Source organism: Oryza sativa, chromosome 7, assembly GCF_034140825.1.
Source record: "Oryza sativa Japonica Group chromosome 7, ASM3414082v1".
Classification (NCBI taxonomy): Eukaryota; Viridiplantae; Streptophyta; class Magnoliopsida; order Poales; family Poaceae; genus Oryza; species Oryza sativa.
In genome coordinates this window covers 7,961,676-8,093,912 of record NC_089041.1, presented here as the reverse complement: position 1 = coordinate 8,093,912, position 132,237 = coordinate 7,961,676, and the positions used below count along the sequence as shown (strand labels likewise).

General features: G+C 44.7%; 14 protein-coding genes and 3 pseudogenes across 14 annotated transcripts; 7 read left to right on the top strand and 10 right to left on the bottom strand.

The window, feature by feature from the left end:
- Window positions 1–3,887: 3,887 nt before the first annotated feature.
- LOC107275413 (pathogenesis-related protein 1) lies at window positions 3,888–4,418 on the top strand. Its single transcript, XM_015790435.3, has one exon. It carries the CDS (start codon window positions 3,888–3,890, stop codon window positions 4,416–4,418), a length of 531 nt encoding a protein of 176 aa, XP_015645921.1.
- An 11,489-nt stretch (window positions 4,419–15,907) lies between these two features.
- On the bottom strand, window positions 15,908–16,604 carry LOC107281584 (uncharacterized; annotated as a pseudogene).
- A 4,978-nt stretch (window positions 16,605–21,582) lies between these two features.
- On the top strand, window positions 21,583–22,921 carry LOC112939646 (uncharacterized; annotated as a pseudogene).
- Window positions 22,922–24,429: 1,508 nt separating this feature from the next.
- LOC4342819 (glucose-1-phosphate adenylyltransferase large subunit 4, chloroplastic/amyloplastic-like) lies at window positions 24,430–30,948 on the top strand. The gene is made up of 16 exons (XM_015789740.3): window positions 24,430–24,676; window positions 24,802–24,945; window positions 25,136–25,309; window positions 25,425–25,517; window positions 25,606–25,689; window positions 25,786–25,841; window positions 26,113–26,206; window positions 26,501–26,613; window positions 26,957–27,029; window positions 27,190–27,270; window positions 27,355–27,441; window positions 27,519–27,623; window positions 28,252–28,358; window positions 28,432–28,492; window positions 28,996–29,123; window positions 30,107–30,948. The coding sequence occupies exons 1-15, from the start codon at window positions 24,521–24,523 to the stop codon at window positions 29,095–29,097; spliced, it is 1,530 nt and encodes a 509-aa protein (XP_015645226.1). The 5' UTR covers window positions 24,430–24,520; the 3' UTR covers window positions 29,098–29,123; window positions 30,107–30,948.
- On the bottom strand, window positions 30,533–31,137 carry LOC9271497 (uncharacterized). The gene has a single exon (XM_015789741.3). The coding sequence runs from the start codon at window positions 31,135–31,137 to the stop codon at window positions 30,772–30,774; it is 366 nt and encodes a 121-aa protein (XP_015645227.1). The 3' UTR covers window positions 30,533–30,771.
- A 6,494-nt stretch (window positions 31,138–37,631) lies between these two features.
- LOC4342818 (mitochondrial import inner membrane translocase subunit TIM10) lies at window positions 37,632–40,809 on the top strand. Its single transcript, XM_015789824.3, has 6 exons — window positions 37,632–37,828; window positions 37,959–38,033; window positions 39,181–39,233; window positions 39,506–39,544; window positions 39,865–39,934; window positions 40,484–40,809. Exons 2-6 carry the CDS (start codon window positions 37,971–37,973, stop codon window positions 40,529–40,531), a joined length of 273 nt encoding a protein of 90 aa, XP_015645310.1. The 5' UTR covers window positions 37,632–37,828; window positions 37,959–37,970; the 3' UTR covers window positions 40,532–40,809.
- Window positions 40,810–43,332: 2,523 nt separating this feature from the next.
- Window positions 43,333–44,808, top strand: LOC4342817 (DIMBOA UDP-glucosyltransferase BX8-like; annotated as a pseudogene).
- A 916-nt stretch (window positions 44,809–45,724) lies between these two features.
- LOC112939724 (uncharacterized) lies at window positions 45,725–47,337 on the bottom strand. The gene is made up of 2 exons (XM_026027294.2): window positions 46,173–47,337; window positions 45,725–46,080 (listed from the first exon to the last, which is right to left on the bottom strand). The coding sequence occupies exons 1-2, from the start codon at window positions 47,283–47,285 to the stop codon at window positions 45,931–45,933; spliced, it is 1,263 nt and encodes a 420-aa protein (XP_025883079.2). The 5' UTR covers window positions 47,286–47,337; the 3' UTR covers window positions 45,725–45,930.
- A 9,156-nt stretch (window positions 47,338–56,493) lies between these two features.
- LOC107275858 (NAC transcription factor 32) lies at window positions 56,494–57,851 on the top strand. Its single transcript, XM_026027012.2, has one exon. The coding sequence runs from the start codon at window positions 56,565–56,567 to the stop codon at window positions 57,687–57,689; it is 1,125 nt and encodes a 374-aa protein (XP_025882797.1). The 5' UTR covers window positions 56,494–56,564; the 3' UTR covers window positions 57,690–57,851.
- A 3,461-nt stretch (window positions 57,852–61,312) lies between these two features.
- On the bottom strand, window positions 61,313–63,152 carry LOC107276363 (putative FBD-associated F-box protein At5g56440). The gene is made up of 3 exons (XM_015790737.3): window positions 62,282–63,152; window positions 62,042–62,188; window positions 61,313–61,948 (listed from the first exon to the last, which is right to left on the bottom strand). The coding sequence occupies exons 1-3, from the start codon at window positions 63,116–63,118 to the stop codon at window positions 61,583–61,585; spliced, it is 1,350 nt and encodes a 449-aa protein (XP_015646223.1). The 5' UTR covers window positions 63,119–63,152; the 3' UTR covers window positions 61,313–61,582.
- Window positions 63,153–66,152: 3,000 nt separating this feature from the next.
- LOC136357397 (uncharacterized) lies at window positions 66,153–66,518 on the bottom strand. The gene has a single exon (XM_066312639.1). It carries the CDS (start codon window positions 66,516–66,518, stop codon window positions 66,153–66,155), a length of 366 nt encoding a protein of 121 aa, XP_066168736.1.
- A 2,315-nt stretch (window positions 66,519–68,833) lies between these two features.
- Window positions 68,834–70,989, bottom strand: LOC4342816 (F-box protein At5g18160). Its single transcript, XM_015789220.3, has 2 exons — window positions 70,809–70,989; window positions 68,834–70,399 (listed from the first exon to the last, which is right to left on the bottom strand). The coding sequence occupies exon 2, from the start codon at window positions 70,380–70,382 to the stop codon at window positions 69,189–69,191; it is 1,194 nt and encodes a 397-aa protein (XP_015644706.1). The 5' UTR covers window positions 70,383–70,399; window positions 70,809–70,989; the 3' UTR covers window positions 68,834–69,188.
- Window positions 70,990–72,368: 1,379 nt separating this feature from the next.
- Window positions 72,369–74,815, top strand: LOC4342815 (F-box protein At2g43440). The gene is made up of 3 exons (XM_015789218.3): window positions 72,369–72,520; window positions 72,610–73,807; window positions 74,455–74,815. Exons 1-2 carry the CDS (start codon window positions 72,410–72,412, stop codon window positions 73,801–73,803), a joined length of 1,305 nt encoding a protein of 434 aa, XP_015644704.2. The 5' UTR covers window positions 72,369–72,409; the 3' UTR covers window positions 73,804–73,807; window positions 74,455–74,815.
- A 17,743-nt stretch (window positions 74,816–92,558) lies between these two features.
- Window positions 92,559–94,474, bottom strand: LOC4342814 (uncharacterized). Its single transcript, XM_015790798.3, has one exon. It carries the CDS (start codon window positions 94,307–94,309, stop codon window positions 92,837–92,839), a length of 1,473 nt encoding a protein of 490 aa, XP_015646284.1. The 5' UTR covers window positions 94,310–94,474; the 3' UTR covers window positions 92,559–92,836.
- A 5,550-nt stretch (window positions 94,475–100,024) lies between these two features.
- LOC4342813 (DIMBOA UDP-glucosyltransferase BX8) lies at window positions 100,025–101,773 on the bottom strand. Its single transcript, XM_015789757.3, has 2 exons — window positions 101,217–101,773; window positions 100,025–101,123 (listed from the first exon to the last, which is right to left on the bottom strand). Exons 1-2 carry the CDS (start codon window positions 101,713–101,715, stop codon window positions 100,246–100,248), a joined length of 1,377 nt encoding a protein of 458 aa, XP_015645243.1. The 5' UTR covers window positions 101,716–101,773; the 3' UTR covers window positions 100,025–100,245.
- A 2,685-nt stretch (window positions 101,774–104,458) lies between these two features.
- LOC4342812 (UDP-glycosyltransferase 76C2) lies at window positions 104,459–106,504 on the bottom strand. The gene is made up of 2 exons (XM_015790202.3): window positions 105,899–106,504; window positions 104,459–105,444 (listed from the first exon to the last, which is right to left on the bottom strand). The coding sequence occupies exons 1-2, from the start codon at window positions 106,401–106,403 to the stop codon at window positions 104,555–104,557; spliced, it is 1,395 nt and encodes a 464-aa protein (XP_015645688.1). The 5' UTR covers window positions 106,404–106,504; the 3' UTR covers window positions 104,459–104,554.
- A 1,731-nt stretch (window positions 106,505–108,235) lies between these two features.
- LOC4342810 (DIMBOA UDP-glucosyltransferase BX9) lies at window positions 108,236–113,467 on the bottom strand. Its single transcript, XM_026027262.2, has 3 exons — window positions 112,877–113,467; window positions 111,787–112,651; window positions 108,236–109,356 (listed from the first exon to the last, which is right to left on the bottom strand). The coding sequence occupies exons 1-3, from the start codon at window positions 113,427–113,429 to the stop codon at window positions 109,053–109,055; spliced, it is 1,722 nt and encodes a 573-aa protein (XP_025883047.2). The 5' UTR covers window positions 113,430–113,467; the 3' UTR covers window positions 108,236–109,052.
- Between the last annotated feature and the right edge of the window lie 18,770 nt (window positions 113,468–132,237).

Below are 132,237 nucleotides of genomic sequence, written 5' to 3'. Positions count from 1 at the left end.
CCCTACGCCGGCACTGGAGAGCTTTCGCTGATTCAGAACCAGCCTCGAAGGGGATGGTGTGGTAGAACCACCTCGCCATCCAATGGCGGACCCACTTCGACATAGCAGCGTTCACCGGCCAGAGATCAGACCGCTCGGGGCAAACGTTGAAGTTCACGCTCCCGAACACGGTTTTTTTCGTTCCAGCCGGGGTGATCACCGTCTTCGAGTTCACGGTGGTGAAAAATATGGCGCCAAAGAGCTCGGCGTTGGGCTCAAACCCGGAAGTCCGGCACGCCCAGTCGAAGATAGCGATCCGAACAAGCGCCGACGGGCTCAGCTGCGGAAGTTCCACCTGGAAGAGGCGAAGGATCTCCGGCAATAACACGTTGCAGGGAAACCGTAGCCCTGCCTCAAAAAATACGGCGAACACCACCGTCCGATTGTCGACAAGTTTCGGCACCACGGTTTTCCCTGGGGCGAAAGCCTGCCCCTCGACCAACGCTCCGGAGCTGACCAGCTTCTCCAGCTCGACGTCGTGCACAAGAGAAATCCCCAGAAAGGCGGTGCTGTCGTCGTCGACTCGGCCGGGATCTGGCCCTTTCGCCGAAGAGGGGTTTGGCTTACGGAGGGCCATGGCGAACGGTCCGTTTGCGGTGGCGAAAAAAGTGATTCGGCGAAACGCCTGAGGGGTCGAAAGATGCTGTGAAAGGAAGAGACGGAGAAAGAAAGCGCACACGGTAAAATGGCAAGTGTGGCGGTGAAAAGGAAAGAGCAACGGGAATATATAGCCCGCCCAGGCGACCGTTCGCCTACCTACCAGTAATAAAGTGTCACGTATCGCAAGGGTAGGCGAAACGGTAAATTCCATCGACCGAGCGGCACAGTAAAAAGCCCAAGATAGGAAGGCCCAATACTGTTCCGTTCGGCCCAGGAAAAAAGAATATATATAACTATCAATCCCACGAGGCGAAGCGCGGCAAGATAATACCAGCCGCACAAATAACAAACTTCATTTGCAGGAATAATGTAGGTTTCGGCAGGAGCATCGGTCGAAAGGGGGCGCCGCATACCATACCACATAGTTTGCACAGTCTCGGCCGAAGCTCCAATCTCACCCTTGCCCGTGAGGGGCTTGTTGGCGGGTGGCATGAGGCCCTTCGACCCAACCTACTGAAACCCATGGCGAAGGCTATGGAGCAAGAACGGCGCAAGGCGAAGAGTAGCGCCAGGCCAGAGGCGTCTCAGGCGAAGGGTGCAAGGCGAAGACTGTCTGCCAAAGGAGGATGACTTCGCCTTGACAAGTTCGCTCCCGCGAGGGCTGAGGAAGCCCCTCCGGCCCATCAGGCCGACGATCGCCAGACGGCCCATCAGGGGCCCATGAGCCCTATGACATTATGTACCCCTGTAAATGTCCCTTTCATAAGGGTAATCATGTAAATTCCCCTGTACAACCTAAACCCTGGTAGTAAAAACGCGGGGGATCCCCAAGTGAAATTCAAAATTTAATACACTTCATTTTTCCAACCACTGTTGAGTAACCACGTCTTTCGACGTATGCGGTTGTCGTTTCGACAACAATTTCTTTTTCTATTGTCAAATTGAATATGTTTTTTATTTCTATTTCGATACTATAGATTTAATTTAGCTATGCATGTTTATAGAATGTAGAATGATTCATAGTGATATAATATTTGTTGTAAGACTTTAAAGTATTTAGATGGCTGCAAAGTGCACAGGTGAACTGTGCCCAAATGCTATAATTATATAGCAAAATATAGGCATATGAATCTTATATTGTTAATTTAGTTATAATGAGAGAACGATTAAACAGAAATTTATTAGAGCTAGCTGTTTTAGTGAAAATTTGTTTTTTTTATCTAATTTATTAGAACGTCACGTGGCGTTATAGGAGCATTTATATGTGCGTCACATGGTATTTAGTTATGTTTATTGGAAATTTGATGGACTTTTATAGATAGATTGGATATAGTGGATATAATTTAGAGACACCTGTTTGTAGAATTACTTAAAGTAAAATAATATATGCTGTTAACTTTTTTATAGTTAAAAATATTTCCTTGTTTTATCTAGTTGCCATATAAAGCATATGGCGCATAGAACAACATAGATATTAAATTACTTATTTTGTCAAAATTAAAATAACAATAAAAAATAAGATATGTGGCTTAAATTAGAGATTGGAGATTAGGAAAGGAAAAAAGAGATGAGGGGAGGAGTTACCTACGTACGTATACGTACATACGTACCAACCGGAGAGGGGAGATCGGTATATGTGGAGAGGGGAATTTTGTTTTTTATTAGATCTAATGGCTGATAATATTAAACCCACCAATTTAAAGAAAAATCATTTCGTAGTGTCACTTGGTGGTTTAGGAGTGATTATAGGAGCGATACATGGTGGCTTATAAGTATTTATAGGAAGTTTCATGGACTTTTAGTATATAATAGATAGATGAGTTTGCTCTGTATGCATGGATGTAATGTCTCTAATACAATAATTCATTTTTGCTCTATGGTTCTTACGGAAAGATATACCTCGTGCCGGTATATGGATGTAGGGCACATTGGTTCAACTCGGAAAAACGTTATATGCCTATATGTAGTACCCCAAGGTCCTGAGTTCAAATCTCCTATGGAGCGAATTTCAGATTGGGTTGTTTGCGGGGCTAAGTTCCCTATTTTAATAGCCGTATATATTCGGTTGGATATAGAGGTCGGGTAAAAAATACCCTTCTCTAAAAAAATTGTTGTCAACGAGAAACCATCAAACGTTCCATGATCGACGACCATATATAAATGTTACTTTCATGGTTGAGATTTAGCAAATCTGTTCATTCAACTTAACAATCTTTTTTTTATTAACTTAACACATACTTAACTAGCTAGGTTCACATCCACCAGCGTCATCCTCTCGTTTTAAAAGAATGGCTGACTCGTCTTCCTGTTCCTGCAGCTGGTGGGTTAAATTACCAAACATCAACTCCTAACAAAACCGTTAGACCAACATCAAGCCACCAGCTGCAGGAACAGGAAGACGAGTCAGCCATTCTTTTAAAACGAGAGGATGACGCTGGTGGATATGAACCTAGCTAGTTAAGTATGTGTTAAGTTAATAAAAAAAGGCAAAATTGGTTATATAGCATCGAAAGTTCACGTTTTTGGTTTTATAGCACCGAAAGTTACCGGTTCACTTTAATAGCATCCAAAGTTCACCATGTTCCCATTTTTAGCACTTCCGTCAATTTTTCGTCCGTCTTGATCGTTATTGATCCAGCCACACACATGATATGACATTTCTACCCCTCATTGACATGCATTATACTTATACTTGTGAGGGGTAGAAACGTCATATCGTGTGTGTGGCTGGATCAACACAGACGGAAAATGATCGAGAATTGACAGAAGTGTTAAAAATGGGAACATGGTGAACTTTGGGTGCTATTAAAGTGAACCGGTAACTTTCGGTGCTATAAAACAAAAAACGTGAACTTTCGATGCTATATAACCAATTTTGCCTAAAAAAAAGATTGTTAAGTTGAATGAACAGATTTGCTAAATCTCAACCATGAAAGTAACATTTATATATGGTCGTCGATCATGAAACGTTTGATGGTTTCTCGTTGACAACATATAGGCATATAACGTTTTTCCGAGTTGAACCAATGTGCCCTACATCCATATACCGGCACGAGGTATATCTTTCCGTAAGAACCATAGAGCAAAAATGAATTATTGTATTAGAGACATTGCATCCATGCATGCAGAGCAAACTCATTTAGTATAAATACTGCCTAATGCAAGCGTTAATCATCACCTCTGCATACAGTCTCAGATAGCTAGCCAAGCTGAGCAGGACTAAGATCACTCGTGAATTCGGAGATACCATGGGAAGTGTACCGAAGAAAGGAGCTGCCTTTGCTCTGGCGGTGGCCATTGCGACCATCGTGATGGCGACCACCACGACGATGGCCGCCGACCTGTCGGACGCCGAGAAGGCACAGTTCGTCAAGCTCCACAACGACGCCCGGGCCGCGGTCGGCGTCAAGGCGCAGGTGTCGTGGAGCGAGGCGGTGGCGGCGAAGGCCCGGGAGCACGCCAGCACGTGCCGGACGGACCACATACAGGGGCCCTACGGCGAGAACCTGTGGTGGGGGTGGAGCAGCACCGCCGGCTGGGTCGGGAAGCCAGCGGACGCGATGGGGAGCTGGGTGGGCGAGAAGCCGTACTACGATCGCAGCAGCAACAAATGCGTCGGCGGGAAGGTGTGCGGCCACTACACGCAGGTGGTGTGGAGCCGCACCACCCAGATCGGCTGCGCGCGCGTCACCGGCTGCAACATCAACGGTCGCAGCAGCACGCTGATCGCCTGCAACTACAACCCGCGTGGCAACATTAACGGGGAGCGCCCCTACTAGCTACGTTAAGCCGATCGAGTCTCCTCTAATAAACTGCTCTCTAACGTGGGTTACTAGCTAATACTATATGGGTTCGGTATAATTAAGAACCTACATATTAGTTAGAGAGCGTACTAAGTTAGAGGATCCGTTTCTATATGCATGAATGCACCTAAGATACATATATTACGTACAATATATGCTGAATAAGAGAGTCCGTAGTCATTATTTGTATCTATAAATATGGTTTTTATCATAAATAAAAGTACGGACTTTTTTTTACGGTATATCTGTTATATGGTTTTATAAACTATAAGGGATATATAAATTTTGTAAATAATGTTACTATCAATTTGTCGGATGAAAAAATGACCAAAATAAAAGTTATAGATATTGATGAGTTATACAACTTTGTTGTTGATGACTTTTTCAGTTGAAATCATTTAGTATTTGAAAATATTGTTTGAAATTGTCATAATTTAAAATTTAAATTCAAATTATTGAAACAAAGTCATATAACAAAATGGCCAAAACAGAAGTTTTAGATATTGATAAGTTATGCAACTTTGTTGTTGATAATTTTTTTTCATTTGAAATCATTTAGTACCTAAAAAATTATTTGAATTGAGAGGAAGGAGGCAAAATATACTTCTCGGCGAGGGAGGAACGAAAGGGTTGGGCCGGCGGCCTGAAGAGGGAGGAGGGGAAGGGGAAGCCGGCCCGAGGAGGGAGAGAGAGGCTGCCGACTGAGGAAGGGAGAGAGTAACACTTGGGCCGAAAAAGGCCCGAGGACAGAGAGAGTGATTTTAATTCGTTTTCCATTTATTTTAATAGGTTAAATTAACTTTGTGGTATTAAAGTTATTATTGAGCTTCGAAAATTCACGGAAAATTTCAGAGAATAATTTAGACCACGTATAATATTACAAAAATATTTCCGGCCATAATTTTTAAAGGAAAATTTAGTTTTCTTATTAATTCACCTGATTAAATTGCTTCAACTTTTAATATATTTTTCTAGAAATGCATTATATAAATATTTGACATTTGCTTTTTGCCCCTTATGACAAATTAATATTCGTCACAATGTCCCATTGAAATACTTTATGATGATTTCTAGTTGGTATTAACGATGAACACCTTTTTTTCATCACTAAGCCACCCCATCTCATACTAATAGTCATGAAATGGAATGTGCTAATGATGAATAGCTCCGATGTCACGAGGAATTCGTCGCAGAATGTTATATTTCTTGTAGTGATTGTATCTATCATATATGGTTTGTATCACAAATTAATAAAAGTACGGACCATTTTTATGGTGGTGAACCCTAGTCATAAACGTATATGTATTTTTATCGTAAATAAGTTAAGTCTTCCTTTTCATGGGGTTAAAATTAACCTTCTCTCCTTCGTTTCATGTTTTGTTTCTGTCATTAGTACGTGATATATGATCGGGAATTCTCGAAACACCAAGCACAATAATATCCCATTCATGTTTTATTTTTGCATTCCATCAGTGTGACAAGTTGATCTCACACCAAGCATATATATGTCCCGTTGATTCTCGATGGATATCAGACGAGAATTATATTTATATTTTATTAAAATATACCGATGTTAAACAAAACTTGTGATTGTGGGATGGGAAGCAATATAGTACTCCCTCCATCCCAATCCCAATGTAATCAGCAAAAAAAAAACTTCTGGACACAAAAGACCAAGAGAAATTTATCATCCGATATTCCGATCAGTAGCTGGCTCATGCATGAAATTTAATCCAGCGTGATCCATTAATTAATCTCCATTTAAGAAAGCTACATCCATTTAATTTAATTTATATATTATTTTTTTCAAAAAAAGTAATTTTTTTTAAAAAAAGAGCAAACTTTCAACTAAGAATTTGAAACTTTCAATTTAAAATTTTTAAAACTTTTACCTCAAAATTATAAAAAAATCAATTCAAATTTAAAAACTTTCAACTCAAGTTTAAAACTTTCGACCCATATTTTAAAATTTTCAACTCAGATTTGAAATTTTCAAATTAAGTTTCAAAGCTTTTAGGTCCTGTATCAAAGCTTTTTAACCGGCGTCATCCTCTCGTTTTAAAATAATGGTTGACTCGTCTTCCTGTTCCTGCTGGTGGGTTTGTTCGATGATATTTTGTACATCTTTTTTTATTTTATAAGAAATGGGGTGCGTCAAAATATTAATTCCGGGAATGACAGTACAATAGTAAAATTAGTGATTAATCATCATTAATGATACAATCTGGCGTACATGAGAATGTTATATGACACGACACGTGCAGTGCTGCCCAATTAATGTACAGGCGTGAATATACTCACGTCTCTCTCTCTCTCTCTCTCTATATATATATATATATATATATATATATATATATATATATAATGTATTCCAGCCGGGATAGAATATATAAATACATATGCCTGGAATAGATGGTGGAATAAGTGGCAGCACGGCTAAGCGATATCACCGACGGAAAGAAGAAACGACGGTGGATTGATTTTGGAAGCATGCCACTGTAGCATCATCATTAGAGGGCAATAATCAAATCATTTGCCGGCAGTTGATTTCTTATCGATGCCTCACCATGGACAGATTGCGCGTATATACGAGAATACGAGGAAAATGATCCCTCTGTATCATTCCAACTTGGAAAGGAGATCGGTCGGCGTAACACGGATGGAATCATGCTGAATAAGGATCTCTGTTAATTGGAAGAATCACAGAACATATGGAAAGAAATGCTAATCGCTAAATTAGGCAATTGGCTGATCACGCATGCACTGATCGAGCCATGCATGTACTGGCTGGAACCGCCTTTCTTCACTATAAAAGGCCATGCCATTTCACACAACGAGGACACACACAGAAACGGAGGAACACACACAGACAGAACACACACGCATACAAAAGTGACAGAGAGAGACACACACACCATTTTGGCTGGAGAATCTCGGCGTCCAGCGAGAACACGGGCGCTCGGCGGTCGGTGACGTTGGCCGCAGTGCCTCGGCGTCCGGCGAGGAGGCGCGCGGAGGAGGAGACGGTTGCCGGAGCACGTACCCAGCCATTGCCATGGGTACAGCTTATTAGTTCTCTTTTGTTTTCCTGCTCTTTCTGTTCAGATCATCATGCATGCACAACACGGCGACGAGGCAAGTTTCTGGTGCTGTTCGGCCCGCCGGATATAGCGTCCTCTCCGCCTGTCGGACGCACCGCCGGCCGGAGATCGCGTCACTCCCTCTCATCGGAGACGTCGGTCGCCGGTGACACATCTACCTGCTGCCACGACGTCCTTGCCTCGCCGGCCGCAACCTCTATCCCACGACGCCTTGTGATGTCGCCGAGACGCTGGACGTTGTCACCTTCCCGGTCGCAGCCTCCTCTTCGCGACATCACTGACGTCCGCTCGCTCTCGTCGACGTTACCATCTTCTTCGAACTCATCAGCTGGTTGCTCGAGGAGAACGCCGGCCGGAGTGCCACTACTCGGTGCCCGCAAGGCGTCACTAGCTCCAGCTACGTCGTAAGCCATCTCGTCGGAGTTGCCGGGGACGTCGCGTCGTCGCCGAGCCGCCTGAGTCCGTAGACGACGCAACGCTACCAAGCGATGCTCGTCATCATCCGCTGCTCGCCGGAGAAGGTTTTTTGTCATTGTGCCTCACTAGAGCACGCCAAAGGGAGTCGAGGCAGCCGCCAGGGCGCTACGCTGCTGAGCCGTCCCATGTCGCGGATGCTGACTGACTTGTGCATGTTATTGTATACGGTGACGAGCCAACAAAACAAGACATGCATGCTTGCTACTGTACATGGTGACAAGCAAAAATGAGTTTGCAGATTCATACTCATTTGGGGCTGCTGCGTATTAAACTTCCCAGCCATGACCAATTCGGCTATCATTCGCATTGATCATTTTACTTTTATAATGTAATTCCGATGCAATTCCTACGTCGTCGGGTCATCCAGGCTACACTATTCCATGCATATCTTCAACAACAATATAAACCAACACGCCATCCAAAACCTATGAGGCTAAAATGGCAGGGCGGGTGGAGTCGACATCTAGACGACGTCACCAACACCGGCGTGCGGACCGACGAGGCCGCGAACACCACCGGCGCCACTCACACACCTGCACCACCATCACCATCATGCATGAGAGAACGTGAAGCGAAGACAGACGACGATGACTAGCGTAGCTTAATCGGAGGTATCTCACGGGTTTAACCCGCGAGAGTAATTAACCGGGTGTCTTCCGAAACCTTGGGAACCAGGAGATCACAATCGCCAAGTCAGATCCACCTTGCTTATGGGCCGTGGAGTGTATTTGACCAAGGATTCTGTATTTTTTTGTAATTCTTCGAGAATTATAATAAAATGTATTTTTCCTCCGTCCACTTTATTTTGTGTACTTAGTACACTCGCACGCCCGCACATTTTTATTTTATTTCCCTGGGCGGAGGGATGAATTTTTTTTCTCTCAGAACATGGTTAAATTACCAAACATCAACTCCTAACAAAAGCGTTAGACCAACATCAAGCGCAAAATTAGTGTCCTATATAGCAAACAAAGAACATAACTCATCAACATTAATTTCAGAAAGCACAAATATGTTCTAAAAATATTGCATATACGTACACTTGATATTTGTTGCCTGTACTTCCTCCGTTTCTAAATATTTGACGCCGTTGACTTTTTTAAATATGTTTGATCGTTCGTCTTATTCAAAAAATTTAAGTAATTATTAATTCTTTTTCTATCATTTGATTCATCATTAAATATACTTATATGTATACATATAGTTTTACATATTTCTCAAAAGTTTTTGAATAAGACGAACGGTCAAACATGTGCTAAAAAATCAACGGTGTCAAATATTTAGAAACGGAAGGAGTACAAATATTCAGCAACAATATCAAGTCAAGTTGCCTAATCTACTTAATAAAATAAGTTAAACGCCCTAAAGGTCATAGGCTTCGTCATCTACCTAGATCGACCTTTTTTTCTTGTTTTACTTCATATGATACCTCTTTCCACCCTCTGATCGTCTTATAAATCTTGTCATTATATGATCCTTAATTTGGCACACCACATACACATGCATGTTTTGTGATATCCTTATAGAATTTCTTTCAATATGACCTAATTAATATTTTCTTGGAATATTCCTTTTATTTTGGGCATTCACTAATGTGAAGTTCCATACCATATGTGTGAAATATAGTTTCCTATACATGCAATAGAGCTTCTAGAAGATAAGGTTTGTTAGTATTAGTATACTGACCTTGAGCTGAGTATACTGTTGGCGTTGGCGTTAACAAAGGCCAATGATCAGCAAGTTTTTGGCTACCTCCTATCGCCTCTGTCAAGGGATGTCATGATCCAAGTTGCCATGTGGAAAACAGCGACTGAAGCATGGCGAGCAATTGAGAAGATTTACTCCTCTTGCACTCGCGCGAGGTCAGTGAACACTTGGCTCGCCCTCATCAACACCAAGAAGGGAACCATGAAGGTTGTAGAGTACGTTGCCAGGATGAAGGCCCTTGGCAACTAGATGGGAGTAGGTGGCCGGCCCCTTGATGAGGAGGATCTAGTCCAGTACATCATCACCGGATTAGATGAAGATTTCAGTCCAATCGTCTCCACTCTGTGCACAAAGACTAAACCTATGACAGTTGGGAGTTGTACTCTCAACTCCTCAACTATGAAACCCTACTTGACCTTTACCGCAACACCAGTCAAGGGGGGGCTGCCTTTTGTCACAAATTGCGGTAGGGGCATTGGCAGACACGATGGCGGCAACAACTCCGGCAGCAGCGACAGGGGCACGTCGCAAGGACACGGTGGTGGCCAAGGACGCAGCCGAGGACACGGCACAAGAGGACCGGACAAGCGTCCCACCTGTCAAGTCTGCTTCAAGCGAGAACACATAGCAATCGACTGCTGGTATCGCTTTGATGAGGACTATGTTGCGGATGAAAAACTAGCAGCTTCAGCCACTAATTCATATGTTGTAGATACAAATTGGTATATTGATACATGTGGTACGGATCATATCACTGGTGTGCTGGAGAAACTCAACACAAAGGAGAAGTACAACAGCGGCGAGCAGATTCACACCGCTAGCGATGCAGGTATTGATATTAGTCATATTGGTCATACTACTGTTCATACCCCTAGTCATAATATTCATTTGAATAATGTGCTATATGTGCCACAAGCAAAGAAAAACCTCATTTCTGCTAGTCAATTAGCTGCTGATAATTCTGCTTTCCTTGAGCTTCACTTTAAATTATTTTCTTTAAAGGACCAGGTAACGAAGGACATTCTGGTTAAAGGGAGATGTAGGCATGGTCTCTGTTTGATCACTAAGTCCTTTGGCCGGTCGTCCAACAAACAAGCCCTTGGAGCCGTCAAGCTATCTCTATCCAGGTGGCACAACTGCTTAGGTCGCTCATTTCTTCCTATTGTCAAGCAAGTTACTAGTAAAAAAAAATCTCCAATGCTTAGATGAGTGAGCCAATCAGTTTGTGTATAATGCTTGCCAAAAAGCGAAGAGTCATTAGCTACCTTATGTTAGGTTTACCAGTGTGTCTTAATCTCCTCTCGAACTTGTGTTTTCTGATGTCTAGGGACTTGCTCTAGAGTCTGTTGGGAGAAATAAATATTACGTGAGTTTTATTGATGACTTTAGTAAGTTTACATGGATATACTTGCTAAGATATAAATATGAGGTTTTGAGAAGTTTAGAGAATTACAAGCCTTGGTAGAATGAATGTTTGATAGAAAAATTATTGCCATGCCGGCTTATTGGGGAGGAGAGTAATAGATGCTCAATTCCTTTTTCTCTAAAATAGGAATCGATCATCATTTGTATTGTCCACATATATACCCATCGACAGAATGGGTTAGCTGAACGGAAACACTATCACATTGTTGAAGTGGGTCTTTCTCTTTTGTCTCATGCATCAATGCATCTTAAGTCCTGGGATGAAGCTTTTGTTGCGGCTACTTATCTCATAATTGTTCAACCGAAAACCAGACTCGTCCCTAAGAGTGTTTGATTGTGCTTATTGGCCTCATCTTCACCACTATAATACCCACAAACTTTAGTTCCACTCCAAACAATGTGTTTTTCTTGGGTTTAGTACTCGCCAAAAAGGTTTTAAATGCCTTGATATATCTTCAAGTCATGTTTATATTTCTAGGGATGTTGTCTTTGATGAGAACATTTTTCCTTTCTCTACCCGTCATTCAAATGCAGGAGCAAGACTTAGGTCTGAAATATTGCTAGTGCCATCATCCTTGATAAATCATGACACAAGAGGATTGCTCAACACAAGATTAAAATTGATGTGCAGTCCTTCTGATTACAGAAAAATAGAGAATAATAGGACCGTTTGACACATGCATCCATTCAAACCGAGATCAACACAAAATGATCAACAATTATGAACTTCTAATTACAGCAAAACATAGGGCTCTCCAAACCATGTTATTTTTTCTGACCATACGTACAACACATATATCCATTCAATCATAATTTAGGTGGAAGAACAATAATCTCACTCATAACTCATATTGTAGAATCAAAAACAAAAACAATCACACATAAACATACATAGGAAGTTCAAGACACAAATAATGAGTTAAAGTCTGATCACATAATAGCCCATTGAAGTCTTACACATAGTAGTCCAAGCATAGTGGCAGTTCAAGCATAGAAGCTACACATAATTTCCTTGCCTTAAACATACTTTCAAGTCTTACATATAATGCCTACCCACTGGCAACACATTTCATAATAGCAAATTAACTGCACAACTCATCCGACAACCCTACATTGATCCAGGAAATTTCTCACTAATGAACAAAGCAACCCAGTGTAGGTTGTTTTTGAATGGAAGACCATCAAAAGCTATAGTAATGTGAGGATTGGCCACCAAATGAGCATAGTAGAAAGATATGTGGTTGTCCTTAAAACCAGGAAGGCTTTTCAGGGTGTCAAATAAACTTGCTGGCAGTGTATTGACTGGCTCACCGGCTTTCACTATACCAGCGGCGAGCTTTTCACTAACACTAGGTAATGCCCTAATCAGCACATCATCTTCACTTTCAATTGTTTTAGCCTGTCTTTGGCTTGCTCACATATGATGTTTCAGCATCAAGATCAATAGTGGTTGTCCCATAATTCACCTCTTCATTTCCAGTTTCAATATCTTCGGTATCATGATCTGAACTTGAGTTATTTGCAAGACCACAGAGATCTTTACATCTAAAAATCAAAAAAGGAGACACAGATGGATGTCACACCTTGAAGTAAGGATCCCATGTGTGGCTCCCTGATATTTTAGTTGGGGTTGTCCAACGAGGGGGGGGATTAGTTCATCTCCTAGCTCACCAATAACATGAAGTACTTTGTTGAAATAATGACAAACTGTTTCTCTGGACCTATCAGAATTAGTGCGAATTAACCTATTTCTAAGGTTGTGCCCCCGCTGTGTTTTGAAACATAGCCACCTGCTCCTCAACACATGTGGATAATATCCTCAAGCAAACCCCGATTTCTAAACAGCTTACAAAATCAAAAGAAAGATTTCTTCTAAGTCTAAGCATGTTGACACAAGTTATATCATTCTCCAAATTTTTGTGTCTAGGTACTCAATTCTCATTCTATCCCTTTCATCCAATGGGCCATATTTAGTACCTTCTGTCCTTGCACCTCTCTTTTTTTTCTAGATTGAATAATCATGGCCATCATCTACAATAATATATTTGCCGCAGCAGCAAAAATTAAAAACTTGGTCCTCTTATCCATCTACATTACAATAATCAAAGGAAAGCAAAAAAAAAATCTCTTCTCAAGCATAGATCATATAATCACAGATTACTTGCTCACATTAGAAATAAATCTACCGTGAATAACTTGACAAGAAAATACCACATCAATAGGTAATCATCTAGGGTTTCAAGAGTGAATTAATCATCTATGAATTAATTGCTTCAACTATTCCTTTTCACAACAAGGGGCAATCATCTCATAAAAATAAATTCAGCAAGATCTAGGGTTTCATGCTAGGGTTTCCTTACCTTTGTCGCTGAGATTGCGAGGATGAGCAGTTGCAGAGTAGAGAGGAGGACATGGACGATGCCGTTAGGGGATGGGGGCACCGAATCTTGTTTTGCCGCAGCAGCCAATGGCGAGAGGATGACGATGTTGACCAACTGAATTTCAGCGATGGGGGGACGAATTAGGGATGGGGCCACGAGTCGTCGCCGTTAGCTCTCTCTTGCACTCGTGTGGTTGCTGTCGCTTCTTGCGCCGCCGCCGCCGCCGCCTACATTTTTCATTGGGGAGCGATGCGATGGGGAAAAATGCATGGTAGAGGGGGTGGGAGCGGGAAGCTGGTTCGATCGGCCCGGTCATTTTTTGGTGATCAGTAAAACTCAACATTTTTTTAAACCAAACCAACCCACCTAGTCTTGAAACCAAACAGCTGTAAAAAAAAAAAAGATGGCCACAACCCAACCTAGCAAAACCCTCCAATCAAACACATGCTTAACGAGTAGAATGTCCATTATGCCTGCAGTCAGATAAAAGGAAGACAGAGTTTGTCAGAAATAATGTCATCAAGCATCTGCATTGCAATTTCCATGATAACATAATTTACAATCATATGTGCATGGAAGCTTTGACTTGGTTCTGCATGAACTTTTTCCACCAAATCTTGCCATTTTCCATATTCGGTCCCACCACCAGTGACAGTTAGACTAGTGACACCACTGAACAAAATCCAATGCCTTGCAATCTACTTATTCCAGTCTGACCTCTCTCTATAAAAGCCAGTAAACTTCCCTTCACCTCAAAATTTAACACTGAGCGAAAATTAAATCCAGATTCTTTTCTTACGAAGAAATGCGTCTACTTGTATATAAACTTATGCGTTTGTGATTAATTCTGTCTTGCACCATCAACACGATGCTGGATTTGGATGGACCAGGCAGTGTTGCGTGCTTGGTGAGGTTTTTTTTTTTTTTTTGCCAGGCCAGGTGAGGCACGTATTTCTTGCCCTTGGAGACGAGTACAGCTGCAGGTTTCGCAGAGGAGGAAGGTAAGGCCCGGGTATCTTCCAATGGCTACAAGGTTGCACACAAAAACAATATTCGTTAGTTTTACTCCTGGAAGTTATGATTTTTGCTCCTGAAGAGAGCAACTATGCCATCTCCGTGAGACCCTTTAGCTCTGCATGCTGCACACACCAGATTGTGAAAAAAATATATTTTTTTGTTTAAAACGAGGGAAATAAAAATTAGTAATTATAAAGGCTTGTTTTTTTATATAGTTAACATTTTCTTCAAATCTTTTATTGAAAGTTCAAATATCAAGACACTGTTGCTGTATGCTTTTTATCCCAAACAAAATGGGATGTGGATTTTCATCCCTCGATGGGATATCCCCTCGTTGTTTGATTGTCATTTAAATAATTATTAAAAAATTGACAATATAGATTAATATGAAATATATCACTTCACAAACATACAAGACCAAATTCAATTTCTACAAGTTACATCAAAAAGAACAAATTAAACTTCGCAGCTATATTTGTTATTTTTGTTATAACATGTAGTAGTCGAATTTAAACTTGCATGTTTGTAGAGTGACATATTTCATATTAATCTATGTTGCCAAATTTTTTCAAACTTTTTGATGATTATTTAGGTGGCATGCACAGAACGAGAGATGGAATCACTTTCCCAACAAAATGAGATTATCAAAGAGCTAGGGGGTCTCTTAATCTGAATCCTCTAAAGCCAGAACACGAGGGAGATCGTTTTTCTCTCCCTTGGACGGAACATCGTCAGGTATCTTTTCATTCTCCATAAAAATAACAATCAATTTAAAAACCATTAGAAATAGTTTAATTCTTCTTGAAAAAAAAAGAGATACTAGCTGAATTCGTTAAACAAAAATACACCCCTAATTGCGTTAGGATTTATAATCAGTTCCAGTGACCGAATTGTGTTAGGTTATAAGGAGGGCGCACGAGATCCCTTTTTCATGAAAGGCAAACTGTTTGATCGTATTGAGTCTAGGGATCCGGTATATATAGTAGTATATGGGGAGGAGATAAGGAAGAATTACAGATATGAAAGAAGTCCAAGCAGCGCAGACACTTGGACTGGAGAATAAACCGGCAAGAGTGCTCAATACGGATGATAGCCCTTTGTGCCGTAGTCGACGTAGCCAAAGCGTAGGGTGTGAGGGAGCCGTGGTCGAGGTAGCCATGCGTAGAGTAGCCGTGGTCGATGTAGCCAAAGTCAGGAAGCTGATGTCGAAGTAGCCGAGCCACAGAGCGCGCATGGGGCGCCGTAGAGTGAGGTGCACGAGGACGCGCTGAAGACGATGACGGTGACGCAATCGAGGCAGTCATTGAGATAGATGACGCCGAAGAGCCGATGTAGTCAAACCGTGAAGGACGAGACGTCACACAAGGTTTGTCAGACCCCGGGACAACTCGGGACGAATGCGTGCGCCGGTGTTGCCAATACCGCACGGGCAAGGCAGGGACCACCATGAACCATACGCCAATGTCGGAGGAGACTAACAGAGAAGGCCTCCAAGACGGTCGCGGCGCGAGAACAGCATAGAGGGAGAATTGCTGGAGCAGCACGCAGTTGCCGGAGAAGAGCGAAGTGTAGTCGAGGAAGATACGGCGACGCTGGCGATGAGTCATGCTAGACGAAGAAGATGGCGAAGTAGCGGAACCAATGGCTTGGACGGCGATGTCAGTAGGCATTTGGAGGTAGCTGGACCACCGGCCTAGAGCGGCGACAGTGGCAACTTGGAGATACGGCGGCGATGCTCGAAGTAGAGGAAGAAGACCCTGAATGGCTGACGATAACCAGTGCGGACGGCGAGGTTGTTGATGCGCGAATGGCGATGAAGACGACGCTAGCTGCGAAGCTGCGGTCCGAGAGGACAACACAGCTACAACTCCATGTCGATGCAATGGCGAGAAGTCCGCCGGTGATGTAGCCATGCTGAGGAGGGCGCCTCTCAGCACTACAACAACTAGTGGTGGTGTGGACCGCAGGCAGTGGCACCGCGGCCGAGGGGGCAACGCAGCCGCAACCCGAAGCTCGATAGCGTAGTAGACGTACTCGAAAATGACCGGCAACATGGTGTCGTCATAGCCGAGCGCTTGAACGGGTGATCAAGTCAATGATGCGCGGGGCAGGACGACGAAGTGGAAGCCGAGTCTATGCTTATATCGGAGATGTGCAGATATCGACGAGACGGTGGACGACGCAAATCCGATCTCTAATAAGGAAAAAAACACACAAATACAAGCACCAGCTGCAGCAGCACGGTAGCACCATGTCCCGAAGACCAGAACCCTCCATCTCCATGCATGCCGGTCAACGAGCCCTCTACAGTCTACACCCATCTTCTCTCTCTCTCTTCTCTCTTCTCTCTCTTCTGTTTGCTAACCACGTGCAAGATGACAGGAAAGAGAAACAGATAGGCAGACTGCAGAGAGAGCGAGTGAGGCAGGAGCCGAGTAGCCAACGGGTAGAGGCCAGCCTAGGGCCCTAGGCCAGATGGCGTGTGGCCCGACGGGATCTCTGGTTTAGCCGCGCACTCCCTCCGGCGGCAGTGAAGACAAGTCCAAGTCTCTCGAAGCGGCGGATGGAGAGGACGCCGGCGATGGGTGCTGGCGGCGGTGGCGGCCGTGAGCCCTGTCACACTCTAAAATTTAGCCCAAATTTCCAGACTATTTTGTGTTTTCCTGTCCAAGAATTAGCCAGGGTACACAAAACGGTAAGTAATATACAGTTCTAAACATAAATACTTACAGAAGAGGCACTTAATCCTTACACCGAAATGAAAGCAGCAGCAGTGGAAAAAGACGATCCTAGTGGGGCTTCAGCTCCACTCCACAGGCAAAACTCAACTGGGGTCTGAGCCTTGGTCATCTAACTCTGTCTTCAACTCAGAAGCACTACACTTCTGAAAAGGGGGAATAATAGCAAGGCTGAGTACAACCACCGTACTCAGCAAACCACACCAATGATGCAGACGTGCAAGTGGATTTAAGAACGGCTTGTGGCTATTTGCATAAAGGCGGTTGTAAAACATTTTATTGAGTAAAACAGTAAAACAGTTGGTTAATTAAGGTAACATTAAATCTCCACTGATCAATGCTACATCACGTTGAACAGGCCCAACCAACCCATATGAACTACAGTGCATTGAGTCGATTTATTAAGTGTGAGACTAATCACGGTGATTCTGGTCGATCGCCCATAACCGCGGGCACGGCTATTCGAATAGTTTCTCTGGCCAGAGGTGCACAACTGTACCTACAAGACACAATCCATCAGCATGTCACCGTGCCCGGCCGGAGGCGTCACCATGTCAAGTGATTGTGACAAGACCCTTCATATTACCCTCTCTGACCAAGCACACCATACCTTAGGTTTCACCCCGCCCCCAGCAGGCAGCGAGCAGTCCCCTCTCGTGCCTAGGTGAATCTGGAAGCGACAAAGGCCGTCGCAGGGCCCATCCCGCTCCATCACGCCCACCATTGCTTAGATGCGTCAGCCAGAGAAGAGCTATACTTCAAGTCAGGCAGTTACCCATTCCCGCTTGTGGCAAGCATTGTATGTCTTCCAGTGCATCCCGTGAACCGGTCCTTAATTGCTATGGGTGCGACCAGCAAAACCATGCACCCACAGCCCACCATTCAGTCGCATTTTAGTTGGATAATTACGGCCAATAAAACATGGCCGGGTGTCTCGAGCACGCAGCTCGTTCTGATACCAAAATGTCTAATACTGTAATTATCCCATCAACTGAGCTAGTGGTAATTAAGCATGGCTAAGCATATAGTTCTAGCTAGGTCATCAAAGTAACACAAGCTAGTCGATTTATCACCCAAGGTTGACGAAGGACAAGCAAGCAGATAGGTAAACCCTGATCCCATGTAATTAGCAAAACGATGCATATTTATTTGCAAACAGTAAAACATTTATAAATTGGGATCAACATGCTCAAGAGGAATGTGTTACTTTCCTTGCTTCTTCACAACAATCTTCTGAACTCTTTTCCTCGCGATCGCGATCTTCCGAAACGACGGATTCTACACGCTGGCATGCAAAACAAGAAAAAAAACCTAATAAAAACCAAGAAAACAGTACATAAAAAGTAAACAAACATGTAGAGCTCAATTTTAGATGAATTTTGCAAGTTGAATGGCCCAATTTGGAGTTCGTATGAATTAGATATGAATTTTAGAAGTTTTGAGCCATTTATATGAATTTATAGAATTATTACCGATTTATTGCGCAATTAAAATGGTTTATGATGTCACCGAGGGGAATAGGTGGCGCCGACAAGCGGGCCCCACCTGTCAGTGGCTCAAAGGAGGTCGGCGCACGGTGGACTCGGTCCACGCGCGCGTTGCCCACGGGCGCACCATGTGGCAGCCTCGTGGTGGCCATGGCGGACGGGCTAGCGGAGGTGGCGCCACGAGAGCACCCACGCGGGGCGGCACAGGGAGGCCACGTGGACGGCCCAGATCGGCTAGGACGGTCGATCGAACGGCCACGGGCAGGCGCGGCGCGGCAAAGGGGCCGGGCAGCCACGGGCGAGCAGGGCGGCGGCAGCCGGCCGGAAAGCGGTGGCGCTCGGCCCGATGGTCGCCGGCAGTGGGCGGCAGCGGCGCTGGATGTGGCGGCACACACGGGTGGCAGCGGGGAAGGGAGAGGGGGCTCACCAAGAGGACGGGGACGGCGAGGCGAAGTCGGGAAGGCGGCCGACGACGAGGATTGGCGGTGGCGCTTCTCGGGTTGGGGTCGGGGACGGCGCTCCGGCGACTCCCGACCGCGGCGGAGGTGCGGCCGAGGTCAGCAGGACCTGGGAAGCAAAGAGGAGGGGTTAGAGGAGGGAGAGGCATCGCGGCACGGCGAGGAACACCAGCCGAGCACAACATTTGTGGCGAGACTCACCGGGGAGACGATTACGGTGGCTCCCGGCGGCGAGGAGGTGGTGGCCGAGGGTGCTCTCGTCCTTGCGTGGCCGAGGGAGGCGACGGCGTACCGCGAGGAGGTCGGGAACGGCGGGAATCAGCGATCGGAGGCAGCAAATGAGGTGGCGACCTCGGATCGATGGCGAAAGTGGTGCTCCGGCGGTGGACTGGGCAAACAAAGTGGCGGCCGGCCTTGCTCTTGCGACGGCGAAGTCAATGGCGCAAGCGGCAAGTCACGGTGGAGGTTGAAGCGGCGGTGGCGGGCTACTGAGGCAGCGAACGGCGGTGGTGGCTCGGGTACGCGGTGCAGAGGTGGTTCCGACAGGGATACAGGGAGGCAGAGCAGATGCCGAGGTGTGGCTCGGCGTGGCGGAGCCGATGGTGGCAGTGGCACGGCGCGGCGATGGCCAAGGCGGCGGGAGGCGGCGGCTGGAGCACGCCGGTGAGCGGCGGCGTGTGGGGAGAGCGAGGGAGTGCACGGCAAGCTCAGGAAGGAGGGGGAAACTCGAGAGGAGGGCACGGGGATGGTTTTTATGGGCGCGGTGGATGGAGATCGAGGCCGGGAGGGGCGGAATCGCTGGTCGGAGTGGGGGAGCGGCGTGGGATCATGGGGGAGTTGGCGGCCAGTTTTTGCGAGCGTGAAAGGGGGATAAGAGCGGAGACGTGGGCGGCTAGGTCCCACGGACGAGCGCGTGCGCGAGGAGTGGAGGAGGTGGGTGGAAACAGCGGCGTCGTGGGGTGGAACCGGCGCCCATGGCAGTTGCCGGCGGGGCGGTTCATCGGGTCCCACCTGTCAGAGAGAGGGAGTGAGAAGGCTGGGGGTATGTGGACTTTGGAGGGAAAGGGAGCGAACGGGTCAAGCGGCCCAAGGAGGAGAGGGGAGGGAGGCGGCTGGGCCGGAGGGGAAAGAAGGAGGGAGGGGAGGATTTTCGCCCGAGCCCGAAAGGGAGGAAGGGGATTTTAATTTTGTTTTCTTTTTATTTAATTGATTAAATGATCTTTGTACTATTAAAATTATTTCTTGAGCTCCGAAAATTCGCGGAAAAATCCGGAGTGTATTTTAGGACACAAAGAATATTACTAAATATTCCTGGCTAATGATTTTTAATGGAAATTTTAATTTTCTCTAATTTCCTCCCAATAATTCACTTGATTAAATTGATTTAACTTTTATTTAATTTCTAGAAAATATATTATTTAATGAATTTTAACCCCGAACGAAAATCGAGGCGTTACAAGCCCCCCATGTCGGGACACCGGCGTCTGCGGTGGGAACCCGGTGGATGGTAGCCCGTGGACCTCGGCGCCGTGAGGAGCGGCGGGCTCCGGCGCCTGACGCGGATGACCGCAGGGCAGCGTCGGTGACCCGACGATGACCCGCGCCACGCACGAAGGTTGTGGAAGAGCACGAGCCACTGCTGGCAGCGACCCGAGATGGGGATGAGGAGGCGTGCTGGCGGCGGAGGGTGGAGTTGCCGGGGCGCGAAGGAGATCCAGCGCCCGCCGGCGGCAGCCAAGGTAGAGGAGCTCGGGGCCGGCCGGTGGAGCGGCACGCGCCGGCGAGGGGCCCATCCCCCCGGCGGCGAGGTCGATGCAACGGTGCTAGGCCATGGAGGTAGATGCGATCTGCTAGGCCATGGAGGTCGACGCGATGGTGCTAGGCCATGAAGTGAAGATGACGAAAACGCCTGAGGAGATCGATCTCCTCTAGGACGACGACGACAGCGATGTACACTCGACGAAGGAGGCCGCGGCCGAGGAGATCAAAATCGATCCCGTCGATGAAGCATAACAACTTGAAGGAAAAGAAAAGAAAAGGGTGGCCGCCCCCGGGAGCGATCTCGCTCCCGGGAGCGATCTCGCTCCCGGGGGCGACGGCAGCGGAGGCGGTCTAATACCATATTGGATAGTATAGGAGAGATATACTGTGTAATATGGATTGATTATAATGAGCTTCAGGGGCCGGTATATATAGGAATACATGAGGAAGAGATAAGGAAGGATTACAGATATGGAAGGAGTCCACACAAATCAATCCTATCCTAATATGACTCTAACTACCATATACTCTAACTATCCTAATATGACTCTAACTACCATATACTCTAACACAAACCTTAGCATGGCAATGGCACCGCCATCGCGAGCTAACGGCGGCGACTACCCCGTCGTCGCAGTGTCCAACGACGGCGTCCTGATGGTCGATCTGCTCCACTAGGTCCTGCTATGCCTCCCAGCGAGGCCGCTCTGCCGCCTCCATGCCGTGTGCCGGCCGTGGCGCGCCCTGCTGTCTCGCGACCCGGTCTTCGCCGCCGCCCACGCAGCGAGGCACCCGGCCCCGCACCTCGCCGTCGCCGTCCGCGGCCGGCTCAACTCCTATGGGAGGGAGCTGGTGGACGTCTACGTCGTGGACGCGTCCTCCGGCGACATCGTGAAGAGGGCCTGCGCCGGGAGGTGCGACCGGCCGGCCGAGGTGTCCACGCACGGCGGCGTGGCTCTCCTCGTCGACAACAACCAGCTGCTCCGCGTGCTCGACCCGGTGTCCGGCGCCGTCCCCGTCGTCCCCGACTACAAGATCAGCCACCCCACCAAGTACTAGGTCACGCTCGCGCGGATCGCATCGACGGGGGAGTACAAGGTGATGCACATCACCAAGGATGGGGAGCTGAAGCACGGCGAGCAGCAGGCCTGCTCGGTCCTCACCCTCGCCTGCGACAGCGTCAACGGCGGCCGCCTCGCGCTGTGGAGGGAGGTACGGCCGAGCCAGCCTTACACCGTCAGCACGTCACGCAGGTTCGCGGCCGTCGTCGGCGGGGTCGCCTACTTCGTGCTGCTCTATGAATACAGGCTATGGAGGAGAGACTGGATCGCGGCGTTTGACCTTGAGGCGGAGCAATGGCGACCGGACCTCGTCGGTGGCCCGCCGGAGACCACGATGACCCCTGGGACGTCACCGTCACCCTTGCCGAGCTGAGGGGCACCTTGGTGGTGGCCCACGACGACCACCGAGCTGGCGTCCTGGACCTATGGTTCCTCCTCGCCGGCGACGGCGACGGCGGCAAGGTTGGGCCGCAGCATTGGACGAAGCTGTACACGGTGACCATGCCATACCACGCCCTCGGGCTGCCGTTGCCGTGGGACGCGGAAAGCGCGGAGCCGGCGGTGGTGCTCGTCGACGACGGGAGGGTCGTCTTCTGGGTGTGGGCCAACGGCAGTTCAGAGCACGGCCGCGGCGTGATTCGGGTGTACGATCCGGCCACCGGCGGTCAAACAGACGTGGCGGCGATGGTGGGTGCCGTCCATGTCGGCGTGTACACGGGAAGCCTGCTGCTGCCTCTACTGAAGTGGGAGTTGAGGGATGGGGTTTTCATCTCTCGAGCAGATTATCCCTGGTTTCTTCACGGCATGGCCAACGCAAGGGTTACCCTCAATTGCAATCTAGGATGGGGCAACACCCAAAAAGCTAATTTATTTCGGGTGGCAGTCTCGTATTTTTTATTTCAGCCCCTGGTTTGTTTTTTTGTTTTATTCCTCACAATTTTTCAATTTATATAGAAATCCAAATTTTATATTAAACACCCTAAAATCTAGAAATTAATATAAAATCTCTCCTCCCTCCCTCTTTTCCCCACCGACACCCCAATCCCCTTCTTACGTCATCCCACTTCACCAGCCGAACTCTTCACTCTCTCTAGCTCGAGCTCTCCTCCCCTCCTCAGCGGCGTCTCTCCCCTCTTCTCCCCTCCCAGCGGCGCCTCTCCGCTCCTTGGCGCCGGATCGAGGCACGGCGGCGGCAGATCGAGTGGTGGAGGCGGATCGAGGCGTGGCGGCGCCCCATCTTCTTCTCCCCCCGCCTACCTCCTCGTCTTCTTCACCCTTGGCGTGGAGGTAGTTGATTGCAATGTCCCTGGGCTACGGTACGGAGCGATGCCTCTCCCCAATGCGGTTCCTCACCCGTTCCTCGCCAAAAGTTGAGGAAATTATGCGACGCTCTGCAGAGGGTTGCAACGCTTTGCGAGGGCACGATCCCGGCCGAGCTGGTGCGAATATTCGCGTCGGGAATGGTGAGACCACGCTCTAGTGTGGAGCGTTGGCCATGGCCTTACATGTCACATAAATAATCATTAACAAATTATAAAATTAGTACGATACTCCCTCCGTCTCAAAATAAATGTAGTTTTGCACTGTTCATGTCCAACGTTTGACCATTTGCCTTATTTAAAATTTTTTATGATTAGTATTTTTTATTAGATGATAAAACATGAATTGGACTTTATATGTGACTTTTTTTTTAACTTTTTCATAATTTTTTTAAATAAGACGGACGGTCAAACGTTGGATACGGATTCCCACGGCTGCACTTATTTTGGGATGGAGGTGATAAATTAGTATGAAACATATCACTTCACGAATATACAAGTTCAAATTTAACAAGTTATAATAAAAATACCAAATCCTCGCCACCTCTACTACCGTTCCCCCACATAAGTATTTTTTGTTTGACAATATGAAAAAAAATAGTAATGGTGATAGGTAGGCAAAGGGTATTAAAGAAATAAAATTTATCGTTTTATATGTTAAGGGTAGATATGATATTGAAGTTGATTTTTTTATAGGACGAAATTCAAATTTAGAAATTGAGTTTTTGGGTGGAGGGAGTATACAGGAAGTACATAAAAAAATCAGTTAACAATATATTAAAAGTTATAAATTATATATTCTTTTCTTTCTAAAATAAATCTAGTACACAAATCCTGTATACTTAAATTTGGAATGGAGCGAGTACCGTATGTGCAAGAACCTTGTGAACCTCGTAGTTCGGGGACATGTGGCCTGCATGTCAGGATGCAAAACGGACGGTGGATGCGAGGGGCGGCCGGGTCAAAGCACCTCCCCACCGCCCACCCCGCTGCCCTCGTAACTCGCGCCTCCCCACTCTTCTCGGCCCATCGTCCCGATCTGCGCCCTTCCCCTTGCAAAACCCCCCCTTCCTCGATCAAACCACTCTCCCCTCCCCTCTCCTACTCCGCCACCTTCGCCCTTCTAGAACCTTCCCGCGTCCGCCAATGGCGACCTGCTCGTGGGCCGCCACCACGGCGGCGGCGGCGCCCCCCCGCCCGCCCGCCAGGTGCCGCTCGCGCGTCGCCGCGCTCCGCCGCACGGCCGCCGCCTCCGCCGCCGCCGCCAGCTGCGTCCTCGCCGAAGCGCCCAAGGGGCTCAAGGTAGGTGGCTGGCTAGCTCCGTGTTCGCGCGTGCGCGCGTGCGTGCGTGTTGGGATTGCGTGAGCTGATCTCCTGTGCGTTGGGTGCGGATTCATTGGTTTGGTTTTGTGTTTTGGTGTGCCAAGGTGGAGCAGGCGGATGCGGTCGAGCCAGCGGCGGCGGCGGCGGCGCGGAGGGACGTGGGGCCGGACACGGTGGCGTCCATCATCCTCGGCGGCGGCGCCGGCACGCGCCTCTTCCCTCTCACGCGGACCAGGGCCAAGCCCGCGGTAATCAAATCACATTATCCTTTCTTTACAGTGTTTACACGCACATTTCGTCATGCATTTGATAAGCATTTCATTGGTTGTGTGCAATAGTGGGGATTTCGGTTGCTATTGACACCATTGACTATTGGTTGATTGAATCGTGAGATGCTTACATCATTAGTGATTGAGCTGTATGTTCTTGGTACGTCAGGTGCCTGTTGGGGGATGTTACAGGCTGATCGATATCCCGATGAGCAACTGCATAAACAGCAAGATCAACAAGATCTACGTTCTCACCCAGTTCAACTCCCAGTCTCTCAACCGTCACATCGCGCGCACTTATAACATTGGCGAGGGGGTTGGATTTGGTGATGGCTTTGTGGAGGTAAGATTAGTGTTTGTTATGAGGTGAAATCGAGTGGAAACATGCAGCTGTGGCAATGGGTCGGTGATCTCTAATTGATAATGTTCTACGGTGGTTTGTTTTGATTGTTGGGTAGGTGCTGGCAGCTACCCAGACAACAGGGGAATCAGGAAAGCGATGGTTCCAGGGAACAGCCGATGCTGTCAGGCAGTTCCTGTGGCTATTTGAGGTTTGTCTAGTGTCATCTCATGATATTGTACTCTTATCACGGGATGTTATCGCTTTCCCAGTTTTAACTTGCCTGATTTTTTTACAAGGATGCAAGGCTCAAACGCATAGAGAACATACTAATTCTATCTGGTGATCATCTGTATAGGATGGATTATATGGACTTTGTCCAGGTGAACTTCATGTTGATATTCTAGAGCAAAGATTATTTTTGCACTTTATTTGAGTATTGTAAAAAAAAAAAATCTAAATGATGAGTTGTTTTGCAGAAGCATGTTGACAAAGGTGCTGATATTTCAGTCGCTTGTGTTCCTGTGGATGAGAGGTTATTCATAATTGCCCTATCTGAATCGTTTTCTTTTTTTTAATCTGTCTTTATTCTAGCTAGTTAGCAGGACTGTACATGCTGTAATTCTTCACAGTTTTAGAAGTTTACTTTTTGTCACGCTAATCATCAATATTACTTGTGAATATCATAATATTGTATTGCAAATTAACAAGTAGACAATACACGTGGATTTCCATATTTAATTGATGGGTCAGATGATGACATACACCTCTCATATTTTTTTAAAATTTGTGTCATCTACTTGCAGTCGAGCTTCTGATTTTGGATTGATGAAGACTGACAAGAATGGACGCATTACTGATTTTCTCGAAAAGCCCAAGGATGAAAGCTTGAAATCAATGGTATATGCCTCTTCACTGAATCAAAGACAAATGAATACTAAAAATTATTTGTTTACACATGTTTAAACTGAATTGTTACCTGAAAAAGGTGTAAAATGAATGCATTCCATCACCTTTAATTGCATATGTTAAATCATCCACGGTTTTATTCACAAGGCTTTTGTTTTGCTTTTGTGAATGTTATCTAGATTATTGGAGATTTGTTCTTTATTTCTTTATCATTAGCTCAATTTCCTTGATTTATTGGCTCTAACGAATAAGTTTTTAAATAATCTAAGATATTTATTAATGCAGCAACTAGATATGGGAACTTTTGGTTTGCGCCCAGAAGTTGCAGATACATGCAAATACATGGCTTCAATGGGAATATATGTATTCAGGACTGATATCTTGTTAAGACTTCTAAGGTAAATGCTAATGATTAAGACTAAGGTAAATTCTAATGATAATATCTCATGAGCAATGCTTTCCTTAATCTTGGAAACTAGGTTTGCATGATAAATAAATGTTCCAGTTGCATTGTAGTTTTATCTTCTATATCAAGCATTTGGTTTCTGTAACTTTATTTTCTGATGCATGGCAAAGTCAAATGTGCAAAAATAACAAATGGTTTGTTATATATGATAAGACATACTGTTGGTTTTATTTGCTGAGATAGCATTCCTGGGATTGTCTGCACTCCTTGGTTCTTATTTTTCTTGCCAGTTTGAGGTATGCTGATACTCTTTCTCTTTGTTCTGTATCTTTTAGAGGACATTATCCTACAGCGAATGATTTTGGGTCAGAAGTTATCCCAATGGCTGCAAAAGACTACAATGTGCAGGTATTTACAACTTCATAATCCTTCAAACTGTATGTACGCAAGAAATTCCATTGTCATAAATCAACCGTTAGAAATTCTTCAAATCCCAAAATGAGCATGTGATCTTACTTTTCACAAAACCCTGAATATGAATGCAATATTCCTTGTTCTGTGGTGACAGGCCTATCTATTTGATGGTTACTGGGAAGATATTGGGACAATAAAGTCATTCTTTGAGGCAAATCTTGCTCTCACAGATCAGGTTTACTTTTTTAGTTAACATCATCTCCATCTATATCTTTATGTGCGTGGACAATTTATCTAAATTCAGTTATCTTCTTTGTAGTCGCCAAACTTCTATTTTTATGATCCTGTGAAGCCCATATTCACATCTCCTAGATTTTTACCTCCAACGAAAGTAGAAAACTGCAAGGTCAGATTCTCTTAGAGATGGTTTCTTTGGTTATACCTTCAGTAGCAGCTTTTTTTGATCTAACCATTTACGTGCAGGTTCTGAACTCTATAGTTTCCCATGGGTGCTTTCTAACAGAATGTAGTGTTGATCGCTCTGTTATTGGTGTCCGTTCAAGATTAGAACCGGGGGTGCAGCTGAAGGTGAATTGTTGAATACTCATAATTCAATGTACTTGACAGTTATTTGGAACTCATAAGTTTGCCATTCAAATAATTGAGGCAGAGATGGATGAAAGCATACCAATACAGAATCTTAGGAACTAAGCCTGCACGAACAATCTTCGGAAATTGTATTTAAAGAGAAAATACTGTTTCCCAAATCCCAATGCTAGATAAACCAGAGATAAATTAGTCTTTTTTCTAATATTTTGGCCATTTGGATACAATCCATTTATTTTAGCTTCTATTATCATTAACATTATTAGAACCACAGGAAACAGGTTGCAAGTTCCATTTATTTTCCCTTGATCACAGTGTTCTCTTTTTTTCTTCAATACCTGCATTTACTGCAGTCTCGCCATGTCCTATTGATGCCATGCGAGTTTTTTCCCCTAGTTTTGTTGGCATTTATGCCCTTAACCATGAAAGATTTGCACATAGTTTTTAAACCACAGAAAGTACATTTAGTCATACCAACTTATGCTGAAGCAATCACTAAGTACCCTACATGTTGGTAATGGTCTAATGGATTTTTTTTTTCATTTTTATTGAACAATGGATGTTTAATTATTTCAATATCGTTAACAAAAAGAAAATCAACTGGGTATAGGACACCATGATGATGGGGGCAGATTACTATCAGACTGAAGCTGAGAGATTTTCTGAATTGTCTGATGGAAAAGTACCAGTTGGCGTTGGAGAAAACACCATAATAAGGTCAGTATGAGCAATGATGCATATATGTATTTGGTAACTTGCCTGTTATGTAATGCTAAGTTTTGACATACAGGAACTGTATCATCGACAAGAATGCTCGAATTGGAAAGAATGTAATGATTATGAACTCACAGGTATGACCCCCATGCATAAGACTATTTCTTAGTATCATTGTCTAGGAGAGCCTTCTGGATTCTTCTTTGCAATGATCTTTATAACATTTGCAAGCTCATTTCCACAACCGTTTAGTGAAGATAAGATGACTCCATTAAATTCATTCACTTCATTGAGCATGTTGGTTTTATGGAATTCGAAATTTGTAACAAGTATGTATCGCAGGAGCAAGGAAAAAATGCACTTTTTGGAAAGGTAGCAAAGTATGTATTAGTGTTAATGTCTACTTAGAGAAAAAAAAAGCCTCATATCTCCTTAGATAAGAATGGTGGGAGGAAAATTCATTCAATCTACTAAAGCGCTCTTTCAACCTATTTGGCCTTCATTGCACATAGTTCATCGTAGCAGCTTTTGCAACTTGCTTGTCTATGCTATTAAATATATATGCAGTTTTTCTTTAGTCATTAAGTTTACAGTTCAAATGCTGAGACCTAAGAGTTTTCCCTTGCTTGTGTGAATGCAGAATGTGCAAGAAGCAGAGAGACCATTAGAGGGTTTCTACATTCGTTCTGGGATAACGGTAGTGCTTAAAAATGCGGTGATTCCAGATGGTACAGTTATCTAGAGAATCACCAAAGGAAATATTTGCAGGTGAGTTTCTCCAAATGCTTTATTCAATTAGGATTATAAAAATATCAGTTCGATTGGACAAAAGCGCACCATTCTGAAGTTTGGTAGACAAGAAATGCTCCTCGTAAATGTTGGTATCAATAAACAAGAATATATACGCACACAATAAACAAAAAAAAATTCCAAAGCTGTTTATTGTTTACAACACCTGAATTGCCTATGTGGTACGGTATTTTCTTCTGCAAACTAACAAGATGCATAATCATTTTGATATTGATAGCTGGAAGGATATTATAGATGTCCAACTACTCCATATACATGTTACATGGCTTATAATAGAAAAGTTCTGCCACTAAGCTTAGCATAGATATTGTGGATGTTCATTCTAGAAAGTTTCTTTATCTTGTTTATGACTCCTTTGTGAGGACAGTAACATATTCTTTTGATAGGAGTTTAACGACAGCTACCATATTCTCAATAACCTCCCACACACTGCATAGTAGATTTATTGTCCCAAAAACAATTTCACGGTATTTGGTGTGACATGGAATTTAGATACTATGACTTGGATGACTGTTCAAAATTTCAAATAACTCAGAACTTAGGTCTGATATGTCGGTCATATCTGGATCTGTAGTACCGTGAGATATGGCATGAGCACGAGTTTATTTGTAGCTCTCAGATCTAGAATGTCCAAACATCAACTTTCATAAAATTAGTTGATCCGAGGTGTGTTTATGGTTTTTTTTCTTTTTGTGAGAGGAGGTGTGTTTATGGTTATTACATGGATTTCCAACTTCAATCATGACTGAGTTTTTGTTAACTTCTCGGGGTTGGCCTTTTCTTTTTTTAGTCTGTGCATGAACAAAGAAAGACATTAAAATTAAGTTACCAAATAGTTTTTGTCATTGTAGTATGTACAGGACTTTGTCAGGATCCATTACCAACTTACTGGATGTGTAGCATCATCTATTGCTTTTAAATACAAATCTTGCTACTTGCAGATATCAATCCCTTCTGGTTTGTTGCATTTGAAGTACATCTTTGAAACTCATAAGGGGATCTGAGTTCGACCTTCAACGTCGATGCAGCAAATAAACTTAATACAGTGCAAAGGTTGCCAGCTTATGAATGAGGCTAGGAACTGAGGGATATATCACCTGCATCGGCATGGCAAGAACGTTTTGGTTCTTTCGTAAGCGTCAAAAGCAATATATCAAGAACTTCTGCCATGCACATGAATACAGGATATATATAATACTTAGAAATATTTCATGTCGGTAATTGTATATGCATGTAGAAGCGAGAGGGTATAATCTGTTGTGAGTTAAATGTGATTACATTGAGTAATAATAATTACTTGTAGAAGAAGTACATTTCTGTCACGTTGTAGGGTTTATCTTGTACCGCAAAAAATCACTGACTGTTGCTTATCCATGAATTAACTTCCTCTGATGTATATTTATATTTGTGAATTATCAAGAGATCGAAATAAATACTGTACTACTCTTTGATTGATGAAACATATCACATGAGAAGTAGAGAAGTAATCGCATCATGGATCAGAATCAACAAAGTGGTATGTATGTTTGCGAGCCCTTAAATCAGATTATCAGAATCAAGTCATGGAGCTTTCTTCTTCAGACAGTAGCAGATATGAGTTCGGCGTCTACTCTTTCTTGGAGAAGAGCCCGCCAAAGCTGAACCCGCCGTCGCCGTCGCCGTCGCCGGCCGCCTTCTTGGCCGGAGCGCCGCTGGCCTTGGTGGCCCTGGACGCGGCGGCGGGGGCCTTCTCCTCGACCTTGTTGAGGATGGGGTCGGTCTCCAGCAGCTGCTCCTCCTTGTACAGCGCGCCGAAGATGGCGTCGAAGAGGCCCTTCTCCTCCGTCGCCGCCGCCGCCGTGACGCTCTTCGTCGCCGACGGCCGCGCCACGCGTGCGGACGGCGGCGGCGGCGCCGCCGCCCGACGGTGGCTCAGGCGTCTCCCGGCGGCCACCGCCGGCGCCACCGTGGTGCCGAAACCAACCGACGCCATCGCTAGCTTTTGTGTGCCTACGTGATGTGTGTGCGCCTGTGAAGCGTGGGCGTGTGCACGGTCACTTCTTTTTTTTGTGGTGCGTTTTGAGCTCTCGTGGGTCTTGAGAGGGTCAGGAGGGTTGAGGCGGCCACAAACGGCTTATCCACATGACTGGGTACGTGAGCACGTCGGCACAGACACAGATACCTAATGATTAGAAATTGATTATTGCCACGTAGTCGTTGCCACTTTTCTGCATGCAAAACGATGGTTTCTAATGGCAAAAAGAGCATTAGAAAGGAACCTTAGTAGAGCAGGTACAATAACAAGCTATAAGCCAGTTATAATCATATTTTAAAGAGATAAAAGAAGAGAGAGAAGAGCAGTGAGCTATAGATTTGTAGCCAGCTACAGCACGGATTCCAAGACGTAATATGTGTATGACATGTGGGACCAACTATTACTAATATATTAAGCAACTATTGTATGAATTGACTATTACATTGGCTATAGAAGATTTGGAGCTAGTAGTGGGCTATACTATTAAACTTGCTCTTAGACCATCCTCAACCCTGCATGTTATCTAGTGTCCATAATATTAAATACATTGTCACATAAGAAAAAAAAATATATGATGTGGCAAAAGAATTAATGATGAGAGGGGTAAAAAGATGATGAAACCATTTCTCATGCAAGAAACCATATGTACAAAAGAACCAAAAATGACAACAGGGGATATGTGGATTAAAGGAGATTTGAGAGATGATTGGATGAAAATTTAATTTGAAGATACCATCCATTGGAGATATAGTTTCTATACATAGTGACTATATGACATGGTAAGTATGGAAATTAATAGATAGTTTTCGGGTTGGGATGGCCTTACCATTCCTCTATTGGCATCACCATGATCTGGTTCTTCCTTGAGATGGATCAGATTTTTTAGTATTGCGGGGGGTAAATAGGTAAATGATGGAATATGTATTGATGTCGAATTGAAATATTGTATGATATTTATAAGAACGATATAAATTGGTGGTACTGCCTATTGATTTTTTTTTGCAAACTGTTGGAAAATAAATTAGTGTGCTGATGCACATGTTTAAATTTGGGAGAGAAGTTGGAAGTGAGCAGGAGAGTGTCACGTCCCAAAACGACCCTAAAATATATTCTTTAAATTATACCTAGAATAATTAAAATCCTAGTGAAAACCTCCAAAAATTAAAATGTGCAAAGTTAAAAGTCAAATAAGGCTTGGAGGATTTTTTTTAAATTTCCTAAAAGCCTAAAAATGTGTAAATAAATTTTAGTGGAATTTTCAGAGCACAAATAATAATTATCAAGAAATAAACAAAGTTGAAAAGGTTTTATAAAAAGAAAACCCTAAAACCCTCCCCCTCTCTCTTGGGCCGAATTCGGCCCAATTCCCTCCCTCTCTCTCCTCTCCCCGTGGCCCACTCGGCCTCCCTCCCCCCGCGCCTAGCGCCGCCGCCGTCGCCAAATCTGCCGCGCTCCGCCGCTCCCGTTCAAAATTGAAGGGGGGAAATATTCCCCCCTGATTCCCTCTCCCTTTCCCCCCATTTTTCCCCTCTCTCTCTCTCTCGTTATTTCGGATGGAAGCCCCCCTAATCTCGCCGGCGCCATTAATGGCGGCTGGGTCTCCCGCTCCGGTTTCCTTCCCCTCCGGCCGCCCTCTCTCACTCCCAACCCTATATTACCCTCCCCGAGCTCCCCACCACCGTTTCCGCTACTCGCCGCCCCTTCTCCCCGCCGGAATCGAGCTCGCGTCGTCGCTCTCTCTCTCCGCCGTCGCCGCCGAGCTCCGGTCCGCCGCCGTCGTCGCCCCGGACCACCTCCCACCTCGGCGCTGCCTCCTTCGGTTTCGCCGCGACCTCGCCGACATCGTCCACCCCTCTATTTCGGTCGCCGACCGCCGGAATGCCGCCGACCCCGTCAACCCGAGCCGCGCCACCGCCTCCCTCCGCTCCGGCCGCCTCCTCCGTCGCCGCCGTCGCCTCGGGGTGAGCCGTGGAGTGCCGCCTCCTTTCCCCCTTCCCTCCCCTCTCTCGGCCACCGCTCCGCCGCGCCAGTGGTTGCCGGCGGCGACCATCGGGGCGCGGACGCCGCCTCCTGCCGGCCGCGACGACGTGGCCGCGTCCGGGCGCGCCATGTGGCCCGGCCATCAGCCGCCCGTGGACCGAGGGGCTGCCGCGTGGGGCCCACCACTCTCGTGGACCCGGTCCGCACGCACGCCTCCCCTCGACTGGCGCAATAATCGTTTTAAATTCAAAAGTAATTGAAGGAAATTGTAAATATTCACCTAAAGAGCATATAATCTTCAAATGGCCATAACTTGGTCGTTTGAACTCGAAATTGGACCGTTCAAGTCTCTAATTTTTCCTTAAGTCAAGAACCCATTTCTGTGCTATGTTTCTGCTTGTTATATGGAGTTTATTAGAATAAAAGCCTTTTTTCTTCTCATTGGTCGTGTAGACGCTGCAGCTTCGGAAGATCCGCTCTACGTGGATGTTGAAGCCGACGTTTTTGAAAGCGAGCAAGGCAAGTCACATCATCCTTGAGCATATTGAATTCCAGTTTATAAAACTATTTTGGTTTAAATTACTACATTATCGCTTTATTTAAATTCCCGTGTTATCACTGTTTTATTTAGCCATGACTATTTACCTTTGTTATGACCTTATTATTATTGCTATTGTTATTATTACCTTGTTCACCCTAGGATAAACAAAACCCCAACTAGTGGGTACTCTATTCATGGTTCCACTAGTATGAATTTAGCTAGCTGCTTCGCTGATTAATTAGGCAACATTAGGTGGTTTTATAACCTTAGACTTTGGGAATGCTCATATCATTTGGACATTATGGAATGGTTGGATTATGTGGAAATGGACACACCCCTTCTCCTCCTTTCAAAACCCCCAAAATGGTTTTAGGCTGGGCTCGAGGTGCATGGTTTTGCTAGTAGCACCTCGGCCACTATAAGGACTGGTCTTCGGGCCTCGGTTGCAAAGCACTACCGTACTTCCACATGTCTAGTGGGTAAGGCGTAGTTTGTGGCTCAGTCTGGTCATGGGAAAAAGTACACGGATAGAGATGGATGACGTCAGGGCTCGATGGACATCTCTAGGGCAAATGAAGGCTACATGAGCTGCGGCCCGGTAGTCGAGATGTCATGGCACAGGGCTGGTGTCCTGCTGCTAGGGGCTCAACCTTGGTTACCTGTCTCAGGATTCCGGCCGTAGCCAGGGTTGGGTCGGTACTCTTGTTTATTGCTAGGATGGGTTGGGAACTATGTCACGTCTTTCGTCCGTATGCCGTGGTGGTATGTGGCACGTGGTTACACGTGAGGAAGATGTGTCTTGTGGGTAAAGATGTACACCTCTGATCGGAGTATAATCTATTCGAATAGCCACGCCCTCGGTTATGGGCAAGCCTAGCAATGTACCCAAGTTAGTGGTTTATTTCTTAAAACCTGCTTAACAACAAAAATGTTGAATGGTTGGCCTGGGTTGGTTTGGAACGAGCTGAGACCTGGGTCTGGTTGCCAGTTCGGTCTGAATCATCATAGGCCTTGGGTTAAGGCAGGTTCGTGTGGGTTCACGGCCTTGAGTAATAACACAGTGTAGCTCTAGGATCGTCTTTATAAAATAGCTTTGGGCAACTAAATGACCTTTAAATGCTGTTTACTGCAAATCCTACCCCTATATTATAACCCTTGTACTCCTTTGCATTTAATCTGCATTTGTGGGTGTGTCTTGCTGAGTACGGTGGTTGTACTCAATCTTGCTCAATTTTTCCCCCAACCCAGAAGAGGAGTTCTTGGAGGATGAAGGCTTTGGTGTTTAGCTCGTGCCTGCCGTTAAGTGCCTGTGGTCGTCGCCCTAGTCTTCCGCTGTTTTCCGTTTATCTTCGTGTGTGCTGGGCCTTTGTCGCCCATGTAATAAATTAACTATTTATGCTTCCGCTTGTTAAACTCTGAATTGTATCAACTTTTGGTGTACCTTGCCTCCTGGGACAAAGAACAATACACACACGTATGGAATGCCCGTTGGGTTAATTCCGGTCGTGACAGAGAGGAAGGTAAAGGAAAGTAAGAGTGCGGTAACATGCAATATAATGACGATACATATGTCTTGCATCACAAAAAAAAACTAGATACTACTATCCAGTGAGGTCTTAGAAAAAAATCATTTTAGCAACTTAATTAGAGAAGTGAGATCAGTCTATTTCCGTTAACTCATTCAAGACTACTCGATGTTTCTAATTTTTTTCCCTATTGAGCGTTTCCTCACTCTCATGTCGCTCAATACCTTGAGTCACCCCTACCCCGATCCCCGATCCCTAATCCCTAGTATCCTTAGCTTGCCTCTCCTCTCCTCTCCACTATCGGCATGTGCAATGGAGCAGCGGACACGTGACGATTCACCGCTCGTCACGGTCGCAGAGGTCACGGCTCAGCTGCCCAGAAGGGCCACACGCAAGTGAAGTGCGGCGGAAGCGGATGTCGACTCACAATAGACAAATGAATTAAGGAAGGCGTGGATGAGGCATGCGACGTGGTGGTGGGGTGCTCGGCACCAACAAGGTCTACTTCCTCATTGAGGAGCAACATGCAGGTGGCTACATCTTCGGCATGGAGCGGCATCCCAATGATGGCTTCGTTCTTGACTCCAAGGATGAGGCACATGGTGGCATCCTCAACACCGAGCTACCCCCCCTCCCCCCGCCCCCTCCTCCTACCGACGACTGCTTCATCCCTAACTCCGAGGACGAGGCCAATTGGTGGTGTCCCCGACTCCGAGCTGCCCCCTGACACCGGCTTCACGCTTGACTTTGAGGACAAGGAAGTGGTGACGTCCCCAACTCCAAGCTGTTTGACTTGAAAAATAAAGCCTTAAAGCAAAGTAATTTACCTTGATGCATTTGTTCTTTTTCTTATGTAGCCTTAAAGTTAAGATCAAAAGGATGTAAGTTGAGATAAAAAATTACAGCTTGTTCATGTTCATGGTGCTCAACTTGAACAAGGTTATATCTCCTTAGGCAACAACTGGTCTTCTATTTTCGTCCATATCAGCTTCTCCTCCATTGAGGTCAGGGAAAGCTTCTTCATTTCTTTCATCTTCTGATGGTAAATTAAGATCTCTAACCATTTTAATATGTGTGTTGTTGAGTTAGATTATAGGTTGATGAAGAGAATGAAATAAGATGGTTCCTTCAGGATTTATATAAAATAGAGGGGCACTCCCTGGCGTCAAAAGCACCCTCCATAGGTTAATTCAAATGTTTGAATATGCTAATGATTGTTGTAGAATGATTCATTACTTAATTGCAATCATGAAATATTCCCTGGAACCTTTTGAAGTGCATGTCCTATTCCCTCCCTCCGTCCCATAATATAAGGGATTTTGAGTTTTTCTTGCAACGTTTGACCACTCGTCTTATTCAAATTTTTTTGAAATGATTATTTATTTTATTTGTGACTTACTTTATTATCTACAGTACTTTAAGCATAACTTTTCGTTTTTTATATTTGCAAAAAAAAATTGAATAAGACGAGTGGTCAAACGTTACAAACAAAAACTCAAAATCCCTTATATTGTGGGATGGAGGGAGTACTGAAATAGCAACTGAATCAAATAAATAGAGGTGCTGAGAAATCTTAAAACATTCAGTTTGGGATGGAGGAAGTAATAGGAAGACACCAATAATAAGATGGACAAGCATTTTCTCTTCACGTGTATACCCAAGAAACCTTATGGCTAATGGGAAAGTAGATAAGCTCACACTTTAGAATATTATACTCTGATCATTTTCTTTTCTAAAACTGTCGGTTGTCCTGACAAAAGTTATATATGTTTTTAGTTGACAAAATCATGATATTTACTCAATAGTAAATCCCATGTTCGGACCATTCTGCAATCCATGGGAGAATTGAATTGTTTCCTTGAAGAAGTACACTAAAATTCCTATAAAACACCTCTAAAAATATCATGTAAAACAACTGTATTTTTTGACGATGCCTGAAGACTAATTAAAATGCAAAAAAAAAGTAGGGATTTATTTAAGAATCCCTCAAATTTTAAACACAAAACCACTAGCCCTAACGGGTCGTTTGGTTGGCGGGAGTTTTAAGAGGGATTAGGAGTTTAGAGGGATGTGCCATTGTTCTGTTTGGTTGAAAGACATTGGAGTTTTGATGAATAAGGATAAGGAATTGAGGGAGTAACTTCCTTTATAGGGATGGTAATGGGAGGAAATTCCTCCTTATTTTGCCTAAATAAATCCGAAACCATCTATTTTCATTTAAGATCTAATCTTGAATTAAACTCACTATCAATTCCCACCATCTGTACTAAATAATACTAGATTAAAACTTAAAAAATCAAATTCCCATATTAATCTCACCATCAATTCCTTAATCTAAACTCCTAATTATCTTTTGCCTACAGCCGTAAGCTATTTCAAACCAGGCCAAACAGGGCTTCCAAACCACGTTTGCAGGCGGGCCCACCTGCAGATCGACCATCCTCAAGCTCCGAAATCGCAAAACACCTCCTCGCCTCCAAATCTCCAATCGATCAGACAAGCCACGAAAACCCTAGCCTTGTCCTGCCGCGATCGCCGTCGTGTCGGCGCGTCGGACCCCCGCCCCCGTTTCCCCGATTCGTTCTTGGTCTAGTTTGCTGAGGTGAGTTCGGATCCCTGCCTTTCTTTGACCCCCGGGGGATCTTGTACTGTTTCCCCCCCTCTCTGCGATGTTTTCTTGCTGGATTAATCCATTGCTGCCTCGCTGAGTGGTATATTTTGTTTTCATGAAGTGAGCTGCAGCGATGGCCGCGAAAGGTCAGCCGGTGAATGTGCAGAAGGAGCAGGTGAATATGCAGAAGGAGCAGGTCTGTGTTGGTTCATCTGATTTCGCGTATCAGTTTGTATGGTGATATCAGTAACAGTTTTCGAACTACTTTGTCACAAGTGATTTTCCTGCTTTTTTAATTACACTGACGCTGAAGCTCTGGATGTGATTAGAGGGAAACTGAAACTTGCTGATTTTGTTGTGATCCCAACAATCTTGAAAATTGGGCAGATTTGTGCAAGTTATGGCTGCACCTTGCCCTTCTGAGAATCGTTTGCGTTAATAAGATCTGCCATCCAGATGTATGCATGGATCTGTTCTACATTTTTTTATGGTGTTTCTGTAGTCGGGTTAGCAGGAGGCAAGGACAGCTTGAACATCCTCTTTAACAGTGATAAACGAACAATATACATAAAAAGAATATACCAGTCAGCGAGGCAGCGATTTTAAAATAAATAGGAAGCTAGGTAAGGTGAAATTAACAAGTTTATATAGGAGCTAGAGTGATTTTAAAATAAATAGGAAGCTAGGAAATTGTGTATAATATTTGTTTGTAAAGCATTAGGATAATTCACTTCATTTGACCCACAGAAACTTGAATGAGTCTTGAGATGTACATATATCAAGACAAAATATTAGTACTCCCTTCTTATTCATGTATGATGTTGGTTGGTTCAAAATTAAACTAACCAATGTCATATATAAAAAAAGAGGGAATATATGTTTTTCTCTCTTTTTTTTTTCACTTTTGCTACCATTTTTCCTTGGAGTAGCATACACTGAAGCTGAAAATTCTTTCCAGTCCTAGTGGTACCTAACATCGTACTAGTTAAAAGAAAGTTTAAATCAAATGTTTGTATTTTTCAAACTGTTGGTGTTTATACTGTTGTATGTTACTCTATTTGTTGTTTGAAATATAGTTTTCAGATTCTATGTTGCCATGGCTAAGAAAGACCACCACTATGCGTCTTACAATTTACTTATCCAGTCTAATTTGCAGTATTTGGAACTGTTGGTTTGTCAGATAGTCTTTTGTCCTATCATTTTCTTTGATAGTTCTTGTATGTAATGTCATTCAGTTTATACTTTGACCTTTGTTATTATGAGTTTGTGACTAAGGCTTTCCTGATAATTATAACCTCTTTGACTAAAGATTAATAATATTTTTCCTCTTTGTGTCTGAATAGATGTTTGGATTGGCAGAGAAAGAGATGGAATATAGGGTGGATCTTTTCAATCGGTGAGTGACCTAGTGAAGTAACGTCTTCTTTTTATTTGATTAGTTCTACCTTTAGCTATCAGAGAGTTCAGGTTGTTCTTCGGCATGGAGTTATCTAAATGTATACTGAGATATCATGTAGCATATAATTTAGTGTGACTGTTCTTTAATCTTAAATCAAAATGTTCGCCCTTTATTTTTGCATCCTTCAAGTTTATTACAGTAGTATGCTAAAGCAATTAACCTAAACCTGGCAGTTTCCTGATTGTCTACCCTTGTTTCACTTTATGCAGGCTTACACAAACATGTTTCAGCAAGTGCATTGAGAAAAGGTAACATATGGGGTTTGCCTTTGTATTTCAGGGTCCTCTGTTTTTACTATTAGTGACTTCAACCTTCATTTCTTTTCACCCATGACGCTGTAATTCACAAAAGTTGAATTAGATTTGTTTAGTCAAGGTAGTGTTTTGCTGTTCTGTAAACCCTTTTGTGATGGAAAAATAATCATGAGTTAAATGGTCAAGGCTCAATACTAAAAATGGCATACAATACGACATCTCTGTACATATGGAGTTCATAGCCATGCTTTTAGCACATGAACTGATGAGCTACATGCGATTATTTGGACTTATGCAACTTCTGTTATCTCTAGGCATAAAGAAGCTGAACTAAATATGGGTGAGAATAGCTGCATTGATCGATGTGCTTCGAAGTATTGGCAGGCAAGTTTATTCAGTTTTCTGGACTGTTAATATTTACTTCCCATTTAGCTTCCTGAAGTAGATTCAGCCTGTTGTAGTGAAGAAATAATTGTGAAAAATGAACCTCCTTAAGATGATTGTTAACTGTTGGCTTTGGAAGGTGTAGCTCTCTCTGTTCAAAGAAGCTTACTGTTTACATAAAGGACCAGCCAATCTGCTTTCCATAGGAAATACTTGATGGCTGATTTGTTCTGGAATCAATTGAAAATTTTCTCTGATTGTTTCCTCCTGTTTCTACAGTGCAAGGAAGGCTGCTCCTCACCCCTATAGTGTATACAGCTTTGTAATTGCATAGTTCTCCATTTAGTTATATTGATCTGCACTCTTTCCCTTCATATAAACAAACATGACCATAAATTAATTCCGAGTAATATTCTTGTGGTTCTTTTCAGTTTCTTTTTTAGTAAGCATAATCATCATCATTCTAACAGATTAGAAGTATTGTGGTTAGTTTTGCTTTCAATCCGGTTAAGTTAATTTCTCATTGTTCTTCCTGAAATACCTTTTCAGGTGACTAATTTAGTTGGACAGCTCCTTGGAAATCAGCCTCAAATGTGAGCTTAGAGATGCAATTGCTCTTATTGGTAGTAGAACATCATTGTCTTCCTTTTTTGGCATGGTAGTTCGGCAAATTATTGAGCACAATGAGAGGAGAAAATTGTCAGTTCCTCCCATTTGTATCTTTGACATGAGTCTGCTTGACCAACACATAATGTTTGAGATACATTCCAACCTGTATCAGTACTTTCAGCTTGCAGAAAGGCGGCATCTGTTGGCTGCTGTCATTTTTTGGTTGGTGAGCTATAAAACAATACAGAGATGGAAGTTTGCCTGCATCGCTCGCTTGTTTGATACAATTGAGGACTTTTTTTTTCCTGGTTGTTTCCTTCTTGTTTCTGGATAAATGTACATGAGATGTAGATTCATCTTCTTTGATATTGGTCCGGAAAAGCGAGGGAGCGGCGTGTTTCATTTTGTTCCCGCGGCTTTGCATATTTGTTGAATTTTTTTTCCCGGAGACACCAGATTCTTTTAGTTTGTTAGCTGCTAATTAATTACTCCCTCTGTTTTTTATTTGATATTGGTTAGTTTAAATAAAGAAAAATGGAGGGAGTATTTTGGTGGGGGTCAATGTATGCATCCACCGATTACAGGATGGATGGCCTAGATAGATGCAATATAAGAGACATTCTTACCATTTAATCGGAGTTTATTATCTATTTCACAACATAGATTTCTTCTTTTTGTTTTATACGATTATAAGTGACCTTCAAAGCAAATTTGACAAGATCAACTTTCTTTAAAGCATTTTCTTTATCACTACTATCATAAAAATTAAAAATATTTCTGTTAGAATTTTGGTACGTCCGTTCCATGTATTAGCTTTGTCCAATTCTTGGGAGCTCTGCGTGTGCTCTGCTTCAATGCATCGTCCACACGAGGCCCGCCACTAAACCCTAGTTTTCTTGGACGGAAGACTTTACTTAGCATTAAATGGACTTGAGTTTGCAATTATGAAGCAAGCACGGATGGGAGGGAATCGTGCACTTCAAGTGGCTATGGGTTCTCAGTCTATTGTGCAGCTGGGTCTTTCGATGTTCTTGCCAATGTTTATGGGGATTGGACTAGAAAAAGGTTTCATAAGCACCCTAGGACATAATCATGCAGCTTCAGCTCTATTCAGCATTCTTCACTTTTTACCTTGGGACTAAGTCACATTATTTTGAGTCCTAAGCACGCGCTTCTGCATATCCATTTTGGTTTTCATCCAGCTAAAATCCAAGCCCTTGTTGATCGAACGGATCAAGCGTGGCATCAAGGAGCTCGCAGCTCCCTGGCGGTTATTCATGTGCGCATTAGCGTTTGCCGAGCCAGCCGATTCGGCTGCCGACAGCGGCGTTCAGCGAGATGGGTTCCTGAGCCTTCTACTGTTCATGTGGATGGACCCGCAGCTGCGGCTGGGGTGTACTCCAAGAGTCCAAGCTGCTCGACCTCGATGATGTCCCGGCTAATGTTGTAGCTGCCGACGAGGTACTCCAAGCAAGCATTCTTCTGCGAAGATGTACTTGGAAATAGCAAGGTCTAGCCTGCAGGTTCGCTTGAACGTTCGCTTGTATTCTTCAAACAACACATTCCTGGTTAGACCTTGCTAATTCGTAGATGTTCCTGCCAAGATTTAACTTGACGACTAACACATTCAACACGTACTGCTACATGAGTGTCAATGACGTGTAATTCTTCTCCCAGCTTGTATTCATCTTGTTCACATAAATTTCGCTGTGTATAATGTAAGTTACTCCTTTAATTAACACCTGAAACTTGTGCTTTGAACCTTAGCACGCTTGCTTGCTCATCTCCCCAGGGAGTTTGAGATGTTCTCTTCCCATACCAATTTTATTTTTTCAGCGTACATACAATTAAAATTGCTTTCTCTTGTTATAATGCATTATCATATTACTAAGTATAAAATAAAAGTGAGAGTTTACCTTTAAAATGGTTACCACAGGTCCTACACACCCATTGCAATAAGGGGCATTTTGCTAGTACTCCCTCTGTTCCAAAATATAAGGGGTCTTGGATAAATGTGACACTTTCTAGTATTATAAATCTGGACATGCTCCCTGTCCAGATTTATAGTACTAGGAAACGTCACATCCGTTCAATATTCCTTATATATGGGGACGGAGAGACTAAATAATAAATGAGATGCCTATCACGACCGAACTTCCTATTTTGTTTAAAAACCATATCCTATCTTCCTGTAAAGTTAATACCCACTAAGTACTAAGCACAATATACAAGTGTGTCACATCATCACCCACTAGCAATTATTATGTAGGGTATTTTAAATCACATGCAAGAGTGTCACATAATGACCCACTAGAAATTATTATCGAGAGTACTTTAAATATCATGCAAATTAATGTGACATACCATTTATAATTTTGTTGCATTTTTAGAACTCAATATGCAAGCAATGTTAAATCATTATCTTCATATCATTTTCACATTATTTAAACACATACATCTATCATTTCTATAATATATAGCAATGTATTCATCCACATATTCCGCATCAAAGCACGAGATATCAACTTAGTATACGTATAGATCACAAAGCAGATTTTCTATGTCAAAAGGATAATTATTAATGCTAGCAATGGATAACACACATTAGCCCTGCCTCGCGTCATACTGAGTAAGAAAATACAGCAAGCAAAGGAGCAGTCTCACACTTTCATTTGCACGTCCACGTACCCCCGCCCATGCGCGACCTCGCCACCATATATAAACCGCGCCAACCTTGCCGTCGTCCTCGACGATCTCACCCCAGCTAGAGCTCGCCGCCGTTGCCAGCCATGACCGGAGCTCGCCGCCACTGCCGCCGCGTCGTGATGTTCCCGTTCCCGTTCCGCAGCCACATCGCCCCGATGCTCCAGCTCGCCGAGCTCCTCCGCGGCCGCGGCCTCGCCGTCACCGTCGTCCGCACCACCTTCAACGCCCCCGACGCCGCGCGCCACCCGGAGCTCATCTTCGTGCCCATCCACGAGCGCCTCCCCGACGCCGCCACCGACCCCGGCACCGACCTGGTCGAGCAGATGCTGGCGCTCAACGCCGCCTGCGAGGCGCCGTTCCGCGAGGCGCTCCGGCGGGTGGTGCGGGTCGGGGGGGGGGGGGGGGGTGGAGCGAGGTGGCGTGCGCGGTGGTCGACGGGCAGTGGTACTGGTACGCGGCGCTCACCGCCGCGGCGGAGGTCGGCGTCGCCGCGCTCGCGCTCCGCACCGACAACGCCGCCGCGCTCCACTGCATGCTCAGCTACTCGCGCCTCCGCTACTCCGGCTACCTCCCGATCAAAGGCAAGTTGTTTCCGGTATGAGATCGTGTTCATGGCGATTCTTGCAGCAGTGCTCATCGCGTCTGATTCTTGGCTGCAGAGGAGAGCCGCGACGAGGTGTTGCCGCCGGTCGAGCCGCTGCGCGGGCGCGACCTGATCCGCGTCGACGGCGGCGACGCGGAGCGGGTGCGCGAGTTCATCGCCCGCGTCGACAACGCCATGCGGACGGCCGCGATGGGCTTCGTGATCAACACCTTCCGCGCCATCGAGAAGCCGGTGCTGCGGAACATCCGGCGCCACCTGCCGAGGATCCCGGCGTTCGCCATCGGGCCGATGCACAGGCTGCTCGGCGCGCCGGAGGAGCACGGCCTGCACGCGCCGGACAGCGGCTGCGTTGCGTGGCTGCACGCGCACTCGCCGCGGTCCGTGCTGTACGTGAGCCTCGGCAGCGTGGCGCGCATCGACCGCGAGGTGTTCGACGAAATGGCCCTTGGGCTCGCCGGCAGTGGCGTCCCATTCCTCTGGGTCATCCGCCCAGGCTTCGTCACCGGCATCGTCTCCGACGCCCTGCCTCTGACTGAACCACTCACCGCCGTCGTGGACAACGGCATGGGAAAGGTGGTGACATGGGCGCCACAGAGAGACGTCCTGGCGGCTGGCGCACCCGGCGATCGGCGGGTTCTGGACGCACTGCGGGTGGAACTCGACGCTGGATAGCATCTGCGAAGGGGTGCCCATGCTCGCGCAGCCATGCTTCGGCGACCAGACGGTGAACGCGAGGTACGTGACGCACCAGTGGGGCGTCGGACTGGAGCTCGGCGAGGTGTTCGACCGGGACCGCGTGGCCGAGGCGGTGAGGAAGCTGATGGTTGGGGAAGAAGGCGCGGCCATGAGGGACAAGGCGCGTGGTCTCAAGGCGAAGGCAAGCAAGAGCGTGGAGGATGATGGAGCTTCTAATGCTGCCATTGATAGGCTTGTGCGATACATGGTGTCATTCTGAATTCTAAAAACTTGATGCTAGGACTATGATATTGGGATGCTCTAACGTAAAGCCATAACGTGTGGTCAGTGGCATGTGGGCCTGAGGGCGGTGAGGCCTATATGTCCCTGACCACGTCAGGGAGGACGTTACGTCTGAGGATCTATTTCCATCATAATGCCATGAATAATCATTGGGTTTTTAATAATAATCTTGTATCAGTTGATAGGCCGTGATTCTGTGATTGATCATGTCACTAATTCCTACAATGTACTAAAAAGAGTTTTGCTCATGGGAATGTCACCACAAATATCTCAGTTAGCAAACTGGGTGGTAGTAATAATATCCTTGATTAAAAAAGACTGAAACAATGGAGAAGTTAACAAATCCATTAAGAAGGGAAAACTCTTTCTCTTAGGACTAAAGGCTGGGATGTTGCTGTGTTGGTATTTGCCTACCTGGTAGTACTAATCTCTGCCCTGGGATCATAGCATTTCATTCCTTCCAAATTTCCCGTATCACCAAAAAAAATTGCAATTCTTATCTTCCGCTGAAATGGATGAGGGTTGAGTCTGCAAAAAATTTGAAACCGTATTCTTATCTTTCTAAGAACATTTATCTAACATTCCCAGTAATTTCATAATTGTGATCTCATCCCTATACCTGTCTGTAAGATAACATCAATGTCTTTGCTAAACATTTTGGTTTTGGGATGGATTATGTTGGCTGCTGATTTGGCTATCAGTGGTAACTGGGTAATTAGTAATTACAAGAAGAATGTTCGCTCTTGGAAGGTGTGATTCACTTAATTATTGTAGTTCTGAAATTGTTTGCACAAAAAGCAGAAGGATTATCATGGCACAGCCTTATATTTTCTAGGATTATCAGAGCAACAGAAACCAACCAGAATCTTCAGGGTAAAAATAAACCAAGATCATCAACAAACTTGTTGTAAAAGATGAATTGAACATGCCTATTCAAACAAAAGGATTAAAGAACCATATAGCATTCATTTTGCAGGAGAAAGAATCAAACATTTCGGACAACCAGACAATAAATATTTCTTTCAAGATCCAAACGACAGCAAATAGGTTGATCAGGTATATGACAGCAGATCAGGTAAGAAATCAGACGAAAATACTATCATATGTTCGTGGATATCGATCCGGCGATCATGGCAGAAATCAGACGTGGCGCGACGAGATGAGGCGTCGAAGGTCGCAGGTGAGCCTCTCCTCCGGGATCATCTCGCCGTCGTCCATCACGGTGGTCGTCCTCGCCGTCATGGAAGGCCTACATCAAACACACCACCAAAGATGTCAAGATTCAGAGATGGAGATCACCAGCCATGTCGTGTTTTGTGTGTCAGTGTCAGTGTCACTCACCGTGCGACGTCGGCGATCCTCGCCGGCGGCACGTTCCGGGAGGATCCCGCGGAGCATCTGCATCAGCTGCGCCCTGTAGAACCTCATCTCGCGGCAGGACATCTCCTCGAGCTCGCCGTTGGACTTGAACTCGATCGTGCCCTCCGTGACGGATCCCGGCATGCCGACGTCGATCGCGACGCGGCCCGCGAACTGCTCCCACCAGCACAGGCGGCGGAGCGCCGGCGCGCGCAGCGTGAACGAAGCGTACTCCACGGCCCACCCGGTGGAGCAGACCACCACGAGCTCGTCCAGCGCCGGCGCGTCGACGGTGACATGGCCGAACGGCTCGTCGTCGTTCTTGCGGCATGGCGGGCCGACGCTGACGTCGTCCATGACGAGCAGCTTGAGCAGCTGGAGGCGGATGTCCACCTGCCGGTACTCCACCGTGCAGCTCTCCATCTCCAGGCTCTCCAGCTGCGGGCACCACTTGCCCGGGGCGAACGGCACGGCCGCGGCGACGAGGACGCTCTGGAGCGTCAGCGAACGGAGGGACGGGAGGCGCGGCGCGTCGTGGAGCTCCAGGTGATAGAGGGTGAGCACCCGAAGGCAGTCGGCGTAGACGGCCGGCGCGCGGTAGCCAGACCCGCGGACGTCTAGATCCGTCGCCGTCGAGGGCACGTCGACGTCCCACTCGTCCAGGCGGCGCGCGCGGGCAGCGCGAGCGCCGCCGGGGCCGTGGCAGATGGTGATGCGGATCTCGCGCGCGGCGACGGCCCTGATGATGGCGTTGGCCTCCTCGTTCATGCAGCGGTCGGCGGCGAAGTAGGTCAGCCTGAGCTTGTCCACGGGGCGGCGCATCCGGTGGAGCGCGGCGCGGTGGCCGAGCACGACGTACCCGGGGAGGAAGGCGCCGAACAGCACGAACTCGCGGAGGTCGATGTTGACGACGGGCGCGGCGCGGTGGAGGCGGAGGCGGCGCCACGAGGCGCACACCGCGGAGAGCTGGATGACGTCCCAGTAAGGGAGCATGGAGACGATCCGGGCGAGGACGCCGTCCGGCAGCGCGGCGAAGCGGTCGGCGGCGGAGATCTCCGCCTCCTCCGTCTTGCGCCGCCGCCGATTCGGCTCCATCGTCTCCTCCTCGCTCTGGTGGTGATCGGTGGAAATGGTGATCAACTGATCGTGGCGTCCCCCGCGGATTTCTCGGCATAACCGCATAAGTAGTTGCTTCCTCGTGGGAAATGGAAATTAGGCGGTGGATTTCAAATTTCAAAACTTCAAAAAGTTTCTGATCCGAAAACTACTCCCGCTAATCCAGGCGAAATTACCGGTCTAAAAAAAATCCAGGCGAAATTACCAATCTAAAAAAATCCAGGCGAAATTGGGGGAAGGAGCTAACGAGGGAGATGGGCTCATGGGCTGGTGGGCTGGATATTTGCTGCTGTTTGCAAGGTTCGGCCCAAGCAGATGCTGGGTGTCAAACATCTGAATTTTAGTGCCTCACATAAGCCAATAAAATAGCAGCTAAAACACAGGACAATATTAAGGCGGTGGCTGCAAACCAATCACCAAAATGTTGTAGTTGCACATTGTTAAGGTATCAGCTGAAAAGTACAAAATGAAAAACAGTTGCAAAAATGCTTTGCAGGAGAAGAATCGAAAAGGAATATGCCCAAAACTACCGACTGTGTTTGTGCCCATAGTTCATTTCAGAAAAAAAAAAGTGTCCATATTTTACTTTCAGACAAAACCAGTTCTTTTTTCTGCATTCGTCAAGCATTTATAATCAGACTGTATTCGATCGTGGGACTGTTCGGTTTTTGTGGGACAACAGGAAATCATGTTGGGTCCAAGTCACACTACTGGGCTTAAATTTCAGAGAACGCTGTAATCTCTGAGATCGGCAAAATCAGTTTTACAGCTGACCACAGTATGAACTTGTGAATTCTGAAGCACTTTATTAACCGAGTATTTCAGAGTATTTTAACATCTCATCTCAGCTCCTGAAAGTCAGAAGCCAAAAGGTCCGCAATGCAGAGCTAATTTGTCTGAACATGACATAGGATAGTAGGATTAGCATTCGGTTTGGCAAATTGAAATTGATTCTGTCGTGTCAGATTCACTCCATCTCCAGGTTGCTTATTTGCTTCAATACCCAGAAAATATGACAGCTCCCCTGTGACCTTGATTGCAAACTTGGCTGTAATTTACTGAATCAGTCCTCCAGTGTCAGATTTTGCAGCTGAACTAGCAATAGTAGCATCATCCACATAGACAAAGATGTAAATGATGACACCAGATTGATGGAAGATAAATTGAAAAATATCACTTTTGAATGGTGTAAACTGTAAACCCCAACTCCTGCAACTTAATACTCAGTTTATATAGTTCATACTTCATAGTACCACACACGTGGCGCTTGGTTAATTCCATACAACACCTTATCTAGCTTCCAGATACGTATTGAGTGAGCAGGATCAAAGAACACATGAGGTTCTCTTTTGCATATTTAAATCTAGATGAAGTTCACCGTGCATAGAAAATTTTACATCAAATCTATCTATCTATCTATCTATTATATACTAAAAGTCCATTAAACTTTCTACAAACGCTCCTAAACCTCCACGTGGCGCTCCTACAAACACTCCTAGGCCGCCACGTGGCACTATCTAATCTCACCGTTGATTTTCACTTAAATTGGTGAACCCGTTAATTTAGACCATTAGATTAGATCTATTATTAAAAAAATTGATAGTTTTTCTTAAAAAAAATATGCAACTGGTGGCTGGGAAAAGGAAAGAAAATGTCCATACGCAAGTATAATTGAAAAAAACAAATAAAGCTTCCTACGGTTAGGCGGAAGAATAAAAACATCTGTGTACGATAAAAAATGATAAAGCCAAAAAAAAATGTGTAGTTAGTACTGTTGGAAAAAATGACGGTCTAAAATAGTATTTTGTATAATATAAAATATAATACTACATAATATACGGAAGTATATGATCTATAATATAAATATCAAATATCATATGAACGGTCTCTAAACATTATCTTTTAAATTATTTTTAATTATATGCCCAATTTATGATCGATTGTATTCTTTTAATTATATATAGTATCGGTGTATAAAAGTAATGTTGTGGTACTAAATACATCATGACACATCGGGTCGACATGCAATAGGTAACATTAGAGACCTATTAAACTTGATACAAACGCTTCTAAATAGTCGTGTAGCACTCCTACGAATGCTTCTACGCCACCACGTGGTGTTCTAATAAATTAGAGAAAACCTTGTAAATTGTGAGAAAAAAACATCCAATCATTTTTATTGGTGGACCCACTATTTTTAAACTATTAGATTAGATTTATTTAAAATACATCCCACGTAACCTGCTCGAATAAAAAAATCACGTGAATAGTTACACGTATATATACGTACTTCTGTACTTTGCTACTCACTGAAAAAAAGAAAAAAAAAACTGTAATTACAATTGAAAAAAATAAGGTTTAGCCCTGCCACGGTCCCACCTAATTGTTACGAGTGACACGTACATATGTACGGTTCACCCAAAAAAGTGAAAAAAAATCTCAAATGTAAAATACGTACTACTGTTCACTGGATTGAGAAAAAATATTCTCCCAAGTTTGTACAAACTACGCACCGTCCTTCACTCCTCAAATCTTTATACATAATATCAACATTCACCCGTCCTCTAATAAATTTATCTAAATAATAAATAGATGTATGTGGGAAAATATTACGACTACATTTGATATTAACTATATTTTAATTTAAAAATTATCACATTGAAGCATATTTAGAGCTTTGTCCATTAAATATCATATAAACGCTATTAAAACACAACGTAGTACTTCTACAAATGCTCCTACACCACCAAACGCTCCTACACCACCACGTGGTATTTTAATAAATTAAAAAAATCACAAAAATTACGAGAATAAACAAAACATCCGGCTGTCGATTTTCACTAATATACGGTGGACTCATTGTGTGTACGTACCTCTCCACCTATTTCCTTTCTATCCTATTTTCCACTTTCTGTTAGATGGAAAAAATATTTTAGGATAAACAATTTTAGACAATTATATTATCTAAATCATATAGCTAGCTTTTTATTGGTGCACACCATTAGATTATTTACTATAAAACATAAAATTGAAGATCCAAGTTAACTATATTATTAAAAAAATCATTACTCTGGGTCATATTATTCTAATAACTATTGTTTTTCACTGATCCATACATTTTTAAGAAAAATATATAGATTTTTAAACCTTATGATTAATAACATACACTTAAATTAGAACAACTTTAAACAATTTAAGTTGTTTAATTAAAAAGTACAACACACAAAGTATTTTCTAATAGATCTAAGATTATATGTGTTTATAAAAATAGATAACTCAAAACTAGGACCCATTCAATCTATGTTAAAAACAATAATCTCCTCCCTTCCTCCTACCTTACGTATACCTCTGGCTCACCCATCATCTCCTCTCCAATTCAATTATGTCCTCTTATTTTTTTAACTAACATAATATAACTATTATTTTATTTATAATTAAATAAATAAATCAAGATAACATTAGCTATATTTTACTATAAAAAGTTAAAATACATCATTTGATGGTAGACCCTATCGTTTGGATGGCAACTAAATAAGAAAAATTAATCGAACATATGTATTATGTTATGCTAAATCACTATATGTAACAAAAATCAATTAAAGCCCACTAGAGCGCTCATAAATCACCATATAATATGTCCTATAATTATAAGAAAAAGGCAAAATTTCATACAGGACACCCAAAAAACGTGTATTTGGTTGGGAGACACCGTAAAAACGTGACATGGCTGATGGACACTACGAAAATTGTGTAATTGGCTATAGGACACCGGAGGAAATATTTTATAATTTCCGGTCAAAATAGGTGAGAAATGTTAGCTTATTTTGAATCAAACTCCATTTTTTTCTTTGGGCATCGTAAGGGATGTAATTGCGTGTATGTGGATGGAGGGTGCCGCTTGGTCGGATTGACGGACAGAAAATTATTGTGACGACGATTAGAAAGTTACTAATTTTTAAGTAGTTAAGATATGGATAAATGTGAATTTGTCCATATTTATCTCTAATTATTTTGACATAGGGAGTAACCACCAACCTTTTTTTCCCACGAAAAGAAACAAAAAGAACATAACTAACACTGACTGCGAATCACCGAGGGACACGTGGCTGGACATACGAGGTGCTAGATTAAATTAATTCAATTAAATTGACGTATCCATTATTTTTAACTATTTGATCTATTTTTTTAGAAAAATTTTAAGTTACCATGGGGCACGCCCTATTAAAAAAGGGATAAACCTTAAAAATTCTTAGAAAAAATGAAACACCCCGTCATAGGATTTCACTTAAATCATTTAGAAAAATTATAAAAATTGGAAAAACAAAATCTCCACCTCCTCCTCACTCTCACATCTACACAACACTGTCGTCCCCTCCCTATTGTTTTATCTATTAAATTAAAAGAGAAACAATAAATAATGTTTGATATTTTTTTAAAATAAAATACAAACGCGGGCGCTCACAACACGCACACTCACCTCTATGAACTCACACATGCACATACCCCTATGAGTACTTCCGAGAGACTAGGATGACATATTTTGAGATTGACGAAGTCACTATGTACTTCTCGCTGTCGATGGGTATGTTACCTATTACTGAAAGAATTTGTCCAAGTCTAGGACATGAACCCAAGTGGGCAAATTCCATCACAACAAACATAACCAGTTGAGCTAAGTTCACTTCACAATAATGTTAGATATTAAAACAACCATAATTTTTAAGCTATATTTCTGGAATACTCCAATGCCTTTTAAGCATGTGGAATCATTATATTTAACAGTTAGATCTATCTTATATAAGAAAAACATATGTCTATACATGGTACATCACATTTAAAAAATATTATTGTGCATGGAGCTTCTGACCCACTCTACATGAAATGTTCATAGATGGATCGGCTCTCAAATTATATCAATCATATTAGGCTATATAAACCCATATATTTAGTGGAGCTTCACGTCCCACCCAATTAATCCTCGAATAAATCATGATAATATATATGCAATTAAAAAAAGAAAAATACCTTAGTTTTACTTTACACTTACTTTTCATTGACATGTTTTCTTAAGAAAAAAGTCTACCTTCTTTTCAAATGATGAAGAAGATTATAAATAATTGCTTATAGATATTACTTAAATATGATATAATAGAAAGCTAATAGGTTAGAAAATTATAAAGGAAATTAATGTCGACGAAAAAAATTTATGGAGAAATCGTGATAGATGTTCACCGGTTAATATTTCGCTCTTATAAATATCTCAGTCTTAACGTACGACGCATATCCGCGCAATCGCGCGGGCTACCTTCCTAGTTATTATATACTAAAAGTCCATTAAACTTCCTATAAACGCTCCTAAACCGCCACGTGGCACCCCCTATAAATGCTCCTAAGCCGCCACATGGCGTTTTAATAGACGAGAAACATCTAACCCTCAATTTTCATTTAAACTGGTGGATCCATTATTTTACACCATTAGATTAGATTAAAACCAATAGTTTATCCCTTCCTCTTCTGTCCCTGCACGTACATCTACTCTTCCCTCCCTCCCTCAGTACACGTACTGACGTACATATTCCACCCTCCCTCACACGTATGTATGTAGGCAGGTAGTACGTACTCATCCCCTTTTTTTTTCTTCCCATTCACCCTACTGTTATTTTTTAACCTAGGATACCCCTAAATATTTTTATATTACTTTTTTCCGCTATTGACTTTTGAGCATGTGTTTGATTATTCATCTTACTAATAAAAATACGTAATTATCATTTATTTTATTATGATTTTACATGGATGTCTTATATTCGCTATATTTTAGCACAAAATACATTGTGGCAGATGACATCCACATGTATTAATTAACTCCACAACAATTTTTCAAAAGTAATCACATCAAACTATATACTTTATGGCATCAAATATTACTTAACAAATATATAACGGTAGTTTGAACTATGTAAAAATGCAAACCATGTAATTTAGTTGTGTTTTTAAGTAGATCCAATTTAAATTTTAATTTGTGTAAGATTAACATTCTCAAATCATTTGGAATTTTTCAAAATTATTTGGTTGGTATTTTAATTGTAATAAATCCTAAATTATACATAGATGCAAAGAAAATTCACCAAAAATATTTTCAACAGGTAAGGTATATATCATTGGTTTTTTCATATTTTTAATAATTATTTAAATGATATGAAAAAAGTCAGAATATAACAAAAAATACAATATTTATTTTAGAAGTTCAAATATAGTTAATATGGGTCCTCGATAAAAAATAGTTATTTATTTTAAAAGATTATAATAAATTAGGGTTCATGATTAATATATGATGAAAACATGAGAGACAATACATGGGGAGAGGGCATGAATGAGGGCAGAGGGGTGGATGTTGGGCGATGGTGCACGTATGTACATACATACAATGCCCCTCGGGCTATATTGGTACAATCGATGTTTACTTTATGTTTTCACTGCCAATACATATCCAGAATGACATATTTGGTTAAGGTCGGCTTTTGACTCTAGCTACCATAACAATTATAATTTTATATCTTTATTTGTGATTGATCGAAAAATGTAGTTTTGCCAGTTAGAGGAAACAATCGAATTCATGAATTCTCTAAAATGTGCTCAAATAATCCAAGAGTGCCAAACGATCTTCTACATAAGTGCTCTAGAATATATTCTATGTAACATTTAAATTACTTTATTAGACGGTATTTAATAGCATTTTAGTATATGGTACATATATATACTTGCCGGTGGCTATGTGCTTATATTCCATACCTTACGGGTATGAAAAAAAAGTATGTTTTCTCTGTGCACAAACCTTTAAAAAGATCTTATCATCCATATATATGGACATTAACTTTCTATAAACATGTCACCATGCACATATTCACTTGAAGAATTAAATTTTGAATCCATTTATGTGTTACGATACACCGAGACATGAAAAGAAAGATTAACTAAACATGATCGAAACTGTAAACACTACTACAATGAATCGTATGGTAACCTCCGTGTCTCAGCATATATACAAGTTTTACAACCATGCAACATGATGACTTGGAGGTGCAAGAAAACCATTATCACCAAACAATTGTCATCTACTAGACAGAAAAAATTTACAATGTATTGTTTAGACTTTGGAACCCAAAAATTTTCTTGCGCAAACTAGAATGAGACAGCAAGCAAAGCAGGGAGACACTGAGTAGACCAGTTTTAATGAGATAATAATAGTGCATCAATAGAGGATAAGAGGAGTGCTATTGAGTCCAGCTAGGCCTTACTTTTTGTCACCATAGGGCATATTGAGTAGAAGGTGCAAGTGGATTGTATAGTGACCAAACAAATTCCATGCTACAAATGCAAAAAGCTTTCAAATAATTTATCTGATATTTGAAACACATATTTTCTAGGGTCTTTTAGAACTTCATAGAATATGTGATAATTATGACAAGTGGATAGACATTATAGGCTTCAGATAAACGATTATAAAATCTAATTGTTACTAATTCATGCCCAATGCAAGCTAGCTAAACAAAATATTTGTGGGTTGGTTACTTTCGATTACATAATTCCTAATATTTAACTAAAAATTTTATTAAAAAATGAAATTATGGGAACAATCATATAAAAGCTCATTCCAGATAATGATATGTTTGTAGTAATATTTAACCATCCAATAATTGTGTTCTCGCTAGCTTCGCACACTTATGGGTTGTCTCCTACACTGCACAATAGAATTGGACTCTACAAGAATATGTATTTAACATAGTTTTGAATCCCCTCAATCCATGAATAAATAAACAACAGGAACCTATTTTAGTATTAGATGTTTACACAAAAGTTGATTCATATTTATAAAAATGTTGACATATAAAGCTAACTAATTAGATGTTTACCCATTAGCATAAGCATTGCATTATTTTTTAGTTCTTAGATGATTAGACTGCAATAAGTATGTAACAAAAAGCTAACTAATTAGAGGGCACGAGCTTTATTGTGCAAATAGAACATGTTTATTAAACAATAATGGATTTGGAAAAAAAACATTTCAGAAAAAAAGAACCCTTAAACAAACAATTATAAAAAGTTCGTAATAAAAATTTAAGCAACATCAAACAAAGTGCCCGCGCAACTGCGCGGGCTACCTTCCTAGTTGGAATAAAGATCAGCCCAGTGAAACTGCTGCTAGAGACAACATTAGGGTCAGTGTAGCAGGTTTGAGAACCGGACTAAAGGTGTCGCAATAGTCCACGTTGTGCAGCTATTTGAATCCATTTACGAACTCAAGTCTCAACTGAATAACTGATCCATCTAACTGATATCTGATCTTAGAACTCCATTTGCAACAATCGCATCTGTGAGGCGCTTTATCCGTTTATCGGATTAGTTGTACTCAGTAGCAGCCTTGATGTCTTGATGCAGTTATCAAGAGAAACATCGTCCAAACCACTATCAGCAACCTTGGTTTCAGATAATTGTCCTGATACAAGTTTTCGGATGATGGATAGTACCGGGTAGAATTCACAATATTCTGAAGAGTCTTCTTGCCACTAAAATTAATCTGCTTGATATCTTGAGAAGATTCCTTTTGACGCAAATATCTTGAGAAGATCATAGGGAAACAATAGGAAATGGAAACTTCTTCTCATTAAATACAACATCTCGACATATGTCTGAAACTGAATGAAACACACGCTCAAAATCAAACCATTATACTCCAAGAGATGCTATGTTAAAATCACCAACAATATTAAGGTTTTTCCCCTATAGTTTGATTGTCTTCAGAAGTATACTCTGCTTCCCACCTAGAATTATCCTAAAGATAGAATCCGTCAGAAAGTCCAAAGAATGCAGGAAGCATCTTCAGAATCACCATGAGCAGCAATAAGAATGCACAGCCTGAGGCCCCTGATCGACAGTTCAAATTTCTGCTAAAATTTCAAAACAAATCAAAACTAGGTTCCAAAATCAGGTTGCTAACACAAGTTATTTCGTTAAGCTTTCCAAAAACAAAATAAAAATCTACCCGTGCGGCTGAGCGAGGCAACGCGCGCGCAGCAGGGCTGTCTCATGCTGACGTCACCCCACGCATCCCCCCTCCTCCTCTTCGATAAATTCAAATCCCGTCCTTGTGGGGGAAGATTCACCCGCCCGCTTCCTCTCCTCTCTCTCTCTCTCTCTCTCTCTCTCTCTCTCGATACCCTAAACCCTAGAAATTCTCGAGCGCTCGCGATCGAGACTCCAATGGCGGCGGCTGGCGCGGATGGGCTCCCTCCGGGGCTCAGATTCGACCCCAGCGACGACGAGCTCGTCGGCCGGTACCTGCTCCGGCGCCTCCAGGGCCAGCCCCTCCCGCTCGACGGCGTCGTCCTCGATGCCGATCCCCTGAGCGCGCAGCCATGGAGGCTTCTCGCGGATCACGGCCGGGGCGGCGACGAAGCCTTCTTCCTCGCGGAGGCGCACGCCAAGAACGCCAAGGGCAAGCGCCAGAAGCGCACCGTCGAGGGTGGAGGGTTCTGGCAGGGGCAGAGGATGTGCGTCGACGGCAAGAAGCTGCTCGTCCCCGGCGGCGACGACGGCGGCGGCGGCGGCGAAGTACTGGAGATCGCGTGGCGCAAGTATGTCCTGAGCTTCTTTGCCGAGGGGGAGAGGGGGAGCTCGGGGTGGGTGATGCACGAGTACTCCGTGACGGCGCCGGCTGACCTCGCCTCGTCGCCGCTCCGGCTCTACCGCATCCGATTCAGCGGCTACGGCAAGAAGCGGAAGAGAGAGCCGGAAGACGACGGTCGAGCACATGGCGCGCCCCGGCGGGCTGAGGCGGAGACTGCTCTGTTCGATCTGGAGGTCGGGCCACCGCCACCGCCACTGCTCGTTCCTCCTCCCGCGGCGGCGGCGGCGGATCATGGCACCGATCAGAGCTCCTCCGGTGTGACCGACATGGTGTTCCGTGATCTTCCCGACCTGATCGCTGATGCTGGAGCTGCTCTGCCCGATCAGAACCAACAGGATTGGTCTGAAGTCGCCGATCAGAGCTCCTTCTGTGTGATGGGCGATGACTCTTCTCTGCTGCTCCCTGATCTTCCTGGGATGATTGATGACAATGAGCACCAGCAGTTTGTGCGCGAGTGCGACATGCCACACCTGTTCGTCCCGCAAGCAGAGGAAGCCATTGCTGGTGGTGGTGCAGCATCGGCGCCATCGGCGGACAACCAGAACTGCGAGTTCAATGACGGCGAGGACATGGCATTGTCAGATTTTGAGTTTCCGGAGAGTATTGATGAGGTGCTTAGCTACATCGACTTCAGCACGAGCGACACGAGCTGCCGCGACTTCACCATGGACGAGCTGTTCGATCTGCCGGTGGACTAGGAGAATGATAGCAAGAAATCAGCACTTAAGTAGCGTTCTGAAGAGTGAAGATAGCTGTTATATGGATGACCTTGTAGGAAGAGATTTTCAGTGGTTTGTAGACTGTAGTGCAGAGGCAAATAGTTGTGCAATGGCATGTATTTATGAGTAATTGATTAATTGATGAGTTGAATGTAATAAGCCTATGCGAAATATGTCTCTTATTAGTTGAGATTGCTGTTGATTGGTTGATTTCAGTGTAAGTAACATCGCTATAAGTAATATTTCTGTTCAATGAAAATATTCCCTATTCAATTCATTGCTCTGTCAAACTTGTTGAGTGATATACATCCAGTGAAGTTCTTCCTTTCAAGTTCAATGATGTGCTAACTCTTATTGAGTTGGAAAGACACAAATATCCCAAAACTAACAGAAACGGAGTGCAGTTGTTCATACAGAAACAGAGTACTTCTCTGTTCGATTACTTTTTAAGTAACAGGTCTGTTAGAGCCAGCAGATTGTGAACTACACAAACCAGCATGCAGTAATTCTTCAGGTTTACTGGTAATTCTTCAGGTTTACACAGCATGGATATAATCCTTAAAGAACTGACAACAGTCTCCAAAAACAAAATTTTCAGATTCACCATGAAGCAGTCAATGCTTTTAACTTAAAAGCATGGACGATTTACAATTAAACGAACATACAATGCCACTGGCACCCTGGTACTTCTCTTGCATCAAATTACACAACCATCATGCTAACAGAGCTGCAGTTCCTTTAATTTAAGTCAGGTACCACTTTACCAGGACTCATTACATCTAACATTATATGTACATTTACAGGAGACTGTACAAAATGTGCGACCTCGAGAATTTACAACAGCTTGACAGGCTCCGATGCAACAAGAGACAGCTATTCCTGCAAAACAGTTTAAACTTCAAACTGAACTCGGTAGAAAAATTTTGCGATGCCACACCATGCCATCATTTTGTGCACTCAGTAGGCTTCCTGTGGACAGGCCAACGCCAGTAAGATGTCTCATCTCCTGATATTCACTTTCGCGGAAGTGTTGGCTCTTGGATCATGTATGGCAGCCATGGCTTTACATTGTTCAGGAGTACTCAGCAGTCCCTAGTTAGTCTCATGTCTCTTGCCAGCAGTACTTGTGCCAAGGGACTTCCACCAAATTTAATCTCATCATGTTTCCCAAACTGAAGTACTACCTACAATTAAACAAACATAAAAGCAACCTGAGGTAAGAAAGTAGATGGAAGCAAAGTTATTTACTGAATATCTCAGGAAGAACATGCCACACCAATTACAGTCATAGTTTTCCAAAACTCAGTACGCGATCAAGGCTATGCTTTCAATGCAACATAAGGCCTTAAGGGTAATATATGTCAGAAGGAACTAGTCCAGAACCATTAAGGCCAGTCTCCCATGATAAGCTGAGACCTTGGAAACCTTTGCTATGTCACAAAACATTTGTGTAAAATCCTAAGGCACAGTTGGATAACTAGTTAACTACATATTAAAAATAATGTGAAACTACCTTTTAAAATCCACCTCACAGCCACACAGAACTACAGTGGCAGTGCCCATTATATACGCATTCATGATTACTCCTTTTCTGTATTCTCATGAAGGCAACAAAAAGTCCCATGACAATGAGTTGGCCTAACCTCTATCGCCACAGAACATGCCATCCCCAATTTGGTTAGGGTTCCTGGGTCAGAACCACAACAGGATAGCACCAAACCCTCAATCAAGCCCATTAGGCCATGCATTCAAGTTAACAGATACCTGATCGCACAATGCCATCAACAAGTCATACATCATAGTACTAGAGGATATATCAGCTTAAAAGCAATGATAGCCCAAACTCGTCCTCGCTAGACTTTGAGTTCCCCCACATTTTTTTTGACGCTGAGTTCCCCCACATTTCAATTCAATGAAGTACAATTTCTCATCGATCAACTCTGTGCACAAAGGAGAAAATTCAACAGTTGCATCGAGCAACAAAAACAACAGAATCAATGTTAGGGAGAACCTCTGCTGCTCTTGTTCAAGCCGCCACACTCCCACCAATCCCTGCTTCAACCTCCACGTCCTCTGCTCCAGGAGCAACGACCACTTACCATCACTGTCAAATGTAAAACCTCCCAAGTGAAGTGAGCATTATTCGCAAAACTGACTGACCACAAACTGGAGTAAAAAATATTACAACATTAGATCATGTCACCATTTTGTATACGTAATTGGTTTCCTGTGTACAAGCCAACTCCTGTAAGATGTGTTATATCCAGCAGAAGTGCTCCATCTTGTATCATATATGCATAGCAGTTCTGTCAATCCTAGCCAGATGATGACTGTTGTCCCATCATCTGTACATTGCCAGTAACACTTGTGTCAAGTGAATTTCACCAAATTTAATTTCCTCATCCTTTCCAAACTGAATTATAATCAACAATTAAACAATTATAGAAGCAAATTGAAGGTAAGATAGTAGGCAGAAACAAGCTTACATTATCTGAAGAAGCTGAGCAATCTCAGACAAAAGAGGCCAGACTCACTAGTTCAATTGAAAGATAAAATTGAGGCATTACAGCTGTGTTATCGAACACTGTTAGTACTATTAGCAATTTAGCATCAGCAGGCTCCTTAATGTTCAGGTTATCTAAACATTACCAAATCCAACTGACAGAAAAGGAATCATGCACGAGACTTTAGCAAATCCAACTGGGCAAAGGGTGATATCAATGAGCAGGAACTAGTGCCCAATCTAGCAAGATGAGTTGCTCCCATGGTAAGCTGAGTTCAAGGGAAGGAGAGGCTAGCTCTGCCTGGAGGATCATGCCAGGAGACTAGGATTATGAAACTTCTTCTGCTAGTTGCTGTGAAGTACAGTTTACGCCTATAAGGGATTCCACAGCCCCTTTTTAGTTCTCTTTTTTCCTTACCGGTCTCCTGGGGCCATACATGTCCAATTTTCCCTCCTACTTTAATATAAAGCCAACCAAGGCTGGACTCGTTTCAAAAAAAGAATACCTTCCAAAATGCTTACTACGAGTACTTGTTGTTCTTAATTAATCAAGAGCTAGGTAGACAAGTCACAAGAGCATACCCATGGCTTCTATTTCACACTAGAAGTCTCGAGTCCTATAAACATCTCAAACAAGTCCAATAGTTCAGACCTGACTTTTCTTCTGCTATGAAGCGATGCAATTTCTGATTACAAAACATTATCTAAATTATGTCAAAACAATTATCTTGATGAGGTCATGAATGCAACTATAGGCAAAATACCATATTGGACATTTAGCTAGGTTGTTCACTCTTGATGCGATTGTTCTCTAGAATCAGTTGTTGTAACTATAAAACATTTTCTTTAGTGAAACAGAAGCATACACAATGCTAAAAGCACTTAAAAGGCCTGATCAAGAAATTTTGCTGTTTATTCTACATGATCACCAAATGTAAAATCAAGGAACTTCCAAGACATTTTGCAGTTGGCTATTCTCAAAACATACTAATCTTAATATGTATAGCACCTAAGCATCACACTGATATGTTAGTGTTGTGTAGACCAATGAAGATGTATCAAACAACATTTTACATAAGATGATGAAATTGGGCACAGATTTTATCTGTTACAAGAAGGCTGACAGATGTTTATATTGAAGAGCAATGTTATTACATATATATGATGCGTCAGACATGGTCTCTCATTCTCTGTTAAAGGCTGCAGCTGATTACATGGAGGCATGGAGCTATCCTCCCTAGCTATTACGTCCCCATGTTGATAAGCCATTCATACTGTAGCAAAACAACAAGAACGAGCAATTTCTTGAAACTGATGAGTGCCCAAAACTAGACAAATCCTATAAAGACAATAAGCCCGGGTTCATCATTTAAGTGCAAAATGGATCAGCTATCAACAGCTCATGGGCACGCCTGACATTTGTAAAATAGTTCCAACTAGTACGACGAGTGAAATGGAACTCAGCATCTTTAGAAACCATATTATCCAGCTTGAGACACATTTTTTGATTTTCAATCCACTTTCTGTCGTTTCGCCTGGTTCCACACTCAAGCCTCATTAGCTCCAACACTCTCCCATTCAATACAAAGAACATGGCAAAGTCAATATGGGACTTATTGCCGCAATATCCTGACACTTCTACTTTCTTCAGATTGAGGTCAAGGCACTCAATAGGATCTAGCATCTTATGGCGCATCTTTTGGCGCCATACATTGTTGCACTTGTGACTAAATTTCTGCAAGACGAAAACGAGGCTCATCCTTGGATATCATTAAAAAGGAACGTAAAATAAGTGAACTAGAGAGTCCACAAGATGAAGACTAATTACCCTGATATACAACTTCTCCAAGGAGGGAAAGCATCTCATGAAGTCAATAGCCATATCCAGACTAAGATTATCAATATCGAGAGCTAACACCTTCACACCGCGTGCCACCGTTGTCAAGCTATCAAAGTGAAATTCCCCAATGGAGCACTGAACACAGGAGCATGGTAAGTCTACTGAAACTCCCCAAAGGTACTTGTAAGTCTACTGAATGTGTGAAGAAATAAGGTTGCAGACATATACCTTAATTGCAATGGTGCCAATCTCAAGTGTGCAGTGATTGGAAAGCCATCCCAATGCCTCCAGTTTGGGTGCTGAAATTACCGAGACCCGCAGGAGTTGCCAGACTTCAGGCATCAACAATCTTTCAAGACGAGGCGCGTCTTCAACGATCAGTTCCTTCAACGCGCGAGTGACACAAACACCGACGACTCGAATCGTGGGCGAGCTGATCGACAGACGCCTGCAGCCGCGCACGCCGCGCAACAGCAAGCAATCCAGAGCGGCGCACCCGGCGAGCACGCCGTGCAGGGTGGCCTCCGAGACGGCGACGTACTCGAGGGTTAGCTGCTCGAGGCGGGGGAAACAAAATGCGGCGGCGGCGGGATCGTCGGGGAAGGAGCACCGGGAGAAGACGGCGACGCGAAGGGTGGGGAAGAGACGGGCGGCGGACGGCGGGAGAGGGCGATAGGATCCCATGAGCTCGAGCTCCTGGAGGTTGTCGAGGGCGGGGGCGGCGAACCAGGCGTCCAAGGTGGCGCGTCTGTTGGGGAAAGACGAGCCGAGGTCCGGGACGGCGAAGCGGCGGGCGGGGCCAGGGTGGGTGGCGAGGACGCGGGAGATGTCGCCGGCGTCGCGCAGGTCGAGGTTGAGCGGAGCGGAGCGCCAGAGGTGGCGCCACCGGGAGGAGAGCAGCTGCGTGCGAGCGGCGTCGTTGGATGGGAGGCGGGTGACGATCTCGCGGAGGGCGTCGTCGGGGAGGAGGCTGATCTGGGCGGCGCCGCACGGCGGCGGCGGCGGCGGGGTCTGGTGTCCCTGCAGTTTCCTCCTCTTCCCTCGAGCTCTGGTGGTGATGCCCATGGCGGGGAGTGGAGAATGGAAATGGAGATTCCTCGGGGAGGGGAGCCGGACGGACGCGTTGCCTAAGTCTTTTACCCTGTGGCATTAAGAAAGTCACTGCTTACCCGTGTGCCACAGCAAAGTTTGGAGTCACCTATATACTATGAGCCTAACTTTCGTTGACCCATGTGCTATTCCGTCCAACTTTTGTTAGAACTTAACGGTTCCATATCTCTGACATGTGGAACCCATGTATCAAAATGACTAATTTGCCTCTGCTCTATTTTCAGCTCTATACTCTCACTCTCTCCTCTCCTGCTCTCTCCCTATTTTTGCCGCACGCCAGCCGCACCCTAACCCTAGACGCCGCCGCCTGGCCTCGCCGGAGCCGTCGCCGCCGACCCCGCCGCCGCCTAGCCTCGTCGGCGCCCCGTCGGCCCGTCGCCCCGTCGCCCCAGGCCGGCACGCCCCGTCGCGGCGCGTCCAGGCCAGCGCGCCCCGTCGCCGCGCCGCGCCCAGGCTGGCGCGGCCCTGCGCCCTCGCCCCGTCGGCCCGTCGCCCCCCTGCCTCCAAGCCGGCTCCAGTGCGGCTCCAGGTCGCCGCGCGCCCTGGCCAGCGAGCTCCTGTGACCTCGCCTTTAGGCCGGCGCACCCTGCCTCCAGGTCGCCTCCCGTGCCCACCTCGCCTCCAAGCAGCCCGTGGAAGCAGCGAAGTAAAACCTCTATTCTTTCATGTCCATTCATCACTGACATTTCACAGTGGGGGATTGTTCATCTGTAGGATGGACGCCGGATTGGACAGTGAGCCTCCTGACATTTCATAGTGGGAAATTGGGAGTGGGAGTGGGCAATCAGTTGAACTAAAGCATACTAAATCTGCAGATAGTGAATCCCTTGCTAACCCAAACCCATCCAATGAGCATGTGGGTGTTGATGATGAATGCTTGTATATTGACATTGCATCCTATGAAGTCTCTCCACAGACAGTGGACACACTAAGGAAGAAGTAAGCCGTCAAGAAGTGTACACCAAGGAGGGCTCCAATTAAAGTGGCCAACCCATCCAGCCTAGCTTCTAATACTAGAAGCAAGAAGAAACTTCAGCTTGAATAAATTATGTGGAGGAACTACTACTTTTGATGTAATTTAAGACATATATGGTTTGGTGTGATGAAAACTAGTGAACTAGTACTTTTTATGTGTGGACTTAGTGTGATGAAAACTAGTGAACTTGTTGCTATAAACTTGTTAGTTTGATATGAACTTGTTACTATGGATGAACGGTCATGTATGGTTTGATATGCACTTGTATGGTTTGATATGCACTTGTTGCTATGGTGCAATGGTTATGCATTTGTTTTGTCTATGTGATATGTCGTTATTTGTCAGTATGTAATGTTCATGCACCTGTTTTTTCCTTTTTTTAAATTTTATTTCTGATTTTTCCTTTTTTTCCACCATTTTCTATTTTTTTCCCACATTTTCCTAATTTTTCCCACATTTTCCTAATTTTTCCTGGATTTTTAAAAAATTTTAAAATTTATTCTCACTTTTTCTGATTTTTACCTTTTAAAAAAATTATTTTCCATTTTTTGATTTTTAACGCCTTTTCTAAATTATTTTTCACTTTTTTGATTTTTTTAAACCCATTATTGTATACAAGGCCAAAGCTGTCTTTACACAGCCCCTAACACATCTATTATGTCTCCATCCATCCAAAATGGCACACGGGTCAACGAAAGTTGGGCTCATGGCATACAAGTAACTCCAAATTTTTTTATGGCACACAGGTAAGCAGCAACTTTCTTAATTTCTTAACAGCATAGGGGTAAAACACTCGCGTTGCCTTCACACTACTATTCTTGAATGCACGTTGCCTTCTCGCCTTCTCGTTGATTCATTTGAGGGCCTGTTTAGGCCTTTTTTTCAGTTTGCGAAAAAAAAATTGGGTGTTACATCGGATGTTTGACCGGATGTCGGAAGAGGTTTTCGGACACGAATTAAAATACTAATTTCATGACTCGCCTGGAAACAGCGAGACGAATTTATTAAGCCTAATTAATTCGTCATTAGCACATGTGGGTTACTGTAGCACTTATGGCTAATTATGGACTAATTAAGCTCAAAAGATTCGTCTCGTGATTTCCATGCAAATTGTGCAATTAGTTTTTTTTATTTTATCTATATTTAATACTCCATGCATGTGTCCAAAGATTTGATGTGACGTTTTTGGGAAAAAAATTCGGTAACTAAACAAGGCCTTAGCTGGTGAAATGAAAATTTTTGGGTGTCACATCGGACGTTTGATCGGATATCGGAAGAGATTTTCGGACACGAATGAAAAAAATTAATTTCATAACTCGCCTAGAAACCACGACACGAATCTTTTGAGCCTAATTTAGCCGTCGTTAGTACATGTGGGTTACTGTAGCACTTATGGCTAATCATGGCCTAATTAGGTTCAAAAGATTCGTCTCGTGATTTACGTGTAAACTGTGCAATTAGTTTTTTCATCTATATTTAATGCTCCATATATATGTTCAAAGATTTGATGTGATATTTTTGGGAAAAGTTTTGGAGAACTTAGGGCCTGAGGCTATCAGCCTCAAATCAACAAATTGGCAGCGACCATGTTCGTGTACTGTTTTGTAACCAACCTAAAAATGTGAAAACCTTAAAACAAATATTTTCACCGCTTTCTAATGTATAACGCCATTGACTTTATTATTAACATTTAACCATTCACCTTACTCAAATTTTTGTGTAAATATAAAATATTTAAATCATGCTTAAAAAACATTGGAAAATATACGAATTACCCCCTAAACTATCGCAGTCGACTGAATTAACCCCTAAACCCGAAAACCAGACATCGTTCACCCTAAACTTTCAATGCCGGACGAATTACCCCCCTCGACCCAATCCAGGGCGGTTTTGTTCAACGTGGCGTACGCGTGGCACTCCAGTCAGCATTTTCTTTTTTTTAACGGTGGGCCCCACCAGTCATCTATACTCTCTCCCATCTTCTTTCTCCTCTTCCCCTCTCTCTCCCTCCCTCTAGGGTGTTCTCGCCTTCTCGGCGAGCAAGGCAGGGCGCGGCGGCGGCTGAGAGCATGGCTTGGCGAGCGGAGGCGGCTGCGGCGGCCGCTGAGGGCATGGCTCGGCGGCGAGCGGAGGCGACTGGGCGAGCGGCGCCAGCGGCGAGCGTGGCTGGGCGAGCGGCGGCAGCTGCGGGGGCGATTGGGTGAGCGGCGGCGGCTGTGGGGGTGGCTCGGCGAGCGGAGGCGGCTGCGGCGGCAGCAGCGGCTGGGCAAGCGACGCCGGCTGCGGGCGCGGCTGGGTGAGCGAGGAGGAGGGGGAGGAGGCTGACCTCACCAGGAACGGCTCGGCGGGATCGGCGGCGGCAGTAGCGCGGGCCGGCATCTACGACGGTGTCGACCCGTTCGAGGGGATGGAGTTCGACGACTTGGAGTCGTTGATGCTCACGCCGTGGTGCAAACGCAGCCGCAGTCATTGGGGGTGGACACGGCGCCGTTGACGCGGAGCTCGAGAGGGTGTTGCCGCCGCGTCCTCCCGCGCTCTGCTGCCGTCCCCTACACAAGCCTTGTCGACGTTGACGCCGAGCTCGAGAGGGCGCCGCTCGCCGCTGACGCCTCCCCCGCGCCACCATCCACCGCGCGTCCCCACGTGACGCCGCCACCGCCCGTCCACAGCCGCGTGCCCGAGCCCGTCCGCAGCCGCCTGTTCGAGAGAGAGAGGACGCTTAGGAGAGAGAGGGAAGAGATATGACAAGTGGGCTCAAGGAGTATTTTTGCTGATTGGATTGCCACGTTAGCGCCACGTGTGCAAGCACAAGCCAAAATCGCTTAGAATAGTGTCGGGGGGAGGGGTAATTCGTCTAATATTAAAAGTTCAGGATGAGCAATGTCTGGTTTTCAGGTTCATGGGGGTAATTCGGTCAACCATAATAGTTCAGGGGGTAATTCATACTTTTTCCAAAAATATTTGATGATAAATCAAATCATAATAAAATAAATATATTTTTAATAAGACGAATAATCAAAGTATCTAAAAAAAATCAACGACGTCATACTTAAAAAATGGATGAAGTATAATACTTCCTCTGCCATATAATAAAAGTCAATCTAATACTGAATATACCACATCTTATCTTAGTACTATGAAGATCCCCATCCTCGTCGTGTAGTTCATTCATCGCCTTGTTGACCACCGGCTTCTTGATCTCGTCTAGCGACTCCATCTTTGTCTAGATCGCATTGTTCTAGGCATGGATCTCGGCCAGTGTCTTGCTCAGATCAGCAATATGTTGATCCATCTTGGTAGCCTTGAGTTGAGCTCGCGAATGGTACTACGGCTTGTCGTAGGTCTCTAGGTCGATCGTGTGCTTTGATACCAGATGTTACGTTCCCGATCTAGACAAGGGGATTGGGAAGAGAGAAAAGATTTGAGGAAGAAGAAAAAGCTGGGGGTAGGCAGATGAACTTGTTTGGGGAAGAAGATAGAGCTGTATTCAGGTTATACAACCTTGATACCCCTATCCATCACACACCTACTTACTTAAGTACTCCCCTAACACAACGCGGTCACGAGCCGGATACTTGGTGCTGGGCTTCCTTTGTTGCATGGGTCGCTGGTGAGTGTTGGTATAGCAGCAGTGGACGCGACAGTGGGGGTAGAAAAGGGTGATGCCATGGAAGCCGCCATCGTCGATGTGGTCTCCACGCCGGGTTCAACAGAGATGTAGTGTGGTGGACGAGGGATTGGGAAGAGGGCAGCGGCGAGAAGGAAGGGGCTACTACAAAACAAGTCTTTCCTGTCGGCTAAAACTGGTTTTTGCACCGCCAGCAAAAATAGATTTTCACTGGCGGGCCGCCAGTGAAAAAACGATTTTCTCCGCGGATGCTAAGAAGACCCGCCAGTGAACATATTTTTGGGAGCCAAAAAAAAAGAGAAAATCTGGATCCAAATCCCTAATCACAGTCCCCTAAATCCCTAATCACAGTTCCCCAAATGCAGAGCACTGATAGTCCCCAAATCCCTATTCACAATACGCTATCACAATCCCCAAGTCACCACGGACGCTGACGTCGTCCCTTGCCCACCGTCGCCCGGCCAGATAAAGCTCGAGCCAGTCCTTGTCGACATAGTACTCGGGTCCACGGAGGAGACGATGGAGTGGATTTTGCTCATGATCCCTTATTGTTCCATTGCTTTGCTTTTAACCACCTCCTTGCTCATATGTATAGACAGATTGGTTAACAAAGTTGGGGCCATAGGAAGAGGGTTGGGAGAGGACAGGTGAATTATCTGTGGTCCCACTTGTCAGACTAATGGTGATGGCGGACTCACATCTATTATTATTGTTTTTTCTTTAAGATTGTATAGAGATGATCGTGTGAAATACTTGGATTTTATCTTGGGGTAAACATGGCAGACGAGGCAGCTGCAACGACAAACCCAATGGTAGGATTACAAGTTTAACAGCTGCAATCAAGATGGTGCAACATAAAGTACATAAGCAGGCCCTACAGACTCGAGACTTCCACACGACATTTTTTTTCTGAGGGTTCCACACGACAATTCGATTTCAAAAGAGCATTTCTGATTCACCATGCAATGCTTATGAGCATGCCCCATCCTTACTGAATTAATGACTGGAGTGATTTCATGCAACAAAGGAAGAGCATTTTGACCTGAATGGGGCATATGAAAAGAGCTCAGAGAATATAGAAATATTTTCAGGCCACATCCTTTTACACATAACCCAAGTATCCAACCAACTGGCTAGCAGCTATGATACAAAGTTGCAGCAACTCTAAATAATGTCAGATGACATATGCTGACAAGTACACACCTAACACTATATTTACACAAGACAGTACAAAATGAGAGAGAGATATAGCATCTTCAAGAATTTACAATGATCTTACAGGCCCCAATACAACAAGACACAAGGATCCGACCAAGTATATTAATGATTGTGCCCAAAGATCATTTCTAAAAGCTGATTAACTGGCATTTGAAGAGAGTAGCAAAACATTATGGAGTACAATACTACACCACATCACCATTTTATAAACTCAGTACGCTTCCTGTGTACAGACCAACTTCAGAAAGACGTCTCATCTCCACTTCTGCAAAAGTGCTGGTTCTTGGATCATATATGAGTAGCAGTCCGGTCGATCCTAGCCATACGACTATCCTCCCATCATCCAATACCAGCAGTGGCTTTACCTTGCACTCCCTAACAGGAACGAATGATTCAATTTGAATGCTATATTGTTTAATCCAGGTGCGGGTCTCATAGTCTATTAAATACCACAGGTCTATGGTCGAGGATCGGTAACTCTGGTGGTATACTAGAACTAAGTAGCCTTTCAGCTCAGCCAAACTAAGCTGATCCCAAATTGCTATATACTCATCTGGGAAGTCCATGTCATATACAAAGTTCCTGCTAATTGGTCCCTGGATATCTTCCCTCCATTCCTCCACCTCAAGGTCAAAAGAACAGATGAAGTCTGGATGAATGCCGGCACCATCACCACCAATTATCATTGAATCATATACACTGTCTATCAAGAAATACACCACCCCATTAACCACGACACCGCTGTTTGCCTTTTGACATTCAACAAAGAACTCACGGCTCTGTTTTCCCCTCCAACGTGCCTGGCCTGTGCCACCCTTGACGGTGATGACCTCACAAAGCTGTGGTATCCCAAGGTCCGTAAATCCAGGACGGTTGAACATCCGGAGCACCTTGTACTCTCCTGTTGAGGCAACATGCCCAAATGCAAATGAGGTGAAAGGCTTGCGCAGATTGACATGGTACGTGTGCTCCTCTGCTGGACTCTTTGGCAAGTTGTAGACATCTCCAGTGACAGGATTAAGAACATGGCAGCTGTTCTTATTTGTGGCTACACAAACCAGATCGAGGCGTGTGCATAACACCTTGTGGCCAGCTGGTATGCCTATCTGCTTAATCACATTGCCTGCAAAATCCATGATATGGATGTGCGTCTCGTCATCCTTAAAGCTGGCCAAGAAGAACGTCTCTCGGTGGTGAGCCACGTGTGTCTTCATGAAAAGGGGATCAGATGTCAGCGACCGCCAGGGCCGGCAGACGATGCGGAGGCGGCAGAGCTCCTTGGCCGGGAGCCGCACCAGGACGTCGAACAGCACCTCCAGGGGGAGAATGCCAGAGTTGGAGGAAGCAGGCATACGCCGTACTCGCTCGGTCAACTGGGAAGAACGCCCTGTGTCCATATCTGAACTTCTGAAGCCTACAAGCATTCAGTACTATTTAGCATCAGGAGAGGAGATCATGTTTGTACGGCCAACTCGAACTGTAATATACTACAGTAAGTAGTAAGTAAAATCATTTTTTCTGTTGGTTTTGTTTGAGACCGTTGAAAGATCGATCTTATGCCAATGCCACACAGCCGATGTAACTTTGATCGTTTGCCATTAATAACAAGAAGCTATTTATCTAAAAGTTCATGATCGGAAAACTATCAATTTTGCAATTTATACTGCTACTCTAATAGTACAAAGACACTAAAGCACAGTAGAATCTAAAGTCACAACACGGTCATGCATTCGCTAGATGATTACATCGATGTATAATACGCAGTAGAACATCATTACCAGACAAAATTTCCTGCGACCAAGAAACATAGGGTTAGAGCTCACCAGGTCGAGCCGGCTGCGATGGGTGGACGGCGGCCGCTCCCGCCGCCGACAGGTCGAACCGAGCTGGATTCCCCCGGTGGGGTCCCTCCCCTCGAGCCTCTCCGCCGGCTCAGTCGAGGGCGATCGGAGACGGCGCCGCCGGAGCCCGGAGGGGATGGGGATCGGGGAGTGGGGATGGATTGCTTCGTGTTCGTGGCTTCGTGCTACGTTTATATGGGCTTTTATGGGCTGGGCCCAAACGCACAAGATATATGGGCTGGGATTTTCATTATGTGGGCTTAAATGGGCTCGGCTTGTCAGTAGTGGCCTCCGGCCCAGGATATCTCCTTCCAGGCTTCGTTCTCAGACGAGAAATCGGACATTCTGCCACTGCCAAGAGTGGGTTTCGCCACAATGCCATTTCACGGAATGGAGTGGTTAAAATGCCACCCACAAGAGATGCCAAATATTTGTTTTGCCATTTGGGCCAATTATTACCATTTCCACCTAATTTTGCACCCGGTCTGACCAAAATGCCCTTAAGTCGGTTATACCAAACTGAGTTGGTTGAGTCATTCCGACGTCGGCGTCGGGATGCGGCCGTGGTGCGCTGCGCAGATAATGGGGAGAACGATGCGGGCGTGGAGCGGGTGGGTGACGACGACAAGGTTCTTCGGGCGCGTGGCAGCCTTCCCGCTCGCGTCGTGGTGACGGCGTCGGCAAGGTAGGTTGGAGCATCGAGATCGTCATGCTCAAGTGTTTTTCCGCTTTGATTTGCTTTGCTGAGTTCGTTTGAAACCGATGTGTGTGCTTGCGCGTGCGTGCGCTGTGTTTGCAGGTCTTGAAGCGGAGGGGCACCATCCTGCCCGTCGGCCGTTACGGCTCCGGTGGTGACGCGGCGAGAGTGCGCAGGGCGACCGCACCGGCGCCGGCGCCGACACAGGACGCCGCCTCCAGCAAGAACGGAGCGCTTCTCAGCTGCGGCGACGACGACACACCTGTCTCACGGAACGGATCGGTCGTTACCAGCATAGACAAACCTGCCACCGCCGCCGCCTCCACGCCGCTTGTGACCATACCGAAGCTTCCAGCGCCGGACTCCCTCGTGATCCTTCCATCCGTAGACAGGCCGCAGCCAGAATTCATCATCCCAGACGCGGCGTATCTAGGAGCTCCAGCGCCGCCGCTCTCCTCTCCTTGCCGGTGGCCGCGAGTAGCGTCGACAGGGGCACGGCAGTGGCAAGGCTGTCACGCTGCGTGGCTATCTCCCGTCGCGCCGCTCTCCTCCTCCTTGTCGGCTGCCGTCGCTCTCCTCCTCCTCGTCGGCGGCCGTTGGGCTAGGAGCTCCTGCGGGGTCTTCGCCATCGGATTTTTCTAGAGCGGGGGCAGTGAGGTTACCGACCCTTGCGTCGACGCAAAAGGAGGCAGGCGGCGGCGAGCACCCGGACGGCGACAGTCACTCGGAGGGGTATTTTGGGAAGGCGAAGTGTGAAAAATGATGAAAATCCTGTGAAATGGTGAATATGGCAAAGCAGCGGTTTGGTATTGGTTTAAAGTGGCATTTTAACGACTCCATTTCGTGGAATGGCATTACGCCGAAACCCACTCTTGGAAGTGTCAGAATGTCCGATTTCTCTTCTCAGACACATCCCGGCGAGAGACGAGAGACGGCGCCACCGCCGCCGCCGCCGCCGCCGTGCTGGACTCCGGCTGGCCACCGCGCTCCGCTCGAGGTAAACCCTTCTCCTTGATGGCAGAGAACTCGTCCTTCTTCTCGCACTGATTGGTTCAAGTTTTCATCCGGTTTTGACCCCCAATCCAGGCGTCCGCGATGGCGTCCCCAGAGCCGTGCGCCGCCGCCGCCGCACCGGGAAGCGGGTTCGGAGCCGTGGACGGCGTCCTGCCCCCGGAGCTGCTGCTCGAGGTCCTGCTGCGCCTCCCCGCCAAGCCGATCTGCCGCCTCCGCGCCGTCTGCCGCTCGTGGCTGTCCTTCACCACGGACCGGCTCTTCCTCGCCGCCTACGCCGCCGTCCACCCTCACCCGCTCCTCGCCGTCTTGGTTGACAGCTTCCCCAGTCGATGCTGCGTTGATCTCGTGGACCTGTCCGGCAACGTCGTCGAGGAGATCCTCGGCGTGGGCGGCGAGTGCAGGGTGCTGACGGCGAGCTACGACCGTGTCCTCGTCGCCGGGGAGCACCACCGCGTCAGCGTGCTCGACCCCGCCACAGGATCCGTCTCCGCCTTGCCCTTCGGCATTGCAGAGGATATGGTGCGTCGCAACGGGATGAGGCCAGCCTGGTTTGCATTTGGTCAGACGAATTCCACAGGAGAGTACAAACTACTCCGGATTCTAGAGGACTTGGAGGATGGATATGAGGCTGATCCAGTGTGTGAGGTTTTCGCAATCGGCGACATGAATGGACGGTGGAGGAAGATGGAGAGTCCACCGGGGTATCTTGATCCGAGCTGCACCAATGGAGTTGTCTTCGAAGGGGCTGCTTACTTCTTCTTGGATCACTGGCAAATGGATCCCTCCTACTATTTTGCTACGGGCTGCATACCTTCCTTCGACCTTGCGACGGAGCAGTGGAGCACGGCTCTCCAAGGGCCAGTAAACAGAATTCTTGAGGAAGCGAATGGCACACTCAACTATGCTGACCTTACCGATCGTCTTATGTTAGCCCAACTTGAAGGAACTTTGTGTACAGCACATTTCAATGATCAAATTTCTGCGGTGGACTTATGGTTTCTAGTTGATTTTGAGAATGGTATGTGGTCCAAAGAATATAGGATAAATGTTGAATTTGCTTTTGATGGTTTTGGAGATGGTGTGCAACCTTTGCTTGTGACGGATGAGGGAAATGTGGTACTTTGGGTGCAGATAGGATCAAAAGGGATGGTCTGGATTTATAATCCAGTAACCAACACTTCCTCAGAGATAGTTCAGACAAAGGCTAGTATCTTTACTGGAGTAGGTGTATATACTGGAAATCAATTATGTCCACAGAGTATGTGACAAGGTAAAGTTTGGTTTCGTATCATCACATAATTGGTATTCATGCCGTGATTTGATAAACAGCATCATTTTGTCATTTACTTATCTGTCACAAATGCAGTTCTACAAATTTCATTGCAAATTCATCTTCTACTTGTATCTTTTATGCTAAAAGCTTCCATATGCTCATCGAAATAAGATGATATCCAACTGAAATTAGGAAATGGGCCTATATAGTTTGATTATTTGTTTCAGGAATATAAGGACTTCAATCGTTACTCAAACACTTAAAATCATATACTCTATTAATTTAGATGTATTGTAAATTGGTAATTTTGCATTGCTGGCAATTGGCAATTCTTGCTAAACTTGGTGTTTAAGGAGGGTCTTTTTAATTTGAATGAGCACATATCTTCTCGACATGTTGATAAAAAAAATAATGGGAGGGCCTTTTGTGTGGATTTGCATTTGAATATAAAGGTGCATAATAGTTCTATCAAGTTTTTTTCATAGTAAATTTTGCATTTGAAATGGAATAAGAACCATAGTAATTTTCGGCCTACTATTTTAGCAAACTGTTTGCTGGTTATTGTGGTTATGTTTTTGTGTTCAATGAAGTTAATTGCCAAATCTCTCCTGAATGCGTTGTACAAAATAATTTTCTTCCTGCAGAAATGGAAGAAGTGCCAAAAGAAGAGGAGCAAAACCGATGTCAGGACTGGTGTGATTGCATACTGGAGAATTTGAGGCCGCTCCTGAAAACTATAACACTCTTGGACAGGCTACTGTCGTGCAAGCTACTGGGGTGTTATTTTTCTTGGTTCTGCAGATGGTTCAGTTATGCAGCTAGTGAATAGTTTTTGGACCTGTGGGTTGTTCCATGGTATTTTCTACCTAAAACTGGAATCCACAGTATGCTGCTTTTAATTATTGTTTGTGAATCTCTAAAGAAATCCCTGTCCCCGTGTTGGCTTTCTTTCAAAGACGGATCATAATGATATCGGTTCCAAAAAAATGTTTTCGGTTCATAAAACCATGGTTTTTTTTTTCATTACTTAATCTCCTATAGTGACCATGAAATTCTGGAAACTCGCAAATTGATGCATGCCTGCACCAGATAGTGAGCATGACAAATAGAACGGTACTATGATACTCCCTCCGTTTCAAAATGTTTGACACTGTTCATTTTTTAGCACATATTTGACCGTTTGCGTTATTAAAAAAATTTATGAAATATGTAAAACTATATGTGTACATGAAAGTATATTTAACAATGAATCAAATGATATGAAAAAAATAAATAATTACTTAAATTTTTTGAATAAGACGAATGGTCAAACACGTACTAAAAAGTGAACGGTGTCAAATATTTTGAAACGAAGGGAAACGGAGGGAGTATATGATATATGATAACTGCAGTCGATTGTATGCACATGCTGACATTCGTAGGCGTGTCTGTTTATCAGATCAACTTTTTTGCCCTGTGGATGGGACGGTGTATGTTCTTTCTTTGTTCACGTATGTCTTTTTTTTCCTTGTGTAAAACCAAAAAAAAAAGGTTGTGTCTTACAATTGAATTAAGGATCTTTTCTAATATGAAATCGAAATTAGGCCAATAGCAAGGCTGTAATCTTGAAACAAATCGGCTGCATGCATGTCTACTACTAGAAACCTATCCAGGTTCAGCATGTTTGTTCTAGGCGACGCTTTCCATTGGACACGGTGAGCAATGAAATTAACGACATATATATATAACTGAAAAGTAAAAGGGGCCACAGTAGGAAAATAGAGAGCAAGTTTAATAGTATAGCCCACTGTTAGCTCCAATTTATCTATAGCCAATCTAATAGCCAATTCATACAATAATTGCTTATTATACTATTAGTATATGGTCTCATCTGTCATACACACATTACGTCTTGGAGTTCGTGCTGCAGCTGGCTACAGATCTGTAGTCCGCTGCTCTTCTCTCTCATCTTTTATCTCATTAAAATATGTTTGTAGCTGGCTAATAGTCTGCTATTGTACCTGCTCTCAGTGATTAACTTTAACTAAAGGTCTATAAAATACTACGCATACAAACTAAGATTAATGGCATGATTTAAATGTAGCTACTGCCATAAATAAAAACACCCTTAAGACGGGGAAGTCACTAGTTGCGCAGACGCATCAGGCTTCCCGTGTACACGCCGACATGGACGGCACCCGCCATAGCCGCCACCTCCGTTTGGCCGCCGGTGGCCGGGTCGTACACCAGCATGACGCCGCCGGCATCGGCGTGTGAAAACGTGGTGTCCCACACCCAGAAGACGACCCTCCCGTCGTCGAGCACCACCACCGCTTCCGCGCTCTCCCCGTCGTCCTGTGCCACCACCAAGGAGCCCCTAAGTGCGGCCAGGGTGACGTAGAGGCGCGCGTCTCTGGTCGTCGTCGTCACCGGCGGGCCACCGACGAGGTCGGGGCTCGAGGTCGAACGCCACAATCCAGTCCTCCTCACCGCCCACTATGCCAGAACCCTACATCTGTGACGGCATACCAGTGACGGGCCTATGAATTGGTCACAGATAACCGTCACAGGTAGGTCAATACCTTTGACGGGCAACTCAATTGAAGCCCATCAAAGGTATGACCAACACCTTTGACGGGCTTTTTTAATCTAACCCGTTTGAGGTGTGTTGGGTCTATAAATACCCCCCAAACCGCCAACTGCTTTCCATCCCGATCGGTTCACTGTTCACAAATCGGTTGGGAGGGCAAGGGGGGTGATTTTTTTTTCTAAAATTCAAGGTAAAAAACACATTATTCTCCATTCCTTCTCAGTATATCGATCATCATATATTTTTCTTCGTATGTTGTTGATTTCAGATGGATCGTAGATGGATGTACTATGCGCATCATTCGTCTACCGAGTATAGAGAGGGGGTAACTGAATTTGTCACATTTGCGGATAATGACAGAAAAAGTAGGATGAGCATGCACATGTTGTGTCCATGTAGGGACTGTAAGAATGAACAGATGATCGAAGATAGCGATGAAGTGCATGCTCATTTGATAATGAATGGATTCATGAAGAAATATACCTACTGGACCAAGCATGGAGAGCAAGAGGCGCCTGATGTCGCAGTGGAAGAAGTGTTGGATCAGGATGTAGAGAACACCGCCGGCGCCGCAGCTCAAGAAGGCATGTTCGTACCTTCTCCTTTAGGTAGAGAGACCATAGATTTAGACACTTAATGTCTATCTACAATGTTGCATGACATTGAAGACGCAGAGGACAACGACAGAGATTTTGAGAAGTTTAGTAAGTTGGTGGAAGATTGTCAGATGCCCTTGTATGATGGATGCAAGTCGAAGCACATCAAGTTGTCATGCGTGTTGGAACTCATGAAGCTTAAGGCTAGTAATAGCTGGTCGGACAAGAGTTTTACAGAACTTCTTGAGCTGTTAAAGGACCTGTTGCCAGAGGGGAACAATTTACCGCAGACGACATATGAAGCGAAGCAAGTATTATGTCCGTTGGGCCTGGACGTCAGAAGAATTCATGCATGTCCGAATGACTGCATTTTGTATTACAAGGAATATGCTGACTTGGATGTCTGCCCTGTCTGTGGGGCATCAAGATACAAACGAGCAAAGAGTGAAGGTGAAGGAAGTAAGTCAAAGAGGGGAGGCCCAACAAAGGTGGTGTGGTATCTCCCAATTGCGGAGCGCATGAAGAGAATGTTTGCGAATAAGGAACAAGCTAAGCTAGTGTGCTGGCATGCCGAAGAACGGAAAGTCGATAGTATGCTGACGCACCCAGCAGATTCAGTACAGTGGAGGACAATCGATAGGATTTACCAGGAATTTTCAAATGACCCAAGAAACATGCGTTTCGCAATGTGTATGGACGGCATTAATCCATTTGGTGATTTGAGCAGTCGTCACAGTATATGGCCAGTTCTGCTTGTTAACTATAACCTTCCTCCCTGGTTGTGCTTCAAAAGAAAGTATATTATGCTTGCCATGCTCATTCAAGGACCGAGACAACCTGGCAACGATATCGATGTGTTCCTTGAACCGATAATCGATGACTTTGAAAGGCTATGGAATGAGGGCACACGGACATGGGACGCATATGCACAAGAGTATTTCAACCTCCATGCGATGTTGTTTTGTACCATCAACGATTATCCGGCCCTTGGCAACCTTTCTGGCCAAACTGTGAAAGGGAAATGGACATGTTCGGAGTGTATGAAGGAAACAAGAAGCAAATGGTTGAAGCATTCACACAAGACGGTCTACATGGGTCACAGGAGATTTCTCCCAAGGTATCACCCGTATAGGAATATGAAAAAGAATTTCAATGGACACAGAGATACAGCCGGACCCTCGGCAGAGCTAACAGGGACAGAGGTGCACAACTTGGTGATGGGAATAACCAACGAGTTTGGAAAAAAAAAGGAAAGTTGGAAAGACAAAAGAGAAGAGCACGTCGAAGGAAAAAATAGAGGAGCATGTGGAAAAACAAAAGACAAAAGAGAGGAGCATGTGGAAAAAGAAGTCAATATTTTGGAGACTACCATACTGGAAGGATCTTGAAGTTCGCCACTACATAGATTTGATGCATGTCGAGAAGAATGTATGCGAGAGTTTAATGGGATTACTGCTTAACCCAGGTACTAAAAAGGATGGTCTCAACGCCCGACGAGATCTGGAAGAAATGGGTGTTCGCTCGGAACTACATCCCATAACCACGGAATCCGGCAGGGTTTACCTTCCTCCAGCCTGCTACACTCTCTCGAAAGAAGAGAAGATTGATTTGCTAACATGTTTGAGTGGTATAAAGGTTCCATCTGGTTACTCATCAAGAATCAGTAGGCTCGTTTCACTGCAAGATCTTAAGTTGGTAGGAATGAAGTCGCATGATTGCCACGTTCTTATCAGACAGCTGTTGCCCGTTGCACTAAGGAATATTTTGCCTCCTAAGGTGCGACACACGATCCAGCGGTTGTGTTCCTTCTTCCATGCAATCGGCCAGAAGATCATTGATCCCGAGGGACTAGATGAACTACAGGCAGAACTTGTGAGAACCCTATGTCATCTTGAGATGTACTTTCCTCCAACTTTCTTTGACATAATGGAACATCTTCCCGTGCACCTTGTGAGGCAAACAAAGTGCTGTGGTCCAGCATTTATGACGCAGATGTATCCTTGCGAAAGGTACCTGGGGATCCTTAAGGGTTATGTACGGAACCGTTCACACCCCGAGGGGAGTATCATCGAGAGTTACACCACCGAAGAGGTCATCGATTTTTGTGTGGACTATAGGTCAGAAACTTCTTCAATTGGATTACCACGATCTCATCACGAAGGGAGGCTTGATGGTGTTGGTACTGTTGGAAGAAAGACTGTTAGGTTGGATCGGAAGGTGTACGATAAAGCTCATTTCACGGTACTGCAGCATATGACTGATGTGGTGTCGTACGTTGACGAACACCTTACAGTTCTCCGACAGGAGAACCCAGGCCGATAAGAGAGTTGGGTCAGAAATAAGCACATGTCTTCTTTCAATGAGTGGCTGAAGAACCGAATTGCCAGGTTGCAGAACTTGTCTAGTGAAACACTTTAGTGGTTGTCATAGGGTCCTGAATGGAGTGCCACCACCTGGCAAGGATATGACATAAATGGATACACCTTTCACACGGTAAAGCAAGACAGCAAATGCACAGTGCAGAACAGTGGGTTACGCATCGAGGCTGCTAGTGACGGTGGTCGTCGTGATCAATACTATGGTAGAGTTGAGCAAATATTGGAGCTAGATTACTTGAAGTTCAAAGTCCCGTTGTTTCGTTGTTGATGGGTCGATGTTCGCAATGTAAAAGTTGACAATGAAGGTTTCACCACTGTCAACTTGGCTAACAACGCGTACAAGGATGAACCGTTCGTTCTCGCCAAATAAGTTGTTCAAGTGTTCTACATAGTTGACCCGTGTAACAAGAAACTACATGTTGTTCGTGAAGGGAAAAGGAGAATTGTTGGATTGGACAATATTGCAGACGAGGATGATTACAACCAGCACGTCCATGGCATAGGTCAAGAAATACCTCTAGAAGAGGAGGAAGAAGAAGATGACGTTCAATATGCACGCGTCGACCATGAGGAAGGATTATTTTTGTAATTTATGTACGTAGTTTATGTCTACATGTCTGTTATCTGTATGACTCTAATATGTTCGCAATGATCAATAGTATATTGCTAATGAAATAGTCAAATAAAATAATTAAGTGAAGCACCCACTAGAAGTGAAATAAAATAATTAAATTAGTATAACCATTGAAATAAAATAATACAATTAGTAAAATAATGAAGTGCAATTACTACTGTTAGTGAAATAAAATAATTAAGTATAACAAAAATATATAGTGTATGTGGAAATATGTTAAGAAAAATAAAAGAACTAAGTGAAATAAAATAAAATAAAATTGCTGTAGGCAAACTCACCTGTGACGGGTTCTAACTGTGGGGCCGTCACAGGTGACATCATCTGTGACGGCCCAGAGTGTTGGGCCTGTCACAGGTAGCCTCACCTGTGACGGCTCCACAGTTGGCGCCCGTCACAGGTGAGGCCACCTGTGACGGCCCCATAGTTGGCGCCCGTCACATGTGAGTTTGACTAGGGTTGACCTAGGGTTGGACATCTTCTAGATCAATCCAGATCCGGCACCCACTCTCACTCACTCACTGTCTCGACCGCCGACTCGCCTCTCTCGACCTCTCCGCCGCCCTCTACGCCCTCCTCTCCACCGCCGCCTCGACCTCTCCACCACCGCCCTCGCCGCCGCCAAATCCGCCGCCCTCTCCGCCATCTCCGCCGCCCTCTCTGCCTCCATCTCCGCCCTCTACGCCGCCCTCTCCACCGCCGCCTCGACCTCTCCACCGCCCTCTCCACCGCCGCCGTCTCACTCACTCTCTCGACCGCCGCCGTCCATCTCCACCGCCATCTCCACCGTCGCCGCCTCGACCTCTCCGCCGCCATCTCCACCGCCCTCTCTGTCGCCATCTCCGCCCTCTACGCCGCCCTCTCCACCGCCGCCTCGACCTCTCCACCGCCCTCCTCGCTGCTGCCCTCTCCACCGCTGCCGCCTCACTAACTCTCTCGACGGCCGCCGGGACCTCCTCTCAGTCTCCACGCCAGGACCGTCGTCGCCGCCACCGGGATCTCCTCTCCGCCGCCTCCTTCTCTCGACCGGGACCTCCACAGTGAGCCCACTCCCCCCGCCTCCCCTTATTTACTATTGTTCGCCGATTAACCCCCTCTTCTCCTCCTCAGTGCCGCCGTGCCAAGAAGCCGCCGCCGCGCCGCCGTGCCGAGAAGCCGTGCGTCGTGCGCCGGCCGGGACTCGTCATCGCCGCCGTGCGCCGCCTCCTCTGCTCGTCGTCTCCTCTCCAGGTACCCCTCTCTCTCTGATACGGATGAATGGAATGGTGCAGTGGATGGATGAATAAATGATGCAATGGAATGGATGAATGAATGATGAACTTTGGATGAACGATGAATTTTGGGGATAATTGTGCTCTTTTTGAATTGAAAATGCATATGTATAATTGTGCTCTTTTCTATGTGAATTGAAAATGCATATGTATAATTGTGCTCTTTTTTTATCATTCTGTTCAGATTGTTGCAACTGTTATTTAAAACTTGAATGTGTAGCTAGTTTGAAACTTGAATGTGGATTTAAGTGCCATTTTGACATGTAACCATTCATGGAGTGTATACTGCTTTATATGTTGTTTTGTTCCCTTTTGCTAGAACTATTGAATTTTGGGGATAATGTTTACATTTAGCTGAAAAAGGATGGATTGATAGATTGGCAACAGTGTTTCTAGCTAGGTAGGGTAGCTAGCTAGAAATAGTTTGTCTAGCTAGCTAGTTAGGGGTTATGTTCCCTTTTCCTATAAATAAAGCATATACAGGGTTTGAAATTTAGTTCAAATGGAAGAATTAATTGATTGGCCGCAGATTTAATGTAGTTCCGAGGTTATCAAACCATCACATAATACAAAATGCATGGGGAATTTTGGTGGATTGGTCAGTGTAGTCCATGGACGGAACCGACCTAGACACCAAAATTCTCCATGCATTTTGTTTTCTGTCATTTTTTGATAATTAAGGAACTTTATTAGGTTTAGGGTTTGAAATTTAGTTCAAATGAAAGAATTGATAGATTGGCCGCAGATTATCTACACTTGTTGATTTATATACCCTTGTTGTCTATGAATAGGTGAATTGCATGAATTGTTGTTTATACACATGACTTATATACCCTTGCTGCTGTTGCCACATACATGATTTATATACATGATTTAGTGCTACTTGTTCATTTTTTTTAATCTACAATTGCTACTGCTGCTGCTGTGTTCCTTGTTAAATGGCCAGTGATGAATTGCTCAATAAGAACAGATTATCTATACTTGTTCATTTTTTTTATCTATACTTGTTCTTTTTTCTGGATTGATATGAGGAGACTATCTAGACATGTTGTTTTAGTTAATTTGCCCCTGTTGTTGCTGCCCCTGTGGACTATCTTTGCCCCTGCTGCTGCTGCCCAATGTGTTCCTTGTTAAATGGCCAGTGATGAATTGCTCAATAAGAACAGATTATCTACACTTGTTCTTTTTTTTATCTATTCTTCTTTTTTCTGGATTGATAAGAGGAGACTATCTAGACATGTTGTTTTAGTTAATTTGCCCCTGTTGTTGCTGCCCCTGTGGACTATCTTTGCCCTGCTATTGGTCTTACTGTGGCTACTTGTTCACCCTGCTGTTTTATGTGAATTTCCCCCTGCTGTTGCTGCCCCTGTGGCATATATACTCCTGCTGCTGCTGTTTTATGTCAATAACATTCTATCTGTACCCTTGCTGCTGCTGTTTTTTAAATTTGCATGATTGATTCAGTGGTTATATACCTCTACACTTGTTCTTTATGGATAAGAACAGAGTATCTACGTTCTTTTTTTATGCATAAGAACATATTTTCTGCACTTGTTCTTTTTTCTAGTTTGATAAGAGGAGACTATATACACTTGTTCTTTTTTTTATGCATAAGAACAGATTTTGATGTTGTGATTTCCTCTTTTTTTCCCTTCATGCAAATGATGGTAATTGATGCATATTTCTGAGCAAAACTGAGGCCATATCTTTCATAGTATACCCCGTATTACATTGGATTTAATGCTATTTAGTATAATGGTAGGAAATTTATAAGCTTTTTCGCGAAAATTAGACCATGACAACGCCCGGCGCAAATCCACCCTCCCCAACACCTGCGAGGATCCAGGAAGAAGCAAACCCAGCCACGGAGACACTTGCCTAAGGTCATCCCTCGACAACGGCGGTCGAACAACCCGAAATTCATGGTAATTAATAGGACAAATTTTCACCACATGACCACATAAATTTTAGCTAGCACCCCTTAGCAAATGTTCCCTTTTGTTTGTGCTGCAGAATTGCCGCAGGAACAACATACATCGATGTCGGGCGGGACAAGTGCAAGTAGGTCGAGTAGAAATCCCCGGTCACAAAATATATGGCCGACCATAGTGCAAGTTATAAGAGAAGTTGACGCTAGTGGTAGGCCCACGGCGCCCAGGACTGTCATTGGAAGATGGTCTAACTGCTGCGGGCTGGCGGCACGTGAGAACTTCGGGATCCTCCATAAAGATATCGGCAAGGTCACAGAAGCCGAGAAAGAGCGAGCTTGGACGGCAATGGAGAAATGGTTCACATTTCCGGCTGAAGCAAAGGATAGGCTCAAGCGGAAGGCATTCCAGAAGATGGGTAAAGCTTGGAAGAATCGGAAGTCGAAGCTCTTCACCGAGTTTGTCAACCCGCCCGGCAATCATACGCCGTTCGATGAATACCCTCAAATAACCGAGACGGTGTGGGAGGAATTCTGCTCTCTCAAGAACACCCAAGAGTTTAGGGAATCAAGCGAGGCACATCGCCTACTGCAACAGCGGAATGAGCACCCACATCGGCTGGGCACCGTAGGGTACATCGGCAAGGAGGCAATATGGGCCCAAGAAGATGCAGCCGCTGCAGCAGCGAATGTCCCTGCTCCGTTTTCAGACATCCCTAAACAAAGAGCTCGCAACTGGGCGCGGGCAAGGGGTAAGGTCAACCCGGACGGCTCTGTCACATTTGAGAACAAAAGTGATGCCGTCGTCTATCAGGAACTGGTGAGTTCACTACTTAACCTAACTAATTTCCATTCGTATAAAGTAGAAGTTTGTATAAACGACTCCTTTTTTTCTAGTTGGGCTTGGTTGCTGAACAAGCTTCACAAAGCGAGGTTGAGTCCGAGCCGAAGAGGCGCGAAGATGACATCTTCACAAAGGCGCTCGGAACCAAAGAACATCCTGGCCGGACTAGGGGAATTGGTAGCGATGTGCCCTGGAAGCATGGACTCCCGCAGTACAGCTCCCAATACAGGAAATGGAAAGTCTCCAAGGAAGAGAGGGACGCTCGTTTGAAGGCCGAACTTAAGGTTGAGGTCATCCAAGAACTAGAAGCTAGCATGAACGCTAAGGTGGAAGAAAGGGTTAACAAGGTCCTCGCCGACATGAATATACCCCGAGGCACAACACCTGTTGTGCATCCAACTCCTCGTGCACAACACGACGCGAGTCCGTCACAGCATAGGAGTAGTTGTGCATCCATAGAGGTGCTGGCCCCTGGTCTCCCGATCGCACCACTAGCTGCAGTGGACCACATAGAGGTAATTGATGTTATCCAATCCATATCTAATAAAAAAACCTTTACACGTTCCAATATTAAATTCAGACTTTCACATATGCAGGGCGTAGCACAGTGTGTCCTACTGGCGAGGGTCCACCCAACTTTCACTCCCGAAGTCGCTGAGGGCATGGCTTTCAAGCCCTCGGTTACAGACAAGGTCCATGGCGCAGACCTGCTAGCTGGGTATGCCAAGGTGTTCATCGATACAGTAAAGGACACCTGGTCAGGCTATCTACTGCCCGTGCCCCCCAATGATGAAATCATGACTTTGGGCGATACGCGCAAGACGTTCATACAATGGCCCAAAGAAGACATAGTTGTGAAGATGACTCCTCGTCCAAGTCGACCGACGGAGCTTACACCTCCCAAGTCTAAGCTATCAATTGAGGCTCCCCGTGGACCGGCATTGTCAGTACCTCATTCTCCTGGTGGAGCTGATATGGACTTGGCAGATATAGCTCAAAGCTTTGCTCCAATAAAGACCACAAGAAAGGCCGATAGCTCCCCACCACTTGTCAAATGCCAGAAGCGTGAACGCGGCAAGGGGAAGGTCGGGGAGTTGGCGCCGGAGCCAAAAAGGGGCAAGGCTGCGACGTTGATGCCGGTGAGCAAAGCGGGGAAGGTCGTGAGGGCGCTAGCCCAATTTGAGCTAGGCATGCCATTGGTGGAGGACAATGTGTTAGCCGTGATGGGTATTGCTTGCCGAGAGCTACATAAGCAATACATGGAGCTAAGCAATGCCAAGCGGAAAATGAGGGAGTCATCCATAGTTGGACATCACGACCACCAGCCGTTCCTATCGTCGCCTGCCTATATAACTATAGGCTTTGATGACCTCTTCGACCTTTTCAGGATACAGAAGTTGGACACTGGTCTTCTAAAATGCTACTCCTTGTAAGTGCATACCTTCTATACTTGTGATATGATTGGACTATATCTCCTAATTAAATTAGTTCTAATACGTAAATGTTTTAAGGTTGTGTTGGATCGAGAGTCGTCGCCTTGGTAATCAGGTTGGGTTCCTTGATCCATCCATGGTGAACGAGGTTAATTTACGACAGAGCTTCACTGAGGTGGTTGACTATGTCAACCGGTGTTTATGGGCCCATCAAGACAAGGAGTACATCATGTGCGCACACAACCAAGAGTAAGAGGACAATACCCTTCGTGTATATTATTTTTGAAGTTAAGGTTCTTAGTACTAACGCTACATAACCACTGTGCAGGCGACATTGGATTCTCCTAGTCATCGTACCTAAGTGGAGTAGGGTTACCTACCTTAACTCCAATAAGTCCAAAGATTATGATTTCACTGAAATCACCAAGGCCTTAAATATGGCTTGGGGCCCATATGTGGAAAAGGGTGGTAGGCACAAGGAGGGCAAGGACGAACTTTACCATGACACCAAGTTCGCATGCGCACAACAGATCGGAGACCAATGTGGTTTCCACGTGTGCCACAACATGTCAACACTTCTAAGAGAGGTGAAAGATTTCGACCCTAAGGTTGTTGCTAATGGCGAATAAGCTCATTTCAATACCAACATTGCTATTCAAAACGTGCTAACATCTTGTTTATTAAACAGAAAGGTAGAGCTGGCCTCAAGATCTCACCCATCAACACCCCCGCTATCAGAGGCGAAGTGTGCGCCTTCATTCTGGCAGAAATAATGAACAAGAAAGGACGTTTTCACGTCAAATAGACTTATGAACTTGGCTAGATAATTTATTGTGATGTAAAAAAGATGTTTTCATAATTTCTTGTGATGTAAAAAAATATGTTTTTATAGAGTGCAATGTAATTTACTTTTATATGTGCAATATTTATGGTAGTTTACTAAAGTGTCATCAAATTTGATCAACTACTATTTACGTTGTACTATTCATCTGTTTTCTCCTTTTTTTCCTTATTGACAGGTTGTGGAGGTCGAGGACATTATGGCTTTAATCCATTTGGTAAGTATATATGCGGTTATATGAGCAACGACCAAAATTGTGGCTTTCAAGGGGTGTGAATTTGCTGTGCAAAATTGTGGCATTTGAACTGCATATGTGAATGATGTCAATTTTTGATATGGATCTGTGTTGTTGGGGATCTGTGATGTTTGAGATGGATCTGTAATGTTATATTGGGGGGGTGACTGGAATATATCTGTGATGTATCTGTGTTTCAGAGGGCATGGCTAGCAAATCCTGAGGCTAGCCAATATTTAGCATTTATTTTTTTTCTGGAATTAACTCATCAGTGACTGGTCGGAACAAAAATCCGTCAAAGGTAACAACACCTGTGACGGACTAGAAAAATAAAGGCCCGTCAGAGGTGACCTACCTGTGACGGGCCTTTACTTTTGGGGCCATCACAGGTAGATCGCCTGTGACAGCTTCTAACTACGGAGACCATCACCTCACGGCCTTTATTTAAAGGGCCGTCAGAGATGAGTCACCTGTGACGGGTCCCAACTCGCCCTAGGCAAGCGGAGACAAACACCTCTGACGGCCTTCCAGTAACTTGCCCGTCAGAGGTGGGTGTCACCTGTGACGGCCAGCCACCTATCAAAGGTGACTGGACTCACCAGTGACCACTGATCACTGACCATCCGCGAAGCCGTCAAAGATGAGGGTTTGGGCCCGTCACAGGAGACCTTGGCCAGTGTAGTGGCCCGGCGTCCCGCGGTGGATGAACGCCATAGACAGCACGAAGTAGGCGACCCCGTCGACGATGGCCACGCTCCTGCGCCCCGTGAAGACGTTCTGGGGTGGGCTCGGTACCTTCCTCCATCGCGCGAAGCTGCCGCTGTTGATGCCATTGCCGCCGAGGGTGAGCACCGAGCAAACCTGCAGTACGCGGTCCATGCGGATGCACAACAGCTTGTACTGATCTCCTCCCGTCGACACGGTCCGCCCGAGCGCGAAGGAGCAGTTGGTGGGGTGGTTCACCCAGTCGGGGACGAAGAGACGGCGGCGGACGAACCGGTCGCTGCTGCCGACGAGGAGAGCCACGCCGCGGTGCGCCGTGGTGGTGGTGGTGGACACTATAGATGGCCATAAGGCCCGGGGCCCGAAGGCCCGGCCCACGACATGGCTTTTTGGCCCGGCCCGACCGCTGGGCTGTGCCTGGGCCTCCCCACCGGCACACTGGGCACGGTCGGGCCAGCCCGGCACGATGGGCCAGCAGGCCAGGCCCGACATACAAAGTATAGGGACTAAAAATGGATATATAAATGTCACTGTCGAAAGAATAGGGATCTTAAATAGACTTATTTTAGCTATTTATATACCACAGCACAAAGAAGAGGGAGGTAGAATAGACTTTTTTAGCTATATATATGTCACACCTCCCGGCGGACACCTTCCTGACGACCTCACCGGAGGACACGTCCACGATGCAGACGTCCACCAGCTCCCTCCCGTAGGCGCAGAGGCGGCCGTCGGCGTTGAAGCGGCCGCGGACGGTGACGGCGAGGACACGGCCTCTCCATCGGAGGTGGCGACGAGAGGATAGTCGTTGTCTCCGTTTTCGCCACCTTCAAATCGCGGATTTTCCATCGGCGGAGGCGGCACCATCGTTGACGGCTTTCTCGATTTAATTATTTTTGTCAGAAACGGAGCTTGCCTTATTTGAAGAAGGCTTAAGGAGTAATCCGAGTACTTGACCGGCATGATTTCGAAAATGCTTGGCGCCGGGCATCGATGCATCGGGCGCTGCTGGCGCCGGAGCCCACCATGGAGCCTGCTACGCCGCCCATGTCTCTCCCACGCGTGCCCTCATACTGCCTCGTGTTCCGACCACATATTCCGTTGCAACAAATCACCCACATATTTTGGAAATCCTCTATTAAGGGAATACGTTTCATATTTTTTTTCACTAATGTTTCACCTAGTGTACTCACAATATTTCACTATGTATAAATCTAATGTTGCAGTGAATTGAAACATTCTTTTGCAACAAATCACTCACATACTATGGAAACTCTAAGGGAATTCGTTTCACTTTTTGTTCCACAAAAAATGCTTCACCTAATATACTTATAATGTTTCATTTTGTATGGATCAAATGTTGCAGTGACTTGAAACATTCTTTCGCTATCTGCTGAAACATTGTTTTTATATAAGGTAAAACAACGCTCGATTTAAACTATTGAAACATTTTTGATCTACCTAGTGAAACAATTCTGATATACTTGGTGGAACAACGTGTAACATTTAAAAATAATTTAATAATAAGCTATTTTTTCATCAGAATATATCCATGCGTGGTCTTGTTTTAAAGATTTAATTGCAACGAATTTAATGGTGCAATCGGATCATGATTTGAATAAATAAATTAAGAGAAAAAATAGTTTAAAATATTTTTGAACGCATGAATGCTTGATGACATCATGTTGACGTGGGCGTCCGATTCCTAGTCGCCTCCAGATGATTTATATGCTTGTATCTCACTGGCTCAGTTGAGTAGAAAAACCATCCATATGCAATTGATCCGTGAGAATCAGGTCACATAGGTTGATTTTTTTAGATGGATGGAGTATTTGGTTGAAAAGCGACAAATCAGTAGACTAGGGGCCTGTTTAGATCCCCTGGCAAAATTTTTTACCATGTCACATCGAATGTTTGGGCACATGCATGGAATATTAAAAAAAATAACTAATTACACATATTACATGTAAATTGCGAGACGAATCTTTTAAGCCTAATTACTTCATGATTTGACAATGTGGTGCTACAGTGAACATTTGCTAATGACGGATTAATTAGGCCTAATAAACAGTTTGCAGGCAGAATCTGTAATTTGTTTTATTATTAGTCTGCGTTTAATACTTTAAATGTGTATCCGTATATCCGATGTGACACACCTAAATTTTTCACCCCTGGATCTAAACACAACCTAGCTAGATAGAACCAACCCATTCATTGTACCGTACGCACGCCCAACAGGGCTAACCTTCCAGAACATCCAGTGTGGAACTTGTCAGAAATGGATTTCACAACACTCTGGAGATAAGAGAATGGTGTTGCACCCATGTATAGGAGGGACGTCACTGCACACAGTGCGTGCTCTCGTAAGAGACTAAAGGCCTGTTCGGTTGCTTGTCTACGGTGGCTGCGGCTGCACCATATGTGTGCGGCACTGTTGCTGCTGGCTGCGTCGCAGCCACAACACAAGCAGCCGAACAGACCCTAAAGGTACGACTCAATCATTTTTATGATTAGTACCCGGCCAATTAAGCGTGCTTTTTGAAAGTATGCAACTATTACTACCTCAGAAAAGAAAATAGGTGTCGGTTGGGAACCTATAAAGATGCCGGATTTTCAACCGGCACCTAGAAAGCATGTGAAGGAAAAATATGTGCCGGTTCCGATGTCGGTTTTGAACCGACACCTTTGAGGTTTCAAAATAACAATAAAAAAAAGCTGGCTCGAGGCATCGGCTCAATTCAAGAAAATGTATCGAGCAACTCCCCTTCACCCGATTTCACCCATCATTTAATTCATCAAATTAATCGGCATCCAAGAACTCAAAAACATCCCAGAGCATCACCAGAATCAACACTAATACAAACACAAAAAAGATGGACGACGGCCTCTGGAGAGGATAGAGCTGCAGACGAGCAGTACGTCGAGCACCGCCGTTACCACCTCCCCTCGCCAAGGATGGAACTGCAGAAGAATAGCACGCCGCCCGCCGCTGTCGCCTTCCTTCCTACCACCGCCCACCACCGCACGTCGCTGCAGCCGCCTTCCCTCCTGCTAGATCTGGCAGAGGGGAGGACGCCACCCGCCGCTGCTGCCTCCCCTCCCATCGCCGCCCATCGCTGATGTCGCCTCCCTCCCGCCACCACACATCGCTGCTGCTGCCTCCCCTCCCACCGGATCTGGAGGAGGGGACGGCGCTACCCATCGCTGCCGCCTCTCCTCCCGCCGCCGCACGCCGCTGCGACTGAGAGAGCCGAGAGAGAGAGGGACCGAGAGAGATAGTTGAGACAGAGAGAGAGGAGAGGGTGCCGCACGTCTCCTTTGTGGAGTGGATAAGGACATAATAAAAGAGAGATGAGAAGGAGGAGAGAGCCACTGCTTCGGCTCGGCTCGATTTTAGGCGTGCCATTTTTTTTTAAAAAAACAATACTTGGAGAGATATATATGATGACTTTTCTTTGTTTTATTTTAATATATGTGTGAAGTACATATGGTTAATTAATTAATTTATACAGTGTTGTTCGTTCTATGTGGTTATTTATAGTAAACGGTAGCACGTATATATAGATGTCTCCGCTCGCACGCACATGAAACCTGAGCTTGAGTCGCTCGGCACTACTATAGAGCGTGTGGTGTCTTGGATAGAGGGAGCGTGGGAATGAGAAAGACACACGAAGAGTAGAGTGGACCATAACATGAAACGGAAGGAAAAGATTATGCATTCCAAAGTAAAAACAGGGTTGGATGGATATAATTTACTCAGTAAATTATATAATTAACGGTAACGATTCATCTAACTTTCTCTATATGCAGATGTGCTCGGCGTGGTGCACCCACCTATCTATGTCCTCCATTAACAACTTCTTAGTTAATTTTCTAGATCAGTATAAGAAGAGTTGCCACTTTAGAAATGAGATCGTCTATAGATAAATTTGTATGGATGACTCTATGGCTCGGGCGCCCGATTGGGTTGGAGAAAAATTGGGTGCTGATAACGTCAGCGCCCGATTTACGTGTAAAACTACTTTAAATTGATTTTTCTCTTAAATTACTTATCCAAATCATGATCCGATTGCACCATTAAATTCGTTGCAATTAAATCTTCAAAACAAGACCACACATGGATATATTCCGACAAAAAAAATTTTAATTTATTATTGAATTATTTTTAAATGTTGCACGATGTTCCACCAGGTATATCGGAATTGTTTCACTAAGTAGATCGAAAATGTTTCACTCGTTTAAATCGGGTGTTGTTTCACCTTATATAAAAACAATGTTTCAGCAAATAGCGAAAGAACGTTTCAGTTCACTGCAACATTTGATCCATACATAGTGAAACATTATACGTATACTAGGTGAAACATTTTTCGGTAGAACAAAAAATAAACCGAATTCCCTTAATAGGGGATTTCCAAAATATGTGGGTTTTTTTGTTGCAATGGAGTATTTCAGTTCACTGCAACATTAGATCTATACATAGTGAAACATTGTGAGTACACTAGGTGAAACATTTTTTGTGAACAAAAAATAAACCAAATTTCCTTAACAGAGGGTTTTCAAAATATGTGGGTGATTTGTTGCAACGACGCGTTCCATAATATCAAAATCCACTGCAATATTTGATCCATATATAGTGAAACATCACTAGTACACTATCTGAAACATCGTAAAACTATTGGTTGAAACATTAAGAAAACCATATGCAACATTCTAAAAAAAAAATCAATAAAAAAGCCAAAATATTTTTTTGTCGAAATATAATTATGTGTGGTCTTATTGTAAAGATTTAATTGTAACAAATTTAGTGGTGCAATCAGATTGTAGATTAGATAAATAGTTTACGAGAAAAAATCTTTCCAAGAAATGAAAGATGTTAGTATTTGCTTTGATTAACGTCAACGTCACAGTCTGATGCATGGATAGCCGTCCGATCCGTGCGGCTCGATAGCACGGCGCGCGCGGCGACCGATTTTTCAGCGTACGATCGGGCGCGGTGCTGAGCATTTTCGAATTTGTATGCAGCTATGAGATGGGCTCCAACAATTCCAACAAGCTGTATGACAGAGCTAAGTCAAGATATTAATGGTGTACTCCTCGATTCATCAAAGGTGTCTTTGTAATGTGATAGTTATATAACTATTGTTTTGGTAGGCTATTATATTAATTACAAAAGATAATTGTACTATTATTCTTAAATAGATATCGGAAAGTATAATATTTTTATTTAAAAATCGGTACCTTTTGTACTAGGTATTTCGAGATACACCAAAATTTTTTATACTATTTTAAGAAGAAGGTGGTGGTGGTGGCAGTGAATATGATATCCCCATACTCTCATTGTAAATTTTACAAATTACCACTTGAACTTCTTTCTATTAAAAAAATAAAAAACATAAATGTATAACCACATAAAGTTACGCCATGTATTCTACATTACATTTCTAATAATATTATCATACCAAATTCACATAGCAACGGCGCGAGGTCTAACTACAGAATCAATCCTCCAAGCTAAATTCCGAACAATGGGCTGCATAATGATGAGTTGATCATCACTAAAAGGTAACTAAAATTAAGCTTACTTCCCCGGCGGCGCAGCTCCAAGGCTATCATCAAGACTTGGGATGAACCAAAACGGAGGAGGCCAGTTCATGCATCGCCCGAGCGGCTTCACCTCCTCGCTCTCCTCATCCTCCAACTTGTCCTTGATCCTCTTCATCGACTCGTCGTCTAACCGCGTCATCCTCGTGATCCTCCTGCTTTTTTGCCTCCTGATGTTGATCCTCCTCACGCCGAAGTCCTCCGCCATGGCGGCGCCGGCGTAGCCGGCGGCGTCCTCGGTGAAGTACACGGCGCCACCGGCGAGCACGGCGTCGGCGTCCCTCTTGCCGACGCACACCGCGCCGGTGTAGCTGACGAACGTCGCCAGGTTATGGTAGATGGCGGCGCCGTCCATGGTGGCCGGCCACTCCATGCCGCCGTCGCTGGCCCATGTCAGGTGCCAGACGTGGAACGTCGCCGTGGTGCGCTGCGTCCGGCCTCCGCCGCCGCCGTCGCTGCCGACCTGCTTGTGCTTGTACACCCGCTTGAGGAGGTAGAGCGTGCCGCGCGGCGCTCCGACGAGGTAGCAGCACTCGCCGGCGCGGTCGCGGTGGTCGTGTTCGTATTCCCGGGACATGGTGATGGCGTTGACGTTGTTGTCCGCCTTGACGACGTAGTGGTAGGGCGAGTCGATGACCAGCACCGACTCGAGAATCTCCGGCGACCTGCGGACGTTGCAGTCGAACTTCCAGCGCGCGACCTTGCCGGAGAGGTGCACCGTGTAGAGCTTGCCGTCCCCGTGCCTCGCCATGTCGACGATTCCGTCCAGCTTGTTGTTGACGAGACGCCACGAGCGCTGGCCCGTGCGTGCCATGGCGAACTCCCTCTCCCTCCTGTAGAGGACGGCGACGGTGGCGCCGCCGTCGCTGATGTCGACGACGACGGCCTTGAGCAGGACGAGGTCGCAGAGGCCGTCGAACGAGAACGCCACGCCCGGCCCGCCGCGGTGGTGTTCGTCCACGTACAGGAAGCTACCGACGCACCCGTCGTAGCCGTGGGCGGCGTCGAGGTAGGGCAGCCTCCAGAGCGGCGGGAGCGGCGCGGTGGCGGCGGTGAGCGGGTTAACGAGGCGCGCGTACCCGAAGTCGTTCGCCACGACGAGCCACCCGGACGAGCACCCGAGGCAGATCTCGCGGCGGCCGAGGCGCACGTGGCGGCCGGGGAGCTGCACAGCCGCGACGTCACCCGCTTGACGGCGGCCGAGGTAGGAGCCATCGGCCTTGGCGGCGAGGAGCAGCCACGGGACGCGCTCCACCGCGGCGGCGAGGCGGCGCGCCTCGCCGCGCAGCGCGCGCTCCCAGGACGGGCAGACGTTGCGGCAGTTGAGGAAGTCGACCTGCGAGGTGAGGCGGCCGGTGATGTGGGTGATGATGTCGGCGGGGAGCTCGGGCTCGGATGAGTCGCCGCCGTCGTCCACCGGCCGCTTCCGCTTTCCCATCTCGATCGCCATGGAGACGAGACGAGAATGATGGGGTTTTGCCGTTGGAACTCGCAAGTTTCTCGGACTCTTGTTGGGATCAGTATATGTCGGTTAGCCTTCGAACTCTGAGCAAATAAACAGATTTTCTTCTAAAAACGTGAGGAATTTGGAAACGATTTTTTGTCGCGGAAAAATCTAGAAATCCGGTGCCACACGAGTACGCGCAAGGCGGTTAAAAGGCAATCGCTGCGGGCTGGGGCCGCGTGTCCCCGGTGGGCCTTGTCCACATGAACGAAAAAGGCAAACGCTATGATAGATGTGACTGTCTCATCCAAACTTATCCATATCATTCACTTATAAATGAAGAGATATGTCATCTCTAGCATATCTCTAATATCTCTAAGAGCAGGTACAATAATGGGCGGTAGATGATCCACGTAGGATTTATTGATGAGCTGAAGGAGAGAGAAGAAGGGGACGACTAATTAGTCGCCCGGCTGCACGCTCCGCCTGAGGCGCTGTGGGCCCACTAAGAGAGATGGGCGCACCCGCGCAAGGCGCCGTTGCCCGCATCACCGACGTCGTGCTCTACCGCTATGGCCGACGTCACGCACCACCGGATTGCCGCTGTCCCCGTCCTCGTCCGCTATGGCTACCATCGCCATCGTGACCGCTACCGCTGCCAGCGTCTGCCATGACCGTCACTGCCGCCCTCATCCGCCATGGTTGTCGCCGCCGCACTCGTCCGCTTGCATCCGTCGTGACCGTTGCCGCCGCCCTTGTCCGCCGTGACCGTCGTCGCCGCCCTCGTCCGCAATGGTTGTTGCCGTTGCCGCCATCCTCGTCCGCCGTGACCGCATTCATCGTCGATTGCATCTGTCGTGACAGTTGTCGCCATCGACTGGATCTGTCGCCGCCACTGCCCTCACCCGCCATGGCTTCCGACGCCTCGCTGTCGCCATCAACTGCGTTCGCCGCCGCCGCATAGTCCATTGTGGCCCCTGGACCGCCGACCTCATCCTCTGCACTTGTCTCCTGCGTCCGCCTCGGCTACAACCTTGTCCACCGCGGCCACCCGTGTTCGGCTTGGCCACGGCCTCTTCCGTCGCCGTTGCCCTTGGTCCACCGCGATCGTCGTCGTCACGTTCTTTTGCTACATCTCATCCATCACGTTCGTCGCGTCCGTCTACCGATGCACCCTCATCCGCTGCGTCCGCCACCGTCGTCGCCCTCTTCCGCCTCAGTTGGCGTCCTTGTCCGCCCCAGCCACCGCGGGTGCCACCGTCATCCATTGCCGTGTGCATCGCCGTAGTTCGAAGGAGCAAAGGTGAGAGGAACAGATGGGAAAGATGGTGGGCTAGACAAAGGTAATAAAATATATGTGTTACAATTAATCTATTATACACATTGGCTATATTGTTTGCTATATATGACATGGCTATCTATTGTAGCCGACAGTGGGCTTTATTACTGAACTTGCTCTAATACTCTCACACATTTCTTAAAGTTCGTGTGGAGGTTGCCTCTTTATTTTTAGGGTGGCTCATCATCTCTCTCCTTATCACTTCTCTCCTCAATCCAATGTTGCACTCTTAGGGGCAGCATATAGAGTATTACAGTACTTGCCTAAGACAATATGTGTGATAACTCACAAGCTCGAGGCTAGACTTTTGCTGGCTAATCCTTACTATTATAATAAGAAAATAGTATTTGACAAAAAAACATGTGTATTTCAAAATTTTACACTAGAGTTATCTAGTATATATATATAGCTATCGAGTTTACATTAGAATTAGAAAATATGATACCTCCTGATATCAGGATGATAAATTTATTATTCTATATGGTTTCACAAAAATATATTTGAGACACGTGTCTTCGATTAAATAACAGACGTGGCTTGAAAACAACATCGATGTCTTCCCCGTTAGCGACATAGTTACAAGGTAAGTCAATATTTACTTTATTATAATAACACTGATTTTTTAAATATATTTTTATGTGAAATCAGATGAAGAGACACTTTACTTTAAAATTATATAGCTCAATAAGATCTACAATTTAATTGGCAGTCTTTTCGTTTGAGATTGTTTACGTGCTTAAATATATGTTACAAGCTCTAATATTTATTTTGAAAATTGAATTTTTGATTTATCTATTATTATATACTAAAAGTCCATGAAGCTTCCTACAAACATTCTCAAGTCGCCACGTGGCGCTCTAATAAAATAGAGAAAATCCTAGATATTCTAAGAAAAAAGCAAAACATCTATCCCTTAATTTTCACTTAAATTGGTGGGTCCAATATTATAGACCGTTAGATAAAATTGATCTTAAAACAAACTAAATACCATGGGTCCCACCTATCCTCCTCCCATGTATTGGCAGGTGGAGTATATACGTACGTATGTACGCTTCCTTTCCTCCTTTTTTTTTCCTTTTTTCTTCTTTTTTCAATTTATATATTTAATGGATATATTTTTTAAATAATCATTATTTTACAAACAAAGAATCTACCATCATATAATTTAAACGGGTATACTCTTTACTTTGTACAATTATTTTCAAATAATGCATTACTTTAAAATAAATTTTACACAATTATATCGTATTTTACACAATTATATCGTATAGTTATCAAATAAGCAATATCTATATTAACTAATTTATATGTGCACTTAAGCTGATGGCCCCATTATATAAATCATCGGATCTACTTTTTATTACATTGGTCTATTATTCTCAAGTAATGCACTGTTTCAAAATAAGGTCTACACCATTATATTATCTATCCATTATATTAACAATTTAAAATCTATATTAACTAATTTACACTTACACTAGAACAGGTGGACATATTATTATAATCATTGGATCTATTGATTGCTAATAAATAAAGCGTTCGAAATTCTCTTTTTGCCCGCTGCACAATGCACGTCTGCACCTTGGCCTTTCACACGCGTGACAAAGCGTAGTGTCTGAGACATCTAAGTTGATCATAACTGCTGTAGCGCTACCGCTTTGCCACATATCAAATCATATATGGAGATGATTAATTTTGTTAATAACATGGAAAGAAAATTAAAGGTGTGATGCAGCGAGAGAATAATTAAGCACCATGGGTTGTGTTTTTCTCAACACTAATTAGCTATGTTTAAGTTAAAACCGAGAGTTGATTATATAGTAATTATAATGTATTTGTGTTATGTCGTATTTGGATTTTTTACTATTTGTTTGTACAAGTGAAAGGAATCATTATGTTATAAATGTGAGCACAATATTGACGAATATTAATATAACTCTTACTACGATAAGGGTGATAAAGGGAGTTTAAGGCCCTCTCTTTTTTTTCCCGATTCCATATTTTGGTTTTTGTTTACACGCATTTCAAGTTTCTAAATGGTGTCTTCTTTAAACAACATTCTAACTTTTTAGAAGTCAATTCATTCAATTATACCCTCAAATAGCTATCACATAAATTATATAATTCATCAATTTCAGCTATTCTAAACCTTAAGTACTACATATTTTTTTTTCATGTGAGTCATGGTGATAAGTAAATTGGTGATCAACGGATCATCGAAGTCATAAGATGAATATGTAAGAGTTACTCTGAACAATTATAAATAGGTGTCAAAATTAGTTGCTATTAATTAGACATCTAATGGCTTGCTAGCCACAATATTAATTTCTCTCTACATGTATATAAACATGGATGAAGTTGGAACAAATATTACCATATGTCCCACACATATATATTGCACAATTAATATTCTAATTAGTCATTTAAAATTCCTTAAAATGCTCGCAAGCTGCCACGTGGTGCTGTAATAAATTAGGGCAAATATTAGAAATTCTAAGAAAAAAAATCAAAGTATCTATTACTTGATTTTCAGTTAAATCGTAGGTCCAATATTATAAACCGTTAGATTAAAATGATCTTAGAACAAACTAAATAGTACGAGGTCCCACCTCGGCATAGGTACGCACCTACGTGCATGGTACGTATGCCTCCCCTCCCTTTTTTTCATTTTTCTCTTTCTTCTTTTTTTCCCATGCATATGCTTCCCTCCCTTTATTACCATATCATGCGTCTTCATGAGACGATTTAATCAAAAGAATTTTGAGTATCTTGCACTCGGATTTTTCATTTGCGGCCATACTATACGTATGTATATAGATGGACTGTATGATAATTAACTAGCAATAGTTTCTTATTTACTCGAGAAAAAAAACATTATTCAAAAGTTGTAAGTATTTAATCCATCTCCTACTCAAAAGTTTGTGAATGGTTTTCTAAGATATCTTAAGAAAAATAGATACCTTAAATTATTATAAAATAACATTATCCAAACTTTAGTTTGCCCTAAATCTATTAGAAAAAATTTCTGAACAAACAATAATCTTACCTTTTAATAATATAAGTGCCCACGCATACGCGCAGACCACCTTCCTAGTTGTTTTAAATGATCTTGGATGGACACATGCTCTACACCGAAGCTATATAATTCAATGGGATGTGCAACTTTGTAGGTGACAACGTTTTCTTTGGAAAACAATTACATGTCCGAATATGTTTATAAGTTCTCATTAAAAACAGATTTTCAAATTTTCCAAATGACACAGACGAGATCTACAGCTTTGTAGTTGATATTTTTTCATTTTAAACGATTTAAAGTGTGAAATACGAATTGCAAGTTTTAGAGAGAAGTTAAGTAAAAAGGAATATCATCATTTTTCTCTAAAGAAGCTATCATACCATGTTTGGATATGTGCATAGTACTTAAACACTCGTGAGTGTTCTCAATGGTTATATTACCTTGATTTAATAATCATGTTAGTTGAATAAAAATTCCTTTTATCTTTAAGAAAACATCAAACTGTTTCACATGACCTCGTGGACTCTTAGGTCTTGTTTGATTAATGGGCTTTAGGGAAATGATTTCCCACCCACCAAAAGGCATCTTTGAATGCTAACTATTCATTCTCTCTCCTCCATTTAATCCTAACACTTCTTTTATTTCTTAATTCCAATCCCACTCCTTATTTTCCATTATCTAACATACCCTTAAAATTTACAAACACTTCAATCTTGAACCGGAGCCAATACTACATTGTAATATATAAACATTCTTCGAATTACATGTTTATTCAAATAATATACCACTGGCACTATTTACCATTTTATATATTTTTTTGTGTTAAAAAATACATATGTTCCTTTGTACAAATAATTTTTTTGACCAAGCCTTTGTACAAATAATTCATCAGTTGCTTATTTTATTTCAGGATATTCATTGGGCCAAATTGACAGCTGTTATTTATAGCATACTTTGTGTGCTGTAGCACCAATTCTGAAGAATCCAAGTCATTTTAGGTCTGCAGAATTTAGTTATATAATTCTCTTACTACTTTGAAAATGTCATTTGCTTACATCGTTCATACTTCTACTCAAATTTCTCTATGCTTTGTTTTTGTGAAACTCTTATCAGATACAGTTACTCCTTTTCAACAGCATTGACATCAAAGTCCATGCTCAGAATCGTAACAAGCTTGAAATGTCTGAATATACGATCAGGTTAGGATGTTATCAAAATTCCAGCATGTTCAGACAAGAGACAGCTGAAACAACAAAACAGTAGGATATTAGCAACTGCAAATCTGCAATATAACTACATAAGTAAGTCGACTTCAGTGCACATAGTTTTGTAGTAGAACCATCAAGTTCATATAACAGCGAAAACAGGACTAAAACCATCAGAAAAGAACATAACTTGAATAAAGTTTGGACAGAACACTTCAGTTGAGTGATCCCACTGAAATCTTATACATCAAAGATTTCCAAGAGTTCATCAACAGAAGTTTGCCAGTTACAATTCGGCTACAAATTTACAGCAGATATTGAGATAACATGAAGAGACAGGAGTACTAATTATCTGAAGACTTGATATGCTACAACGAGCAGTTCACAGCGAACAAATGTACTTAACTAGATTGTCAATGGCGAGAGTCGCAGCGACGCATTGATTCGCCTGGATTTTCAGGCGACGCGCTGTCTCCCTCATCGCGGCGCCTTCTTCCCCAACCATCAGCTTCCTCACCGCCACGGCGACGCGGTCCCGGTCGAACACCTCGCCGAGCTCCAGCCCGACGCCCCACTGGTGCGTCACGTACCTCGCGTTCACCGTCTGGTCGGCGAAGCACGGCCGCGCGAGCATGGGCACCCCCTCACAGACGCTCTCCAGCGTCGAGTTCCACCCGCAGTGCGTCCAGAACCCGCCGATGGCCGGGTGCGCCAGGACGTCCCTCTGCGGCGCCCATGGCACGATCTTGCCCCTGCTCACGTCGACCCCGTAGGGTAGCGCTGGCATACAGCCGCGGACGGAGCCGGGCCGGTTGACCCAGAGGAACGGCACGCCGCTGGCGGCGAGACCCCACGCCATTTCGTCGAACATGTCGTGGTCGATGCAGGCGACGCTCCCCAGGCTCACGTACAGCACGGAGCGCGGCGGGTGCGCGTCCAGCCACGCGAGGCAGGCGCGGTCCGGACCGTACAGGCGCACGAAATGGCGGTACTGCTCCGCCGCCGTCCTCGCCGTGGTGAGCTTGTGCAGCGGCCCGACGGCGAAGGTTGGCTTGGACAGCTCGGCCTCGATCTTGCCCAGTTCCGACGCCTCGATGGCGTCGAACGTGTTGACGACGACCCCAGACGCCGAATCCCGCATCGCGTCGGCGACGCGGGCGATGAAGCCGCACAGCGCCTCCGTCTCGCAGCCGTCGACGCGGATCAGGTCTCGCACCCGGAGCGGCTCCAGCTCCGGCACCGCCTCATCCAGCCGCTCGCCTGCAGGGATAATCCACAAAGATTCAGCGAGAACGAAGTGGCACTCATCTGAGTTCTCCCCCAAGATTCAAGCTCGAATTCATCCGTTCTTGCCTTGGATTGGGATGAATCCGGCGTCGCGCAGCCGCGGGAAGGCGAGCATGCTGCGGAACGTGGCGGCGCTGTCCGTCCGGAGCGCGAGCGCGGGGACGCCGAGCCGGGCCGCCGCGCCCAGCGCCGCGTACCACTGCCCGTCCACCACGGCGCACGCCACGCCGGGGAGCAGCGACGCCAGGGCGTCCCGGAACGGGGCCTCGCAGGCGGCGTTGAGCGCGAGGAGCTGCGCGACGATGTCGGCGCCAGGGGAGGTGGCCTCCTCGGGGAGCGCCGCCTCGTGGATGGGGAGGAAGGCGAGGTCCGGCCCGTGGCGGTGGCGCGCCGGGTCGGGCGCGTTGGAGCGCGTGTGGAGGACGGTGACGGCGAGCCCCCGCGCGCGGAGGAGATCGGCGAGCTGGAGCATGGGGCTCAGGTGGCCCTGGAACGGCAGCGGGAACAGCGCGACGCGGCGGCCGGCGTGGGGTTGCCGTTCGGGTTCCCGTTCTTGCGTGGCCATCGCTGCCGTCCTCGGCGAGGTCCTGGGGCTTGCGACTTGCGAGGTACAAGCAGCGAGCGCTAGAGAGTACTGACACGGATTTCTTTTTCAGGTCGGTGGAGAATTGTTTCAACAAATGCGGCTATATGATATTATGATGCGATGGCATTTGCTAAGGTAGTACTTCCATTCTTATCACTTGCTCCCTTCGTTTCAAAATAAACTAAAATTAAGTGACCAGTATACATATGATGTGACCACTTACCAAGATGAAACCTTCTAATTAGAAAAGTAATTGAGATGTTTTGTTGTGCATTAAATCTCAATGCTAGTATAGAACTAGAGAAAGGATTGTGTTTAACTCTCTCTTCCATGATCCAACTATAAAATTTCTGGGTGTGTTCGATTCAAAGAATGGAAGTACTCCATTTGTCCCTTAAAAAAACTTAAATATTAGGAATAAAGACACGATTTGAGTATTTTTAGATAGAATGAGTAGATTTTTAGTGGCATACGAAACGAGATAAGACATTAGCACATAATTAATTGAGTATTAATTATTACAAGCTTGCAAAATGGACTTATTTTTTAAAAAAACTTTCATGTGCAAACTTTTTAGGCCTTTCACAGTGCTCCACCTAGAGCGTTACTTCATGCGTCCACATAAGCTGCGTGATGGCGTGGAAGAAAGAGAGTGTGGGCCTTCGTCCCTTCACTGAGGTCTTCGTTTCTCAACAAGGATGCGACTAAAACAATTGTACTCTCAACAAGGGTGTTTGTTTCAACCGCATGTGTTTGTTTATGTACTCTCAACAAGGGTGTGGGTCCTCGTCCCTTCACTGAGGTCTTCGTTTCTCAACAAGGGTGTGTTCGATTCAAAGAATGGAAGTACTCCACTGCTTTACTCATGTTTTCTTCTCAACCAATCGTAATGTTCCTTGATGATTTTCATTTTATTTTTTAAATACTCGTGTTAAACCCCGATAATACTTATATTTTGAGAAAGAGGAAGTAGTCACTTTGGTTTTATTGTTTGACACATTTAACTTATAAATGTACATTTATCATTCTTTAATTTATGTAGTAGTTGTTAAAAAATATAAGTTATGGTTAAAATATCTTTTATGTAAAATAAATGGTAATTACCTAATATTTTAACAAGACGAATGATGAAATATATATATATATATATATATATATATATATATATATATATATATATATATATATATATATATATATATATATATATATATATATATATATATATATATATATATATATATATATATATATATATATATATATATATATATATATATATATATATATATATATATATATATATATATATATATATATATATATATATATATATATATATATATATATATATATATATATATATATATATATATATATATATATATATTCAAAAGTTAATGGCATAAAACACTGCAAAACAAGAGGAATAACTATAACACGAGAGGTGTTTTCATGTTTATTAAAATAAGATGTCACGGATACATCAGCAGTAATACAGAGAATCATGGTTAGTCACACATAAGGACTTGCTATCTTCTCATCCTATGAAATATCTTTTTTTTAAAAAAAATAGCGTTTCAGATTTTACAAAAGGCTATTGCTGCACCGTGTTCTTCCTCTAGCTTTGTTTGAATAAACCCTTTAATTAATAGAGTAGATACGTTTGTCAGTTATACTTTGATAGGTACTCCTATATTAAAACTCCGAGTTCTGATGTACATAGTACATTGTCTTTTACTAGGCCCTTGTTTACTTCTCAGCTTTTTTTCTTCAAACTTTCAATTTTTCATCACATTAAAACTTTTCTACACATATAAACTTTTATTTTTTTTCTTCAAACTTTTAATTTTAGTCAAACTTTTAATTTTATTGTGGAATTAAACACACCCTAGATTTCTTGTGATGGTCTGTGGTGGGTGCGGGCCGTGGCGCCACTGACATGTGGCATGATAAATTGTTTATTGGTGAGTTAGGCAAACATGTAGTAGGCCTGTTCGGCTGAAAAAAAAAAAGCAGCAGCCGGCTGCTCGTGCTCACCTGCCTGCCGAACAGGCTCGTAGAAGAAAGAAAATACATTTCAGCCCATTTAATCACAGGATTGAAGAAATATAGAAATATGAAAAAGTCAGGAATAGTATAGGAAATCATATGGAAAACAGAGGATATGTTAGAGGATTGAAAAACATAGAAAAATTATAGGAATGATCATTTGATTGGTACAAAGAAAAAACACAGCAATGTTGAGTATTAAGTTAATAGCAATCAAAATTTGAATGGTTTTACTAGGGTAAACCTTATCTTTCAATAGTGTTTTGCCTACGCATAGGAAAATAAAAATGAGCTCAAGGTGGATGTTAGTTTTTCTATGGAATTCCCTTAAAATCATGTCATAGGAAATTTTCTCATGCTTTTTCTATGTTCAATTCCTACAAATCAAAGGGATGAACAGTACCAAATCCTATAAGATTCTTGTTCCTATGTTTTTCCTCTACTTTTTCATATGAATCAAAAGAGGCCTTCATAGTTTTATTATTCTCAATGAGGTTGATCGTTTGTGCTGCTTTGTAGTTAGCTGCGGGTGCGGCTGTGCTGTGTGTACAGTGCAAGCAGTAACAATTATATTAGGTTTGGTGTTGTTGATGCGGCTGCTCAGCCGCAGCAATGTCTCCCGATCAGCCCTAATAAATAGAATTCCAACACTCTCATAGTGGAGATTTGCTTATCAATTATATATATTAGTATATAATGTAGATTTCATCCAATGCCATTTATTAGCATACATTAGAGATTCGAAGAGTATATTAAAAGGAAAAATCTAAAGAGATAACATATGGTCCACCAACTTATCAATAGCTTGCTGAGTAGAACCTCCATTCTTCAAGCATATCAATATTTTCTTCTTAAGTTCATCTGCCCTCTGCTTAACCTCAGCCCCCTCCTCACCTTCCATCAACCTCCTAATGGCCTCCTCAATTTTCCATCTCTCTAGCTTACCCTCCACCCGAAAACCTATCTGCCACGTCTCCTGCACGTACCTCGCAGTAACCAGTTGATCTCCAAAGATAGGCCTTGACAACATCGGGACCCCTTCGTAAATACTCTCTAACGTCGAGTTCCAACCATTGTGCGTCCAAAACCCACCCACCGCATGGTGAGCTAGCACCTCCGTCTGCGGTGCCCAATCGACCACTTTGCACCTACCCTCCACCGCTTCCACAAACCCTTCCGGTAGCTCCGGTTTCCCCGAGACACCGATAACGAGACCAGGACGAACCACCCATAGGAAAGGCCTTCCACTGTTTGCCAAACCCCAGGCTACCTCGTTGAACTCATCCTGGCTCACCATGACCACACTCCCAAAACTCACATATAGCACGGATCCGGGCTCCTTCGTGTCCAGCCACTCGATGCAGCTCCGGTCCTGGTCCAGCAGGCTGCTCCTGTCGCCATTGCTGGTGAGCTTGTGGAGAGGGCCAATGGCGAAGACCGGAATGGTGGCGCCGAGCTCGTCACGAACTGAGCGCAGTTCAGGGGTTTCAAGAGCTTCGAATGTGTTCACCACTGTGCCGGAGGAGTTCGTTGTGGTTTCGGTAGAGAGAGCCAGGATTTTGTTGGCCATTTCCTCGTTGAAGTACTTGCTTGGGTCGAACAGGTCTGATACACGCAGTGGTGGCATCTCCTCCACTGGCCTGTTCAGCTCAGACTCTGAAACGAAACAGAACAAAATTTGTTCAAATGGAACTAATTAAGGCATCCGGGTAACTGGTTTGGAATGGGTATATAGTCATCTGAATTAATTAATTGATTGATTAATTACTAGTGCAATTGTGTGGTTAGATACGTTGACATGGTTGTATTTGAAATTTAAAAACAGAGCTTTTTTAACAGATGAAACAGAGTTGCATTACATATGCAAAACAAACTATTGACCATCTGTTAATGAATTTGAAAATCCATTTGAAATGTGTACTGGTCAAATGAAATTATTAAACCATCTAAATTAATAGCTGGAGCAATTAATTTGTATTTAGAAACAAGAGTATCCTTAAAGCTAAAACAGTTGTATACAAAATAAATAATTGACCACCTGTAATAAACTTGAAATTTCATTTGAAAGAATTTTAGCCGTATTTTTAGAATAAAATGATTTTCAGCTCACCTTTCGCTGGCAAGTATCCCTTCTCGCGGAGCATGGCGTACGACCTGAACAGGCGGAACGCCGCCGCGCTGCCGGTGTGCAGCACGATCGTCGGAAGGCCGAGCTCCGCCGCGGCCTTCTGCGCGCCGGGGAGCGCGGCGTCGATGACCAGGCACGCCGGCCGCTCCGGCCCGGACATCAGCGACGCGAGCGCGTCGCGGGCGCACCCGGACGCCTCGATGGCGGCGTTGAGCGCCATGATCTTGGCGATGCCGTCCCGGGGCGCCGCGGCGAGCGCGCGCGCGATGGCGTCGGCCGACGGCACGGCGACGAACGCGAGCTCCGGGTGCGCCGCCTCGTCGGGCGCGTTGTAGGCCGTGTGGAGCACGGTGGCGGCGAGCCCGCGCGCGTGGAGCGCCCCGGCGAGCTGCAGCATCGGGCTCAGGTGGCCCTGGAACGGCAGCGGGAACAGCACCACGTGGCCGCGTGGGGCTCGCCCGTCTCCTCTATCTCTGGCTCCGGCCATCGTCGCCGTCGTCTCGCCGGCGGTTGGCTGGCCAGGAAGCTTTCCTTCTATTGTGGAATTGGACAGCCCGTTGCTGTTGCAGGTTTCGGACTAGTTGGGGGATCGATTTATATATATATATATATATATATATATATATATATATATATATATATATATATATATATATATATATATATATATATATATATATATATATATATATATATATATATATATATATATATCCAGATTTGGTCAACAAGTGAAGAAGCAAAAAACAGTATAATTATTAGGGATTAGTATTCATTAATTAATTTGCGTAGTGGCCAACAAAAGATTTTCTAGTGCTGATGCCTGGATGGTTGACCGTTGATTCTTCATGCTTCTAGGAAAGTTCAGTCAGGGTCTGTTTTAGTCTGCGAAAAGAAAATTTTTTTGTATCACATCGGATATTTGACCAGATGTCGGAAGGGGTTTTTGGACATGAATGAAAAAACTAATTTTATAACTCGCCTGGAAACTGCGAGACAAATCTTTTGAGCCTAATTAATCCATCATTAGCATATGTGAGTTACTGTAGCACTTATGGCTAATCATGGACTAATTAGGCTCAAAAGATTCGTCTCGCGAATTTCCCCTTAACTATGTAATTAGTCTTTTTAATCTATATTTTAATGTTCTATGCATATGTCCAAAGATTCGATGTGTGATGTTTTTGGAAAAAAATTTGGGATCTAAACCAGGCCTAACAATAGTGATATGTAGGGTTGTGAGCAGTAGATGTTGCCTCTTGTTTCTCTTTGTGATTGGTAAAGTAGCAATCACCATCCTCCAACTAACCTAGGATATCACACTTGAAGGTTGATGTTGACCTATCTTAACCTACTACTTTCTCTGTTCCTCAAATTTCAAACCGTAGCTTCTTCAAGATAAAGTTTAAGGGCCCATTCGTTTTGAAGGAGAAATAAAGGAAAAACGTACAAGGCCCATTCGTTTTGTAGTATTTGAGCAAAGGAAAAGCATAGGAAAATTTCCTTTGGTTATGATTCCTAAGAAATTCCATATGGAAATTAGCATCCAGTTAGAGCTCATTTTTCTATTCCTACGCATAGGATGAAGGCAAATCACTTAGGGCCTCTTTGATTTGGAGGAAAATCATAGGAATTTTCGAGGATTTCAATCCTATTGGAAAAAAAATCCTATGAATACCTTTGAAACAAGGGATTGAATCCTATCCTATCCTTCAAAAATCCTATGGAATGGACAATCCTATAGAGATTTTGGAGAAAATTTTGCTAGAGCGTCAACCTCTTGGAAAATTTCCTTTGAGTCTCTCTCTATCTTATTCTTGTGTTTTTCCTGCGATCCAATCAAACGGTCATTCTTGTATTTTCCATGTGTTTTGTAATCGTCTGTTTTGCACTTTAATTCCTGTCAGAATCTTTTGTTTTTCTTATTCCAACATCTTTTTCATTCCTACGATTCAAAGGGCCCCTCATTGTTCTGTGTATTTAGCCTTAAGTTGTACAGATTAAAGTATTCCAACCTTGATCATGTTAACTTAATACTAAGCATTCCTGTATTTTTCCTACCAATCATCCAAAGGATCAATGCTATATTTTTCCTATCATTTGTTTTGCACACGCGTTCCTATACGATTCCTATGTTTTTTTTATATTCCTATGATTTGGAAATCTTGTAAACCGAATAAGCCCTAAGAAAAAAGACAAAAGACCAAAATGGCCCTAATTAATAGGAAAGTTGTATTGATGGATAGGTTGGTGAGGGGTATTAAATGGATAATTTTTTTTGATTTGCCAATGGATGGTAAGTAAGAAGGTAGAAGTTGGTTTAATTCGGGACAAAATTCAAACATAGAAATTGATTTAATTTGGGACGGAGGAAATAGTACAATTCACCTTCTTGTGGAATGAACTATGTAACACTACTAGCCCTAATTATTTGGACAAAAGAGATTCTTTGTCCAAAGAACACAAAAAAAAATCCAAGGATTACAAGAGTTTGCTTTGTTCTCATAAATATCAATGTGAAATACTTACACCAATTAACTTAGCCACTTATGATTCACAAAGATAAGATATAACTAACTAGCCTATCAATAGCAATTTGAGAGGACCCACCGTCTTCCAAGCAGCGTGCCACTTTGTTCTTAAGCTCATTTGCTCTTTCCCTCATCTCAGCTCCCTCATTTTTCCCCATTAATTTCATAATCGCTTTCTCAATTTTGCACCACTCTAACTTTCCCTCGAGCTCAAACCCTACACCCCACACCGCTTCCACGTACCTTGTATTTATCATCTGATCTGCGAATTGAGGCCTACATATCATAAGAACTCCCTCACATATACTCTCCAATATCGAGTTCCATCCACCGTGTGTCCAAAACCAGCCCACTGCACAGTGTGCCAGCACCTCCTGCTGTGGGGCCCACTTAATCACCTTACCCCTACCTTCCACCGCACTCTCAAACCCATCCGGCAAGCATGCTCTCTCCACCCCCCTCACAAGGTTTGGACGAACCACCCATAGAAAAGGATGGCCGCTCTTCTCCAACCCAAATGCGACCTCCATGAACTCGTCGGAGTCCATGGATGCCAAGCTCCCAAAGCTCACGTACAACACGGACCCTGTCGCCTGCGTGTCCAGCTACTCGATGCAGCTCTGGTCTTGGCGTAGGTTGAAGGTGTTGCTCCCAGTGTTCATGGAGGAGAGCCTGTGGAGTGGGCCAGTGGCGAGCACGGTGGCTACGCTGTCGTCACCAAGCTCGCCGTGGACCCTCTCGAGCTCCATGGGTTCCAGCTCTTCGAATGTGCTGATCACCACGCCATTGGAGTTCCTCACCGTTTCGGCGATCCGAGCAAGCACTTCGAAAACCAGTTCATCACGGTGCTGAAAAGGTCCCTTACTCGCAGTGGTGGTAGCTCCTTCACTGGTTCGTATAATTGTGATTCTGGTTCATAATACATTTACCAACCAAAATATAATTAATGGCGGATATAAAACTTAGCAAACTTTAACATTTTTTACATGATCTCTATGGATACAACACAAGGATTCAAAGCCAAATAAAACCTACTCCCTCTATTTCTAAAGTTTATTTAGCAAAGATTAAGATTAAGGGGAAAGATTCTCCTTCAGTTATCTCTTTAGTCCCGATGCTTAGATTGCGTGCATTCAAATATGTATCCTTAAAAATACTTACATTGTATATCGAATTTGAATCCCGTAAATTCTTATATTAGATTCGTTCCAAAATCTTTATAGTTTGAGACGGGGGTGTATGAAAATATGCGATTGTTTAGTCCTAACCTTTGGGAGGCAGATAGCCTTTTGAAGAAGCATGTCGTAGGCGAGGTAGCAGCGAAGGCAGGCGGCGCTGCCGGTGCGGAGCACGAGCGTGGGGATCCCCAGCCCGGCGGCGGCCTTCTGCACGGCGAGGAGATGGGAGTCTATGACGAGGCACGCGACGCTGGGCTGCCCCTCGCCGGCGGCGACCACCGAGGCGAGCACCTCGCGGATGTTGGACGGCGACGCGGCGCCGCTCTCGTCCTCCGTGGCCTCCATGGCGGCGTTCATGGCGAGGATGATCTCGGCGACGCGACCGCGCGCGGCGACGTCGGGCGGGATGCCGTCGGCGACCTCGACGAACGCGAGCTCCGGGTGGCGCGACGGGTCGAGCGCGTTGAAGCGGGTGTGGAGCACGGTGACGCACAGGCCGCCGCGGCCGTGGAGCGCGCCGGCCAGCTGCAGCATCGGGTTGGTGTGGCCCTGGAACGGCAGCGGGAACACCAGCACCCGGCGCCGCCGCTCGCCGCCGTGGCGCGCTCCTCCTCCGACGACGCTGGCGCTGGCCATCGCGGTCAGTAGGATGTCGCTCGCTCTGCGTGTAATCAGCTCGCGCTAAAGGCCCAGCTGTCGCCGTTATTTTTCTCGGTTTTCCAGGTGGGTCCCACGTGAAAAGGTGACGTGACTGCAGTACTGCAGAACTGGTAGGGGCGAAACAAACAAATCGCGTTCGGTGACAAGGTGTAAAGCACCGCATTTGGTATTGTTGACGTTGCGCTATTTTGCATTTTCTTCTGGATGCCAGTTGCCACGGAGCAGCAGCTATATAGCCAGCTAGGCGTCACCAGTCGGAGGGTTTTTTTTTATACTGCTGTGATAAATCTTTATTTTATATATACTTAAAAGATTCATAGTGTTTTTATCGTCCCAACTGATATAGGAGAAGAGTTGGGTTGTCGGACGCCGTTTGCACCTTCCAGCGCTAGTGAGGCTAGGGGGTCACATGGAGCCACGGTGGCATGGGATGAATTGAGGCGTCGAGTGGCAAAGTGGGCATGAAAAATGAGGAGAGGATAAGGTGGGGTCATTGTCATGCACAAATCTTAATGTGTTCTAGGCCGTTTAAAAAGTATGAAAGTGGTTTTCTATAAATATATGATATAGACCGTCCCTTATAATATTGTTGTAATGCTTCTCTTGTTCTAGTTTGTTTTCACACATAGAATCAAAATTAAGAATGAGGGAACATGAAAAGAGATAAAAGAGATAAAGTTTATTAACTCGTACTATATGGCCGAGCTTAATTAAACGCGAAAAGAATATAATATGTAAGAAAACAAAGGGATATTTGGCTCGTACTCAACAATCAAACCTAAGGATGAGAGGGAGATATTGTGACAAGAAAGATAACTCCAAGATTTACAGTACTACTTAGTGGTGCATAAGGATGAAGGAAAGATAATATTTCTCACATTGATAGGACTTTGTCCCATCTCTTCTTCTCCTATGCATTGGCTATTGGCACTTCAGTCAAATAAATGTTGTGTGGTGCATCAAGAGAGAGCCACATACATGGTGAAAATTGTAAAGGCTATATGCAGGGGCGGAATCAGGCATAGGGCAGCTAGGGCTTGGGCCCCATGCCTAGCTCCATAATCCCTATTATAATCTTGAAAAATACTATGTAATTTATGAAAATATTTAAGTTCCCATTAGATCAGTCCTAGACGTGGAAACTTTCTAGCTCCGCCACTGGCCACATGACGTGAATATCATGCATAGGGCCTACGAGAGATCTGTGCGTTGATGGCAAAGACGATGATGAAATGCTTATTGATTCTTGATGCCTCACAACGGAACAGAAACAGTGACAAACTAAATGTGGTTGTTCTTAGAGGAGTGAAATTTTACCCCTAGGCCAGTGCGAAGAAGGACATTGGGAGAATGAGGACATCTATATCACTTGCTTTGATACATATAAATAAGAAAATTAAAGGAAACCTTCAACTTCTTCACAATTCGTCGATGGTAGTATTCACACGATAAGTACATAATTAAACTCAAGTGTTAGAGAGATATTATATAATTCACTAACCTGTTGATGGCAATTTGAGAAGATCCACTACTTTCCAAGCATTGGTCCATTTTCTTCTTAAGCTCTTTTGCTCGTTCCCTGATCTCAGCTCCCTCCTTTTCTACCATCAACCTCTTAATCGCTTTCTTGATTTCACCCCTTTCTAGCTTGCCAACAAGCTCAAAGCCTACAGCCCACACCGCTTCTAAGTACCTTGTATTCAACATTTGGTCTGCAAATTGAGGTTTACATATCATTGGGACTCCCTCACTAACACTCTCTAGCGTCGAGTTCCACCCATTGTGCGTCCAAAACCCTCCCACTGCGTGGTGTGCTAGCACCTCTTGCTGTGGGGCCCACTTAATCACCTTACCCCTACCCTCCACCGCACGCTCGAACCCATCCGGCAAACTTGGTTTATCCAAACCCTTCACAAGGTCTGGTCGAACCACCCATAGAAAAGGCTGGCCACTGCTCTCCAATCCCCATGCCACCTCCAAGAACTCGTTGGAGTCCAATGACGCTAAGCTCCCAAAGCTCACGTACAACACGGATCCCGTCGCCTGCGTGTCCAGCCACTCGATGCAGCTCCGGTCCGGGCACAGGTGCAGGCTGCCCCCGGCGTTCATGGGGGAGAGCTTGTGGAGCGGGCCGACGGCGAGCACGATGGCGACGCCGTCGCCGTCAAGCTCGCGCCGGATCCTCTCGAGCTCGGCCGGCTCCAGCTCGTCGAACGTGTTGATCACCACACCGTTAGAGTTTCTCGCCGTTTCGGCGATCCAACCAAGAACTTTACGGACCAGTTCTTGGTTGGCGTTGCTCGTGTAGTACAGGTCCCTTACTCGCAGTGGCGGTAGCTCCTCCACTGGTTCATAGAGTTGCGACTCTGAAACAAATGACAATAATATTGTTTCTCTTAATTAGACAGTGGATTTAAATAAAAGCCGGCCTCTATATCTCAAGGGATGTACAAAGCCACAATATAAAACCCGGCCTCCACTCCACAATGATGTAGTTAGAACTTAGAGCATGAATGCAAAACGAAAGGATTGTTTGGATTCAAAATGAAATGGAAAACTGTGATGTGAAAAGATGATGATTTGGTAGTGACCTTTGGGAGGCAAATAGCCCTTTTGGAGGAGCGCGGGGTAGGCGAGGTAGCAGCCGAGGCAGGCGGCGCTGCCGGTGCGGAGCACGAGCGTGGGGAGGCCGAGCTCGGCGGCGGTCTTCTGCGCGGCCATGAGGTTACCGTCGATGATGAGGCACGACGCGCGGGGCTTCCGCCCCTCGTCGTCGGCGGCGACCACCGACGCGAGCACGTCGCGGAAGGACGGCGACGACTCACCGCCGTCCATGGCGACGTTCAGGGCTACGATGATGTCGACGATGTTACCATTCGCGGCGACGTCGGGCGGGATGCCGTCGGGCACCTCGGCGAACGCGAGCTCCGGGTAGCGCGACGGGTCGATCGCGTTGAAGCGGGTGTGGAGCACGGTGACGGACAGCTCGCCGCCGCCGCCGCCACGGCGGCCGTGGAGCGCGCCGGCGAGCTGCAGCATCGGGTTGATGTGGCCCTGGAACGGAAGCGGGAACACCAGCACCCGGCGCCGCCTGATGCTTCCATCGCCGCCGCCGCGGCGCGTCGCTCCGTCGACGCTGGCCATCGTGTTGCTCGCCGTGTCTCAGCTCGGGCGCGCGAGGCAAAGCAGACGGGACGGTGTGTGTACCGGTTTATCAGCTGCGGGTGGGGTGGGCCCCACGTGTCGGTGACGTGACGTCCTGACGACTGACGTGCAGGTGGGTAGTCAGGTACGTAGCGGACGAAGACGTCGACGCTGCTAGGACTAGGAATAGTAGGACCAGGCGTACGTGCCGGGCTCGTGCCGGCCGGCGTTTCGCGTCACTGGTGACGTCACAGGCAGGGGGCGGGGGACGGATAAAAAATCCTTGTCATGTTACGAACAATGATAGATTATAGCTTGAAAATCGGGTCTTGTTCCTCTATTTCTTGATTCGTTTCTTAGGGCGAATTTGGATTGCTGCCGTCCTAATTTTACCAAAGTGCTAAAACTTATATAAGTTTAGGAGATAACTACACAGTAGTGGTAGCTGGTTTGTGTCTAAACCAGCTACCACTCCATCTATGAGAGACTCTATACACCTATACTTCAAATAAAATTTTCTCTTAAACTACTCATCCGATTTACGATCCGATTACACCGTTGTGTTCGTAATAATTAAATCTTTATAACAAGATCTCACATGATTATATTTTGATGAAAAATCATAAATTACTTTTATGATATGTCTAAATTACTTTTAGATTTCACTAAGTTACTTCTTAGACATATAAAAGTAAATTCAGCAAAGCCAAAAGGTAATTTACATATATTATAGAAGTATCTTAGAACAAAAGAAAGTAACTTTAATGCATGCATTTTTCATTGGACATGACTACACAGCTAGTCGTAGCTGGTTTATACTCCATCTAGTGTCTCCTTTCAAGTTGAAAAATACAATAGTATGTATCTTATGTGTGTCAGGGTTACGGGTCAGGCATACCCTCTACCCTTCGATATACGTTACATATCGACATGGCATACCCACGCGCACGCGGATGTTTTCTACATATCCTAAGGAAACCTTTCACGAAATCTACAGATGGGAAGAGTCCTTCTCGGACAGAACTGGGTCGTCGGCGTATCGTATTGGGTCTGATATCTCCGAGTTCTACTTGGAGACCTCCAGATCTGTGATATAAAAGGGACCCCCCGGGGGAGGGCATAGATCATCGAATCATACAACCAACATAGCCTAAGAAGCAGGAATCTGCGAGGAGCCAAGTCATTGAGAGCTAGTTCTTGACAGAAAACACGAGGCCTGGGAGATCTGCTTAACTCCAGTGCAGGTCCAAAACTCACCTTCGGATGTATGAGCGTGCCAGTTGATTTGATCTTGTAATTAACAAGAAATAGAACAAAGAAACCGCAATCAATCCTATAAATGATAGCCGATCGGCTAGGTGCCGATGACATATTATTTATTTCAAGCCGATGTCATGCGTACATCGATCGGCAAATATCAATAAACAAATCAGGACTAAATCTACTCGATCGGCTGTAGATATTAATGATATATAATCCTTATATCGATATATACTTAAATCAAGTGATTGGGATAGATCGGTCACCTTGTCGAGACAGTATAAATCACTTAGATCGAAATATATATTAATAGTGGGATTATATACATTTATAGCATAGCCGATCAAATGGATCTGGCATGTATCGGCTAATACTCCGATACCACTCTGTATTAAGATGTTAAAGCAAGTAGAATATACCAAACATAAGTCTAATATACTTAGATGCGATAAGATCTTAACATAAAGGGCAGATTTAACATATAGATTAAGCATATGGAATAAAAGTAGTTAAATTAGATAAGATCGGCTGAAACTCCGATACTACCCTAACCGGCAACCAGAAAGCAGGCTAGAGATTGTAGTTCTAAGCACGACTTAGTAGATCAAACTTAACTAATGCAGCACTAAGTATGAAAAGAAACACAACATCTAGACAATCAAGCCGCTGGAAGTTTCGTAGAGTGGTAGATATATCACATAATCTAAGTTAACATCATTGTCTAACCTAATCGGCTGCCTTCCATTAACAGATGCTAGTCGATTATAGGTTAGATAAAGATATTATCGAAGATTATGTGAGATATATGATAACTCGACGAATCATATAGACAAGATTAGAGTATCATAAAGATGGAAGCACTAATCCTGAGAACATAAGTCGTCATGACAAGTTTTACCTCTTGTTGAAGATCGAAGTCGATGCAGCTCAACCCGAGAGGACGAACTTGTCGAAATAAAAGTAAAGCAAAAAGGGTGGCGATGCGCCGAGATTGTATTGGATGTGTTCTCCTTTTTTTACATAGGGCTCGGGTCTATTTATACCCGAGAATTACAAGATACGCCCATAACGGACACGACTATTATCTCTAACAAACTCTAAGATACCATAAGTCTTTACGGCAGACTTTTGCCCAAACATATCTCTAAGAAAATCACATAGAATATCCTAATTAATAAATACAATTGCCTTCCTAGGACTCTATCCATGCGTGGCAATCATCTTGAAGCACATCAACTTGAACCCGATGACATACACCGAGTCATATTGTCGGAATCGGCTGTATCGGCTAGCCCCGTCCGACTCGAACTCTGCCGACCTGACCTTAGCCGATTTGGACTGCAGCCGATTCTTACTCTGTTTCCGCAACGATCTTCATCTTGGATTCCACTTCGATCTGATCTTCATCTCCGATGCCTATAGTGATAGAATTTACCAAATTTGGTCGTTAACACATGCCCCCCATGTCCGGAATATTGGATAATGTTTCGGATTTGCCATATACCGACTCTGAGAGAAACTCGCACTTGCTGTTTTTCCGACTGTTATCGCTCTGCTTTAAATACTAACCGTTGCCCCAAAAAATCTTTACGCCGTGATTTCCGTCTTCACCGCTTAAACAGATCCCGTCCTCTCTCTCTCCGGCGACCTCCTCGACGCACAGGGCGATTTCCAGGCGATTCCACTCCCGGCCAGATCTCCACCCGCGACGATGTCGACCTCCACCAATCCGACCGCCGCATCATCAACCGAATATGCTGAGGTAAGCCCCATCGGCTAGATCCCCTTTTCCGTTCATCAGACTAGTTTTCGCTCACCTTATCTTGTTTTCTTCTTCTCTATTCTTGTAACATCTTTCCAATCTTGTTGCAGTTCCCAGTCTGTTGCATGACCAACAATACTTTCTCGGTCCAATCGGCAATCTAGACCCCACTGAGTTTATCATAGCCGAAACCAATAGAACCCCTTTTAGGTCGGCCAATCCAACCACAAGCCATTGGAAAAACAACTTCAAATCCTGACCTTCTTTGGAGAAAAGCTGGCCTATATGGTATAAGCGGATATCGGCTAGCAAACAAGCCCATTGGGATGAGATCTGAATCAGCCAAGCCCTAGCCCTCACAATAGCAAATTCGGCCAAAGATGAACCCCTGATGGCTGCTGCAACTTATTTCTGGTCCAACACTCTCAATGCTTTTCTTTTCAACCAAGGGCCAATGACCCCAACGCTGCTGGATATTATCATGCTCACTGGCCTAGATGTAACCTCATCAGCTAACCCCATGAACCTGAACACCAAGAATACTTTTGAGTTCAGAACTAAGAGCATTGGGGGTTGGTCAGGATATATCACAGCATATATGGGCAAAGGGCCAGTCACTCCTAGAGAACATGTAGCTTTTTTGCTGATGTGGTTGGAAAAATTCCTTTTCTGCGGATCAAGCTGCGGTCCTACAACCAACTGGCAATTCTTAGCCGAGGCCCTAGTAATGAAGAAACAATTTCCCTTAGGCAAAATCCTTCTCGGCTATCTATACCAGATATTAAACAACGCATCGGCCAAGATAATTGTCGGCTCAGTGGTTGGAACAGGTGGACCATGGTGGCTCTTGCAATCCTGGCTGAACCTGGTAGTCATGAAAGTTGTCAATCGGCCATCTGTGACAGAAGCTGAATTTCCAAGGTTGGAGCCGATTGTGGAAGATGATGGAGAAAAACGCACCAATCACAGATGTATGTCATATGGAGAATATGCATCTACACCAGCCAACGCAGGAGCAAAGTTATCAGCTGAACTTCTGAAGGACTGGTTCTTCAGCTTTTATGACGGGTTCCAAAAAGATGCCCGAATTTGGTTCTTCTACGCCGACTCAATGGATTTCGAACTGCCAGCCGATTTCAGGTTTGAAGACATTAATCATGAAAAGTTTCAGCAATCTAGAGAAATCTTCACTACTGCCATCAGCCCATGTATCCTCCCAATTGGCATCCATCAAGGGAGAAATATTCAGCTCTCTTACGAGTTTTATCATCCAATGTCATCGGCCAGACAGCTCGGAATGGGAAAACTGCTAATCGGCCTGTACTTCACCGACAAGATCCAGTGTAGAGGCAATATCTCTTCAACCTTGATGATGGATCGGCTACTGAACATCCCTGGACCCCCATTAGGCAGCATTGAAAACATAAAGTTAGCAAGACTCAGGAGTAGGGCATTTGATAGATGGTGGGGCGAGTGGAAGCTACATCTGTTCCATCAATCGGCTTCCATGTACATGACAGACTTATTCCCTGATGCTATCCCTCAGGTTAATCTTCATTTCTTCAATCTTGCTTGAATAGTCATTCAGCCGATTTGAACCTTGACTAACTTTTCTTCTGTTTTGCAGACAACAGAATCTTCTCCTCCTCGCCAGAGTAATAGCGGTAAGGTCATTAAGTATGCTCCAGGTCTAATTTCAAATGGAGGTGGGCCATCTCTTTCTACCATCGGCTTCAATGCCCCCAAGACTTCAGCACTTCTTCAACGGCTCATCAGAGAACCAGCCGATGCCGACAAGAAGCGGAGAACCAGATCATCGGCTACAGATACTTCAGCCCTGGCTCCAAAGAAGAAGGCTAAGACAAAGAAAGCTAAGCCAGCTGACGATCTACCCGCCCTAGATCCATCCATCGAACAAGCTCTGGATGAAGAAGAAATCGGGGAAGACATTGACCAAGCTGCAGCCGAAATAAACGATACTGAAAGAACAACATCGGCTTCACCTAAGCAGGCTCCTCCATTCCCTTCTGCTCCAGCTCAATTAGCAAGGGTAAGCAACTTTCTCTGCCCACTTTTGCAATCATTTACTTTATAGCCGATTCCTCACAATTTTAATAAATATAGAGAAAGAAAATTGCTGTGAGGAAGAAATCGGTTACTCTAGCCCCTAAACCAGCTCCACCAGTAAGATACTTCTATCATCTCATTAACTGACTTGGGCTGATTATATCTAACATTTATCCCTTTGGCAGCCTTCTCCTCCTTCTTCCCCTCTTGTGCAGGTAGAATCAGGCGGCCGCACTCCATCGGCTGCAGGCAGTCATCATGTTGAAGAGGAGGAACAATTAGCTGCACCTACTATTCCAGTAAGTTTTATCAACATAAATTTGAGATCGGCCAATCATATCTTGATCCTTAATCATCCATGATATTATCTCTTGCAGGTCTTAGCCGATCTGTTCTCCTTTGACATCAAAGATTACCTCGATGAAACAGAAGAAGACACCACCAGTAAAGCAACAGTTCTCCCGTCTGATGATGTGAAGAAAACACTCGAAGACATCTCCCATCGGCTAGGAGCATCACTAGATAACCTGGTGACCAACTGTGGCTCGATCCGGGCAAGATTTGCAGATATCCAAGCCTTTCTTCCGGACGAATTAGCCGATGCTCTTACTCTAGCTGTCTACCTCGAGCAGCATCAATTCAAACTGGAGAAAGCCAGGCAGAGGTTAGCCGATCGCCGGGAGCGCAATGACATCGAGGCTACAATCCAAACCAATCGGCAGCTTGTTCATGAAGAAAAAACCAAGCTTGATCAGTTATTTGAAGGCCCGATCAAATCTAATATTGATCGGCTTGAAGCTCGCAAGATTGAACTCTTGGCACAACTTCAAGAATGCAATGCTGAACTGGATCTAGAGCACAAGAAGTTAGCCGATCTCCCGTAAGCTGTCGAAGAACAGAAGGCAAGGCTAAAATCAGCTATCAAGAAAGTTGCTGAGATGACTAAATCCTTGAAAGTCATTCCTGGAACCGATGCTCAAGACGCCCAAGCTATCGAAGAAATAGATCAAATTAGGCAAAGGGCTATATCAGCTATCCAGCGATACTTGTCTCAGTGATTTCCATGTAATAGTCTAGAAAACTGTTGTAATTGGCTAAGACACCCTAATTACTTTGCTGTTTATACAATCCCTGTACCATCCTTGTGCCGGCGTGTTCAAAAATTTGCAATTTTCTTTGCAATTCTCTATGTATGTGCCCCCCTAATTTTACAACGTTGAAAACATTGACAAAATTATAGAAACGACTAAGGGCGATATAACAATATCGGCCATGTGCACATCGGCAAACCACAACCGATTACAATAGTAAAAAGCAACTAAGGGCGATATAACAATATCGGCCATCTCAAGGCGATGCAAACACATCGGCTATGATGTATCGGCAACACTACCCGATCATGCATTAACACAAACACTGGGATAATATTTCTTCAAGTATTTGTCATTTAGAGCTCGGCCATAAACTTTTCCATCGAGTCCTTGCAACATGTATGCTCCCTTAGACACTACCTTATGAATTTGGAACGGTCCTTCCCAATTCGGCGACCACTTGCCAAATTTGCTATCCTGAGTCCCAATCGGTAGAATCAACTTCCATACAAGTTCACCTTCCGAAAAGTCCTTGGGTACTACCTTCTTATTATAATGCCGGGCAACTCGCTCCTTATCCCTAGTAACCTTTGCAAGGGCTCGTAGCCGTGATTGAACCAGATCCTCCCTGTCATCGGCCATAAGGTTATAATACTCATCGGCTGTTAAAGTATCTTGCAACTCTGTTCTCCTCGAGCCGATTTGAACTTCCATGGTAAAACAGCCTCATGTCCATAAACAAGTTTATAAGGAGGAACCTATATCGATCCATGACAAGCCATCCGATAAGCCCACAATGCTTCAGCCAGCCGAGTATGCCACTGCCGAGGATAATCAGAAATCTTCCTCTTAATCAACTTGACCAAACTCTTATTAGATGCCTCGGCCTGCCCATTAGCTTGTGCATAATATGGTGAAGAAGTCAACAATTTAATTCCCATGCTATCGGCAAATTGAACAAACTCATCAGATACGAAAATTGAACCTTGATCAATCGTAATAGTTTGAGGAATACCAAATCGATAGATTATATGCTCTTGAACAAACTGTATAGCATCCCCAGAATCAACTTTCTTTAAAGGAATCGCCTCTACCCACTTGGTAAAATAATCGGTTGCCACCAATATAAACTTATGTCCTTTACTCGAGGGAGGATTAATCATACCGATCATATCAATTCCCCAACCTCTAAAAGGCCACGGTTTAATAATAGGATTCATAGCCGATGCCGGCGCCCTTTGGATTGCTCCAAATTTCTGACAATCTTGACAACCTTTATAATATCTGAAACAATCCTCCAGCATTGTCGGCCAAAAATATCCAGCACGTCGGAGCAACCACTTCATTTTATGAGCCGACTGATGTGTACCACATATCCCTTCATGAACTTCGCCGATTGCAACTTTTGCCTGATCGGCACTCAAACATTTAAGCAACACTCCATCAATCGTCCGATAATAGAGGTCATCATCCAATAAAGTATATTTCTGTAATTTCCGCGAAGCCGATTGAGATGGATTCTGTAAATACTGAAACACATCATATCTCCAATCATCGGCTGTAATTGTGGCAATCTCTATCTCGATATCTTTTGTCATTGGCTTATATCCCGATGCTCCTTGAGCCAAATCATTAGCCTCTATATTCTGTTCTCGAGATATGTGCCTCAGAGTCACCAGCCGAAATTCACTTATCAACGTTCGGCACTTTTCGTAATAAACCATCAATGTATCATCCTTGCATTCATACTCTCCTGCCAATTGACTAATCACCAGCAACGAATCACCCATGATTTCAATAGCATCGGCTGCAACTTTCTGAAGCAACTGTAACCCTTTTAAAACCGCCTCATACTCAGCCTGATTATTAGTCACATGGTGTTTAATAGCATAGGCAAATTCAAAACTTTCCCCCCAAGGCGCAATTATAACCAAGCCGATACCATAACCATGACTTCATACAGATCCATCAAAGAATAATACCCAAGGCATAACGTCAACCAAGCCGATTGAACCATCACGATGACCCACGATAAAATCGGCTACAGCCTGTCCCTTAATCGCCTTTGGTGATTCGTGCCGAAGATCAAACTCCGTTAAAGAAAATATCCACTTGCCAACTCTCCCTTTTAAAATCGGAGCCGATAACATGTACTTAATCACATCGGCTTTACACACCATAGTGCATTCATTGGACAACAAGTAATGCCTCAACTTAGTGCAAGAGAAATATAAACACAAACACAATTTCTCCACAGGAGAATACCTTGTTTCTGCATCCAAGAGCCGACGGCTTAAATAAAACACAACCCGCTCTTTTCCTTCAAGCTCCTGAATCAAGACCGAGCTGATTGACTTATCACCGGCCGACAAATATAACCGGAAAGGAATCCCTTTTTGTGGAGGAATCAATACTGGAGGAGAACTTAAATATTCTTTAATATTATCCAAAGCTTTCTGTTGTTCTGCCCCCAAGTGAATTGCTGATCGGCTCTCAATCTTAACAATGGTGTAAAAGGTTCCAGTTTTCCAGACAAATTAGAAATAAACCTTCGAACAAAATTAATTTTGCCGATCATCCCCTGCAACTCTGTCTTGTTTCCCGGAGGCTTAATCTTTTTGATCGCAAGGATACTCCTCTGAGGTATTTCAATCCCCCTCTCATGAACAAGAAATCCCAAGAACTGGCCAGCCGATACACCAAAAGCACATTTTGTCAGATTCATCTTCAGACCATACTTCCTAGTTCTCTCGAAAACTTTTCTCAAGTCGGCTATGTGGTCCTTTATTTCTCTGGATTTAACAACCACATCATCAATATAGACCTCAACCAACCATCCGATCAGATCATGATATATATAATTCATAGCCCTCTGGTACGTAGCTCCAGCACTCTTTAAGCCGAAAGTCATTACAACCCATTCGAACAAGCCGATTGCACCAGGACATCTGAAAGCCGTCTTATGGATATCTTCTTCGGCCATAAAGATTTGATTATACCCCGCGTTCCCATCCATAAAACTTAGTATCTTATGTCCAGAAGCAGCATCAACCAACTGATCGGCCACTGGCATCAGATATTCATCCTTCGGGGTAGCTTTATTCAAATCCCTGAAATCAATGCAGACCCTCACCTTACCATTTTTCTTGATAACAGGAACTATACTAGAAACCCATTCAGCATATCGGCAAGGATAAATAAAACCAGCATCATACAAACGTTTGATTTTAGCTTTGACAGGTTCAAGCATATCAGCCTTGCATCTCCTCGGAGGCTGTTGGTGTGGTCTAATCCCAGGTTTTAAAGATAATCGATGCTCGACGATCGATCGGCTGAGTCCTGGCATCTCATAATATTCCCAAGCAAAGCAATCTCTAAACTCTTTCAAAAGCTCCATCAGCTTGGTTCTAAATTCTGAAGACAAATTCTTACTAATGAATGTCGGCCTTGGTCGATCACCCGGACCTATATCCACTTCTTCTAAATCATCGGCCGACATAAAACCCTGACCTTGCTTGTCATCGAGATCATCTACCGTGTCCTTGGCGTAGACGCTTGAACCCTCCACGACGCCCTCAAAATATTAGCTTGGGTTCTTCATCTTCAATCGGCTGTATATCAGAATCGGACACTTTTAGAAAATCTCCAACCCAAATCTTCCCGGATAAACAATCAAGGCCATCCATCTCCCAAAGAGCTAGATCGGCACTGGCAACATTAACTGACCTGTCGGCTGGCACAATCTCAACCTTGTCGCCTTGCCATTGAATCAAGCATTGGTGCATGGTCGAAGGAATACAACAATTGGCATGAATCCAATCCCTTCCGAGCAACAAGCTGTAAGAACCTTTCCCATCGATGACAAAAAATATGGTAGGTATAGTTTTACTGCCGACTGTCAATTCTACATTCAAAACGCCCTTTGTTTCCGATGGGTTGCCACCAAAGTCTTTAAGCACCATGTTCGTCTTGATGAGATCCTCAGTAGTTCTACCTAACTTTCTGAACGTAGTATAAGGTATCAAATTTACCGCAGCCCCACCATCAACCATCATCTTAGACATCGGCTTTCCATTGACATAGCCATTTATATACAATGGTTTAAGATGCCGATTTTCTGTCCCCTCAGGCTTTTCAAAGATTGCTCGTTTTGGTGATAGAACCAACTTAGCCGATCCCTCTTTTAATTCGTCAACATCGGCCTGGCCAATCCCAAATTTGGCTGGCAAAGTAAAGACCATGTTAATTGGTGCCGTCACAACACTTTTCCCATTTGCCAACCTCTTTGCTTCGTCGGCTGCAATATCATCGGCTCCAAGAACTTGATTCTTAACACGCCACTCCTTCCTTGGCTTTGCTTTTCTCAGCCGATGACCAATTTCTTGCTCGACCTCCTGGAAGTGCTCCCTGCTCCTCAACCTTTGAACCCTTCTTTTCTGATTCTTTGTAAAAATACCAGAAGGACACCACTGGGTCTTTGTGTTCTTGTCTTCCTCCAAGTAATCGTCTTGATTTACTGGGCCCAACCTTTGATGAGCGGGAATTCTCGCCTGCTTCAGCCGATTGCCTTTATTGTACGATCGGCCTGAACTCTCTGTAATATCACTGCACCCAGGACAGTCTTCAATAGATGTAGCCTCATACCTTCGTTCCAGCAGAACCGAAAGAACTCACAACTCCAATGAGGATTGAAACCATCATTATCTTCTCCATAACGCCTCTCTTGTTGTTTGTCGTATTTCCTCTTATACTTATTTATAATTTTAGCCGAATTCACGTAAAAACCTCTTGCTCGTCCCACATCGGCTGTCCGACCAACGGTATGCACCATGTTAACAGGGAAAGGATTACCATCGACCTTCATCGGCTTTTTGGAATCATCAAACTTAATCTTCCCTCCTTCAATGGCCACTTGAATCTGCTGTCTAAAAACCTTGCAATCATTAGTAGAATGAGATCCAGAATTATGCCATTTGCAATACCTCCTTTTGCCAGTTCCTCAGCCGATGGAATCACATGACCAGCGGGGAGTTGAATTTGCTTCTCCCGGAGCAGCAGATCAAAAATCTTGTCAGCTTTGGTAATATCAAAATCATATTTCTCCTCTTTCCCAGAATTCTTTACCCACTGACAAGGTACAACCTTTTTACTCCTTACCCATTCGGCTGCAGCTATTTCGGAGTCATCGTCATCATCATCCGATCCATACATGTAAGGGCAGACGTGATTAACCCTCTTAGAGCTTCTCCTGGCCTCTGCAAACCTCTGTTCATGCAATGTTACCTTCTGCACGAGATGCGATAAGCTATCAAAATCTTCAGATGAGAATTTCTCCTTAATCGGAGGAATCATGCCTTGAAAAGCCAAATCGGCTAACTGGGCGTCAGTCAAACTTAAGCTAAAGCACTTGTTCCTCATCTCCCTGAACCTCTAAATATACTCATGAACAGGTTCATCATGCCTTTGCTTAATTGCCGTCAAGTCGGATAACTTCATCTCATGAACTCCATTATAGAAATAGCTATGAAACTGCTTCTCCAAATCGGCCCAACTATTGATTGATCCATACGGCAAAGAAGAAAACCATGTAAAAGCCGATCCAGACAAGGACAACCGGAATAATCTGACTCTAAGAGCGTCTACAGCCGATGCTTCGCCGCATTGAGCTAAAAATCGGCTAATGTGTTCATAAGTTGACACACCATCTTGTCCCGAAAATTTGGAGAAGTCTAGAACTTTAAATCGGTTGGGAAGAGGGACTTTCTCAAACCACTCAGGGTAAGGTTGCCGATACAATTTTCCAGTATCTCTCGGCTTAAGCCCAAATTGTTCTCTCATTACATCGGCAATTACATCGGCCCATGGTCGTTGTTGAGCTGCTCCTTGCGACTGTTGCTGTATTGGTTCAAACTGATTATATTGAGAAGCAAACTGAGGTTGGGTTAGCCCTCCTTGCTGATACTGAACTTGAGGGGAAGGATGCTGATACTGACAATTTATATTGCCCCTTGGTAATTCTGGTAATTTGGCTGAATACTTTGCACCAAGTGCTCTGGCACACTCTGAGGCATCGTCGTACCATCTGGCTGTATATGGTGAACCAAATGTTCTGGAATAACCTGATTCACGGCGTGTCCAGTCGATTGCCCAGCCGATTGATTCATCAAGGCTTGCTGTGGAATCGGTTGTATAGTTTGTTGTTTCGGAGGTGTTGGCTGAACGGACTGCACAACCTGCTGCCTTGATGAAGTCTGTTGAATCGGCTGCACAACTTGTTGCCTTGGTGGCGTCTGCTGAATCGAATTGATAGTAGATTGGAGGGGTAAAAACATAGCAGCCACCTGATCCTGTGTTGGCCGATTTACCGTCTGCCCGCTATGCTGTGGCTGTTCCCTCATCAATAGCCAAGGATTAATCAGCTGGCTTGGTGTCAACGCTGATGAAGTAGGCAAAGAAGTCAATAGCGGTGCCATCGGCTGAACCGATGGTGCACTCGGAAGAACTGCTTGAGCAGGTGGCTGAGCATCAGTGATCAAAGGTCGATATTTCGGAAAAACACCTCCCTGCAAGTAGACCGGGCCTGCAGCTTGATGCTCAGCTATTGATCCATCGGCTATCGTCTTCATCATGTTAGACAATGTGTTGACTAATACTCCAGATTGATTGATCAAAGCATGGTGTACGGCGTAGTCCACTCGATCTTGGAAATTGTTGAAGAAATCTTGTGCTGTCTCACTATTCTGATTAAGATTTCCTTCTTGTGGCTCGTGAGCACCATCACATTGAACTGCATGTACCTCCTGAGAGCCGTCACCCTGATTCTCTTGAGCCGAGTCATCTAAAACTCTTTTTCCTTCTTCCTCCTTAGAGGTACTGGTCTCAGGCTCATCGGGAACCACCTTTACCTTGTACTTTTGAATAAATGTTCCCTTGCGAGTCTGTGTGAATGACCTAAAGAACTATTCTCGTGCTTGTTGCATCATTGCTTCAAAATCCTTCTTCTGGTCAGGTGTGAGCTTTTCCGGATCAACAGCCACAATATTCTCTTCATTAACTTTGCTCAAACCTAGTCTTTGGATTTTCTCTTTAACAGTACCTGGGCTAGCCGAGGATGGCGACGGTGGCAGCTTCTCGGCCATGAGGAAGATTGATTTCTGACTTCTAACCTGTCCCACCAGGCGTGCCAAAAGCGTGTTGACAGAAAACACGAGGCCTGGGAGATCTGCTTAACTCCAGTGCAGGTCCAAAACTTGCCTTCAGATGTATGAGCGTGCCAGTTGATTTGATCCTGTAATCAACAAGAAATAGAACAAAGAAACCGCAATCAATCCTATAAATTATAGCCGATCGGCTAGGTGCCGATGACATATCATTTATTTCAAGCCGATGTCATGCGTACATCGATCGACAAATATCAATAAACAAATCAGGACTAAATCTACTCGATCGGCTGTAGATATTAATGATATATAATCCTTATATCGATATATACTTAAATCAAGTGATTGGGATAGATCGGTCACCTTGCCGAGACAATATAAATCACTTAGATCGAAATATATATTAATAGTGGGATTATATACTTTTATAGCATAGCCGATCAAATGGATCTGGCATGTATCGGCTAATACCCCGATACCACTCTGTATTAAGATGTTAAAGCAAGTAGAATATACCAAACATAAGTCTAATATACTTAGATGCGATAAGATCTTAACATAAAGGGCAGATTTAACATATAGATTAAGCATATGGAATAAAAGTAGTTAAATCAGATAAGATCGGCTGAAACTCTGATACTACCCTAACCGGCAACCAGAAAGCAGGCTAGAGATGGTAGTTCTAAGCACGACTTAGTAGATCAAACTTAACTGATGCAGCACTAAGTATGAAAAGAAACACAATATCTAGACAATCAAGCCGCTGGAAGTTTCGTAGAGTGGTAGATATATCACATAATCTAAGTTAACGTCATTGTCTAACCTAATCGGCTGCCTTCCATTAACAGATGTTAGTCGATTATGGGTTAGATAAATATATTATCGAAGATTATGTGAGATATATGATAACTCGACGAATCATATAGACAAGATTAGAGTATCATAAAGATGGAAGCACTAATCCTAAGAACATAAGTCGTCATGACAAGTTTTACCTCTTGTTGAAGATCGAAGCCGATGCAGCTCAACCCGAGAGCACGAACTTGTCGAAATAAAAGTAAAGCAAAAAGGGTGGCGATGCGCCAAGATTGTATTGGATGTGTTCTCCTTTTTTTACATAGGGCTCGGGTCTATTTATACCCGAGAATTACAAGATACGCCCATAACGGACACGACTATTATCTCTAACAAACTCTAAGATACCATAAGTCTTTACGGCAGACTTTTGCCCAAACATATCTCTAAGGAAATCACATAGAATATCCTAATTAATAAATACAATTGCCTTCCCAGGACTCTATCCATGCGTGCCAATCATCTTGAAGCACATCAACTTGAACCCGATGACATACACCGAGTCATATTGTCGGAATCGGCTGTATCGGCTAGCCCCGTCCGACTCGAACTCTGCCGACCTGACCTTAGCCGATTTGGACTGCAGCCGATTCTTACTCTATTTCCGCAACGATCTTCATCTTGGATACCACTTCGATCTGATCTTCATCTCCGATGCCAATAGTGATAGAATTTACCAAATTTGGTCGTTAACACTAGTCAAATCAACTCGACTACGATCTCGTCGGATCCGACAAGTTCCATCGTCCTCTTTGTAACTTGTGTTTTCCACCATATAATCCCATATCAACTGGATTAGGGCTATTACCTATCAAGAGGCCTGAACCAGTATAATTCTTGTCTTTTGATTATTTGATGTCGTACTTCGTAGATCCTTGTACCAACGTACCCCAATACCCTCTATATCCGGTCTACGGGTATCACCCGTCGACAGTGGCGCGCCAGGTAGGGGGACTTGGTACTCATGGTTCTACTACTATGTCATCCAACTTCGTCGACAACAACGTCAACACTAGCCTCAGCCAAGCGCTCCCTGCTTCAACAATGCTGGTATGGTCTCAAGTCGGCGAAATCGTCTTCCCGGTTTACACCACAACGCCGATGTCAACCGGTCCTCCAATGATCGGAAACGAGAATGCAGTGGCTACAAATCAAGGCGACTCCATGTCGAAAAATCCACCCGTCGAAACGGAGAACGGATCATCGATGACATCCAAGCTCGGGAAGGATTCTGATACGGCCAAACCTTGTCCTTCCGACATGAACCACGAGCCGGCAAAGATGACTTCCGAAGCCACAAGGTCTTGGTGTCCTATCCACAAAACCAAGAAACACACCCTGCAAGATTGCTGGGTTTTCCTCAACGTCCGTGCTGAAATCCATGCCTGCAAAGAACGTGGAATTCAGCGTACTTCTCCAACTCGGGATGTCTATTGTCCTATTCACAAGACAAAGAATCACGACCTGTTGAGTTGCAAAGTCTTCCTCGGCGCCATGAAAACTCCGTCTCCTAAGTCATACGTCCCTGTCAGGGATAACGGCAAGGAACAAGGAGCGACTCCAGCCTCAGATCGATTCGTTGGGATAATCGATATCGATCCTCACGAACCATCGGTCTTACATCTTCTCAAAGACTATGGGTCATCGACAACGAGCGTGCCGCGAGAGGTATTGGCTATCGATGACGTTGGCACGTCAGCGCAAGCCAACATAGAAGCGGCGAATCATACTACTCCAGCCCAACACATCAAGGCTGTTCAAGCTATACTGAGGGAAACTCCTTACGATCCTGTTCTGAATGATGACCTCGAGCGTTGGACAGAACGACTACGGGAATCAGTGACCAACCTCAGCAACGCGTTTGAAGAAGCCACTACCGCAGCGCACCAAGATCAGCCGCCAACTAGCGACGCCAATGGTGAAGATCCGGAACGGAGGGAATCACCTCAACGAGCCACTCCTCCACCTCACGGCGCTGGCGATCTCTGAGATCAAATCAACGGCCGCCGAGAAGCACGACGCACACGAGACAATGTAAATCGCTCTCGGCGTCATGTCTCTTCACGGCGTCATGATAATGGAAATCGAGGAGACCGCTCAAACGAGGACCGGGATCACGACAACCACCACGATCGCATTGATCGCGAACGACGGAGGCCAGACAATACTGGTCATGGCCGCCGCCGTAACGACGACGATAATGGAGATCGGCGCCGAGACAACAGCGAGAGACAACGACAGGATTCCCGAGATCCAGGCCGTCATCCTCGTAATCGTACGCCGGAACCAAGCGACCCATCGTCATCATCATCATCTGCGTCCTCCTGACTGTCAGACAGACATCCATGAAGGACACACGACCGCCGACAACCCACCGCCCCCAACGCTGGGTGCAGGGCTTTCGGTCGTTCCCTACGTGATGTTCGATGGCCTGAGAGATTTCGACCCGGAGCAATTGAAAAGTATGATGGGAGCACCGACCCAGAAGAATTCCTTCAAGTCTACTCCACAGTACTCTATGCTGCCGGAGCAGACGACAACGCGCTAGTGAACTAGAGATTCCTCCAAGTATGTCGACGTTTGATGTCGTCATTCTGGTATTTGCATAGTATGGGGATCATCGGTGCTAGGATATATGCGAAACTGAGGTAAAAGAGATGGAGACAGGGATTTTTATACAGGTTCGGGCCCCTGAGTGGTCAGGTAATAACCCTATATCCTGTTGGCCGGAGCCGGAGTTGCTTTTATTCACCATAATTGTCGCGACCGAGAAAAATACATTTTCCCGAATGCTAGTGTATTAATCCCCGTCCCAGGAAAAGCCGGGGTACACCACACAAACACGATATAAAAGACACATCTTTATTATATCGATAATATTTACATTATGACAAAGGCACTTAAGGCCTGACAATCAAAAATAAACAGCAGCGGACTAGCGGGCCTACGGCTCCATCTTCACAGGCGCTCAACTGGGGTATAAGCCAGGACTCCACCTAAGACTTCTTCTCCAAATCTTCTCTTACTGAAGGGGGGGGGGGAAAGATTGAGCAAGAATGAGTACAACCACAGTACTCAGCAAGCCACACCGACAGATGCATGATTAATGCAAGGGGGTACAAGGGGTAATAATATAGGGGTTAAGTTTTGCAGTAAACAGCTTTTAAAAGTCACTTAGTTGCCCAAAGCCATTTTATAAAGACGATCCTAGAGCTACACAGTGTTATTAATCAAGGCCGTGAACCCTCACGAACCTGCCTTAACCTAAGGCCTAAGATGATTCAGACCGAACTGGCAACCCGACCCTGAGTCCCAGCTCGTCCCAAGCCAACTCAGGCCAACCATTCCACATTTTAGTTGTTAAGCAGGTTTTAAGAATTAAAACACTAACTTGGGTACATTGCTAGGCTTGCCCATAACCGAGGGCGCGGCTATTCGAATAGGTTATACTCTGATCAGAGGTGTACATCTTTACCCACAAGACACATCTTCCTCACGTGTAACCACGTGCCACATACCACCACGGTATACGGACGGAAGACGTGACATAGTTCCCAACCCATCCTAGCCATAAACAAGAGTACCGACCCAACCCCACCTACGGCCGGAACCTCCGGGACAGGCAGGCAGGATTGAGCCCCTAGCAGCAGGACACCAGCCCTGTGCCATGACATCTCGACTACCGGGCCGCAGCTCGTGTAGCCTTCATTTGCCCTAGAGATGTCCATCGACCCCCGACTTCGTCCATCTCCATCCGTGTACTTTTGTTTATAACCAGACTGAGCCACAAACTAAGCCTTACCCACTAGACATGTGGAAGTACGGTAGTGCTTTGCAACAGAGGCCCGAGCTTAATCCTTATAGTACCCGAGGTACGACAAACAAAACCCAACCACGCACCTCGAGCCCAGCCTAAAACCATTTTGGGGGTTTTGAATAGAGGGGGAGGTGTGTGTCCAATTCCAACATAAGCCAACCATTCCATAGTGTCCAAATGATATGAGAATTCCCAAAGTCTAAAGTTATAAAACCACCTAATGTTGCCTAATTAATCAGCGAAGCATCTACCTAAATTCATACCAGTGGAACCATGAATAGAGTACCCACTAGTTGGGGTTTTATTTTCCTAGGGTGAACAAGGTAATAATAACAATAGCAATAATAATAAGGTCATAACAAAGGTAAATAGGCATGGCTAAATAAAACAATGATAACGCGGGAATTTAAATAAAGCGATAATACGTTAATTTAAATCAAAATAATTTTATAAACTGGGATTCAATATGCTCAAGGATGATGTGACTTGCCTTGCTCAGAGACAACGGCCTTCCGAACCTTCGGCGACGACCACGAACCACGCTTCGGGAACCTCCGGAACGACAGAAGCTACGCGAAGCACACAAGCAAAGCTACAAGCCTATAAAGAAGCAATAACAATACATAAAAAGAAAACACATGGTTCTTTAGGTTATAAAAAACATTAGGAGACTTGAACGGATCGATTCGGAGCTCGTATGACCAAGACATGGTCATCCGAAGTTTAATGCTGTTATATGGAGATTTGCGGATTATTATAATTAGGTTTTGCAACTATAAAACATGTGTAAGCGTCA

Bases quoted from the DNA above. Each gene is read 5' to 3' on its own strand.
- LOC107275858 (XM_026027012.2), top strand. From the start codon at position 56,565: ATGGCGGCGGCTGGCGCGGATGGGCTCCCTCCGGGGCTCAGATTCGAC.
- LOC4342810 (XM_026027262.2), bottom strand. From the start codon at position 113,429: ATGGCCAGCGTCGACGGAGCGACGCGCCGCGGCGGCGGCGATGGAAGC. The intron at 112,652-112,876 runs GTCACTACCAAA...CATTTGTTTCAG, and splicing joins GGGCTATTTGCCTCCCAAAG to AGTCGCAACTCTATGAACCA. The intron at 109,357-111,786 runs GTTAGTGAATTA...ATTATGAACCAG, and splicing joins TCTCAAATTGCCATCAACAG to AATCACAATTATACGAACCA.
- LOC107276363 (XM_015790737.3), bottom strand. From the start codon at position 63,118: ATGGGCATCACCACCAGAGCTCGAGGGAAGAGGAGGAAACTGCAGGGA. The intron at 62,189-62,281 runs GTATATGTCTGC...TCCTGTGTTCAG, and splicing joins TTGGCACCATTGCAATTAAG to TGCTCCATTGGGGAATTTCA. The intron at 61,949-62,041 runs GTAATTAGTCTT...TTCGTCTTGCAG, and splicing joins TGGAGAAGTTGTATATCAGG to AAATTTAGTCACAAGTGCAA.
- LOC136357397 (XM_066312639.1), bottom strand. From the start codon at position 66,518: ATGCCGGCCCGCGCTACTGCCGCCGCCGATCCCGCCGAGCCGTTCCTG.
- LOC4342819 (XM_015789740.3), top strand. From the start codon at position 24,521: ATGGCGACCTGCTCGTGGGCCGCCACCACGGCGGCGGCGGCGCCCCCC. The intron at 26,207-26,500 runs GTATATGCCTCT...TTATTAATGCAG, and splicing joins ATGAAAGCTTGAAATCAATG to CAACTAGATATGGGAACTTT. The intron at 27,624-28,251 runs GTGAATTGTTGA...AACTGGGTATAG, and splicing joins AACCGGGGGTGCAGCTGAAG to GACACCATGATGATGGGGGC.
- LOC4342812 (XM_015790202.3), bottom strand. From the start codon at position 106,403: ATGGCCGGAGCCAGAGATAGAGGAGACGGGCGAGCCCCACGCGGCCAC. The intron at 105,445-105,898 runs GTGAGCTGAAAA...GTTTCGTTTCAG, and splicing joins GGGATACTTGCCAGCGAAAG to AGTCTGAGCTGAACAGGCCA.
- LOC4342813 (XM_015789757.3), bottom strand. From the start codon at position 101,715: ATGGCCACGCAAGAACGGGAACCCGAACGGCAACCCCACGCCGGCCGC. The intron at 101,124-101,216 runs GCAAGAACGGAT...TTATCCCTGCAG, and splicing joins CGGATTCATCCCAATCCAAG to GCGAGCGGCTGGATGAGGCG.
- LOC4342815 (XM_015789218.3), top strand. From the start codon at position 72,410: ATGTCCGATTTCTCTTCTCAGACACATCCCGGCGAGAGACGAGAGACG. The intron at 72,521-72,609 runs GTAAACCCTTCT...CCCCCAATCCAG, and splicing joins GCCACCGCGCTCCGCTCGAG to GCGTCCGCGATGGCGTCCCC.
- LOC112939724 (XM_026027294.2), bottom strand. From the start codon at position 47,285: ATGGAGCCGAATCGGCGGCGGCGCAAGACGGAGGAGGCGGAGATCTCC. The intron at 46,081-46,172 runs GTGAGTGACACT...TGTTTGATGTAG, and splicing joins AGGATCGCCGACGTCGCACG to GCCTTCCATGACGGCGAGGA.
- LOC4342818 (XM_015789824.3), top strand. From the start codon at position 37,971: ATGGCCGCGAAAGGTCAGCCGGTGAATGTGCAGAAGGAGCAGGTGAAT. The intron at 38,034-39,180 runs GTCTGTGTTGGT...GTGTCTGAATAG, and splicing joins TGAATATGCAGAAGGAGCAG to ATGTTTGGATTGGCAGAGAA. The intron at 39,234-39,505 runs GTGAGTGACCTA...CACTTTATGCAG, and splicing joins AGGGTGGATCTTTTCAATCG to GCTTACACAAACATGTTTCA.
- LOC9271497 (XM_015789741.3), bottom strand. From the start codon at position 31,137: ATGGCGTCGGTTGGTTTCGGCACCACGGTGGCGCCGGCGGTGGCCGCC.
- LOC4342816 (XM_015789220.3), bottom strand. From the start codon at position 70,382: ATGGACACAGGGCGTTCTTCCCAGTTGACCGAGCGAGTACGGCGTATG.
- LOC107275413 (XM_015790435.3), top strand. From the start codon at position 3,888: ATGGGAAGTGTACCGAAGAAAGGAGCTGCCTTTGCTCTGGCGGTGGCC.
- LOC4342814 (XM_015790798.3), bottom strand. From the start codon at position 94,309: ATGGCGATCGAGATGGGAAAGCGGAAGCGGCCGGTGGACGACGGCGGC.